The 144179-nt window shown below is 48.7% G+C and overlaps 2 long non-coding RNA genes across 3 annotated transcripts; one reads left to right on the top strand and one right to left on the bottom strand.

Annotated features, from left to right (window-relative positions):
• Positions 1-24854: 24854 nt before the first annotated feature.
• On the bottom strand, positions 24855-88416 carry LOC138491178 (uncharacterized). The gene is made up of 3 exons (XR_011275972.1): positions 88245-88416; positions 84324-84671; positions 24855-25234 (listed from the first exon to the last, which is right to left on the bottom strand). It is a non-coding gene; the product is annotated as an uncharacterized lncRNA (long non-coding RNA).
• Positions 42098-102308, top strand: LOC138491179 (uncharacterized). Of its 2 annotated transcripts, none has more exons than XR_011275974.1 (2): positions 42098-42212; positions 100788-102308. It is a non-coding gene; the product is annotated as an uncharacterized lncRNA (long non-coding RNA). The 2 variants fall into 2 exon arrangements; XR_011275973.1 differs by lacking the exon at positions 42098-42212 and adding an exon at positions 46025-46238.
• The last annotated feature ends 41871 nt before the right edge of the window (positions 102309-144179 follow it).

The raw sequence follows: 144179 nt of genomic DNA, 5'->3' as shown, positions 1-144179 counted from the left end.
GAAGGACAAAATGAAAGCACAGGGGCAACGCGCTGTTCTTGGAAGGAAGATCACACAGAGCAACAGAGGTTCGAATCCCGGATCCGCACTTAGAAACCAAACTCAGGTACGGTATAAGGCACGTTATGAAAACATCAATTAATTAAATAAATGAAATCTACGTGGAATTAAATAAGAGGAAGGGAAAACAATATAAAGGTGGAGCAAGAGGGAAGAACGGCAACATGAAAGACTGAACAAGAGGAGGGAATAACAACATGGAAGAGGTGCCATCAAGAGAGAAAGACAACAGACAGCATGAACAACACAGCGCTAAAATAAGTGAAAAGCAAGAAGGCAGAGGAGAAAAGAGGTGCAGCTTTAGAAAGCAAGAATTCCCCACCCGTCGAGTGAACCTCACATGCTGCTTAGTGATGTTAGCTGTTCTGCTTGTACATAGCAGGTGGGGGCAAAGGAGGGAGAGGTGCTCCTCTTGGTCTGCTCAAGCGACCAGTCCTTGCCACTACAGGGCAGTTTAAAACCTCAAAAAAGAAAGACCACAGTCTTTCCCTGGGATGCTGCAGGACTCCCCCAGAAAAAGAGAAGCATTGACAAAGACAATAGTTATGGCTTTCGTATAATGAAAAGCTTTTCAGTGTTAGGTGCAAAGGAGGGAAGGGTGCAGAGAAGGTGGCAACAGCTGAAGGAGCGCGCATGCCTAGCGGGGGCCAGGGGAGTGAGTCACGGGTATGGTCACAGGGGATACTAATCGTGGGTTGCACAGGAGATAGGGGCAGGGTGGGTTCCTAGTACTAAGAAAGGTCTCATATGGCCATGTACTACAAACATTTAGCTAGATTCAGTGCTCATGCCTAGCTATAGGCAGTCCAAATTGGCCATGTGCTGCCATCATGGATGCAATCACTGGCATCAAATGCCATCATTCATTCATGCCTCCAGTCATTTACATTCAAAGGGCCGTCTAGTGAAACATCCCATGTAAAGTTATGCTAGGTTGGCTGCTTGCATAGCAATGAACACCGCTGTCATTTGAATACGCATAGGAAGGCGAGAAGATTATATATTCATATATATATTCTAGAAAAATAAAACGTTTAAAAAATAGTTAAGGTTAAACGAACAAAAACGTAATCTACAAAAATTAGAAATTATAATGTTACATTGTATTAATTAAAAATATATTATATTCAATTCAAACAGGTTACCTTAACTCACCCTGTTCTTGTTTTGCAATATTTTGTGTTAGCTATAAAATGTTTACAGTGAAAGTAATGTAATGTGTTGTGTGAATATTTGTGTTTAACAAAAATGTTAAACTTGTTTTATAATTTCTATTTTCTATGTGCATTATATCCCGCGGGACTCACGTGGCACTCCCCCATTGGTCAATGTTCATGCTATATGAGCTGGTATGGCTCTGAATATCCATATAACCCAGAAATTAGTCAATTAGGGTCTGCCTCACCATTCCCCCGGGCTCGCTGGTGGCATAGCTGTCAGCAGGGTGTCCCTCTCATCACAGAACGCCGTGATGAGAGCAGCCATGGCTCTCAGCGCTGCGCTTTCCAGATGAGAGGGAGCACTGCACTGAGAGCCATGCGGACATGGCTCTCAATGCGATGCTCCCTCGATGACAGCCATATTCCCAGCACGGCTCTCCGTCATGCCGGGGTGGCACCTGACAGACAAGGCCCAGGCAACCTATTTCATCCGCCGCCCCATCCCCCAAGCTCCTTACCTGATAATGGTGGAGGGTAGAGGCTCCCTGCCAGTGCCTCTCACCTCCATGCCCGGCCACACCTGACAGACGCGGCCCGGGCGTGTGAAAGCACCCACCCTTCCCACCTTCCTCACTCCTTATCTTGTTGGTGGGGATGGGGGCATCATCCAATTCCCAGTCTTCGCTGGGCCGTACCTGACAGATGCAGCCTGGCTTTTTTAAGGCTTGCCCGCCTTCCTCAGAGTGGGTGCAGGGAACTAGCCAGTTCCCAGCAACCACTCCAGGCAGATTGCGGATTTTATTATTTTGTGTTTCTTTTATTTTAAAAGGACATAATAGCTTTATAGACAACACCCTCTGGCCATACCAGAATTATGGGCTTGGACCTTTATCCTGCTCTTCAGGGCCCATAACTCCTCGTACGGCGATCAGGCTCGGTCTATTAAGCTTTATTACATTTCTGCTGCTTTTCTTAATATTTACATTATGTCTTACTTACTAAAAGTTTTTTTTATTTCTGTTATGTTTGTTTACTAAATTATATATTTGTAATGATTGTATGTACCTTGTAAATTCATATGCTAACGTAATTTATGATATTGACATGTTTATGTACATTTAGTAATTGTAAATTAATGGTTAATTAATTTGTATTACTTCTAAAAAAAATAGAGGACTGCTGCTTGTGTATATTATAATTTCAGTACGTTATTTTATAGTAATGTTCTATTAAAAAAACATCTGATAATTTAACTGTTACTATAGGTGTAATTTGATGTATACTTTAATATTTTTACATTTGATACAATAGCTTGTTTGTATGCATCTAATGATTACTTGATAATATTGTATTGTGTGCGTATACGTTTAGGGATGAGTTAGGGTTGCTATGATATTTGATTTTAATATTATATATTTTTAATTAATTGATAAAGTGTATCATTGTGTTACCTTAACGTTATCATTTCTAATGTTTGTAGACATTAGGTTTTTGTTCGTTTGAACTATTTTGTAAAAAAAAAAACTTTTTTCAAATAATTCCAACTTTCTTTTTACAGTTAAAGGATAGTTTTTGATTTGTAATGTACATACTGCCAATATATGTGTACATTTTGTATGAATGCTATGCATTCTTTCTGAATGTGTGTAATGTACATACTCTACAAGTTCATTTACATATTGTATAGAAGCTGTGCATTTATTTTGAGCATCTGTAATGTACATGCTGTGCATGTCTGTGCACATTTTGTACAGAAGCGCATTCATTCTAGGCATGCACAAAATATATAGAGAGCATATCTCCCAAGAGCATGTCTTACAGGTGCATGTTTCATATGAGTGTGTGTTGTAGGAGCGCATGTCATAGCAGTTCATGTCGTAGGAGCACTTTTGGGAGAGTGTGTGTTTTAGCAATGTGTTGTAGGATCATGTGTCATAAAAGCACATCTGATAGAAGTCTGTGGTAAGAGAGTGTTTTAGGAGCATTCATCGTAGGAGCACATGTAGCATATGTCGTAGGAATATGGGTTGTAGTTGCTTCTGCACTAAGAGTTTGTTGTAAGAGTGTGTGTTGCAACAGGCTGTGCCATCGGAGAACATGTTTTAGGAGTGTTTGGTAAGAGGGTGTGTTATAGGAGCGTGTGTCATAGGAGCATGTGTCATAGGAGCACTGGTTATAGGACCACGTGTCGTAGAAGCATGTGTGTCAGGAGCACTTAGCATAGAAATGTCTGTCGTAGGTGGGCATCCCATAGGTGCACTTGTCGTAGGAGCATGTTTCATAAGAGCGTGTGTCGTAGGAGCGTGTGCCATAAGAGCATGTGTTGTAGAACCGCATGTTGTAGGACTGCGTGCCATAGGAGTGCATGTCGTAGGAGGGTGTTTTTGTAGGGTGTGTCATAGGAGAACATTTCCCAGGAGCATCTGTCACAGGAGCATGTCTCATGAGAGTGTGTCGTAGAAGAGTGTTCCATAGGAGTGTGCTTGTTTGTGTAGTAGGATTGCATGTCATAGGAGCACATGTTGTAGGTGTGCATGTTCTAGGTGCACTTGTTGTAGGAGCATGTCTTGTGTAGGCGCATACATCATAGGAGCATGTGTCGTAGGAGCGTGTTTCGTAGGTTTGTGTCGTAGCAGCACATGTCATAGGAGCACATGTGGTAGGAGCATGTGTCGCAGGAGCATGTCATGTGAGAGTGAGTCATAGGAGCATGTGTCTTAGGATTGTGTGTCATAGGATAATGTGTCATAGGAGCACTGCTTATAGGACCATGTGCCGTAGAAGCATGTGTTGTAGGAGTGTGTGGTAAGAGGTTGTGTTGTAGGAGCACGTTTTGTAGGAGCACATGTCGCAGTAGCACTTTTCATCGGAATGTCTGTCGTACGTGTGCATGTCGTAGGTACACTTGTTGTAGGAGCATGTTTTATAAGAGCGTGTGTCGTAGGAGCGTGTGTCATAAGAGTATGTGTTGTAGCACCACATGTTGTAGAAATGCATGTCATGGGAGTGCATGTTGTAGGAGTGTGTCTTTGTAGGGTGTGTCATAGGAGGACATGTCATAGGAGCATGTGTCACAGAAGCATGTCTCATGAGAGTGTGTCATAGAAACTTGTGCTATAGGAGTGTGTTTTGTTTGTAGGAGTTTGTGTAGTAGGATTGCATGTCCTAGGAGCACATGCTGTAGGTGCGCATGCCACAGGTGCACTTGTTGTAGGAGCATGTCTTGTAGGCGATTGCATCATAGGAGCATGTGTTGTAGGAGTGTGTGTCATAGGAGGGTGTCGTAGGAACGCATGTCATAGGAGCACATGTCGTAGGAGCATGTGTCGCAGGAGCATGTAATGTCAGAGTGAGCCATAGGAGTGTTTGTCATAGGAGCATATGTTGTAGGAACACATGTTATAGGAGTGTGTGTTATAGAAGCGTGCATAGTCAGAGTGTGTTTTGTAATAGTGTGCTGTAGGACCTGTGGCATAGGAGAGCATGGTGTGGGAGTTTAAGGTAAGAGGGTGTCGTCGGAGCACATGGCATAGCATATGTTGTAGGAACATGGGTCATATGGCCTTGTGTACTAAGAGCATATTGTAAGAGTGTGTGTCATAGGAGAATGTGTCATAGGAGGACATGTTGTAGGTCTGTGCGGTAAGAGGGTGTGTTGTAGGAGCACGTGTTTCAGGAGCGTGTGTCAAGGGAGTATTTGTTGTAAGAGCGTTAGTCATAGGTACACATGCCAAAGGTGCAATTGAAGCCCCATGTCTCATAAGAAAGTGCGTCATAGGAGCGTATGTCATAGGAGGGCTTGTTATAGGACTATGTGTCGTAGGAGCGCATGTGTCGTAGGAGGGTGTGTTGCAGTAATGTGTTCCACCTTAGTCTTGCACCTGATCACGGATGAGTCGATTGCAGGATGAAGTCCCAAGAAGCTAATCCAAGATGGAAGGTGTCCGTAGAAAAAGGTGAATGCAAGAAGGCAACCCCTGACCGCCCTTATAATAAATGGCGAAAACCACAGGGGAGTGAGTCGTCTCCCTACACCAAGTGTGGTGTTGAGACGATGCAAACACTGACAGGGAATTCCGAAGTGTTCAGGAAGATCCGAGATGACAATGCTGGTACCCAAGAACACAGATGTCAAAGAGGCACAAGATGAACAAGGGAAAAACCAGGAGGCAGCATTCAGGCAGGTTAGGGCTAGAGAGATACAAGATGGACACAGGAAAAACCAGTGAGCAGACAGGTCAGGACTGGCAAGGCACAATATGTACAAGTAAAGAACAAGAGACAATACGGCCACAGGTACAAGCCAAGGAAAGCAAACATATGCCTATGAGTGATAAGACAGTTCGAGATTTTGTTCCGGGGGTTTAAATACCCCACTGGCACTGGAACAAAGCTGGAGTGCACTGGAACAAAGCTGGAGCTTCGCTGTGGCAGTTGGCAAGGCTAAAGGCAACGCTCTTCCTTTCGCGGAAGCGCATTGCTGGTGAGCCAGTCCTCCAGGAATGCTCACTGCTTACAAGAAGGCCGCACCCACCGTGGTCATCTGTGCAGTGGTCCCCAAGTTCCCGGAGACCACTGCTACTCCCACTGGGGACCACCCCGCCCTGCCTGTCTGCAGACCGTCTTGCTTCGCTGCCAGGAGCCGGTATGTGGCTTGCAGGGTAGCACATAACATGCAGCAGTGCGTGTCGTAGGAGCACGTGTCATTGAAGCGTATGTAGCAAGAATGTGTTATTTGTGTAGATATACACATTGTTTATCTCACACATGTACATACGCTTTTATTATAAAATGTAACTTTATTTTGCTAATGAATTGTGGGCCTCCTATGCATATGAAAGCTCACATTAAAGTAAAATCTAACTTTGATGTGCGTTTTCAATACGTACAAGACGATTAAATTCAGGCGCATGTCAAAAATTTCGAAAATCGAAGCAATCAAATGTGAGATATTATGGCCCAAATTTTCTTTTTTTCCTGTGGGGAAACCCCATGTTAAAAGCTGTTTAAAACGGGATCAAAATAAACATTTTTTAAACTCTGAAGCCGTTATTGTACAATTCTGAAATTGTGCACGCACAGACAGCTGCCTCGAAATATTACTGTTGAATATTCAAAACGTCTGTATAATGAAACATTTCTCCACCATGGCTGCCATGTCTTTTAACGGATGCCCCATTTTTGCATTGCCTTGTATGCGTCGGTAATGCCCTCTATGCCAGTCGAATTATTTCTATGCCATTGTAGTGCCTTCTATGCCATTCCAATGCTGTCTGTGCCTTTGTGCTTCAATGTCTTTTTAGGCTTCCTATATCTTCTTCATGTGGTAATTCTATTTGCCCCACAGCCAGCATGTTTGTCCTCCTAACCTCCTCAGTCGTCCCTGTTCCCAATTACCCTAATTCTCCCTAAACGCAAATACCTAGAAGCTGACTAGTGGCCAAGCCAGGGATCGGCAGGGAAGGGAGAGGCAGTTGCCCCTCTGGGCTCATCCTAGCTGCCCGATTTGCCCCCCGCTTCTCACAGGGCTGGCCCGCTGCGCCTAGATCCAATATTTTTTTTTTAGGCGCATGCCCCGTAAGCACTTGCCCGGAGTGTCTGACGTGGATGACGTAGTCTACGTTGTTGTTCAACGTGCCAGCACACCCTTGCGTTTTCCGATAGTCTGGGGCACGCCGCAACCCTGAGCTTTTGTGTGCTCGCTGTCCACAGCCCAAGAACGGATTCTGACTTAGAGATTAAGGTAAGTGTATTATAATGTGTATGTGAGTGTTTCATGTAATGCATTGATTGTGTGTCTGTGCATATGTGTGTGCCTGTCTGTCTCAGGGCATGAGTGAGAGCCTGATTGCAATGATAAAATGCCTGCCCATGTGATTGTGTGTATGATAGGTTTGTATGGTTGGCGGGATGAGCAGTAGCAATGGTGTCGGCCCTAGAATTTGGGGGACCGTGGCCTGCAAAATATATGTGGGCCCCTAAATGTAGAGACATCTTTCCTACCATCTTTAACGGAAGACCACAAATACCAGAATGCAGTTCATTGGAAGTTTAAAAATGGCCTGTGGGTTATGTAAAAGTACTTTTCAGACTTAAAGACTCACAACAAAAGAACATGCGTGAAATACCACCTGGGTTGTTTTCCTTGACAAAGGTATGCTTCATATATGATGTGAGGAAAAAATTTGACATTCTACAAAATGCATGTTTTGGTGTGTCAAAATAAGAACACATGAAATAAGAGAGACTGTTTATAACGTGTTTGTATGACATATTTTAATTGCCTTCAAAGAATACAGGAATATCTGGGTGGCTAACTGATTCTTTGTTTTTCTATTCAGACAAAACATGTCTCTTTTGCAGTTCTTACCACCTAAATCTTAAGAACTCTTGTCCAAAACAATGATTACTTCAATGAGCCATTACTTATAATTAACTTCCACTTTAAACACTCTGCCAAAGTGATAAGCAGTCAAGTATTAATGCTGCCTTAGTGGGGCTAATGGTCTCCAATGCGTTACAGGGGTTGGGATTGGGAGGTGACTGCATGGCCTTGCTGGGCTCAGCAACAAAAAAAAAAAGAGACTCCTGCCTGAAAGCAGTGTAAACCCACTAGAATACAATCAGTGTTACTCCGTATACACGTGGCAGCTCGTAACTGTAGGGCCCCCATGAGCCTGGGGCCATGGGAATCGGCACAGACTGTCCATGCCTATGGGAGGCAATGAGTAGCAATCATCATGCTCAGCCCCATGCAAGTGATTTGCAGTGGCCATTATTACTGGCATAAACTGATTCTGGCCTCGGCCTCATGCAAGTGATTTGCAGTGCCCATTATTACTGGCATAAACTGATTCTGGCCTCGGCCTCATGCAAGTGATTTGCAGTGCCCATTATTACTGGCATAAACTGATTCTGGCCTCAGCCTCATGCAAGTGATTTGCAGTGCCCATTATTACTGGCATAAACTGATTCTGGCCTCGGCCTCATGCAAGTGATTTGCAGTGGCCACTATTACTTGCATAAACTGATCATGGCCTCAGCCTCATGCAATTGATTTGTAGTGCCCATTATTACTGGCATAAACTGATTCTGGCCTCGGCCTCATGCAAGTGATTTGCAGTGGCCATTATTACTTGCATAAACTGATCATGGCCTCAGCCTCATGCAATTGATTTGTAGTGCCCATTATTACTGGCATAAACTGATTCTGGCCTCGGCCTCATGCAAGTGATTTGCAGTGGCCATTATTACTTGCATAAACTGATCATGGCCTCAGCCTCATGCAATTGATTTGTAGTGCCCATTATTACTGGCATAAACTGATTCTGGCCTCGGCCTCATGCAAGTGATTTGCAGTGGCCATTATTATTTGCATAAACAGATTACGGCCACAGCCTCATGCAAGTGATTTGCAGTGGACATTATTACTGGCATAAACAGATTATGGCCTCGGCCTCATGCAAGTGATTTGCAGTGGCCATTATTATTTGCATAAACAGATTACGGCCACAGCCTCATGCAAGTGATTTGCAGTGGACATTATTACTTGCATAAACAGATTACTGCCACAGCCTCATGCAAGTGATTTGCAGTGGCCATTATTACTTGCATAAACACATTATGGCCACAGCCACATGCAAGTAGTTTTCAGTGCCCATTATTACTGGCATAAATGGAGTGTGGCCTCAGCCTCATGCAAGTGATTTGCAGTGGCCATTATTACTGGCATGAACAGGTTGTGGCTTCAGCCTCATGTAAGTGATTTGCCATGGCCATTATTACTGGCATAAACAGATTGTGGCCTCAGCCTCAAGCAAGTGATTTGCAGTGTCCATTATTACTAGCATAAACAGATTATGACCTCAGCCTCATGCAAGTGATTTGCATTGGCCATTATTACTGGCATAAACAGATTATGGCCCCAGCCTCATGCAAGTGTTTTGCAGTGGCCATTATTACTGGCATAAACACATTATGGCCACAGCCACATGCAAGTGGTTTTCAGTGCCCATTATTACTGCCATAAACATATTGTAGCCTCAGCCTTGTGCAAGTGGTTTACAGTGAGCATTATTAAGGGCATACAAAGATTGTAGCCTCATGCAACTGGTTTACAGTGATCATTATTACTAGCATAGATAGGTTGTGGCCACAGCCTCATGCCCGTGATTTACAGTGCCTAATATTACTGGCATAGACCTGTTATGGCCACAGCCTCAAGCAAGCGGTTGACTTTGATCATCATTACTGGAATAGATAGGTTGTGGCCGAAGCCTCATTAAAATGTTGTCAAATGCTTCTATGTACTGTTGGTGGTCTGGCATTTACTGGATTTGTTCATGTTACCCAAGTCAAACAATTGGAAATTGTATAGCACATTTTCCTCAAAATTATTGATGTAAAATGCCATTTCAACACATTATTTTAAAAAAGATTTTGGGGAAGAGCTCCCTGCATCCTGCTACTTTAGCTCACTCGCTATGCTTGCAGTAATTTTAGAAAGTATATAGGCCCTTCCACTGAAAATAATCACAGACTGTGACTAAACGAATGTTATAGCATTTACTGCATCTTTTCATTTCTTACTTTAGAGAAGGAATTGTGAATTGTATGGCTTTTTTCCAGTTTTTTTTCTCAAAAATTGTTCTGTAAAATGCACCATTTAAAACATTTTGTCTGGGCAAACCCCTCCGAACCCTGCTGCGTTCGTTCGGTCGCTCACACTAGTTTGGGGAAATATATCAGCCTGTCGACTGAAAGAAATCACCAATTTTGACTGACCGCAGGGATAAAAATGGCAAGTACAATCTACTTGCCAGGCCTGTGAAGCCACTCGCCCCCTCAAACTCTCCACATCCACACATCACACAATTTCCTACTCGCTAAGAGTCAATTATCACTTGCCAATGGCTAGTGGCGAGTGAACATTTGGAGACCTGTCTGGCCATGAAGCATTTATTATCCTGGGGGGGCATCAGGAGCCATTGGCCCCTCCTGGCACCAAACGCTGCTCCGCCACTGAAGCTGGCTGGCACACAGAGACCCGGTTCTTCTGATCTACACACACCAAGACATCCACACTAGAAGGCCACCTTCCCTTCATTCCAAACAAACAGGTACCGCCCTTCTTAATTTAGGCCCAGCTTCAAAGATCAATACATTTAAAGGGCCTGTTTGCTGAAAGTATTTATTTACCAATATTATGAATGTGCCTCTAGAGGACTATTTTTCTCTAGCAGCAGGAAGTCCACACTCCTTGTCATTATGTGCTGGGTGATTCCCGGCCGGATCGTGGCCCCGCCGCCCCACCGCCCCGCTGTGACACAAGCATGTGCGATTCTTTCATTGATTGGCTGATTTGACCTCACTCTTCAGACCTACACATCCCAGGATGTTCTGGGTTTAGGAGCTATGCCACAGACAAGTTACAAACTTAAGCATTTTTATTACCAGTAGTGTCTCTAGCGTGCTGGAAGCAGTGAGACATCCCTGGTGTACTAGGCCCCGGTCTTCCGCAGCCACTGCCTGTCCCTTCATTAGCTGCCTCGCCTGCGGCACTAACATAATATACCCTGTGGCTATCGTCTCTTCATTCCTTGTAAACACTGAATGCACACACTGCGGCTGAAGAGGATGTTCTGGTTAACCTCTTAAGTGCCACGGACGAGTATGCTCGTCGTCGTTTTTGTATTGATTCGCATAATAGCCTGGCACTGCTTGTGTTGGACATTCCTCAGTGTATCTTGGGGGCCTGAATCTCACCACTTGGACCACGTTGCGCATTGTTCAGGTTATCGTTCAAACCATCCCATGCAACACTTGCAAACTGTATTGTAATGTATTGTATTTGGTTATTTATATAGCGCTCTTTCCCCACTTGTATGGCCTCAATAGCCACTGTTTATTTTTAAATTCTGCTCCCCGCACGCACATTGGAGCAGCAGCATGGCATAGACTAGAGTGCTTTGGGTTCTTGAGTGTTTTGATTATGTGTTGTTAAATTTCAAATAAAATATTTGCTTCACTACAAAAAAAAAGAATTCTGTATTTGTCACACTCGTAAGCAATTTTTAATGCTAGGTGTCAATAATAGCCAATTTAATGGTAAGCAACATTTCAACCTCAGATGGGTGAAGGGCTGATTCGGCCCGGCCAGAGTTTAACCCTTGTGCAACGGGAGCACAGTTGTCTGGGGCGGGGGCTTAGCTCGCTGAGCTACCTTGTCTGAGTCACAGTGTTCTAGGTGGACTAAGCAAGGGCAGCGGCCATGTTGGACTGCTCTGCATTTGCCACCAGCTGACACGGAGCTTGAGTCACGACTTGCAATGCTATGTAAGCACATTGCAGCACTGCAGTGTGCTTGTCCCAAAACACTGCACGTATTATCTTGACAATGTACACATTTATTTGGTGGGTAGTGACCTCATTGTGTACCTCGCTACCCTAGCTGTTCAATAAGCAGGTAAGCTGACACAAAACGGACAAAACACTCTGCATGTCCCCATATCCCAGAATGAATGAAAGAGAGGACAGACTAAAGCATCCTCTGCAATGTTATGAACATGCACATCGGAGTGTAGTCTGAAACTTGGCAGGTGGCGGGACACAAGCAACCAAAGAGTCCCTAGTGCTGGTGCTCAGTCCATCCAAGAAGCCATTAGTACCCCTTTTTCTTTTCCATCCATTGGTCCCAAAGTTGCCACTGCAGGCCAAACCTACAAAGCATGCTTTGCCAGTGTCATCATGTCTTGTACGCTGACTTCCAATGAGGATAGGGGACAGTAAGACTACCCTGTGGCACCCCTGAGGGCAAACGTCAAGTCCTAAAAGAAAAGTGGGGCAACGTATTAACATACCAATTGAATGTGGTGTCACCAGAAATTAGCATATCAAGGTGCCCTCTGAAAAAAGTGGGGGGACTCCTTACACCCGTGTGTACCCTTGCCCGTCCACCCGCTTGTAACCTCGACTTGAGCCCTGCTGCCTGAGGGAAACATTGTTTTAACACTCCTGGCACTGGCTACGTCAGTTTCTCTGCATACTCTGCCATGTGGAGTCCAAGCTTCTTCTAATCCCAGATGTTGCGCAAGCTTCCCTATTTATCACTGGCCTTCTCACTTTGCTTGAGTCTTGTTTAACATTGATCTAGAGGTTAGCAGATGAGCAAACAGAGATTAGAAACCATTCAAAGCTCTACTGTCCCCAAAAATTGACATGCATTGACAATTTAGATGAGTCTGGAATTATTAAATCCCACTCGCAGAATCATAGGCCCAGCTACTATGCCAGATAGTGCACATTCATATGGCCAAGTGTTGCCATTTTATGGCAGGTGCAGCCTGAAATACTGAGGTTCTGCCATGACATGGAATATGCAGCCCTTTGGATCTGCAAGCAGCCTAGGGGGAAATCCAGCATGATATGCCCTGGTGCAGCCACCATGAGCCAGCGTGATTCATTATAAGGTATGCCCAGGTAAGGGTCATATGCCAGATGCAGGCTCAGCGTCCTAGGACTTTTCATAACCTCCAGGGCTTATCGTCCTACGTCAAGGTGCTCCCAGCTCGTGCAGCGAAGCATGCTCCTTCACTACATGTGGTATCCTCACGGAACTGTGAGACAGTGAGGTTCTCCGCCAGGTATGACAGTGTTTTAGTCAACAGTGCTTGTAGGTGATGTGGGCCAGGAGGGGTTGACCAGAGTAATACCAGAGGTTAGGATTAACTTTAAACCTTCCAGCCATCACCTATTTTATTTTGCTGTAGTCACCCCGTATGTGTGGTCCCATGCCTGCTGGTCCTAGAGACCCCAAGCTACTCCTCACCGATGAGGCCCAACAAGGCTGAAACATGTCTGGGATGCTTGTGGTCTCGTGCAGAAGGGATGTGACCAAGCAGTGTGGGCTCCCCCTTTGGGGTGGGACCAAGCCTGATTTGCACATGAACAAAAGATGGCAGAGCACTAGATCATTAGACAATATGGGAGACCCTGCTGCCGATGACTAGGTTCTTGTGAGACGGTGCCCTTCCATCTCGAATAGCGGATTAGACAGGGTGGGGTGAGAACCTTTGTCAAACTGGCGCTAGTTCCATAAGCAGTTTTCACTTGGTATTCTTGTAATAGATTTTTGTAATAATTTCAGACATTGTTGTTTTAATAATAATAATTTCGCATTTATATAGTGCTACAAACCCTCAGGTATCTGAGCGCTGCTTATTATTACCCACGGTGTGTGGTGCTCATTTATCAACCTCGGAAGGATGAAAGGCTGAGTTTGGCCCTGCCGGGATTCAAACCTGCGTTAGTATGCTCTGCATTGATGTCAAAGCGAGCGCTCTACTCGCTGTGCCACTTGACCAGTTTTGCATCTTGTTTATTTTTTATTGCACAGTTCAACTGACACGTGTTTCGACCCGACAGGGGCCTTTTTCACTGCTGTTGTAGATATACAAATTGTGCACAATTAGTGCATAGTGGGATTCATTTCAATGATCAGATGCGCCAAGGAAAAAGCTCCAGTTGGTACTTGTCTTGCCAGAAATTAGTCCCACCAAGCTCCTGCATTGCCTTAAACCACGCTCACTTGCCACACCAGCATGCATGACAACCCAAGCTGTCCTTATCAGGCCTTCACCTCAGAATCACAAGCACTAATCTAGCATCACAGGTAACTAACCCGGCACAATCTATGCTTACCCTACAGGTTGTTATCCAACAAGAGGCTCTAATCAAGAGCACCATACCAACACTCATTACTCTGCTTTCGCTATTACCATACGGTAATGATATGTATCCCCATGCTACGCAACCACCATGACTACACCTGGCCTGGTAACCATGCCACCAATATCAGCTATACTTTGCCCTCCTGCCACTTTTCTCACCTTTTTCCTTGGTGCATCTGATCATTGAAATGAATCAATTACGTTATGATCAACCTTGTGTCTAACTATGCCGTTACAACTAAACCTGTAAAACCATATGTGATATCTGACTTGTAACATCTGTGCACTTTGTCACCGACAATGGTCATTACATATAGGATAGCTCAGCGGCAACGTGCGCGCCTTGGAAGCAAGACGACACGAATCAACACAGGTTCGATCCCTGGGTACGAGCCCAAGACGACACGAATCAACACAGGTTCGATCCCTGGGTACGCGCTTAGAAACCTCTGGGATTTTAAGTGCGTTATAAATAATGCAACTAAGACAAAAGAAACAATTACGCAATTAAAAAACAAACAATTCCTGTAACAGCGCCTCGATGCTCGTGGGCTGTGTGAGCGCTTTAAAAATGCTAAAAATAAAATTAAAATAATACGCTCATCATGATTGTTGTGCTCCTAATAACAATGGATACTGTACCACTTCGGTGTCCTATGATTCAAAGGTCACTAAACCACCCAACCTGCCACTCTGCTCACTAGTCTTCTCACAATTCACTCACCCATGTTCAGACTACCTGGTTGGTTGTTTACAACCCACTATGCACAATTTGTATACCTACTACAGCCTTGAAAAAGGACCCTGTCGGGTCAAAACACGTGTCTGCTGACCTGTGCACTTAGGAATCACAAACACACAAAACAATAAGCGTCTGAAATTGTTACAAACATTTATTACAAGAATATAGAGTGAAAACTGCCTATGGACCTAGCGCCAGTTTGACAAAGGTTCTCATCCCACCCTGCATGATTTGGTCTTTCCCCTTTTGTAATGGCTTGGCAGGCGAAGAACAATGGTCTGGAGGGTTGCCCAGAGCAATGCCAGAGGCTAAGATTAATTCTAAACCTTCCAGCCATCACCTCTTTTGTTTTGCGGCCAGGAGGGGGAACCAATGAAGTCACTTGTGTGCAGGGGTGATGTGGTACTGCAATGCCGTGGGTTGCAGAATGCTGGATTTCTTTCAGTGGGGTTAGGGTTTCTCCTAAAACACATACAAGGAGGGAGATGACACCATCCAAGTGAAGCCACCAGGGCTTGGGCTGAAATTCAGAAGTGTGAGGTGTGGGTGAAGGGCTTGGTTCTCATTAGGAGTAAGAGCTGGCTGGTGCAGTCAGCGCTTCGAGGCCATATCAATGGGAAAAGGTGCTATACAAATGACAATTACATTGCATTACATTCTTTACAATCTCATTTTGCCAGAGAGGCCACGCTTGATGGTGGAACCAAGGGGCACCTGATTGGGGGTGAGATGCAGGGAGAAGCAGTTCCATTACATCTCATAGCCAACTCTGGACTAGGTAGCATTTGGTGACGCATGTGGTGAGCCACAGGTTGCCTACCTTTGGGCAGTGCTTTGTGCTTGACCATGTAGGAGGCTTAGAGTGGTTGGGCAAGACGAGAAAGCAGGGTTCCTTTCTGTCCAGGGTGAGGAGTGTCTTTTGTGCTACCTGGAGGGTGGCAGTCTCAGCGCTGCAACTGTGTCGAAGGTTAGACTGGCAACCTCATCGGATACTGTGTTGGCCAGGCTAGGAGCGGTAGTATGCTAGGTTGTCAGGGTAAACCATGAGCTTCTTTGGGGAGAGCTGGCCAGTATTTAGGGTTTTGGGGATGATGCCTTAAATGAGTGATGCATGGATGAGGTGGAGGAGAGAAGTGAGTGGTCTTCTTTGATCATCTTTGCAATGGGTCATCCTGGCTCGGTGACCAGTTCTCACACATCGCCGACCTCGTGAGGGCCACAGAGTTAACTGATCCGGGATCAGACCTGCACAAGTGCCTGTCGAGGTGTAGGGATCCGCAAGGTAATGCACTTGCGGCTAAAGCTAAATCTTGAACTAATACCAAGAATGGATTTCTTGGGGTGCACAAGACTATCACTCGGGGCACCCCTTATTTCCACCACGGTTTCCCACCTGTGTACTTTCTCGAGTCTACACACAAGCAGGGTTAGCGTCCGAACTCAGTTTATCCCTACTTCTAACTAGCTCTAGTGGTTCTAGTTTGCAAAATAGTCTATGGGGCTGTGGAGGTGGAGGCGCGTTTGCGCACCATTTTGTGATCCCTGGCGGTGGGGTCATCAGAACCTTTGCGATTTTACAGCTCACGTTCGTTGACCAACCACGATTCGCAAACAATCTATATACATACACACATAAAAAAGTAATAGTGTCCAAAATGGACATGTGGAACACACATTAAACACACCACAGTAGGCAGTGATACTAATAAACACTCATTGATACAGTTGAAGTTTAAAGAGGGGGGCAACAATGATTACACCCTATCGACCTTCAAAAATAAGCACATCACTTTCAAAATATCAAATACACTGATCTAAAATATCCAGCTATTACCCCTTAACAATTATTTATGTAAAGTAAAAGCTACACAACATTACGAGGTTGCCGCCAACCCCGTAACACTGATTCAGACGCCTGATGTCCCGATGCCACCGAGATATAACAAGTGGCGGTGGAACGGTAAATCCCCATTCCCATGGAGTCCCATATGGGAATGGGTTCACTGAAACACTTGCGCTGTTGCTAACGGTGCCGGTGCTTCAGTGAGAGACATGCTGGTCGGGGCCTGATTTCCTGGCAGCTCAGGCCTGCTGGGGGATCCTTGCCCCTACAGGCATTCTCGGAGTATGGCATTCCGGAAAGGGTGCCGGCAGGCTGCTACCGGCACCCTTGTTTCCAGAACGCCATACTCATAATGAGGCCCACCCAGTTACGTAAGGGGCTTTAGGAGTGATACGAAATCCCTCCGATAGGGTTTAACAGGATAATGTCACTATAAAGGACGTGTTTATAGTTCAAAGCCAGGCATGTTCACACTTATATGCTCGGGTAAAGAAAAGAGGGAATCCCCCTGTCACGATTCCTGCACCCAGAGTCCCCCACCAAAGATATGGCACACATTGGCTGCTGTTTAGGACTTTGTGCCCTATGGAGATTTCCATGATCCTAGGGGGTGAGTAGGTTTTAGTGTTGCGAATGAGTCTGGCTGATGGTGGCTCAGGTCTCCTCTTCAGGACTCAGGGTCACCGAAGATGCATGTGGCTGGACTTCAGGATTTGACAAAGGGCAGCCTCTGCTTGGAGTCCCACAATTGTGTAATGATATGATATGATAGGTTATTTATAACGCGCGGAATACCGAGAGGTTTCTAAGTGCTGACACGGGGATCGGACCTGTGGTGCTCCATGTCGTCTTGCTTTCAAGGCGAGCGCGTTGCCCCTGAGCTATCCTCCCAAGACAGGGAGGGCAGAAGATGGAAATGATGGTGAGGGTCCATAGGCAGCACTAGCGGATTAAGGGGTCCGTTCAAGTAAGCTAGTTTGGTCTGGTGATGAAAAGCAGAGTGGCAAACCAAGATGCCCCCCCATAATACCGTATTGCAGGAGCAGCATAGAAGGCCCGCCTAGTGTCCAGACTGCAGAGGAGCCCCTCACTCAGGACATGCAGACCTTCTGGACTGGAGAAAGTCTGCAGATACCAGAAGCTTCCTCATGGAGTCAGGGAAGATGCTGGATTGTGAACCACTTGCACTGACTGGTTCACAGGAAGGAGACACCTGGACAGGTTCCCCCTGGTCCAGAGAAGCAGAGTTCTGTTTTACGGGCGTTGGCTTTGGCAATTGGGGTTTCAGCAGCAGACTCCCAGCATTCTCTGAGCTTCTCTCTGTGCTTCGGAGAAGGGGTTCATTGGTTGACTAGTGAATGGCTCCAAAACCTACCCTAATAGACACAATGCTGGGCTGAAGGCTACCTCAGCCCACCTATCAGAAGACATGCCCCTTCTAATCTCTGAGTGGCTACTCAATGCAAGATACCTGGCCCAGGTGCATCCCTGGCATCACGCAAAGCCTGGATGGAATTAGGGTGTTTGAGAGCTCTACCCAGTCTAAACCAGTTCCAAGCACACAATTGCCATTTCCGGGCTCTGGACACAGCTGTGAAGGGGCGTGACAGCCTATGGCCATTCCGACCTCTGAACAGGGGGAAGGCAGCCTAACAGAGCAGATGCTTTGCAGAGACCGGGTTTGATGAGTGAGGGAATCATGTTGGCCATGGCAGTGGCCAGAAACCATCCTTGTGGTAAACGTAAAGGAGCACAGCAGTACAGTGCCCTAGTAGAATATATCAAAGACAGAAAACGCTGCCCCCAGGGTTTCAGGAGCCTACTATTAGGATATAATAATATCTTTAGAGAAAGATATATGGGGAACAGAGTCCCTATGCACTGCTAGCCATAAGAACTGTAGAATTTCTACACATAAGGTAAATGGGTGCAAAGGTCCCCCATTTAGGGACCGACCAGTGCTTGGCCCCGAACAGAATTGCAGCGGCAAGTGGAGTGGAAAAAAACACCACTTTTAGGAAAAACGAGACAGGGTCAGAGTACCAAAATCAGTCAACAAATATGCTGAGGGTCTCAAAAATGACTGAGGCTGTAAAAACATCAAAAGGGAAAAGCGTGCCTACCGACGTCGCTGGTGTGGCGGGTGGGGTGTGGCGGGTGAGGTATGGCGGGTGGGGCGCACACCCTCTTACCTGTTCCCTCATTCCCATTAGGGTTCTTTCCATTCACCTCTTTTACACAGACGGTCCTTGGCTCCGTCACTTCCGACCGTTGTCTTGGCACCCCAGATGGCATCACTGTGGACTACAGGAGGCGTCTAAAAAACACCACCTGGCAATTCTGGTCGACACAGTTCGAGGGCTGCCTCTCGGGGCCGGCACCTAACCACCCTTCCACAAATTCTAGTACTTTCATTTACTGCCAACGCTGGAGGGCTTGTTACCACGGGAGCATTTTCTCTGTTTCTAGATCAGCACCCCGTCCCATCCACTGCCTACCATTACACATGAACTCCTACTTGTGCAATCATTGGCCCTCGACTTTCAGGCCCTCATATCTACCCAATGTGTTCCTTTTCCTAGTTGGGCTTCTCCTTCTCCTCGCAGTTCTGCCTTTGTCTCTTCACAGACTATGGTCTGGTAAAACGGGGCACGGACCAATACACCAATTTGTCAGACAAAGTACTCTGTGGGATAAGACCTCAATGACTAGCAAGCTATAAACACTTAATAACATAACATTATGTCTGCCTTCCTGACCTTTTCCACTTTCCCCCTTTACCCTTCCTGTTGGTCCACCTTCCTCTTCACCCCACAGATCGCTGTCTGGTTGCCACCATGGTGGGGTCACAATTCGCCTCTACCTAGACATGGTCAGCGATTTAAGACCAATACAGTGTTAATGTAAGCAATATAATAGACTAATAACACAACACAACAAAACTACCAACCCCACAATACCATTATTAATTCAGAAAGTCCAGCGGGCTCTCTTTTTGTTAATTTTGGTAGTCCCCTAAACCTTTTCCACCTTTTTAGATGTATGTGTAACAGCATTTCCAATCTGGAAATATGTTCCAGGAAATTCCTAACAAATCCTGACCACTGCAAATGAAAACAGCTGCATGAAGGCTGCACATTGCATGTATACTTGTATATGTGTATTCTCTTCCATGCAGGGTGACCAATCAATCCATATTCCAGGTCCTGAGAAGCAAAACTGAAGAAGGACTCCAAAAAAGGAGAGCTGTCACCAGAGAGAAAGTACCCTCTTCCGATAAAAGCAGCAGTGTGGCTCAGTCTGTGAAGAAACCGTCCTGTGTACCTGTTGCAACCACGAGGACTGGACCCGGGAGCAGGGGCTTTGCTAGGGGGGGGCTAAAGGGGCTATAGCCCCTGATCTCTTGGTTGTAGCCCCGGATAGAATCTCAGGAGCTACAGCCAAAAGACTAGCTAGCCCCCAGTCCCGACAGTTCGACAATATCTTAGCCCCGGGTCTTTTCCAGATCTAGCAACTCCCCTGCCCGGGAGTGAACAAGGAAGTGCTGCTGACCCCCAAGGCAACCTCAGATTTGCATTGTGTGGGAAAGAAGGTGACTGGCAAGCTGGTCCTGAAGGAGGCAGTGTTCGGCAGTGTTCGGCAGTGTTCGGCAGTGAGGTGGAATCCTAAGAGAATGGGCATGAGAGTAAAATCAAGAAGAAGGTCCATCTGTGGTTGCAGACAAGGCATTTATTTCAGAAGAAAGCGAGAATGGGGGAAGAAACGAGGAAAAGGCCAAGAGCAGCCGTTTTTCTCCATCGCCCCCTTTCAGGCGATGATGATGCCAGTGGCCCTTTAGTGACCCCCAAATGGCCCTTGTTTACTTTATTTATTTATTGCATTTGTTATACGCCCAAACCCTGAGGTATCACAGCGTAGGTTACAGACATCTTGGTTATATAGTGACAGCATAGAAAAAGAAACATCCATTTCACACAAATTAGATAACAATTTCATTAAACATATACTTGATAGCAATACTAATTACATATAGCAGTTCATAGTTGCAAAATAAGGAAACGTACTATGTGTTTAGAGGACATATGTATCAGAGGTGGCAGTTGAGTGTGAACAAGTGTAGGATAGTATGTGGCATCACCAAGGATGGAGAGGTACAATGGCTGCAGGCTAACAGAGTTAGAATTTGTTAAAAAAAAAACAAGTTTTTAAAAAAGATGCAAGAATCACCACTGCACATTAGTGATCACCAATGCGCACTAGTGATCACCAATGCGCACTAGTGATCACCAGTGCACACTAGTGATAATGATGATAACGACACTGCTGCTGTGAGCCCTGGGCATGTGAGTGCAAGTGCCACTGAGACGAAAGAGATGCACAGCTGGAACCAAACCGCATCTTTGAAAGTTACCAGCGCCCTTCTTTTGGCCCAAAAAGATAACTGGAGCTGGAGTAGGCTGAGTAGGACTGGAAGCAGGATAACTGGAAGCAACAGATTGTGGTGTATGGTGTCCTTCCGTGTCCTCTACTGAATCTGCCAGCACCGCCACCTAAATAGGAAGCTCTGTCACTGAATTTGCCAATGTGAAATAGCCCACACCAAGGGCCTGAGATTCCTTTTACCATTGATAAGAACAATAACCACATTGAAATGATTCACACTCGGCAGAAAAGCTTGTGTCCTGGGAAGCAGGACTTCATAAGCGCACTGGGGAGCTAGGAAGTCACTTGGAAAACAGTCATCATGGTTCTGAGTCAAAGGCTCATCAGGAAAAGAGTCAATGAGGGTGGGCTGCTGGAGCTTCTCCTGAGGGGAAGGTGATCATGGTGAAGAAGCGTGTGGGCCGCATCCTCAAGATGGAAGCAGGGCCCAACCCCCACCCCCACTCTTTGCTCCATTCCACACATAGATGTCCCTCCTACTCATGCATGGTCATTACTTAGTGAGCCCGTCACCCATGCTGTCAGCGACTGCACATTTCCAAAGCCTAGTCTTGCACACTCCAACATCAAGACAGCTTTCACTAATTCTACAAAGCACCCTAGAAAACATCACCTGGAGTGTTTTCACAATGGGAAGCTGATCAAATGTGCTGTTCAAACCCTGCCCTATTCTTCGGTGGGCAACAAAGGATTCTGGAAAGGTGTCTACGCGGTGGACCCAGAATATCAGGGACCAGTCTGCACATATCTTCCCAAAGTTGCAGCGCCTGATCTTCATTCGTCTCTTTTAGGGAGTGTCAGAAAAACGCAGAAGGGGTCTACCTTGCACAGCACTCATTTGATGACAGACATGTGGATCAGTGGACAGGCAACAGACTGCATGTGCATCACAGCTCCTTGGTCTTCTTCAAAGGAGCTGCACAGCTGCTGCTCAGCCACAACTACTAAACTAGCCGTGCTGCCAAAAACATCGCCAGCACGCAACTCTTTCAATGTTTGCCACGGAGAAGGTGCACACAGCTACAAACATCTTGGCGGTATTCAGTGCCAAAGCTTTGGGAAGGCTTAGACCAAAATGACTGGCCATTGGGTTTGTTGCCAGCCAGAGTGGTAGCAACATTGTGCATGCAATGGCAGATGACAATTGCTAATGTGTGCCCTGTTTTGCACACTGCTTCAGCCTCAGCGAACAGGACATGCACAGAAAAAGATAGACAAGTTCAATATCACAAAATGTGTGTCTAGTTCAACCATTCTGTCAAAGCCCCTAAGACACTGAGAAGATTGGAAACCACAAATGGCCTTCCTCGGCTCAGCCTCATGCAGGAGGCTTCCATCCAATGAAATTCAACACCGCATACGCTTCACCACAAAGCTATCAATGAGCATGTGTTGCAACACAACTGTGAAGCAGGATCATCCATGTCTTTGACTTCTGGCACATCTGGCGAAATGTCTCATCCAGCTTCTAGCGCCTATTGAATATGTGGCATAGGTTGTCAGCAATGTCAATGGCACTACCATCAGCGATGGCCTCCCTCTGGGTCATGTGCTCAAAGACCAGGTCATGGGCAAGGGCCATGAAATGAGGGAACAAGAGGATTTTGAATCTCTGGGTCTGTCCAACAGCATCCAGAAGTGCTTGGCAACAGATGGCAGGTGCAACACAGACATTTACTTTTATTTATTTATTTTTGACATTTATATAGCGCGCCAAACCCTCTGGTATCTGAGGATTTCCTCTGTGCCATAATTTAAAACCCCTGCTACAGATCTCTATTGCCTGCTTTTTTTCCTCTTTGAGTGGTAACATGGCAAAATATAAGATGTGGACCCTGGACCAGATGATGTCACATGAGAAGGAGTGGTTACACTTGTAACTTCCCAGGAAAGGAACTGGAGAAATTCTCTCTTCAACCACCTCTACACAATCATGTCCCAGCGGCATCATCACCACATCCAGCCCTGGCACCGCCCTCTCAGGACAGAAGACATTACTTGTCTATCCAATGTCGCCATCTATTTCCAGTGAGAAAAGCAGCAAGTTCAATTAAAAGAACAGAACCCATTTATAAAGTTTAAGCAAAATTTCACTCGAGACACAGAAAATTGTTCACATGAAGAAGGACAGCAGAGGAAATGCTGGAGCAGAATCTCAGAGATAGTGGGCTGCTGACCGTGCATGGCACGCCTCGGCTTGATTGGCACAGCAAAACGGAACACTGGCCAACACTAAGCCGGATGGAAATCAAATATGTTTGTGCCCTGCTGCCAGAGCCAGCTCGGAATGTGTTTTTGGGGCAGCAAAGGCCACAATCAGAGCCAGAAGGACAAGTCTTTCAGCCTGGTGCTGAAATTGACCCACACCTTCCTTTCGCAGGGGCCAATATACTGTACCAGATGGTGGGGATTTGGAGCAGGCAGCGCTGGGAGATGTCCAACATGTTTCTGCTGCAGCTGCTGGCTCCAATGACCCTAATGCAGAGACTGTTGCACGGGTCTGTTGCAGCACTCGGCACCGAGAGATCAAGGTATGTCGAACATGGCCGACACGTTTTAATACCCATATGGTTTCCACCCACATGTGTGAGTCAATAATTCCTTCCTCGGAAATGACAGTTACATGTAGCAACTTTGTTTTTTTTAGGAAATGCTTGATTCTTTCACAGAAATCATGTAGGAATTACCCTGACTACACCCATCACATCACAACAACAAAAGACGATGAACTAACTGAGTTTCAGAATATGTCTCCCTTCACCAGGACTATTTTCAGGAATCATATGTTCTTCCTAGAACAACTATGTTATATATGTTGATAACTGCCTGCCTTTTTTTTATGCATGTTTAACTTTTTAATGTACACTGCGGTTTACCCGATGGTAAGTATTTAATTTAAGTCACTTTGTGTGGAAATGGAAATGTAATGTAACTCACCTCATAAATTCTAAATGTCAGCCTTTAAAAGCTATAAAAGAAGAGACCAACACGTATCACAACAACAGCGCAGGAGCCCTCACGGGTTAGGCTCTAAGTCGCACATACCTCCCACCAACACGTACCACTACGACAGCCCAGGAGACCCCACAAGTTAGGCTCTAAGTTGCTCATACTTCCCACCAACACTTACCACTACAACAGCCCAGGAGCCCTTGTGAGTTAGGCTCTAAGTCACTCATACCTTCCACCAACACGTACCACTACTACAGCCCAGTAGTCCTTGCGAGGTAGGCTCTAAGTCGCTCATACCTCCCACCAACCCAAACCAGTACGACAGCCCAGTAGTCCGCGTGAAGTAGGCTCTAAGTCGCTCATACTTCCCACCAACACTTACCACTACGACAGCCCAGGAGCCCTCGCGAGTTAGGCTCTAAGTCGCTCATACCTCCCACCAACACTTACCACTACCACAGCCCAGGAGCCCTCGCGAGGTAAGCTCTAAGTCGCTCATGCCTCCCACCAACATGTACCACTACTACAGCCCAATAGTCCTTGCGAGGTAGGCTCTAAGTCGCTCATACTTCCCACCAACACTTACCACTACGACAGCCCAGGAGCCCTCACGAGTTAGGCTCTAAGTCGCTCATACCTCCCACCAACACTTACCACTACCACAGCCCAGGAGCCCTCACGAGGTAAGCTCTAAGTCGCTCATGCCTCCCACCAACATGTACCACTACTACAGCCCAATAGTCCTTGCGAGGTAGGCTCTAAGTCGCTCATACCTCCCACCAACACTTACCACTACGACAGCCCAGGAGCCCTCGCGAGTTAGGCTCTAAGTCGCTCATGCCTCCCACGGACGCTTACCTGGACAGTGTTACACTGGTCTAGTAGCTCCAGTAAGCCGAACAACACAACATAAAATGGCAAATGTATTACAGGGGTGCAAACACGTGTTTATTACCAAAGAAAAACCTAAAAAAGGAAATACATGGAAAAATGAGAAAGGAACTATAAAAGGCCATCATTGTGGAACGGCCTGCTTAGCCGCTCTTGAAAACGAGCAGTCATGGCCGCCACACGGTGCGGCTGGTTTTGCGTTTCCTGGAACTTCCCCTTTATCTTCTTCCACAGCCACTGGAGGGGGCAGTCGGGGCAGTGGTCGTCCCAGCGGCCTGGTGACACTTGGGCGGGGTGACTGCTGGCTGCTATCTTTTCTTGAGGGGCACTGCCCACACCTGTGCAAGCCTCCTTGTCAGCGGTGGCCTTGCCGGGCCGCTGGAAGGTCCTCGCTGTGGCTGCCGCTGGCTTCCATCTGATGAAAGGAAATAGGTGTAGAGTGTTTAGTTTCATATATTATATAGCATGTTGTAGTATAGTTCAATATAACAGAGTTTACGATATAGTATAGTTTAGAGTTTGCAAATTGTTTAGAGTTGAGGGTTTCGAGGTTAGCAAGGTTTTTATTTAGTTTTTCGTTTTTTTAAACAAAGTTAAAAATAAGCTGAAACTTGAACAAGATGCAGATGTCACAGTTCACTTGCTCTCGTTCACCGCCAGTGCCTCATGCTGCATATTGAGGCTTCTCAGCACTGAACAGCCTCCCCCCAAAAATGGGCCTGTTTGGGGTGCACTTCACACCATTTCTCTTCCTCCACCATAATGACCATCTCCTACCACATGGCTTTCCTGCTTGGAGGGGGGCTGCCCTCCCATTCCTACCCAGCATGTGTGGCTTACAACATGCAGGTTGGCGTATTACGCAAGCCGCCTTCACCACACTAAATTGTGTGCTTTGAGCAGGGGCCATCTCCCAAGTTACAAATACAAAACTCTCAGAGACAGTCAGCAAGGGAACCCTGGAACAGCCAGGCCGATCTGAAAGTTGTGTGTGTTGTGTGCATGCATGGACTTCCTCTTATGTCATCGATATTGATATTGATATTTTATTTGTATCGCTCTCGTACACAAGTGTTTCAGAGCGCAACAAGGCAAGGGAGGGGAACAGGGGAGAGCAAAACCACAATCTTACTAGGCCCAGTGACATTGAGAACGCGCAAGTGCATGGGGGAGGTAAATGGGGAAAGTGCATGGGAGGGAGGAGAAGTGACAAGGCCTGAACAGAGGAATACAGATAAATAATAAATAAATAAATAATAAAAGCAACAAACAGTGGTAGTGCAGCCAGCAGGTGGCAAGTGCTAGGTTTAAGGCAACACTATGCAGAGTATGCGTGGAAAACTTTTTGCAAAGGTAGCCGTGCGTCCCTTTTTCCTACTGAAACTAATTTGGCCAGTAATTAAAGTTCACAAATGTGGTTATGCCTCTTTTTTAAGTTTTGCTGAATTTATTTCAGCAAGTAATTAACTTGGCAAAGGGGGTTATGCATCTCAATTCCTCAGAACAGCTCTCTTTGAAAACGACTTACCGGGTATACACCGAGTGATGTTTTTGTTATAGCTGCAAATAGAAAAGGAGTGACATTTTAGCTTCTAAATGAATGGGTGAGACACAATATATCCCTGTCTGCATAATTGTGAAACTTCGCATAGGTGCAAATTCGGGAACTTCTCAAAATCTTGGCAGCGAGAAAATAAACTTACCCCAATTTTTGCTCTACTGCATCCGGATGTGGTGCCAGGGAATCCGGTCTATCGGGGTAATGCGCCAGCGTTCCGTCTCCAAGGCCGCCACGGCGTTCACGAGGACCTTCTGGAAGTTTTCTTTGCTGGAGACACGGTCCTAAATCTTTGTAATCGGAGGAATGCAGATGGCTGTGTGGCAGTGGGGTGTCTGTGTTGCCGGTTGATTTTCTAGGCCCATGTCAGTTGGTTTCTCTCTGGCTTCCTCCATTTTGTCATCCAACTCATTTTAATCTAGATTCACTTTGTACTGTTTTCATTATAATTACATATAAAGTGTTTTCTTTCTCCTATGGCCAAGATGCCCCGGTGGGTGCTCATTGCTATAAAATCTAATTTGTTCATCCATTCATTCATATGTTTGATATTGTTGTGCCCCTTTTGCCCCCACTTTCAGTGATAATAAAATGATCACAAGGAATGATATAATAATGTGGCCCCACCAGGCAACACGCCTGTGGTGGCTTGTGGTCTCAGGCAGAAAGGATGTGACCTTACAGTTAAGGTGGACTGCCACATTTGGGCGAGGGGCCAAGATTGATTTGCATATCAATTTTTCTATGTTGTAATGGAGCAGGCTGAAACCCATGACTTGAAAGGCCACCCAGAGCAACTGCCAATGAATATGATGCAGGCAAGGGTTTTCCAACCACCGCTCTTCAGTGCAGTAAAGTCACCATAAGCATGATCTGAGCAATTGCCAGTTCCTATGATCCAGCCAAGGGTTTTCCAACCACCGCTCTTCAGTGCAGTAAAGTCACCCTGAGCAGGATCTGAGCAATTGCCCGTTCCTATGATCCAGCCAAGGGTTTTCCAACCACCGCTCTTCAGTGCAGTAAAGTCACCCTGAGCAGGATCTGAGCAATTGCCACTTCCTATGATCCAGCCAAGGGTTTTCCAACCACCTCTCTTCAGTGCAGTTAAGTCACCCTGAGCAGGATCTGAGCAATTGCCAATTACTATGATCCAGGCAAGGGTTTTCCAATCTCTGCTCTTCAGTGCAGTAAAGTCGCCTTGAGCAGGATCTAAGCAATTGCCAGTTCCTATGATCCAGCCAAGGGTTTTCCAACCACGGCTCTTCAGTGCAGTAAAGTCACCCTGCGCAGGATCTGAGCAATTACCAGTTCCTATGATCCAGCCAAGGGTTTTCCAACCACCTCTCTTCAATGCAGTTAAGTCGCCCTGAGCAGGATCTGAGCAATTGCCAGTTCCTATGATCCAGCCAAGGGTTTTCCAACCACTGCTCTTCAGTGCAATAAAGTCACCCTGAGCAGGATCTGAGCAATTGCCAGTTCCTATGATCCAGCCAAGGGTTTTCCAACCACCTCTCTTCAGTGCAGTTAAGTCACCCTGAGCAGGATCTGAGCAATTGCCAATTACTATGATTCAGGCAAGGGTTTTCCAATCACTGCTCTTCAGTGCAGTAAAGTCGCCCTGAGCAGGATCTGAGCAATTGCCGGTTCCTATGATTCAGTCAAGGGTTTTCCAACCACCGCTCTTCAGTGCAGTAAAAACACTCTGAGCAGGATCTGGGAAATTGCCAATTACTATGATCCAGGCAAGGGTTTTCCAACCACCGCTCTTCATTGCAGTAAAGTCGCCCTGAGCAGGAGCTGAGCAATTGCCAGTTCCTATGATCCAGCCAAGGGTTTTCCAACCACCTATCTTCAGTGCAGTAAAGTCACCATAAGCATGATCTGAGCAATTGCCAGTTCCTATGATCCAGCCAAGGGATTTCCAACCACCGCTCTTCAGTGCAGCAAAGTCACCCTGAGCAGGATCTGAGCAATTGCCCGTTCCTATGATCCAGGCAAGGATTTTCCAACCACCGCTCTTCAGTGCAGTAAAGTCGCCCTGAACAGGATCTGAGCAATTGCCAGTTCCTATGATACAGCCAAGAGTTTTCCAACCACCACTCTTCAGTGCAGTAAAGTCACCCTGAGCAGGATCTGAGAAATTGCCAATTACTATGATCCAGGCAAGGGTTTTCCAATCACCGCTCTTCAGTGCAGTAAAGTCGCCTTGAGCAGGATCTGAGCAATTGCCAGTTCCTATGATCCAGCCAAGGGTTTTCCAACCACCGCTCTTCAGGGCAGTTAAGTCACCCTGAGCAGGATCTGAGCAATTACCAGTTCCTATGATCCAGCCAAGGGTTTTCCAACCACTGCTCTTCATTGCAGTAAAGTCGCCCTGAGCAGGATCTGATCAATTGCCAGTTCCTATGATCCAGCCAAGGGTTTTCCAACCACCTATCTTCAGTGCAGGAAAGTCACCCTGAGCAGGATCTGAGAAATTGCCAAATCCTATGATCCAGCCAAGGGTTTTCCAACCACCGCTCTTCAGTGCAGCAAAGTCACTGTGAGCAGGATCTGAGCAATTGCCTGTTCCTATGATCGAGGAAAGGGTTTTCCAACCACCGCTGTTCAGTGCAGTAAAGTCGCCATGAACAGGATCTGAGCAATTGCCAGTTCCTATGATACAGCCAAGAGTTTTCCAACACCACTCTTCAGTGCAGTAACATCACCCTGAGCAGGATCTGACCAATTGCCAATTACTATGATCCAGGCAAGGGTTTTCCAACCACCGTTCTTCAGTGCAGTAAAGTCACCCTGAGCAGGATCTGTAGCGCCAGACATGGGCCCCCAGCGCGCAGTGCCGGGAGTTGAAAGCTAGACCCCAACACTAATACCCCAACTTACTTAAAAGTATCTTGCATTGCTTGTAGTCTTGTGCAGAAGGAATTGGACCTAGCAGTTCTGGCTGGGCAGCCTCTTTTGAGGTTCTAACAAGTCTGATTTGCATTAAGTAAACACTTTATTTTAGAAACAAATTCCATAAAAGCATGTAAAAACAACAAAAACAAACGATTCCATTTAATTTTTCAATTAAGTCAACCATAATCAGAATTATAAATATGTGTAAAAAATGTACATATATATAATTACATTTGCCATTAAAAGAAAATGCACAAACATATTTGAATTCCTTGTATCATATTGCAAACAGTTGTGACAGAATCTTGTCTCCAATATTCAGTGCATTCATTGTAAGGTTTGAACGCCCACAGAACATGTAACACCATAGACCATCGGATAACCACATACAATAAGGATGGACCTAAACCAGAGTTTGATCCGGTGAATCCTGCCGTTACGCACAAGCATAGTACATATTGTCGGAGAGTGTGCCACGAAACGCTCAGTGGTACAAACCTCATCATTAGAAAGGCCTAATATATGTTCACCGTCTACGTCAATCATATTTATACAAACATAAAGGAAACAAATTGACCTGGTAAATGTGGAAAATATACCAGGTGTGTCTTTCTAACTATTTGCCAAAATGTGCGTGCACGTGTTAACAATATTAGACAATATTGGACTGATGGAATTGAAGCCTTCCCAGAGTCCATGCCAGTAGTTGTGATTAACTCGAATTTTTTGCATCCGATTGCAATCCCACCAGGTGACTCTATCACAGTCTTGCACTGAAGACACGCTGTGCCCTGATCAATGCGTCTTGTATGAAAAGCCAATTTGATATAAGATATGAGCTTGTGCGAACCCGCAGGAGTACCCAGGACGTGCAGTATTTCATACCGTGTGGCATCGAAAAGCGCAAAAACGGTAGTAGCCGCTCTCTTCTGTGTGCGCACAAGAGGAGGCAATGCACCCAGTGGTTCTCTTTGAAGCCAGTGCCGTAAAGGAATCGCCCTCCAGTTTCCCATGGTTCAGGTGACCACCTGACAGTTATATTGGGCAGGGGTTAACACATTGAGACATAGGGCCTGATTACAAGTTGGCAGGTGCGGAGTTAACGTGACGGTATTAATGTATACTGGTATTTTTTCGCACCGGCCAACTAGAGGTTGGCCGGGGAGGTACCAGGAATGGTTCCATGTCATTCCATCGCAGGGTTTTTTTTGCTGCAAAAACTCATCACTTTTTTTTTCTTTTTTGGGGTTTACCCCCAAACTCCCTTTACCACTGCTTTGAAATCTAGTCCCGAAACACCCAGAAACCTTATATCCCTCTGCCCACCCCTCATATTTTTCCATGGATTGTTTCGCGGTTGTTTTGCGGTAAGAAATCTGCAGCAAAAAATGCTGCGAAAAAAAACCCAGCGATGAATGGACATCGTACCCCAGGAATTACCTCTAACTAAGAGCTGGAGGTGATTCTGGGACCTTACCGGCAAACATCGCCAGTATTACTTTGCCAGTTATACCAGCAAAATCCCCCATGGAGTCCAACGGGACTCCATGGAATGGGGATTTATGGGGATTTACACCCGTCGCCAACACTCATAATCCAGCGGTAATATCGCCGAACCAAATGCCAGTATTAATGCTGTTTGCTGACATCCTGGTGGATTTTCCGCCAGGATACCGGCAAACTTGTTATGAGCCCATAGTCTCGTAAACAACACTCCGTCATGAGTTAATGGCATAAAATCGAGTACACAATGGTCAATGACATATTTGGTCACACTCAGGTACTCCACGACTGAATTCTTTTTCGGAATCTCTCGCCCATCGGTCATGTACTCTTTTGGAGATAATGCTTTTTTTGGGCTGAGCCGAGTGCCTACCAATTCCTTCAGGATGTACTAACCAGTCTTCCCTACCAATGTCGCTCAGCCTTGTTTTCACATGTACAGAAGGGTGTGCCCAGGGATCTTTAATCGAGGACTATGTAAAGATCCACATCTGTCTGACCACATCGAAATATCGAACTTGACCACTCCTAGTGGCCAATGCTCATCAAGAAAAGGCATGATTTCCATATTGTTTTTCTCCCGGGTGCAAGTTTACAGCATGCTGATAAATAATGGAATTGAAGGCTTCCCGGAGTGCATGCCAGTAGTTATGATTAACTTGAATCGTTTACATCCAATTGCAATCCCACCAGGCGGCTCTGTCGCAGCCTTGCACTGAACACAAGCTGTGCCCTGATCCATGACTTTCTTTTTTTCAATTTTTTATTTTATTTTGGTTTATTACAAACCTTTAAAAAAGAGTGTTCATGCAATACAAAAGAAAATCTTGCATATTTTACAGTGATACTAAAAAAGAAGACTACGTATTATACAACACCTCATTCATGATACTAAGAATAGACCGAGACGAGGTTATAGACAACCCATAACACCTCTATCATAGAAAATGGTCAGTTGCGGTTGATGTTAAACTCCACTGTGTCGATTTCCACCGCAGCCTCAACGCAGTCCAAGCATTTGACCATGGATTCTAAGAAAAAGGTTAGAGCTATAGTTAGTTTTCGATCAGTCGCGTCAAACATTATCTGCCACCAGTCTTTCGCACGTATACTTGATTTTTACGGCATGGTGTTCCTAGGAGAGGGGGTGCTTTAAATGGTAGCCCTCATTTTCAGCTTGAGGGATGCAGGGGAATTGGTCAGCAGCAAGTAACTAGGAAGGACACTTTCCAATGTTCCTCTAGGGCTGTGGGTCCACCTCACGCAGTGAGCCCACAGACCAGCCATCCTCATTTTCTGTATTTGTATTTTGTCTAAGCACTTACATTAATACCTCCCCAATGTATTCACTAAGCAATGTATCCCAAAATACTCACATTACCTCACAGTGTTAATAACTCTAAGTGCCCAATTCATAGAAAGTTGTGCGTGGTGCAAAGTAACTTTACACTGCCAGCAAACCCGTTGAACCAGACCTAATTCACAGAGCGGTGCAAAGTGTAGTTTTCTTTTTTTTAAAAGCACTAAGTAGCGCGGACTGGGTGCTTTTTTTTTAATTGGGCTCATTAAACGTGTTGCAAAGAGTACTTTTGCAGTGGAAAGGGGCTTTGCTCTGCAAAAACACACTATGTGCCGCTCTGTGAATTAGGCAGGGTTCCATGTGTTTGTTGGCAGTGCAAGGTTACTTTTCACAACGCTAAACATTCCATGAATTAGGCCCTAAGACTTAAAATGTTCCTAAAAAACTAACCACACGCAACACAGTTCTCTTACTATTTAAACAACATACTCCAAGGAAGAAGACTTTACCAAAGTTGCAAGAGCCCTGGGGCACAAGTTAGAGGCTTTAACATGGTCCCCGGCTGTTAAAGTCCCCCCCGCTTCCCCATCCCCCACTGAGGTGTACCTAGATATTAGCAGCCTAGGCATATGAGCCAGGGTTCTAATTGTTGTTTTTAAGGGAATACACCTTTGAGTGGATTGTGTGCGACTTATTTTCTACAACAAAGTACAGCAAAGATGGCTGCCATGGACATAGAGAAGAAGCCCCTTTTCTATGTCCATTTCGGTAGCAGAAACAGACGGGTCCACGAGGAACCAGATGGGAATTCAAAGTGGGGTTCAAGGGTTCGGGGGGGGGGGTGGGCAATTATAAGTGTGCCATGTAGCATGAGGTTGGAGAAAGCCGGGGTAGGGCCTAGGGGGGCAGACAACGCAGGCGCACAAAATGTCACTCAGCAGCCGAATTGTGGTGGCATGCATTGAACACTGGCTTTTCCATTGAGTAAAACTTGCATTACCTCCACGTCCACTCTTCCTCGTCCCAGTACTTACCTCATGAGGCACCCGCCTCCGACACAGGACCTTCTTCTATTTCTTCTTATTTCTATAACTCCTCCCCCATACCCACGTCACTTAGTTTTAATTTTTCCTGCCTCCGGCAGGTTGGGCTTGTTTTTTCTTCTCGGCGCGGGGTGCTGGGGAGCTCCAAATGCTGGCCCCCTGGTGGGGCTGTGTGGCGGGGCCTTCGGCTCCTTCAGGTGTGGCAAGACTCCTGGGTTCCCTGCGGGGCTTGGAACCCGGTTGAGTCAGGCTGCCTTGCCTGGTTTCTGCTGGGCTTTGGCCAGCGCAGGGCATCGTGGCCCGGGTTCTGGGAGAACGGACCCGGGTTAAGGTAAGGAGAAGGGGGGGCATGTTTTTCCTGTTGCATGGCCATGCTGCATGGGCGGCTGTGCACGGATTGGCGGCTCCTTTTTCTTGTTTGAGCCACGTGCTCCGGAGGAGGGTGGGCTCCTCCTCTGGTGCTGCAGGCATGTTGCCATAGGAATTAATTGATGTTGTTTCTTTTGGTTGTTGTTCTTTCTGGCCTCTATTTGAATGTGGGAGAGGCACGTTAGCAATTGTTTGTATGTGGAGCCTTGATTCGGTGTACAGGGGTCTTTGGTGAAGCAGGCTTCCTTGGTCACTGTTTTTGAGCTTACTCAACATGGGAAAACATTCTGCAAAGAGCAGGCATCTGGTCCTGTCTTCTTCTTCTTCGTCTTCCTCTACTCCTGATTTACACAGAAAGAGAAAGAAGAAGGCTAAGCGTTTTTCCCTGACCAGGAAGGAGTTGAAGAAGCTGCTTAAGCATCGTAGAGGGAGTCGCACACGTGCTGATGGACACAAGCGCAGGCGTCTGTCTTCCTCATCCTCCTCTTCTTCTGGCGCTGAGTCATCGGCCTCTTCTTGTTCCTCTTCGGCTGATGCTGAAGGGAAGTATCTGGACAGAGAGGGAGTGGAGGAGGTGCCGGCTCAAGTTGGGGATTGCATGGGATTTTCAGAGCCCCTGGTGCCGGTGGAGGGGGCCGACCCTTCTATTCGCCAGTACAGGCATACACCTAGGAAGGGGTTGCCATTGGTTTCCGATATCCGGGAAAAAAATCCTCCGGGAATGGCATGACCCGGAGAAGATTGCAATGCCCCGCTTCATGTCCAAACTTTACCCTTTGAAGGGCGAGACTTTGCTGTCTGATCCAGTTGAGGTCGACGATATTCTCGCCAGCCTGGTGGGTCGCTCCTCTATGTCGGACCGCCGAGTTAATTCCGGCCTTAAGAAGGTTCATGCAGGGGCGCATCTGGCCCTTCGAGCAAATATCTATGGTTCCTACACAGCTGAAACAGTGTTGAATGGTTTCAGGGAGTTGAAAAAGGCTGTCAATGAAGGCTCTGATTGTGGCCCTTTGGTTGCAGACATGCAGAGACAGGTTGAGTTTTTGGCCGATCTGGCTTTTGATGGGGTGCGTGGCTCAGCCATGGCCATGGGGGCTGGTATATCTGCCCGGAGGCATTTGCACCTAAGGGACTGGAAGACTGATGGGTCTCAGAAGGCGGCTGCCCTGAAACTTCCTTTCACTGGGTCCAGGCTTTTTGGTGATTGCCTTGAGGATAAGGTGCACAAAGTTTTTAGGGCGGACAAACATGCTGACAAACTTCGACGCAAGCCTCCTTCAACGGCCAAGAAATCTTCCTCTGGGGCTGGTCCGGTGACCAGCAGGTCTTTTCCTGGCTCCTCATCACATTCTTTTCGGAGAGCTGGGGGGTCGGGGTCCTCCACGCTCTTCACGTCCTGGGCCGGCACCTAAGTCCTGACGGTTTGGAATTGCCTGTGGGCGGGCGGCTCCGGCAGTTTTTTCCGGTGTGGGAAAGGTGGTGTTCCGACTCATGGGTTCTGGACACAGTACATTGGGGGTATCGAGTGCATTTCCTGTCTCCTCCTGTCCAGCATTGCATGGTTCGGACTGTGGTTCCCAGGTCTCGGCTCAAGAGGTTGGCCATGGATGCCGCGCTCTCCGAATTAGTGTTGAAGGCGGCCATCATGCCTGTTCCTCTCCCTGTGCAGGGTCAGGGGTTCTACTCACGGGTGTTCCTGGTCCCCAAACCTTTGGGGAAGTACCGTCTAATTCTGGACCTCAAAGCCCTGAACTGCTTCGTCCAAAAGGAACACTTCAAGATGGAGACTTTACAGAACATTCTTCCGATGTTATTAAAGGGGGATTGGATGACATCTCTGGATCTCCAGGACGCTTATTACCATGTGGCTCTCTGTCCCTGGCACATGCAGTGCTTCCGCTTTGCAGTGGGATCCCGACATTTTCAGTTCAGGGTGCTCCCGTTCGGACTGCGATCTGCCCCCAGAGTTTTCACCAAGCTGGTGGCGCATTTACATCTGCGGGGCATTCTGATATTTCCCTACCTGGACGATTGGTTGATCAAAGCGTCCTGCCGGCAGACTGTCATTTCTCATCTCTGATTCTTCTGCCAGGCATTGCAGGACTGGGGTTTCCTGGTGAACTGGCAGAAGTCCCAACTGGAGGCTTCTCAGGATCTAGTTTTCATTGTTGCACAGGTTTGCACCAGGATGGGGAAGGTGTTCCTGTCCCTGGAGAGGGTCCGTCGCTTCCTGACTGTTCTGGGCAGGGTTCTCGGGAGGCAGTATGTCCCGGCCCGCCTATTGCTGAAATTGCAGGGGCACATGGCTTCTTGCATGTTTCTAGTTCCCTGGGCCCGTCTTCATCTACGCCCCCTGGTGTCCTACCTTCTCTCCCACTGGCTCCCTTCATCTCAAGCTTTCGAGGCTTTGATTTCGGTGTCTCTGGCGCTGCGGGTCTCCCTGCAGTGGTGGTTGAGGGTTCCGAAACTACGGGCTGCGGTGTCCCTGATCATTCCTCCTGTGACCACACTTACTACCGACGCCAGTGAAAGGGGCTGGGGAGCTACGTTGGGAGTCCTCTCTGCTCAGGGGTTGTGGGATCCGGAAGAGAGCCATCGGACATCCAATTGGCGAGAGTTGTGTGCCATTCTCCGGGCTCTGGTGTACTTCAGGAGGTTGCTGATGGGCCGAGCAGTTTTGGTCCGGACGGACAATACGACAGCTTTGGCTTACGTCAACCGCCAAGGGGGTTCCAGCCGCTCCTTGAATGCCCTGGCAGCTCAGATAGGTGCTTGGGGGGGAATCACATCTGGTGTCCCTGGTGGCTTCACATATCAGGGGGGTGGACAATGTTCGGGCGGATCTACTCAGCCGCCGGTTTCCCCCCTCGGTGGAACTGGTCCTCTCGACCCAGGTTTTTGCAGAGATCTGTGTCAGGTTCGGGACCCCTATTCTGGACCTGTTTGCGTCTCCAGCCTCAGCAAAAGTTCCCCTCTTCTGCTCTCGTTTTCAGACAGAGGGTGCGTGGGGGGTGGACGCCCTCTCTGTGCAGTGGCCTCAGGGTCTCCTTTATGCTTTTCCACCTATTCCTCTTCTGCCTCGGGTGGTTCAGCGCATCAGAATATCCAGGGTGACTGTATTGTTGTTTGCTCCATACTGGCCCCGCCGGAGTTGGTTCCCCTCTCTGTTGGAGCTTCGGTGCCAGGAGCCTTGGCTGGTTCTGAAGTGGCCTTGTCCCCTTCTGGGGGAGCTACGGTTGGGGGTCCGCCAGATACAATGGGCAGTGTGGATATTGCACGGGCTAGGCTGATATCTGAGGGGTTTTCTGGTCCTGTGGTGGATTCCATAATGAATGCTCTTAGACCCTCCACTCTGAAGGCTTACGACAGACATTGGAGCCATTTCCAGGACTGGTGTGGGCGGTCTGGGATCCCCCCCCTGCGTTCTGGCCTCCCCGCTATCCTTCAATTCCTCCGGGATGGGTTTGACAAGGGCCTGGCGGTTTCCACGCTTCGCTCTCAGTGGGCCTCCATAAAATTCCTTTTGGGGGACTCTGATGGGCACTTGGATGGGGAGGTGTTGGTGGGGAAGTTGCTCAGGGGTTTTTCTTCTTCCCGTCCTTGTACTTATAAAGGGCTTCCTCCTTGGGATCTCCCTCTTGTCTTAAAGTTTCTTCAAGGGCCTCCCTTTGAGCCCATTTCTGAAATTGATATGAAACATCTGACGCTGAAGACTGCTTTTCTGATTGCCATAACTTCTGCCCGTAGGCTTGGGGAGATTGGGGCTCTGTTATGTCACCCCACTTTCCTGAGGGTTCTGCCGGACTCGGTGGTGCTGAGGTGTGATCCGAAGTTTCTCCCTAAAGTTGTTTCTCGTTTTCACACCTCTCAGGATCTGGTTCTCCCTGCCTTTTTTCAAAATCCGCAAACGCCAGAGGAAGTGGCTTGGCATAACATTGATGTGCGGCGGGCGGTGTTGGAGTACTTGGCTAGAACTGCCCCTTTCCGCCGCTCTGACAGTCTTCTGATTACTTTTGGCCCGGCTGGGGCTGGGCGTAAGGCATCTTTAGTGTCCATTAGCCGATGGATCCGTCTTGTGGTCTCCATGGCCTATGTGGCTTCGGGCCTACCTGTGCCTGCGCACGTTCAGGGGCGGTCCACCAGAGGTTTGGCGGCCTCATGGGCCGATGCTAGGGGGGTTTCTCTACAGGAGATATGTAGAGCTGCCACTTGGGCTGATCAGAGCACCTTCATCAACCACTATAGGTTGAATGTCTCCCACTCGGGGGTTGGTTCCTTCGGGGTTGGAGTTTTGTCTGTGGGGATGTAAAATTGGAGTTATTAAAGGTGTGTGTTTCTGCACTGTTTTGACTCTTTGTCTCATTGGGACCTTTTTCCCCGTTTGTTGCTTTGGTATACCTCATGAGGTAAGTACTGGGACGAAGAAGAGTGGACGTGGAGGTAATGTTCTGATTGCTTACTGGTAATCTTCGTTACTCCTAGTCCTACTCCTCCTCGTCACAGTACTGACGACCCGCCTCACCCTCCCTGCGGGGTAGGTCCCATGCTACGGCTTGGTAATATGAAACTAAGTGACGTAGGTATGGGGGAGGAGTCATAGAAATAAGAAGAAATAGAAGAAGGTCCTGTGTCAGAGGCGGGTGCCTCATGAGTTAAGTACTGTGACGAGGAAGAGTAGGACTAGGAGTAATGAAGATTACCGGTAAGTAATCAGAACATTCCGGGCCAGCTGATTGGCTGGTGCTCCTCCAAGGGGTGCTAATCCCTATTAAAGCAATAGCACAGGTTTGATTCTTACCTTGGGCTATGTAGTGAAAAGAGTCTCTTCTTTGCAGTGCTCCAGATAAGATTTTGAAGTGTGAGTATTTAACTCCCTATGTTTTAAAGTTGAGTGCCAAGTTATTTTTTAGGGAGTACAAATGTACGTGCAATTCCGAATGGGAGTATTTTGTAAGCGAGTAAACATGTTTTAACAGAAATGCTTTTGTAATAATCATTTCTTTGCCCCTAGGTATTTATGCAAATCAAAAGATACATGTTCACTTCCTACAATCAGGCAGTGATAATAGTAGTTTCTGTTCATAGTACCACGTGCACTACTGGTCCAAGCATCTTCCTGGAGCCATGTAGGCGAGAGCAAGGACACAAGGTCCTACGTGTCCATTTCCTATTTTTGTTGGCAGTATTTTGACTCCCTATTTTTATGTTTTGGGAGTATTTCCCTATTTTTAGACAGTTAAAGTGGCCGATACACCCGTTATTTGTAGGGCTGTTTTCATCATACCCAAATCTCTGAATTTCACTACCAATCAGCATTCTAGAATGCCCCTGTCTTTGATGATGCCTGGGCTGGTTTTGAGAGCTGATGTGACGCCCTATGCTCTCCCGATGTTTGAAGCACAGCTGCCATCAGCCCCAGACAGCAGAGTCAATGCTGAGATGTCATGGGAGTCGTAGTCCAAAAGATGGAGTTGCTAGGCTCTGCTTCAAACGGACGTGACACTGATGAGGATGGCTGTTTAAAGTTTGTGGGAGCACCTGAACGCTGTGCTTGTTCCATTGGGGAGGACTGCGCACCACTCTTTCCTTGTGTTTTGTTATGTTGAGAGGCGTGCTTAGTAGTCCAGCATTTCACCACATCAGCCACAGCCCTTTAGCGATTGCATGAAGAAGGGCAGCGTGGAATGACTGTGTCTGCTCATTAGCATGAACCCCACCCCTTCTGAGTGGGGGTGGGGGTAGGGCAGGGGTATGATGTTAAATCGGTGTACTTCTGATTGAGCTGTGTGTAGGTAGTGACAAGGGACAGCAGTGTGCACAGAGTCACAGTGGAGACATGGTTCTGCATCTCCGTTTGCACTCCCTGGCCCCTCCCCCAGCAGACAGGTGGAAAAGTGGGAGGCAGGGAATAGGAAGATTTTTCATAGCAGAAAATGAACGGTGCACTATTCCTCTAGTGACACCTGGTGGCTCTGCTAGGAGGTGCATGCCCATGTCTGAACCGTGGAAGAAAGTGCTTGTCCGAGATGCTCGAAGAGTGCGCCTTAACGATGGAACCCCATGGAGACATGTCACACCTTTACCCCTTCTTCAGAGCAGGAAGTAATGAAAAATGACACACAATTATTATCATGTTTTTATAGCGCCTCTTTTCGGATTACCCCTGCTTTCAAGCACTGTCATGTAAGAGTCATTATTATCCAATGTAGCGATCCTCAGTTGTTCAGCCTTAGAAGGAGCCTGTGATTGCAAGTCAAATACAGGACTGGGACCATGACTGCAAGGGGCAGCAACTGTGTGTCTATATCTAAGACGCTCCTCCTGTGCCAAAGCCCTGTAAATAGCAGGTGTTACCACACCACACCTCAATCACACTCATTCTGTCGAGCTCTGAATGATGAAAGGCAGAGTGAACTTTCCCTGACAGGAACCTGCGCCTGTACCTTCAAAAAAGATTTTAGCAAATTAGCAAATTCCTTTCATCTCATGAAGTCAGGGTAGAGTATTGAGTGTTTGCTGCCGCGCGGTGCTAATATCTGTGAGTAACATCTAGGCCACAAGCTGGGATTCTTTGAAAGTGGATAAAATGAGTACCATAGAGTTGGCATAGTTCTCAACCTTTGGTGTAGCCAGGGCGGGTGAAAATGCCCGATTTCTGTTGTGGTCAGTGAGAGCCCATTGAAGTGAATGGGCGTGTAGGAAGCTTGGGTAACAAAAGAGCATCCAGATTAAGCAGCAATCCATTATACAATGTGTGGTGTGTCCTACATGGATCCTGACAGCTGTGTTTGGAATACTTAGCGTGCATTTAGTCTCTTCACTTTGTGTTGTCTGTTGACTTGGTCTAAGTTGCACACCTGAGGCACAGAAAGTGGTGGCTGGTGAATTTTCTAATGGGGATACATGTTATCTCCAAATTTGCCCAACTGAAAGAGTGCAACGAGCAAGTCTAAGCAAATGTAAGAGGATGTGTGCGAGTTCCCCCTCCCCCATGAGAAAACCTTTAAAACAATAGGTTGAAATGGTTCATTTTACAGCACTACTTTCAGAAAACCCTCTGTAAATGGCAATTGTATGTACCCATGCCCACAATGTATGTCATTGTTGCAACTGTAAAGCAGATGTTCATGATGCATGTGCCTACAATATATGCCAGCATTGCTCTATGAAACATGTTTTCGGTATGCCTGTATTCAAAATATATGCCAGCATTGTCACTGTAAAGCACCTTTTCATGTAGTCCTGTGACCACTATAAATGCTGGCACTTCCATTGTAACACATTTTTATGATGCATGAGCCCACAACGTACTAAAGCATTGTTATGTAAAACACATTGTCCTGGTACCTGTGCCCACAATATAGGTCAGTACGGCCACTTTAAAACATGTATTCATGACGCCTGGAGCCAGAATATATGCCAGCATTGTCACTGTAAAGCACATTTCCATAGTGAATCTGCCCACAGTATTTGCAAACTTTGCCACCTTACTACATGTTCATGATGCTTGTGACTACAATGTATGTCAGAATTGCCCTGTAAAACATGTTTTCATGCTGAATGTGTCACACAATGATAGGTCAGCAATACTCTATAATACATGTTTTCCTACTGAAAGTGCCACAACAATATGTTTCAGCATTGCCTTGTAATTCCTGTTAAATACTAAAAGTACCACAGTTATATGTCAATCTTGCCTGGGCCACACACGTCAGCATATATGCAAATATTCACATGCACAAACACTCGGGGACACCTGCTCACCCAAACACATTCCTAACACACCTTACTACTGCCTCACTCACCAGCCCAGTCCCTCTGTTCTTCCTCCAGTTCTCTAGCATTCGATCCTTCGAACAAGGTTATGAAACAGGAAACCAGGGCAGCCTAAAGCTTTAGAGCACCGAGCGTGCAGACATTGCATATGCCCGGGTCACTAGAAACTTAATGTACCTACTGCTTCAACAGGCCACGTGATAAAAAGGTGACACAGGAGTGTCTCCCCTCAACCGCCTACAGCCCCAGCCAGCATGCCAATAGGGTGTTGCCTAGCTGGGGGAGCTGCACACCCTAACTCTGCATTTGACCAAGAGGTGTGCACCAAAATGTATGGTTCCTGCAAGGAGAGGGTGGGTTCCTGTGTTCTTCTCGGAGCCCCTGGATTTGTTTTGTGGGACCGCTGATGCTGACCTTGCTATGATGAGTGAAATGGGTGCCTGTGTACAACCCATCTCTCCATTAGGGACTAGGCGCCCTTATACACAAGGCAGCAAACTTCTTTTCTTGATAAGACACTAAGGTTCTGATTCACTGAAATATTTGCACAGAAAATAAGGTACTTGCCTGCCAAACCTTGTGCGTAATCATCCCATTCGTCGATTCATGGAATCAAATGCGCAGGATATTCCTTGGACTTGCATGGATTTTGCACAGGCTCGGCATGTCTCTGCAAGCGGCCGAGTGTCTTGCGCGAGACTCCATGGAGAGCATGGGCGAGGCCTGCGCATAGAGCAGTGTAAGGGGCGGAATAAGGGATAAACTAGGCGTTACGAGGGACAGGCCGCAGGCAGTCCATAACACACCCACAAATGCACACAGCAAAGCGTATTCATGGATGTGACCGCACAACCTCTCACTTGGGAAATGCCCACGCAAATCTGGACCTCTCCGACACCCGAAGGCAGGTGTAAGGACACTTGTGCATAGGATTCGCAGCGTGGAGGTGAGTTTGCACCTCCACGTTTTCAGAGTGCGCGTACGATGCATAGTAGGGTGCTAGGCCAGTTTACGGGGGTTCGCATGCTGATTTTCCCAGTTTTACCCGAGTTACAAAGTGCCATACGCATGTTTGAAGAGTGCGTGTATTTACGCCTTGCTGAGCGTGCAACTGTAGCTGTTCCTAGCTGTTTATGCTTTGCGTGGGGGCGTGTCAGGGGCGTTCCAGGCTCGACTTGTGAATACGGTTACTTTGCGCAGCAAATTCCATAAATACACAGGGCACACATTTTTTACTCTGCGCAAAGGCTTGCGCACTGTCATGCTCGGCGCGCAGCAATTGCAGGACAAATGCGCTCTTTTTCCAAGAACCGGCACCAAGACTTAGTTTACACCAGTATTTTGCAATATTATCCAGTTGTAATGAGCCTAGTGAGCTGGGTTTTGCATATGAGCTGTAGCTAAGCATGTGAGGGTGGACCTGGGCATTTTCTATCTGTGGGTTGTCATGGCTGCACCTGTGTCACCAGCTGAGACAGTGCCTGTCATAATAAACTACAATTGCCATTGGATAAAGACAGACATATTGGATTAATGAACACTTCATGGTTTTCTGTTGTAATAAAGGTAACTTATCAGAAGGAAGGAGAGAGAGGGAGAGAGAGGAAGGTGGAAGCAAGAGGGAGATTCAAAGTGGTAAATGAAAAAATGTCCTAGAGGACAGGCGACCAGTTGAGGAAACCTGGAGAGTAAATGAGGAGAGAGAAGAGGTATAGAGGGAGGCACGGAGGTGTGGGCAAAGGGGGGCGGGGGCGGGAGGGGCATAGAGAGAAAAGATTATAGGTGAAGAGGTAGGCAAGGTAGCATGGTCAGGGCAAAAGAAGAGGTGCAGTTGTTTAGTGTACACCCAAGGCTCAGTAAACCAGGGTTTCCCGAGAGTAGCATCCAGGCGGGAGAGGTTGCCCTTTTCATGTTCCCAGACAGGGCAGCAACAGGAGCGCTGCCAAACAGGAGTATTGGAGTGTTTTACTTGTTGTTAATGGGAAAATGCGATTTATAAATAAACCTGAACTTGGTATCAGATCCAAAAAGGAGCATGTTATGTTATGTTATTGGCAAAGGTAGGGCCTGGAAGCCTTGGGCGCAGACCTGTCCAGACAGAGTGACATAATCAGGCAGCACCGTGGCAAACCGAGGCAGCAGCATTCCCAGGGACGTCTAGACATGCGGGCAATTGCTCTGTGCAGGTGTGGGCCAGGGGTGGACTGGCCTATGGGGAACTCCGGAGATTTCCCAGTAGCCCTCTGCACCCTGGGCTTCTTTTGGGTAGTTATTTCCAAATGTTCTCATACAAAACGATTTGAGCTTGCTGAAAATGTTGAATATGGGGCCCCTTTGAAAAATATTTCCAGGGCCTCTTTTGGTTCCCAGTCCAGTCCAGTCCTGGTGTGGGCTGTGCTGCGGTGTTTGTCTGGATGGAGGCTCTGGCGATTGCATGTGTTGGGACTCACAAGGGAAGAAGGAGCCCGCTGTTTGTTGGGGACTGCGCGAAAAAAGAACGATTGTGGACTCACTTGAGATTGCATCCAACGAGCCCAGTGCAGCCGCGTCCAGCTGTGGGCTCTGCACATGCAGAAGCGTAGCCAGGATTGCTAGCAAGTGAGGCCTGAAGCTAATGTAGTTGGGCCCACCGCAGTGACATTAACATCTGTAAATTCCCACACAGCTCTGTGCTGAGTGTCGACATTTACAGATTTGGGGGGGGGGGGCGGGGCTTGCCTGGTCGGGCCCGTCCCTATTCACGCCTCTGTGCATAGCTAGAGAGATGGCTCAGTTTTATGCATGCACACATTGCATATTAGAATACATTTCACACCATAACCAACACAACATAAGGCTACCTCGCATAGCACAGAGAAGCAAAAAATAACGTGACATTACATAACAAAGGATTGCATAGTAAAACAAAATATCATACCATGCCAAACAAATATAGTGCATGGACGCCGGGCATAGCACACTTGCACAGCGCTTCATAACAAGACCTTATATCACAGCTTGAGAACAGTGCCGGAAATAGCCTTACAACTAAGCATAGCAGCACAGCATGAGCGCATAGCAACTTCTTTAACAAGAGGTGGGCATAAGCGATACATACATCAAGGCCACTCTGCACAGGGCTGTGTGCATACCTGCCCACATTCCCAAAAGCATAACCTGGGGAATGGCGTCACTGATGCCCCGCCTCCCACCCCAAGACCCCACCCACCCTACTCAACCACTTTAAAAACATTAAAAAAGAAAAACGTCTGAGAGACACACGAACATGCGAACTAAAGAAAATCAGTCTTTTTTTGCTGTTGTTGTTGCATGTGCGCGGGTCTCACTCCTCACATCAGTGCAGGAGATGCTGCTAACTGGGCGCTGCCCTTCAGATCTGTCGCTGATCCTTAGTTTCCGCCACACCTCGATCTGATTGGACAAAAACTGTGTGTGTGTAGTAGTCAATCACATCGAGGAGTGGGCAGATTTCCTTGGATTGCGGGAAACCCCGGAGAATGCACACTCTTCCCCAGAGACCCTGAGAACAGCATAAAAACCTGGAGTCTCTGGGGTAAACCCGGAGACTCAGCAGCTATGGGTGCATGTGTTACACAAGTGCAGGTGGACAGGAGGCTGTCTTAAAACAAGCAACTTCTGGAGATTTCCTGGTAGGCCGCTGCACCCTGGGCCTGTTTTGTGTGGTGACCTACTATATTTCCAAATGTTCTCATAGGAAAAAGGCTGGGCTTGCAGAAAATGTTTAATATGGGACACTTTGAACGTTATTTCCAGGGCTTCTTTTGGTTCCCAGTCCACCCCTGCTGGTGTGTGTCTTTGGGAACTGGTAATCCACAAACAAACTGCAGACAGAAGCAAAGCGCACCAGCTCGGCAGGAGGCAGGCAAACTGCACTTGAGCGCGACGGTGTGAAAAGGCAAGCAGCCTGCCAGCAAGCAGGGAGAACACAGCTTCCCTGCGCCCGGGACCCGCCTCGATGAGCTGAGGTTGCTTGCTGAAGAAACAGGCCCGACTGCAAGCTCGCTCAGCCTTCCCGCCACACGGGCCGAGGGCGAGGCAAGCAGGCACGGGGCCTCCGCATTCCTGGCGAACAATGGCAGCCCTGAGAGGTTAGGCAGCCCCGCACCTTCCCGCCCGGCCTCCCCGCCCCGGGGCACGAGCACGCACCCAGACGGCAGTAATCAGCGGCACTGCGTGCCTAGCAGTCTGCAAAGAGCGTTTGATGTCCATGCAACCTGCACTTTATTTAAGTGACTACTTGCATCTTTACTCAAAAAGAGTTGGTTTCAACTGTTAGTACTCAACGCGGTGGCCGACCCGGTCTAGACAACAGCTTTGCGTTTGCCGATTCGCAAAGCTCGTGCGAGTCTTCACCCAGTTCCAGGTGATCGTGGGCACGCATGTGCCTACATAGCCGGGCCCCTGCGTCATTTCCGTGTAGATTTTATGTTTATATATTTATTTATTGAGCATTTAGAATGCGCCTATACACAACGTGTTTCGAGGCGCAGCACAGGGTAGGTGTGGCAGGTGTGGGGGGATTGAATATATGGAAAAGGGGAGTGGGGTGGGGGAAAGAGACGCAGGGGAGCACACTTACCTGAATCCCGGCCGCAGAAGATGGCAGCTGCCCGCGCTGAGGAGGCGGGGAATGGGGTCTTGACCATGTGGTAAAGACCCTGCTCTGAGCCTCCTCATTGGCTGGGAGGCTGCCACCTCCCCTCGCCGGCCACTAATCATAGATGAGTTTGCCGAGACGCTATCATGGGTGACTAGGGTAATGGGAACAGGGGCCAACTTCGCAAATTATTGGTGGGGCTGAGGCCCTAATCATTATTGGTGTGGCCCGGATCAAATTGCTAAATTTGAAGATAATGTAATGGAAGCTACTGTGGCGGCATTTGCCCGGGCCCTTCCTTGCTCCATGCCTCCTCAGAGCGGGAAGCTGCCATCTTCCCTCGGCGGGATTCGGGTAAGTGTGGTCCCCCGCGTACCCTTCCCGCACCCTCTTTTTCTGCATATTCAATCCCCCACCCCCACCCCACTTACCCTGTGCTTCCGTGTCCCTCTCCTGTGCCTGGAATAGTAGTGTTCCTGGCACGTCTCTGACTCACGAACGCTGCCATGGAAAGGGAGGAGGGACTACGTGTAGTTCCCTTCTCCCTGATCCATGATGGCCATCTTTTTTGTAGTTTTTTCTTGAGTTGAGAAACAGTTTACAAGCCATTTCGCAACCTGTGAGAAAAATACACTACTAGTACCCATGTGCAACATTCCAGGATACTAATAGTAATATAATCCTTGCAGGGGAGCTTTACTGGTCAGTTAATGCCCCAGAGCTACCGTTAAAGCCTGAGAGAATGCTCCAGGGCTTTACCTGACTTGTAATGCCCCCCTGTTCTGGTTATATTGCTTAATTAGTACATTGCTGTGTTTGCCTCATATCGATAATGTTCACAAACAACCCCCATGTGCCCTTGATATTCTCGTGAGACTATGCCCAGTCCTAAGTGAATGCAGTTATCCATACCACCCAGGCCCTCAGGCCTGCAGTTATCCATACCACCCAGGCCCTCACGCCTGCAGTTATCCATACCACCCAGGCCCTCACGCCTGCAGTTATCCCTACCACCCAGGTCCTCACGCCTGCAGTTATCCCTACCATCCAGGCCCTCACGCCTGCAGTTATCCATACCACCCAGGCCCTCACGCCTGCAGTTATCCATACCACCCAGGCCCTCACGCCTGCAGTTATCCATACCACCCAGGTCCTCACGCCTGCAGTTATCCATACCACCCAGGCCCTCACGCCTGCAGTTATCCATACCACCCAGGCCCTCACGCCTGCAGTTATCCATACCACCCAGGCCCTCACGCCTGCAGTTATCCATACCATCCAGGCCCTCACGCCTGCAGTTATCCATACCACCCAGGCCTTCACGCCTGCAGTTATCCATACCATCCAGGCCCTGATGCCTGCAGTTATCCATACCATCCAGGCCCTGACGCCTGCAGTTATCCCTACCAGCCAGGCCCTGACGCCTGCAGTTATCCATACCACCCAGGTCCTCACGCCTGCAGTTATCCATACTATCCAGGCCCTGACGCCTGCAGTTATCCATACCATCCAGGCCCTCACGCCTGCAGTTATCCATACCAGCCACTCCCTGACGCCTGCAGTTATCCATACCACCCAGGTCCTCACGCCTGCAGTTATCCCTACCATGCAGGCCTCACGCCTGGAGTTATCCATACCACCCAGGCCCTCAGGCCTGCAGTTATCCATACCAGCCAGGCCCTCACGCCTGGAGTTATCCATACCATCCAGGCCCTCAGGCCTGCAGTTATCCATACCACCCAGGCCCTCACACCTGCAGTTATCCATACAATCCAGGCCATCACGCCTGCAGTTATCCATACCATGCAGGCCCTCACGCCTGCAGTTATCCATACCAGCCAGGCCCTCACGCCTGCAGTTATCCCTACCATGCAGGCCCTCACGCCTGCAGTTATCCCTACCATGCAGGCCCTCACGCCTGCAGTTATCCATACCACCCAGGCCCTCAGGCCTGCAGTTATCCATACCAGCCAGGCCCTCACGCCTGCAGTTATCCATACCATCCAGGCCCTCACGCCTGCAGTTATCCATACCACCCAGGCCCTCACACCTGCAGTTATCCATACAATCCAGGCTATCACGCCTGCAGTTATCCATACCACGCAGGCCCTCACGCCTGCAGTTATCCATACCAGCCAGGCCCTCACGCCTGCAGTTATCCCTACCATGCAGGCCCTGACGCCTGCAGTTATCCCTACCATGCAGGCCCTCACGCCTGCAGTTATCCATACCACCCAGGCCCTCACGCCTGCAGTTATCCATATCAGCGGGGCCCTCACGCCTGCAGTTATCCATGCCACCCAGGTCCTCACGCCTGCAGTTATCCCTACCATGATGCCCTCATACCTGCAGTTATCCATACCACCCAGGCCCTCACGCCTGCAGTTATCCATACCACCCAGGCCCTCACGCCTGCAGTTATCCATACTACCCAGGCCCTCACGCCTGCAGTTATCCATACAACCCAGGCCCTCACGCCTGCAGTTATCTATACCATCCAGGCCCTCATGCCTGCAGTTATCCATACCATCCAGGCCCTCACACCTGCAGTTATACCTACCATGCAGGACCTCACTCCTACAGTTATCCATACCATCCAGGCCCTCACGCCTGCAGTTATCCATACCACCCAGGCCCTCACGCCTGCAGTTATCCATACCAGCCAGGCCCTCACACCTGCAGTTATCCATAACACCCAGGTCCTCACGCCTGCAGTTATCCATACCATCCAGGCCCTCACGCCTGCAGTTACCATCTAGGCCCTCACGCCTGCAGTTATCCATACCATCCAGGCCCTCATCCCTGCAGTTATCCCTACCATGCAGGCCCTCACGCCTGCAGTTATCCATACCATCCAGGCCCTCACGCCTGCAGTTATCCATACCATGCAGGCCCTCACGCCTGCAGTTATCCATACCACCCAGGCCCTCAAGCCTGCAGTTATCCATACAATCCAGGCCCTCACGCCTGCAGTTATCCATACCACCCAGGCCCTCACGCCTGCAGTTATCCATACCATCCAGGCCCTCACGCCTGCAGTTATCATTACCATGCAGGCCCTCACGCCTGCAGTTATCCATACCATACAGGCCCTCACGCCTGCAGATATCCATACCACCCAGGCCCTCACGCCTGCAGTTATCCATACCACACAGGCCCTCACGCCTGCAGTTATCCATACCATCGAGGCCCTCACGCCTGCAGTGATCGATACCACCCAGGTCCTCACGCATGCAGTTATCCATACCACCCAGGCCCTCACGCCTGCAGTGATCCATACCACCCAGGCCCTCATGCCTGCAGTTATCCATACCTCCCAGGCCCTCAAGCCTGCAGTTATCCATACCACCCAGGCCCTCACGCCTGCAGTTATCCATACCAGCCAGGCCCTCACGCCTGCAGTTATCCATACCACCCAGGCCCTCACGCCTGCAGTTATCCATACCACCTAGGCCCTCACGCCTGCAGTTATCCATACCATCCAGGCCCTCACGCCTGCAGTTATCCATACCATCCAGGCCCTCATGCCTGCAGTTATCCATACCACCCAGGTCCTCACGCCTGCAGTTATCCCTACCAGCCAGGCCCTCACGCCTGCAGTTATCCATACCACCCAGGTCCTCACGCCTGCAGTTATCCAAACCACCCAGGCCCTCACGCCTGCAGTTATCCATACCAGCCAGGTCCTCACGCCTGCAGTTATCCATACCACCCAGGTCGTCACGCCTGCAGTTATCCATACCAGCCAGGCCCTCACGCCTGCAGTTATCCATACCACCCAGGTCCTCACGCCTGCAGTTATCCAAACCACCCAGGCCCTCACGCCTGCAGTTATCCATACCAGCCAGGCCCTCACGCCTGCAGTTATCCATACCACCCAGGTCCTCACGCCTGTAGTTATCCATACCACCCAGGCCCTCACGCCTGCAGTTATCCACACCACCCAGGCCCTCACGCCTGCAGTTATCCATACCACCCAGGCCCTCACGCCTGCAGTTATCCATACCATCCAGGCCCTCACGCCTGCAGTTATCCATACCACCCAGGCCCTCACGCCTGCAGTTATCCATACCATCCAGGCCCTCACGCCTGCAGTTATCCATACCATCCAGGCCCTCACGCCTGCAGTTATCCATACCATCCAGGCCCTCACGCCTGTAGTTATCCATACCACCCAGGCTCTCACGCCTGCAGTTATCCATACCACCCAGGTCCTCACGCCTGCAGTTATCCATACCATGCAGGCCTCACGCCTGCAGTTATCCATACCACCCAGGCCCTCACGCCTGCAGTTATCCATACCACCCAGGTCCTCATGCCTGCAGTTATCCATACCATCCAGGCCCTCATGCCTGCAGTTATCCATACATTTCAGGCCCTCACGCCTGCAGTTATCCATACCACCCAGGTCCTCATGCCTGCCAGCCAGGCCCTCACGCCTTAAACAGATGTTGGTTGAGAACACCTTGTTTTTGTTCTTAAACAAGGCGGCTAATTCTGCACTATTTGAATCACAATAGGGGCCTTTTCCAAACAAGTCCTGCCACAGCCCTTAATTGGGGTCAGAGCAGGCCCCAAGGTCGCATGTATAGAGTTCCCCACCAGTCTGCACGAGACAACTCCTGCACAGAGAAAAATCAGCAAATTGTGCCTGGGACGGTCATCCAGGAGTATGTGTCCCCACCCAGCATGGCCGAAGCGACAATGCTTGCTAAGGTCATTCCCCCACCCGAGCACTACAGGTAGCGTGACTCTGCCAAGGACAGCAGTGCAGGTAGGGGCAATATGCCATCAGAGTGGGCGCTGCATGTAGGGTGAATGTGCTTGGGGACTGGCCTAGGGTTGCATCTAGGGTGTGGCTTATTTCCATTGTGCAGAGTACCAATACTCTCGGTACCCAGGCCCACTGGGCATGGCCTGAGGGCACCTCCATAGGAACTGCATACCCGGCACACAGTGCCACTTTCCTCTTTTCCCTCAGGGTATACGCACATTGGTGAAGCCATATGTAATGTCATCAGTGAGGTCATGAGTTATGTCATTTGTGATGCCACGCGTAACATCATGAGCAGGGCCTGGCAGGGAGTGAGTTATGGGGGAGTTGGTAACCATTCCTACTCTCACTCTTCTTCTGAAAATGCGTAAGACTTATTTTTAAAGTGGCTTCATTGTGGGGAGCTCGGGGGGCTTGCCAGGGCTCAACCCGGGCACTTATTTCTGAGGCCTGGCACTTATTTTTAAGCCCAGCTTGATGATGTTGTGGTGTTTTGGCAACTTTATTATTTTAACTGTCAGTCATAGTAACATAACAATCAACAACCATCTGCACTGGCCAGGGTCTCTGCATTCAGGGCAGGGCTATTTATCAATTTTCATGAAAATCAATGAGATGCCAGGTGACAATCCTGCATAAATAAACTTAAAGGGTGCCTGGTATAAATCTATGGTCCCCCAGGTGAGAATATATGTAGATAACGAAAATTGACCAGACACTAATACGTGTTGCTGAGAAGACCTCTCCCTTCATAGTGCGTGAGATACACTTTGTGAACTCCAACGAAGTATGTTTGACTGGAGCCACTGAGAGATATATGATGTGACGTAAACTAGTCCTTACTATGTATTTATGCAGGATTTTCCTATCTTACTATGATGGGATACTAGTACCTGCATTAATACCGCGACCACGCTCCACGAACAGTGGGACGGGACTTTGGCCGCGTGAAGAAGAAATATGACCCAGACTCTGTGAGCTGGGACCAAATATCCAATATTTAATACAGTGAATCATCCTCAATTAGTAAGTAGCCTTCTTTCCACAAATATGGTTAATTGAATATACAACAAAATAGCTACAAATAGGACACTGGGCCTCATTACGAGGCTTGCGCTCCTGTAATGAAGGGTGCCGGTACGGGACCGGCACCCTTCATTACGGGATGCGCATTACGAGGTTCCCTTTGCGGGACCCTGTAAGGACGCTTGGTAAAACCAGGCATCCTTTCCGGGTCCCGCGAGGGGAAGAGGGAGCTAATAACGGGCCATTCGTAATGTGCCCGTTATTACCTCCCTACCCATTCCCATTCCCATTGAGACCTATGGGGGCTTAAATGGGAATGGGGATGGGTTCCTGCAAGGAGGAATTACCGGGTCCTCCTATGTCGGAATGAACCGGTAAGTCCTCATTGCAGGAACCCGGTATTGGAGCCCGGTATGGAGGCAGCCATGGCGCTAATAGCACCATGACTACCTCCATACTCGTAATGAGGCCCATTGTGTTTGTTTGTTTCTTCCTAATGTGTAGGAGTTGGTACAGTGTGCCACGCCCACGTGATCCAATCTGTTGGAGACCATATTCATTGTCTATTGCATCACCATTGGAAACTGCATCCTGGGTGAACCAGACTAGGTAATAATTTGATTGATTACCACATTCTACATTGATTGTACATTAATTCGAGATGACACAGATGGCAAAAATTGTAATTAGTATATTATTATATTTGTAGATCACAAGGCCCATTCCATACATCATAGAGGAAACAACACTTATTTGTTGTCCTCCGTCCTGAGGAAGGTTGGCTGAATAATCGGGGAAAGATGATCTGCACCCACTAAAATACAACCGAAACACATGTCGACAGTCACCCCCTCCCTATATAGAGATAGAGGGATACATCTGTAAAATACACAAGTCGAAATTGAGGAAATGTGTTGTGAATCTTGGCTATGGGTAGAATACACACCCATACTAATGTATAAGTATTGGTATGAATATGGTACGCATGAGTTACGAAAGAAAAGAACTGTAAAATTGGGTTTGTGATTTTTTTATGATTTATTTAAATTGTTTAATGAAATGAAATGAACATTTTGTATTGGTAAAAGTGTTTGACTATACACATACGGCATCCTGTTATCATTAATCTATTGGTCAATTTTCGTTATCTGCAGCTGACAATCCTGGCCACTGATGCCGGCCATGTCCACACACTCCTCTGCTCAGCCTGCATGACATTGCTGCAAATTCTCTAGTGCAATAACCAGCAGGGTGGGTTGACAACAATGGGACAGCCTCCAGTCAACATCCCAGACACAGGGGCGAAGACAATGGAAAGACCCACATCGAAGAGGAGAGCAAGTCATGAGTGCCAGCCTGTGCAAGGCGATCTTGCTTGTGCAGTGTTTGACAGGCAGTTCATCAGTTCAGGAATGATTTTGACTACATCCGTCCATCAACCTACCATAGCAGGAAAGCATTTTTGCTCCTTTTTCCTGGGGTTAAATGGTGAACATGCTCCACTTGACACCGATAGGAATACAGCACGATATTAACAAGGATGTGTCTTAAAGAAACACTTAAACATTTATTTTATTTCAAGACACAACTAGTATGTTATGTCGATTTCACCCTCAATGAACCAGTGGTAGTTGAAGCCTTAACCCCAAATATTTTGACACTGTATGGATCAGCCGTATGACACTGTTTGGAGCAACAGTGGGTGTTGTCAACAGTAGACAGGGCACAGCCCATCCCCCCATGCAAGAAAATATGTGGGTCCTGGCACTTATCTTCTTACAAATTAAGCACTGCATACACCTCTGCCATGGGCATGGTCTCCCGGCGGTCTGTCAGATCTGAAAGAGAGGGTGTGGTTTAGGTTTATGGGGGGAGAGAGGGAAAATGCAAGATAGCTCTGCTATTGTGCGTTTGAGTGCAATTCAGAATTACCCAGGGATGGTGTTCCCAGGCCTGTTTCTAGGGGTCCACATGGGAGCCTTCTGTGCTCGTGCTACTCAGGTGCATTGCCGGAAACCTAAGTTTGCAGTAATCTCCTGCATGGGTTATGTGCACTGTGGAATGGTGCAAAGCTGCTTGTGTAGCTGATGGACAGACTCCATCACAGCTTAGCTACTTTTCAGTCATGTGTTTCCTATTCATCTCCATAGGTCATTTGCCATCATAACGCTCCATGACCTTGCCCGTAACTCCTTGACATCCTGGTGTTGTAGTTTCAGAACCCTCTCCCCTTATCCAGGGGTGCATTGGCCAGTGATGTGAGAAAGCTAACGTCTGGGTAGCCTGCAACAGCAAAGCCCCCCCAGCAGTGGAGTACCTTTGCTGAAAATGTTGGGAGGGGACCTGACATCTACATGAAAGGGGCCCCTGCCAAATGACTGGGACAAAATGTTGTGCCACAAAAGTTGGGGTGGGGGACAAACGCCATTGCCCCCCTACAATTACACCCATGCCCCCCTCTCTGCCCCATCAAGCTGAGTGCTGCCCCAACAGAGACAGAGTTATACTACATCAATCAGCAGAAATAAAAAATAGCCACAGAACCTCCCTCCTACAGTCACCAGGGTAACCAGATGGCTGCCTGCTTGGCATCATAAGCAGATGGCTGCCTGCTTGGCATCAGAAGCAGATGGCTGCCTGTTTGGCATCATAACCAGATGGCTGCTTGCTTGGCATCAGAAGCAGATGGCTGCCTGCTTGGCATCATAAGCAGATGGCTGCTTGCTTGGCATCATAAGCAGATGGCTGCCTGCTTGGGATCATAAGCAGATGGCTGCCTGCTTGGCATCATAAGCAGATGGCTGCCTGCTTGGGATCATAAGCAGATGGCTGCCTGCTTGGGATCATAAGCAGATGGCTGCCTGCTTGGCATCATAAGCAGATGGCTGCCTGCTTGGCATCATAAGCAGATGGCTGTCTGCTTGGCATCAGAAGCAGATGGCTGCCTGTTTGGCATCATAACCAGATGGCTGCTTGCTTTGCATTGTAAGCAGATGGCTGCCTGCTTGGGATCATAAGCAGATGGCTGCCTGCTTGGGATCATAAGCAGATGGCTGCCTGCTTGGCATCAGAAGCAGATGGCTGCCTGTTTGGCATCATAACCAGATGGCTGCTTGCTTGGCATCATAAGCAGATGGCTGCCTGCTTGGCATCAGAAGCAGATGGCTGCCTGTTTGGCATCATAACCAGATGGCTGCTTGCTTGGCATCATAAGCAGATGGCTGCCTGCTTGGGATCATAAGCAGATGGCTGCTTGCTTGGCATCATAAGCAGATGGCTGCCTGCTTGGGATCATAACCAGATGGCTGCTTGCTTGGCATCATAAGCAGATGGCTGCCTGCTTGGGATCATAAGCAGATGGCTGCCTGCTTGGCATCATAAGCAGATGGCTGCCTGCTTGATCATCAGGGATACCCGCACATCTTAGGTTCACTTGCAGGGCGCATAGCTCACTAAAGTGCCTTCTGCTGAGCTCTGCATTCACACTGCAATCCACCTGTCTTGCTTTGTTGATTTGTGCAGCATAACACTGGTTAATATGAAACACAGTGCCTTGAAGCAGCAACAATGCGGTAGCAAGCACTATATGAAAGTGTGCTGTTCACAGTTCACCGGGGTATTGCCCAGCCTGTGCACCTTGGCTTTGTACATTCTCTGATTCAGAGCAAAGGGTTCCAGAGAGAGCTTCTCTCCATTGCCTGATGGCAGCCGCTTAAACCATGGTTGCAGAAGTTGTCTTTTTCTAGGGCAGTGCTTCAGAGCGCAGGGGGGCCGGGTGAAGGGGAATATGGCGTAACATTCCAAAAATAGTGCCAGACCCATTCTGCTCGGGCTGGTGGTTGCATCCCTGTCCCCACCCACTCCCCCACCCAGCCCTTATCCCTACTTTGCCGGGGGATATATTGATGTTCAAATGCAACCACAAGAAGCGAGTGGGGTGTCGCCGTTTGCAGACTTGTGTATCTTTAATCTTTCCTGCAAACGATACACAAAGTTATTGATAAGAAAATGAAAGTAATCGAAGTTGATGAAAATGCAATAATATAAGCCTTGCACCTTATTGCATGAAGCAGACCCCCCCTGTTGTATGGCTACAACGAGGTCCAGATTTGCTTTCTAACCCAACATATTACACTTTTCCCAGACTCTACATCAAGGGCCCGCAACCTAGATGCGTCTCTCCAGATGCTCTGGACTATGACTTCCATGATCCCTCGCCATTGACTATGTTGGCTGGGGCGATAGGAGCTGTAGTCCACAACATCTGCCTAGACAAAGGTTGCAGAGCCCAGCGCCTTCATTAGGGAGAATGTGGGAAAGAGAAAATGGGGTATTAAAAAAGTGGGGCGGGAATGCATAAGGTACACAGCCTCACGTGGAAAGACATGTAGGGCCCGAAGTTTAGCGCTAGTGGAAACACATCTGACAATTACCACTAACAGCTGTTTTACAGCACTGCCAAACTATGTGTTTTGGTACCGAAACTCTTGATAAACACCTGCTTTTTTGTGGAGGTAATTACCTTCATGCAAAAGCAGTGCCGCAGGAGGTAATTACCAGATGCGGTGCATACCGGACCGCATAAAGTTCTATGGGATGCCGAAATAGGGGCGAGGGGGAGGAAATAAATAAACGCTCACGTGATTTGGGATCATGCAGACCTTCCCAGCGCATTCAGTCTATAATAATGGTAAAAGGCGCTATATAAATGACAGGTACAATACAATACAAGGTACCCAATAGTTACTGTATGCGGTATCGGTAAATGATTATATCGCCAAATTCATACTTAGGCCCTTACTGTTATTATTCTTGGGCAAATTATGCCTTTTGGTGAACCATGAGGCTCTTGTGATGTGGTCAAATTTTGTTTTTGAGGGTAACATTAATGCAGATTTTTTGAGGAAAACAATTTATTTTAAGAGCCGTGATGATGATATTTGGGGTAGTTTGATAAAAAAAAATAAAAAATATGTGGAACGTCTGTTAAGTTGTTGGAGCAGTTATTGGTTATGGGGGCATTTTCATTCTGCAAAGGGGCACGTGGTACATTTTATAGATTTTTGGTCCTTAAGAAGCAACTATTGTTCGCAATACTCTTTCAGAATAATGCGTTATGTATAGCCTCGCCACACACCCCGAGCCCCCCCCACCCACCCCGACTATTGTTTTTCTCAGATTTATAATTTTCTGCTTTAAAAAATGCAGCAATTTCTAAAAATAAATTGTGGTCCTTAAATGTCATTTAGGATAGTATGAGCAAGCGACATAAGACCAAGCCAAAAATAAATGCATGGTGTGCCCCCACCCCCCCCCCCCCCCCCCCGACCCCCTCCAATCCTCTGGAGAAGTGGAGATGGTGGAAGCACGTGATTTTTTTTCTCATGTTTTATTTTCATTTTACTTATAACAACAAAACATGAAATAACAAAGAAATTCGTAGCAAAAACTATATACATAATTACCAACACATAAATACCCCCTCCCCCCCTTACCGATGCCAGGTACACATCATATCATATAATATATATAATCAGTGGTGCAAGCACGTGATGCACAGGTGGTTTTCTGCAACAAGTTTAGGGCCCTGGCAATTCATGTTTTACATATTGGGTAGTGCCGCCTCTCACTAATTTTACAATTTATTTATGTCGTTATTTATTTATTTAATGTTTATTATTTTATTTATTTTATTTATTCAATGTTAATGTTAAAGAGCATTTCTATCAGGCACTATCGTCAGAGCATGATTGTATGATGCTGGGCCAGCCACTGTGAAGGGCTCGGGATCTGGGAGAAGGGCGGTGCTGCACTGTGTGATTACTTCATAGACTTTATAGACCCTCTGTGTGGAGGGAGAGAGTGATGCAGGACGCTTCCAATTGCACTCCGTTTTGGGGTGCTGTGTGCAATGTGGAAAATACAAGAATTCAGAGGGGAGACAATGTGTCCGGGTGCCGATGGTCTGGAGGACCTGGTAGTTTTCCGGTGGCGCGGAGGGAATGGGGTTCCATGGGAAACTATGGAGCCAAAGTTGCAAAAAGAAAATGAACAGTGGCCATGGCCATATCCCAAAGCCCACATTTTGGGAAGTGTTCTATAAGCAAATATCTGTCATAGTAGTGCCTTATGACGTGTTATTAATAGTGCTGGGGGATGTATCGGTTATTGGGAGCAACAGCTGAACTGATCACCCACTTACTCACTACCAATAAACTGGAAATTGCCAGAAATTGGAAAAACGTAGAAGACCCATTAGTGATTATGTGGTGGGTAAAGATCTGGAAAATCCTAGCGGTAGAAAAATTGATGGCTCGGACTTCATATCGATTTCAAATATCCATACGGACGTTGAGTTCATTTGTTACCTATGTGACGAATCCCAGGGTATTGTCACTGCTCCCATGGGGGGGACGCCTCTTCCCATGAGGCCAGGGAGGTGAGGCTGCGGCCCAATAGCCTCCTTGGACTCAGTGGATGGATCTCATGTGGAGGGAAGTCTTCCATTGCACCAGTGACGATAGTATCCTAGACTGTGCGTTGCATATAATCAGGGCAGGGGCTGGCATAGGGAACTCCAATCACACTTTAAAATAACACTAGATGTTTATACTGCCTCGGTCTATACCTTCCCCCTCAGCACCCCCACCCCATCCACTGTAGGGAAGCCATGCATGGTTAATAAAGGGTAGCCAGGTTGCAACATACGAGGAGTACTTTCCCTCACCCAATGCAGTCATTTTCTCTAATTATGTGTTATTACAGTCTGAGCCCTGCCTTCCTGTGTCTCCCTATGCCTAATTAAAGAGGGAGCACCTGCACATCCCAGGAGAGGCTGTTGCCAAGCTGCCTTACGTACACACCAGCCCACACCTGCGATATCATATATCGCATGTACACATAGGATCCCTAGACTGATAATATCCAGGAGAGCAGACCTTCAAGAGGGAGCTGTGCAGTCCGCAGGGGTGGGCCTGCACTGCAGGAACTGCACGGAGAGGTATAGTGTGGCCTCGCCTGCATAGGGAGGTCTTAGACAATATAAACTTCACCGTACTCCTCATATGCTATAACCTACATATGCAGACCTCATGCCGTATCATCTGCATAAATAAGCACCATACGCTGCAATCTCCATGCGTGGGCGTTAACCAGTCTCACCTGGACAGGTAGACCCCATAAAGTATGCACTGCATAAGCAAAAAATAAATAAGCAAGCCTCATTGAATGTAATCCGTATATATAGTACTCATCCAGTCTCACCTGCACAGGTAGACCTCATAAAGTATGCACTGCATAAGCAAAAAATAAATAAGCAAGCCTCATTGAATGTAATCCGTATATATAGTACTCATCCAGTCTCACCTGCACAGGTAGACCTCATAAAGTATGCACTGCATAAGCAAAAAATAAATAAGCAAGCCTCATTGAATGTAATCCGTATATATAGTACTCATCCAGTCTCACCTGCACAGGTAGACCCCCATAAAGTATGCACTGCATAAGCAAAAAATAAATAAGCAAGTCGCATTGAATGTAATCCGTATATATAGTACTCATCCAGTCTCACCTGCACAGGTAGACCACCATAAAGTATGCACTGCATAAGCAAAAAATAAATAAGCAAGTCTCATTGAATGTAATCCGTATATATAGTACTCATCCAGTCTCACCTGCACAGGTAGACCACCATAAAGTATGCACTGCATAAGCAAAAAATAAATAAGCAAGCCTCATTGAATGTAATCCGTATATATAGTACTCATCCAGTCTCACCTGCACAGGTAGACCTCATAAAGTATGCACTGCATAAGCAAAAAATAAATAAGCAAGCCTCATTGAATGTAATCCGTATATATAGTACTCATCCAGTCTCACCTGCACAGGTAGACCTCATAAAGTATGCACTGCATAAGCAAAAAATAAATAAGCAAGCCTCATTGAATGTAATCCGTATATATAGTACTCATCCAGTCTCACCTGCACAGGTAGACCCCCATAAAGTATGCACTGCATAAGCAAAAAATAAATAAGCAAGTCTCATTGAATGTAATCCGTATATATAGTACTCATCCAGTCTCACCTGCACAGGTAGACCACCATAAAGTATGCACTGCATAAGCAAAAAATAAATAAGCAAGCCTCATTGAATGTAATCCGTATATATAGTACTCATCCAGTCTCACCTGCACAGGTAGACCTCATAAAGTATGCACTGCATAAGCAAAAAATAAATAAGCAAGCCTCATTGAATGTAATCCGTATATATAGTACTCATCCAGTCTCACCTGCACAGGTAGACCACCATAAAGTATGCACTGCATAAGCAAAAAATAAATAAGCAAGCCTCATTGAATGTAATCCGTATATATATATATAGTACTCATCCAGTCTCACCTGCACAGGTAGACCTCATAAAGCATGCACTGCATAAGCAAAAAATAAATAAGCAAGCCTCATTGAATGTAATCCGTATATATAGTACTCATCCAGTCTCACCTGCACAGGTAGACCACCATAAAGTATGCACTGCATAAGCAAAAAATAAATAAGCAAGCCTCATTGAATGTAATCCGTATATATAGTACTCATCCAGTCTCACCTGCACAGGTAGACCACCATAAAGTATTCACTGCATAAGCAAGTCTCATTGAATGTCATCCGCATGTGTAGTCCGCATTCAGTTTCACCTGGACAGGTTGAGCCCCTAAAGAGTTATTGGCACACTAGCCCCCATACAGAATGCCTGCCTGAGTAAATATTCTATATAGTGAAATCTGCATATTCAGGTCCAGTCTAATCTGTACCCGGAGACCCTATGCAGCCACCATATACTGCAATGCTGCGCACATGTTCTCATCCTCTAGTCCAGCCCCCAGAGAGGGCAACATAGGCATCATACAGTGCAATCTGCATAGGTGCTCCTCCTGAACTCTAATGTGCACAGGTAGACTTCATACAGTATGGTCAGTATAGTCTCCTTAACAAGGCATCATATAGTGTAGTCTGCCTATGCAGTCCTCATGCAGCGTAACCCCCACAGTCAGGTCCATTTGTTGGCATCGTACAGGTAAACTGCATGCATAACCCTCACCCAACTGCATGCATAATCCTCACCCTACATGCATGCATAACCCTCACCCAATCTAATTAGTACAAACGACATACGCTTGTTGCGCACTGCTGTCTGCTGTCTATTGTGGTTGTACATTGGGGTTCCACACAGAAGCAAGCCACAACACCGCCCTTCGGTCTTATTGTATAATAATTGTATGTATGATTTGTTTTTTATAACGCGCTTAATACCCAGAGGTTTCTAAACGCGGACCCGGGGATCGAACCTGTGTTGCTCTACGGTGTCTTGCTTCCAAGACGACCTCATTGCCCCTGAGCTACCCTACGGCGACAAAACCCAGACATAAACCCATCCACTGCTCTATACAGTCTTCCCATGTCTGAATGCTTGCGGACACAGCACTCTGTACTGCCCTCTACAGTAATTACATCGAGGTGTTTTCAGACTTAATCCCATTGCACCACTTTGCACACCTTTTATACATAGGTGTCTTCAAAATTAGGAACATCACATTTCTCCGCATTGTCTTGCAATGCAGGTGTTCTGAAACATAAGTGCATTGCACTGCTCTACACAGCACTTCATATCGAGGTGCTCTCAGACATAGGCGTATTGCACTGCTCTGGACAGCACTTCATATCTAGGTGCTCTCAGACACAAGCACATTGCGCTGCTCTACACAGCACTTCATATCTAGGTGCTCTCAGACACAAGCACATTGCACTGCTCTACACAGCACTTCAGATCGAGGTGCTCTCAGACATAGGCGTATTGCACTGCTCTGGACAGCACTTCATATCTAGGTGCTCTCAGACACAAGCACATTGCACTGCTCTACACAGCACTTCAGATCTAGGTGCTCTCAGACATACGAATATTGCACTGCTCTACACAGCACTTCATATCTAGGTGCTCTCAGACACAAGCACATTGCGCTGCTCTACACAGCACTTCATATCTAGGTGCTCTCAGACACAAGCACATTGCACTGCTCTACACAGCACTTAATTTCTAGGTGCTCTCAGACATACGAATATTGCACTGCTCTGCACAACACTTCATATCGAGGTGCTCACAGACACAAGCGCATTGCACTGCTCTACACAGCACTTCAAATCTAGGTGCTCTCAGACACAAGCACATTGCACTGCTCTACACAGCACTTAATTTCTAGGTGCTCTCAGACATACGAATATTGCACTGCTCTACACAGCACTTCATATCTAGGTGCTCTCAGACACAAGCACATTGCGCTGCTCTACACAGCACTTCATATCTAGGTGCTCTCAGACACAAGCACATTGCACTGATCTGCACAGCACTTCATATCGAGGTGCTCTCAGACACAGGCGTATTGCGCTGCTCTGCACAGCACTTCATATCTAGGTGCTCTCAGACACAAGCACATTGCGCTGCTCTACACAGCACTTCATATCTAGGTGCTCTCAGACACAAGCACATTGCGCTGCTCTACACAGCACTTCATATCTAGGTGCTCTTAGACACAAGCACATTCCACTGCTCTACACAGCACTTCATATCGAGGTGCTCTCAGACACAGGCGTATTGCACTGCTCTGCACAGCACTTCATATCGAGGTGATCTCAGACACAAGCGCATTGCACTGCTCTACACAGCACTTCATATCTAGGTGCTCTCAGACACAAGCACATTGCACTGCTCTGCACAGCACTTCAGATCTAGGTGCTCTCAGACACAAGCACATTGCGCGCTGCTCTACACAGCACTTCATATCGAGGTGCTCTCAGACACAGGCGTATTGCACTGCTCTGCACAGCACTTCATATCTAGGTGCTCTCAGACGCAAGCGCATTGCACTGCTCTACACAGCACTTCAGATCTAGGTGCTCTTAGACATACGAATATTGCACTGCTCTACACAGCACTTCATATCTAGGTGCTCTCAGACACAAGCACATTGCGCTGCTCTACACAGCACTTCATATCGAGGTGCTCTCAGACACAGGCATATTGCACTGCTCTGCACAGCACTTCATATCGAGGTGATCTCAGACACAAGCGCATTGCACTACTGAACAAAAGCAAGCGCCTAGCATTGCTGAACTGAAGTGCAATCCAAGAGCTGAAGTGCCACCAAGAGTTCACACAGAGCAAGTTGCACTACCACGATATCGGATCCTCCACCAGGTTTCTCAGAGACGAACACATGGCATTGCGCCATACCACGATCTACACCTGGGCACCCCAAAGAAAGAATACACATATAGATTCCAATACTTGGTGTCTGGGTGCACAGAGACCCAATCACATACTATCATCTCAGCCAGGAAGGCCACCTAAGGGCAGCGGGTGCTGCAACATACATATGTTCCATGTGTTAAAATCGCGGCAAAAATGGCTGTGGACACAAAATATTGCTGCAAAAAGGCTGTGGTTTTATGTGGTGTGGACACCCCCGCAACCCCTGCTGACCTTAAATAGTGTCATGGGGTACACCTTTAACGGGTCAAACCACAGCATTTTTGCTGCGTTTTTTTGTACAGGCGACATTTTTGCAGTGATTTTATCACTGCATACCCATACATATACCAACAATCAGTAGAGAGGGTGACACAACTGGAAGACAAGCAGGACACCCACTAAACAACCGGACTACACCACTTCAAAGATCTTTGGCAATGCCACGATACAAGAAACAAAAATGAACAAGATGGGAAAACAGAGCAACAAAAGAATCAAAAATGAAGCAATTGCTAAATCCAACTGATTCACCTCTCAACCTTAAAATCCCACAAATCCCCCAGCAACGGCCATTGAATGACGAAAGACAGAAACAAGGCATAAGACCACTTAAATTGAGAGATAGCGTTCAACCAATAAATTCACCTGACCAGTAACTCAAAGGCTGGCAACAAGGGGAGACCCAGCGGGAAAACAAACAGCAACATTACAAAGAACCCCATAAAACACAGCACTCTCTACAGAACCTCACACCACTCAAAACCCACCTGCACGAGTGCTCACAAGGAATAGAACAAACCAAAACTGTACACTCAGCACTTCTTGCATATTAGTAGCCGGCGAGGTCGATGAGGGGGGATGCAGCCTCACAGCCAATGAAGAGGCTCAAAAGGGGGCATAACCACATGGTAATCCGGCTGTCCGAGCCTCCTCATAGCAGGAGGCTGGCATCTTTCCCTGCCAGGTGCTCAGGTAAGTGCTATCCCGTGTCCCTGCACCCCGTTAACCCCATCGCCCTTGCTCCCACCCCTCTTTTCCACATATTTTCCCCAACCCCACTTACCTTGCGCTGCCTGGTCCCTCACCATTGCGGTTCCTGGAACGTCCCTGCAGCCTTGCAAATGACTGTCATGGAAAGGGAGAATGGACTACGTAGGCCCTTCGCCAGATCCATGGTGGCCATCTTTTCTTTTAAGTTGAGAAATGACTGCATCCTTTCTCAACAGACAACTATGCAGGACAGACCGACCCCACACAACACATGTTGGAACGTGTCAGTAACGAAACAGAACAAACTTCTGCAAGCACTAGAACATGCAGCAATGCTCAAACACTGTGACCACAAACCGTAAACACATGCCACCCACATAACACCGCAAACCGTACACTAATACACCACCAAAAGAGAACACAGTACCCTGCTGCATACGTACAGTCTATGTCAATCCATAAAACAGAAATGGGCGCATTTCTAAGTGATGGTGGCACAGACTTAGTAATCCTCATAGAAATACATCAGTTGACTACAAATTAGAAGCCCATGAATCACTCTCATACAATTTATGGGTTTACTTTCATTTTGAGTACTCATCCTAGACAATCTACATCTGTCAATTGTCCAATACAATGATGGGGAGGCTTCACTGCATTCACTTGTTGTAGTGGCAGGGTTCTATGGCAGTCGCCCCAGTTACCAGCAGAGAGACTCTCGGGCCCATCAAAAACTCCCACCGCAAGAACGGAAGACTCCGATATTGGGCAAAGTTTACTGTCTTTATTATCTGACAAAACGACAGGGGTCACACTAGAAAAACATGAGTTCTCTAGGGTTCTCGTCTTCCGAGCATGTGTCACCCGGTTTTATCCAGGTGTGACGTCACAAAACCAAGCTCTGGTTCCGAAACCTGTCAGGCATTCACATTGGTCAGTTTAGGCGAACTAGGCATACGTCCGATAGGGGTTAATTCGACCACTGGATAGCCTATCTGGTGGCTCCTCCTGGGAGCACCTGTGCATGTTTCAATCTACAATGTTGCAGGGTCGCAGGGGGAGCATTGGCCCCTGCTAAATATTATATCTTCACGTGAAAGGTGACACTGTATTGGGTAGAGTGGGCCCTGCCAGCCCTGGGACGATGATTACCAGGCTGAGTGTACCTTCTCAAGGCAATGAGAATGAACATGGGGGGGTGTCTGTGTGTTTGCTAACGGTGCCACCTCTGATCCCCTAAGCCTGGGAGAGTGTATTCAGTTGTCAGTTGGTGAGCAACCCTTTTCTATTTCCACCTCTGATTTGGTGGGAACAGCTTCTCTCCATCCACCTCGATTGAATGGGCATTGTCTTGTTCTGCTAGGTCACATATGTTGTGACCACGAAATGGAGCTCTCTTGCCTGTAACAATGAGGATTTTAGTCTGAATTTCTTGCAGTTGGCTTAGCATCTTGGTAACCAGGGACTTTCCGTCTCCACTCGTCCTTGGATGGGTGCATCATTTCTGCTTGCCTCTGGCTGCAGTGATCATGCCAGACCTTCCATGTACTCAAAGCTTGTCTCCCCTTCCTCATTCCCTTCAGAGGGAGTATAGCTTCCATATTTGTCCTTATGGTTTTTCCATGTTAGTGGCAGTCAAGTACATGTCATCTTGATGTAAGTATGTTTTGGTGTCTTGCGGTTAAGCCCTGGCAAAGAATGTGACTATATATAGAGTTACGTATGTGTGTCTGTCATCTACCTGTGTGAGTCATAAGGATGAGTTTCGTTTCTATATACAATAAGCTAATGCATGTTCGTGTAGCTTTGTGAATGGATGGCTATGTACTTCATGTCTTCGTGTGGCTACGTCGTGATGTCAATGATGATGTCATTGATTTCTTGATTTGTGGTCAGTTGACTTGTTCGATTGTTGGCATCTCCATTTTCTCCAGGTCAGCGACTGGGTATGGCCTGATTGGCTGTCTGAGAGAGTAATGTTTCTCACATCTGCGATACATCAGCGATGGCGGTTAAGGGCCTAAGTGAGAGGTGCATCTGTGGTGTCTCAGTCTTTGGGCTGATAGTCATGGCAGAAAAGGCGAACGACACTAATACAAGAGATGATGCCAGTACCTTCAGTCTGTTGGCCATCAATGTTGGTATCCATGATAAGATATATCACAGCCAGCCTTCGTCCTTTCCTACAGTATTTGTTTCTTCCTCCATTTTAGCATGCAGCCTCTGTCAGGGTCCCATTGTCTTCATCATGGCCAGGAATAAATGTACAGCAAGAAGATCCGATCTTGGTGCATAGGCCTCCCTCCATGGCCGTGAGGAGGTCTAGAACATATATGTTCTGGAGCGCCATTACCCTCACTCGCAGCTCTTACTTAATGGCGTTGAACCCTTTGCCAGATGAATTTATCATCTGCATCAGCTCCCAATACGTTATTTGGAGCCATTTGGCATTTGTGCTAGTTTGGACAGCTGGAACTATGGACGTAAAGAATATTACCTATCTGCTGAACAGTCTGTGCTCTGGTGGTATCACATCCAGGGCCTCTTCCATTTTTGATGATGCATAGTTCCCTCTTTTCACTCTGGTCAACCCTACAGATGTCTTCTTCCTTTGGCGAGTATCCATTTTTGGGAATCTGTCTGCTTGTAGGTCCTTCCAGGGCACTACCAATGCTGGTGTGTTCAAATGTACGAGGGAACATGTTCCTCCCCATTTGGGTGGCAGTTGCAAGTATGCCCTCCACCCGCAGGACCAGTAGTGGTCCATAAGCACTGCGGTTCTGACCTTCATGCCTGGTGCCTCCGAGATCTGCTTACACTGCGTATTCCCTCCAACCTTTACTGGGCCATCTGTCTAGAAACATAGAAGTGCATTCAAGTGGTATGGTGGACATGGGCCCTGCTTCGTTTTCCACTCATGTGAGCAGTTTCACATTTGCTTCTGATTCCTTGAGGTAATTGTCATTTTCATTTTGCACTACTTCCACTGGAACTGTTAGGAGCGCATGTGCTTTGCTCCCAACCACTCCTTCCTTCCACCCATCTGCTGTGTATACTTGTCCATATACTGCATCAGCAGTCGTTCCCAGCATCCTGGCATTCCTCCTATGTCCCTTGTTCTTGTATTGGGGCACTGTAACTCCTTTTGTGTCACTAACATTGTTTCTCCCTTTTGCGGGCCTTCAGTGACATATTCTATGGTCTTGTCTATTCACCAGTAATCGTCCATCATTTCTTGAGCCTTGATGTAACTGTCTTCATACGGTAACGTCTTTCTGAACATACATCCTAGTGTGGCTCATCTCCCTTGGAATCGTCCTCTTGTGGTGCAGAGTGATAAATGCATGAGGCATTGTGCACTGGCCTTTGGAATTTCAGTGTCTACAAATGTCCTGGATGCACTCATGGCATAGGGGATGAGAGAACAGGCATAGCAGCTCTCTCCAGTGGTTTTATTCCCTACCTTGGCCATGTGTTTATACTACATGTTGTTTGAAAAACGGGCCAAATCAGTTAGATAAGTATTTTACCTGGCTGAAGTCTATGTCTGCACTCCCCCTAATTCTCTTTACTTGCTTAGCAGTGCTTATTGCCTGCCGAGATATGCCTTCTGTGATGGTATGGATAGGGGTTACGTTATTAGGGGTTAAAGCTTGTGCATGTGAAAATAACAATTTTCGTAGAACAAGGAGCGTAAAGAGGTAGAGACAGCAGAAGGCACAAAACATAATCACAGCGTTTCAAATTACATTTCCAATGTTGTTATTACTGAGCGTTTTCTTGCGTTGTCCCAAGGCTCTGCAAAACTCACCTGATAAGCCTCAAAAATGCGTAGGAGGTTAGTGTATGTTAGGTTAAGCTGTACATCTATAGTATTGGCCGAGTGCTGCATAGAACAATCGCTCCCATACTATAAGGATTCTTTTTTTTTTTTGATCAAAGACTTTATCGATTTTAAACATAGGAAAACAACTTAACAGTACATGCATCTCTCTGTGTATCAGGGCTGGGAGCAAGGGAGCAATCATACAATCAACACTTTCAGGAGGAGGGTCAGGAGAGGAGAGAGAAGCAGGTAAAAAACTAAAAACAACAAAAGAGAGGAAAGAAGAGAGAAAAAAACTCTTGGTAACTGGGACTGCCGTCTAGTGGTCCGTCAGACTTTGCCAAAGCAGGAGTTACTCGTGGCACAATCAGTATGTTTCTGGCTCGCTCCATTCAGCATCATGCGGCCCTGTCCATTCTTAGCGTCTGCCGTGTCACACCTGCCTTCTAGCTGGCGTCTTCCCAGCGGCTCCATATTTTGTTCGCTTTTTGCGGGCAGCCCCTTGCAGCATATACCCGATGTTCCATGTCAGCGCAGATGTCCACATCCACGACCCCATTGGTCGTAGTCCGGAGTGCGTTCTGCGCCCCACAATTATGCTATATTCCGCCTGAGCACGGCCGTTGCAGTGGAGCAGAGTATCTTTTCATACCGGGACAGGTCGGTTTCATTAGAGATCCCCAGAAGGAGATGTTTTGGGCATCTTTCTATTGTCTTGCCTATAACGCTGGATAGTTTGTCACAGCATTTCTGCCAGAGTTGTTGGATATTATTGCATTCCCATAGGATATGGAAGAATGTGCCTTCCTCACGCTTGCATTGCAGGCAGCGTGCTTCTGTCGTCTTCCCCCAGCGGAAAAGGGCGACTCTTGGGTAGTAGACGCGGTGCAGGATCTTTAGTTGGACCAGCCTGAGTCTTGAAGAGATGGTTACCTCGCGCGGGTACATTAGGGCCTCCACCCAGTCTTCCGGCTGGAGCGGTCCCACGTCCCGTTCCCATTTGGTCTTCAGGCTGGTCAGTTCTGGTGTCGCAAAGGATGTAATCACATTGTACATGGTGGAGGTGACTTTCCGTTTCACCTGGTCCGACACCATATTGCATTCAAGGGGGGAGCTTTCCGGTATGTTCCGTATATTTTGTTGGTGGGTGCTCCAGGCATGTTGCAATTGCGTGTGGTGGTATCTTTCTGTGGCTGGGAGGGAAATTCCTCTTGCAATGTTTCAAATGGTGCAAGTTTGTCCTCCCGCAGCACAGCCCCGACGGTGGTGATTCCTCGTTGGACCCATTCGGGCCAGCTAGGTAGCTTTTGTATTTCAGGAAGATGGCAATTGTTCCATAGGGGTTGGGCCAGTGTCAGTTTCCCATCCCATCCTAGGTGTCGGTGTACCTCTTTCCATATTCTCACAATGTGTGTCGCCATATCTGGTTTCGGTGGGCGACCCAGGCTTCCGTAGAGATGTTCTAATGGTGCTGTTGTGTTGTGGGGGTTTATTGCCCTGATGTGCGGAAGTGTCCCATCTCCATGCAACATGTCATTGACCACCGTCAGCTGGCCGGCCCAGTAGTATGATTGCAGCCTGGGTAGTCCAATCCCTCCTTCCCATACGGACCTTTGGAGCGTGGAGAGAGCGATCCGCGGATGCGCCCCCCCCCATAGCAGTTTTCTGAGGATGCATTCAAGCTTATGGAATTCTTGCTGCGGGATATATAGAGGGGCATTTTGCAGAATGTACAAGAATTTGGGGAGGGCAATCATTTTGAATAGTGCAGTTCTACCCAACAATGTCAATGGCAATGAGATCCAGTTGCGGGTGTCTTCTGCGAATCTTGTTACGAGTGGGGCAAGGTTCAGGGATGTATAGTCTGCAAGTTGCTGCGTGATGCGTATCCCAAGATATTTGAACTGCTCCATTTCGATCTGGTAGGGGCCGTTCATTGCACTGGTTGCAGGCGCATCCCCTATAGGGAATAGGATGGATTTGGCCCAGTTCACTCGTAGGCCACTGAATGCCCCATATTGCTCCAGTATGCTCGTAACTCTGGGACAGGAATTGGCTGGGTCCTTCAGATAGATGAGCAGGTCATCAGCATAGAGTGATACTCTGTCCTCCCAGGTTGCTGACCAGCGGAAGCCTTCCCAGGCAGGTGTGTTTCTCAGGAGAATTGCCAGGGGTTCTATTGCGATCGCAAAGATCATGGCTGACAGTGGGCAGCGCTGCCTCGTTCCTCTCCCCAGCCCAAAGGGATCTGATTGCCATCCATTGATCCTGGTTCTGGCGGTTGGACACTTGTATAGTAGGCGTACCCAGCTCATAAAGTTCTCGCCAAAGCCCATACGGTGCATGATGACCCAGATAGCCTCCCATCTCACTGAGTCGAAGGCCTTTTCAAAGTCAATTGCAAGTAAGGCCAAGGGGCCTTGTATGCTGTGGGCTCTTTCCAGGGCTGAATACATTCTGTAAAGGTTCATGCGTGTTGATCTCTGTGGCATGAAGCCACACTGTTCCGGGTGTATCAGAGAGGGAATGACCTGTTGGAGGCGGTCTGCTAGTATTTTGGCCAGTATCTTTGTTTCGCTGTTGATAAGTGAGATAGGCCTATATGAACTGCAGGTTTCGGGGGGTTTGTCCGGTTTGGGTATCGCTATTATCGTTGCTTCACGTAGGTCAGGTGAGAGAATGCCCTTTTCACGTGCATACTGGTACATCCGTAACAGGTGCGGAGCGATCACATTGGTCCCCACCTTCCGCCATAGCTCGATCGGGAAGCCGTTGGGACCTGGGGATTTGCCGGTTTGGAGGCTGGATATGGCGCTTAGAATCTCGTCCTCCGTGACGTCTCTCGCCAGTAGTTCCTGCTGCGCCGCATTTAAGGTAGGGATGGCTATTTCCTCCATGATCGAGGCATCCATTCGAGTCCTGGGTGCCCCATAGAGTTCTGCGTAATCCTGGTCCGTTACACAAGCGTTTTGCTCTCCTGTCTCCAGCCGCCAGACATGGCTGCGCCCTTGCTCTTTCCTTTCCAGCCATGCCAGCATCTTCCCAGCTTTGTCTCCCGTTTCATAGATTCTCGCTCGCATCGCAGTATGTGCGTGCCTTGCATTATCCATTGCTGTATTTTGGAGCTTCTTTTGTGCTCGAAGCAGGGTGCGATTTGTGTCCGGTGTGTCTTCGCTTATGTGCTTTTCCTCTGCCTGCTTCACTTGCTGTTCTGCTTCAAGTATTTTGCTAAGATGCTTTCTTTTTTTGGCAGTCGTCCATGATATTAGCTCACCCCTTAGCACTGACTTGTAGGCCTCCCACAGTGTCTCAGGGTTAGAGGCAGACTGTGTATTAAGCTCAAAGTATGTGTTTGTGCTCTCCTGGAGTTTATCCACTAGCTCGGGGTCCCCCAAGTAGTAGTTATTTAGTCGCCAGCTCGGCGGGGGAATCGGCCTGGATGTTGTGATTTTCAGTTCAAGCGGGGAGTGGTCAGATATGCCGCTAGGAAGCAAGTCTGTTTCCTGTACCTTGTGTAAGTCAGAGGCCGGGACGAAAAAATAGTCCAGCCTAGATAGGGAGGCATGTGCCCCTGAATGGAAGGAGTATTTCCTAGTGTCTGGGTGGAGTTCTCTCCATGTGTCGCATAGACCCAGTGCATTGGTGAATGTGGCGAGTCGGGTAGTTGCGTTGGGGTTCTTGTTGCGTAAGTGTGAGCGGTCTAAAGTTACGTTCATGACTTCGTTGAAGTCTCCACCCAGAACCAGCAGGTTGGAAGTGTCGTTTGTGATCAGGGGGGCAATATCTGTGAGCAGTTGGTCTAGTTGGGTTGGTGGTGCGTTGGTGGCTAACAGTGCGATGGATTGATCCCACAACGTGCCCGTCACATATACGTATCTGCCGCCAGTGTCCAGGCGCACTGTGGTGAGTTGGAAAGGGAGGTTTTTGTGTAACAGGACCATGACTCCCCTTGATCCCATTGTAAAGCCTGAGTGGAGTGTCAGCTTGTAGTTTGTGCGTTTGAACAGGGTGCATTCCGTGCCCGCAAGATGGGTCTCAGTCAGAAGCACTATGTCTGGTGCCCGTCTATTAAGGAATTGCCTAACCAGGCGCCATTTGATAGCGTTGCCGAGGCCATTGACATTCCACGTCATGAGCCGGAGTGTTCTGAGGGCATGAGCAGTGTTGTTATGTGATGCCATGTCTGCTTATGGGAGTGGATATGTGTGCTGCCGATGACGATGCGTCGCGTTTCGCGAGCTTGTGCCCATAAATTGTGCTCGTACTGATTGGTCCTGATATGTTTCGTGTCTGAAGTGTCCCGTGTGTAATGAAACTTAACCAACCCGTTATCCCCCACCCCATACTCCTCCCAACTAGAAGCATCGGTCGCCCGAACCTAGAAAACCACGGGTGTCAACTGGACACCTTACATGCAATAAACTCAACTTGTGTACGTATGGTAGTGCCTGGCGGTGTGCGATCAGGGGTTAGCACCGCTGGGGCTATTCTCTGATGTGTCTCTTAGAGGGTGGGGGGCCCCTCTAACGTGTGGCTGCGAGTCGACCCCGCGGGCGCAATTTTAGGAAGTGTATTGATTCGTGTCAGCAGGTACGGTTTGTGGATTGTGTTAGGGTAGTGCATTGTGTACTCACTGGTATACCGCTGGGCGTCCCCAGGAGTGGTAACAGGGGTCATCCATCGCTGTCCTCTGGTAGGTCTTGTTCCGGGGGCGGTCGGGGTGCATGTTGTTGGTCGGGGGGCGGTCTGTTGTTTCTTCCCCTGCTGGCTCGGGGAGTTGACCCGTCCCCCTCTATATGTTGTTCCGCCCAGTGCCATGCTTCCTTCGGATCACTGAAATGGATGGATGTGCCTTTGTGGTATATCTTAAGCTGTGCTGGGAAAAGTAGGCCATATTTGACCCCCAATGTTTGCAGGTGCTTTTTAAGTTGGTGGAAAGACTGCCTCGCTTTCTGCACCTCTCTCGTGTAGTCCGGAAAGAAGGCGATCCTTGAGCCGTTAAAGGTGATCGGGCCTTTGGTCCGTGCCAGTTGCAGTAGGGCGTCTCGGTCCCTGTAATTTAAGAATCTCGCAATTACTGTGCGTGGTGGCGCCCCAGGTGTTGGTCTACCCGTGGGTACTCTGTGCTCGTTCTATAGAGAAAAACTTGGAGAAGGAGCTCAGGTCATATAGGTCTGTTAGCCATTGTTCAAGGAAGAGCTCCATGCAGGGGCCTTCAGCTTTCTCAGGTATGCCAATTATGCGCACGTTATTGCGCCTTGAGCGGCCCTCACCGTCTTCAACTCGGCTTTCCAGCAGTTTGAGTTTCAAAGTGACGCTTCTGAGCTGGTGTTGCATGTCACGTACTCCATCTTCTGTAGTCGAGATGCGCTGTTCGACTTCGCCAGTTCGCGCCGTCAGCTTTTGGAGATCGTGTCTGAGGAGGGACACGTCCAGGCTTATCCCATCCATTTTTTGCTCCATTGACGTGCGGGAGTCTGCAATGGCGGCCATGATGTCCCTCAGGGAGATTGCGTTATCCGGTTGTCCTTCTTCCAGGGTGACCGAATGGTAGTCGGGGACTTGTGTCGAAGGGATTGTATATTGTTCCATTCTGCTCTATGTCGGGAGTTTCTTAGCTCTATCTTTCCCCATTTTCTCTGATGTGTCCCAGGGCCACTGCAGTAGTTTAGTGAGGTGCGTTGTGGCCGCACACATTTGATTAGGTCGCACAATTGCGCCAGGGTACAGATGCTCCCAGGCGGTTTGACAGCTTCACAGGACGATCGCTCGGTGCCAGTGTTTTTTGCGGGCTGCCCAGGGTTGTTTTGCCTGGCTAACCGGGGCAGTCTTATGCTGATCTCTTCTCCCCCTCTTTGCTTCTGTTGGCGGGCTGTTGGTGTGGGCAATGTTCGGACTGGGGTATGGCCCCGTGCCTGCTCAGTTTCGTTGTTTGGGAGACTGATTCTACCGCCTGCAGCACTGACAAGGTAGTGGCGGAGGAGAAAGTAAATTATAGTTATTAGGCACCCGCTCCGCATTACGGGTGCGCCATGCGCTGGGCTCGGGGGAAGCGTAATATGGCTGGAGCCGCAGTCTGCTCCGTTGCCACACCGCTTCCACCCCAGGTACGTACTGTATTCTCCCAGGTTCTTCGTCTTCCAGTGGAGTCTCCAGCGGTATGCTGTGGTGAGTCTCCCTTGTCCGCACAGCGAGCTGTGCTGGCTCGCGGTCCCCGGCAGCGGATACTGGCTGTCAATACGCGCCGCCCCACGCTTGACGATGCGTGCGGAGGGGCGGAAAGTCAAATTGCATTCAGGTACGAGTCACCGGTTTCAGCGCCGTCCTCTCATACCCCGCGGGGGGTGGTTGCAGCTCACTGTGTGGCCCGGCCAGGGCCTAGGAGATACACGGCGGCCATTTTGTTTGTAGCAGCGTTTCAAAACGTGGCCTCGAACCAGAGTCGATGTTTCTCTTCCTCGTGTATGCGTTTTGTCCCCAAAATTTACCAGGATATAGAGTAGATCCTCCGCATTCCGTACGTTTGCTTATTTCTGGTCCATCTTGTCGAAATCAGGCAGGATGTTTCAGGATTATGTGCCGCTCGCGGAGCGTTGCAGATTCACATCCGCATCGTCTCGCAGCTGGCCACGCCCCCCTATAAGGATTCTTGAATCACTGAGTAGGTCAATGATAGATGGGTCCCCGCGGGTCAACTGTGGTAAGCCTAAGCCACATAAAGCAGAAAAGCATGAAAAAATTATCACAAAGGAATCATCCGCTCTTTCTGACTACATCACGAATCTAATGAAATACTCTTGAGAGGACATATGTCAATTGGGGACCATATATCTCGGACAGTCTGTACTTTCTCGATGAATGCCTATTGTAAGGAAAAGATAATGGGCCTCATTACCAGTCCGGCGGTAACCTGCTGGTTTTTCCGGCTTGGTTACCGCCGTACTCGTCTTACCATTCCGCCTCCGTGATTCCCGGAATTACCGGGGCATTACAACCCCGGTGACCCGGGAATTCCGGAGGCGGAATTCGGTAAATCCCCATTCCCATTGAGTCCCATAGGACTCAATGGGAATGGGGACCATGGAAACACCGGCACCATCTCGTGATGGTGCCGGTGTTTCCACGTCCGCCTGCAGGCGGGGGGTGTTAAACCCGCCAGGTCAGACCTGGCAATTTAATGGTACCGTAATTAGCACCTTCCCCATTCCCATTATGCCCTATGGGGCAAAAATGGGAATGGGGAAGGACAATGGTGGAAGGGGGAATTACCGCCCCGCCAACCTTGGAATGGGGCGGTAATTCTCCTTTCCGCCAAGGCGGTGCCAGTATTTTACCGGCAGCTAATAGCGCCATGGTTCTCCGCCATCCGTGTAATGAGGCCCACTGTCTCTCCCCTTGGTAAAATAGACCCTGGTTTGAGCTTTATCCTGACTGCCCCTATCCCTTTTCAGTAGACCCATGTCCTAAGGACCACTGTTCCATAAGACTCTGGGTACTTGCCCCAAGTCTTCCTCAAGAAATAGTGATGGTGTTTTTCCCAAAACGGCCATTCTCTGTGGCAGTTCTCTGTAATGTATTGTCACCCAGTATGTAATGCTTATGTCAAACACTACCTCGTAGTCTGATTGATCGTCCTGAAATAGTTCCTCGTCTGTCGCATCAGTCAACCTGTATATTTCCCCCACTGCAATCACTGTTCTCCATGATCATCCTGTGTCGTCAGTCCCATGCAATGCTATTCTCTCGTCTCTTACTATAACTGCCTTGAGTTCTATTGGGATTGTTAGAATGGATTTCTGAACTCTGCTCTAGTGAACAGACATTCAGGAGGCCACCCTTGTTTAGTGAAAAGGAACAGTTCTGCAAAGTTAGCCAGGGTGATTGAAGGTAGCTTGGAGAGCAGTCAAGGCTAAGTCTCAGGAGTAGTGGAGGTGATCTGAGATCTTGGATGAGCATACACAGTATGACACAAGAATTGCCCTTAGACAGGAGTATATCACAAATATACAATTTATTAGGCCTTTAACAAACACAGATGAGTAATGATGAACATGGTAATACTACTACTTAACAAACACTATATAAAACATATGTACAATCACTTTTCGGTCAATGCGGTAAAGTGCAGATTCCTGCCGAAACCTGTAGGTAGGGAAAGCACACACACTTTAACACAATGGTCACCTCCAGAAATGGGTATCCCGAACATAAGGAGTCCAACCCTACGAAGATTGGACGCTTGTGCTCAATGTTATGTTCATGTATAAATGGGCTTGTCGATGCGTAAAGCTCACATCGGACAAACCTCAACGGGAAGGAAAAGTTAAAGAGGACACTGGAGTGTGGAAAATTCAGTTCCAAGAGTCAGAGGTGGGTCTGCTATGGAGAACAAAGCCGTCCCCCACTCTCAGACGACTATAGGAAGCAAGAGCCAGCCAAGTCAAGACCAGGACCACAAGGGATCCTTTGTGCATTGTAATGTATTGGATGAACTAGGGGCCACCGATAAGTGGTATGATTAATCACCGCACTTAATTCACTCTGGGTTCAAACTTGGCAGGTTTGAAGAAGGTTGGCTGGTCTACGAAATCCCCTCCTTGGTTACGCTTCAAAGTGCACAGATGCTGCGGGTGCGGATGCGGGTCTGATTTGCATCAGGAGCTGTACCTCTCATCTCGAATGCAGGACAAAGATAACACTCATGCAGCTGGTCTAAGGACACTTGAATAAAGGTGGGAAAATTGCCAGGAGCGACCGCCACTGTCGTACAGTGATGCAGGAGCACCCAAGTCTTGCGGACTGACGCACCCATCTCTCTCGTGGCCCAAAGCAGTAGGGAGGACAAGATTTTGCAAGAAGGTGCCTTACAGTGCAAACTAGGGTTCTCCCAAAGCTTGAGCCGAAACTCGATGTAGCAATGTTCCAGCAGGTGTGCCAACGGACAAGCTAGCCAGTCCACTGGAGGGCCCTGGGACACAACCAAGAAGGCTTGTTGCAGGGCACCAAGGAGACGTTGAGCGTGATTGGTCCCACCACTCAAAAGGGTTGAAGTACCTTTGCAGGTCTTTGGAGATCAAGCACACAGCAGGGCTCTACTGGGACAACAGCGGGCTCAGGATGCCAAACCTTCTCTGTGCTGTTCCAGACGGTCCTTGGATCTGCTTCACTCCTCTGGATACTTGGCTCTGGGTAGAGGTCAATTCAGATGTAAAAGTGATATGCAGGTCTGCACTCAGAGCCCCTGCTCATATCCTAAAGTCCAGTGAGTGCTTGCACCCCAGCTAGCCAATGAGTAGATCTGCCCAACTCATGCATGCTAGCAGTGGCCCAATCAGGGACCACTGCAGCTCCTATGCTCTTGTGCACACCGGACATCCTGGCACCAGGAGTGTGCATTGGGACAAGACAGTCCCAGCCCACTTCCTGGGTACCTACACACGTGACATGAATTAGCCCTCGAAAAGTGCCGGTTTTCGGGGGTGAATGCATCCCCAAATAAGTTCTCCCCGGGTCAAAAAGAGCAAGGGGACGGCCAAAGGACAAAATGGCAAAACAAGAAGACAAACGACCTTGTGGCATGCCCATGAAGGACACTAGCCACAGTCATGAGCCAAACGTGGTAAATGTGGTATGGCTCAGTATAAATTAATTAAAATACACAAAAGATTCTACTGGCACCAGTCTACTGCTAGGCACATTGTCGAGTTACCAAAAAATCCTTAAAGGATCTCTAGGGCCCGAAAACGCAAGGAACCCAGTGCACAGTGGAGTAATGTGCTTTGCACACTGAATTACAGTTGCCAAAAGTGGCATCAAAATCATAAGACTAAGGGAAACAATGTTTCCCAGTACTCACTGTCAGAAGGACAAATCAGTTTCCCCAGAACGATGAGCAAAAGCTCAGTGGAGCGCAGCTGAAGGCTGCACTCCACTGGCAGAAAGTCAGGACAGGAGGCTGAAACAAAAGCAAAAAGTTGTGGGGTCCACAAATATAGAGGTAAAACAGCAGTAAGTGAAATGTTACCTCACACTCGCCCTCCCAGACAAGGGACAGGGGGAATTAATTCACCCCTGGACGAGCCTCATGTTCAGGTCGGTTAAACATTCTGGACAACCCATCAGCATTGCTATGTTGGACACCTGGCCTGTGCTCAACAGTGAAGTCAACGCCTTGGAGGCTAATGGACCACCTGAGCAACTTAGGATTCTCTCCCTTCATGCTCAACAGCCACTTTAGGAGCTTATGGTCAGTCTGCACAGTGAAGTGGATCCCATGGACGTAAGGCTTCAGCTTCCTTAGGGCCCACACAATAGAAAAATCTTCTTTTTCAACAGTAGACCATCTGAGCTCTCTGTCCTTAAGCTGATGGCTGATGAAACCAATAGGATGTTCCCTGCCTTTTTCATCTAACTGTGATAGGACTGCACCTATACTAGTGTCAGAGGCATCTGCCTGCACAATAAAAGATTTCTGATGGTCAGGAGCCCAGGGGTCTGGCACAAGTAGTCCTTTAAGCCTTGAAAGGCATTCTCGCACTCCCCAGACCAAGAGACTTTCTTGGGTTTCTTTGGAGTAGTGAGGGCAGTCAGGGGGTAGCTACAGTACCATAGTCTACCATGAAATTCCTGTAGCAACCAGTGAGGCCCAGGAAAGCTCTCACTTGTGTTTGGGTTGTGGGCGTAGACCAGTCTTGTACTACTTCTACTTTACTGGGAAGAGTCTGTATCCTAACTCCACCAACTTATGCCCAAGGTAAACCACTGAACCCTGACTAATTTAATACTTGCTGGTCTTTATGGTCAGGTGGGCCTTTGGAAGGGCCTGTAACACAATCCCAAGGTGTTTTACATGTTCCTACCATGTGGGGCTGAAAACTGCTATATCATCCAGATGTGCAATGCATAATTCATCCAACCCATTCAGAACATGGTTAACCCACCTCTGAAATGAGGCAGGTGCATTCTTCAATCCAAATAGCATTACCCTGAACTGGTAAAGCCCTTATGGAGTTGAAAATGCTGTCTTCTTTTGGCACATTCTGTCAGGGATATTTGCCAATACCCTGCATTGAGATCAAAGGTGCCCAGGTACTTTTCAGCATGTAGCTTGTCTACCAATTCATCTGTTCTTGTTATGGGGTGAGCATCTGTCTTGGTGACAGTATTCAGAGCATTTTAATGCACACAGAACCTCAACTCAGTGGTACCTGTCTTCGGCACCAGAACCACCGGACTGGACCATGGACTACTGGAGGGATCAGTCACCCCTAGATCCAAAATCTTGTTGACCTCATACTTGATGTGGGTCCTAACTTTGGTGATATCCTATAGCTCCTACTTTTGGTAGGCACACTATCGCCAGTGTCAGTGCCATGTTTGCACCAAGGTGTCAAACCTGGAGTGAGTGAGAACAAGGGGGAGAATTGCCTCAACAACCTTCTCACCTCACCTTGCTGCTTAGGGGCCAATTAGACACCCTCAATGGAGCCATCTGATGGACTGCCTTGGAACAGGTCAGGGAGGGGTTCAAATTCCTCTTCCTCAACATCTGATACCAAGAGCAGAGCAGCCATTTCCACCCTAGGGATGAATGTTTTCAGTCTATTTACTTGGAACACCATTGGGGCTTGGCCAGGCCTTCCAAGTTCCACTAAATAGTTTACATCACCAAGCTGCTCCACAACTTTGTAAGGGCCTGACCACATATCCCGCAGGGCTCCAGGCCTTATGAGATTCATGATCAGGACTTCTTGACGAAGGGGAAAGTGAACAAGGAAAACCTTCGGCTCATACCAATGCTTACCAAGGCATAACCAGCCTTCAACTTGTCACTGGCCTGAGCCTTAGGTGAGGCCTTCATCCTAGCACATAGTCCACTACATTGGCAGTAATAGTGACAGTGGTGATCACCCACCCCTCCATGACAATAGCCAAGGGTCCCCTGATAGGGTGACCAAAAAGAAGTTCAAAGGGACTGAAACCAGTCCCTTGCTGAGGGACTTTTCTGTAGGCAAAGAGTAAGAATGGTAAAATGAGATCTCACGTTCTCCTCTGGGGCTCCTTAAGAGTTCCTATCATGCTTTTAAGAGTTGTATTAAACCACTCTACTAAGCCATTTGTCTGTGGATGATAATCTGGTGAAAACATATCGGAGACTCCACACTCCTTCCACATGGCTTGCATGTACCTGGACATGAAGTTGCTGCCTCTGTCAGACACAACTTCTTTACGGAAGCCAACCCTAGTGAATATGCCAAGTAATGCCTTTGTAACTGACCTGGCAGTTACATTTTTCAGTGGAATGGCTTCAGGATATCTGTTTGCATGTTCAACTACCACCAGAATAAACCTGCTGCCAGAGGATGTTGGAGGGTCATGGGGACCAACAATGTCAATCCCTACCCTCTCAAATAGTATGCCCACTACTGGGAGTTGTACCAATGGATCCTGAATTGTTGTGCCACTTTTACCACACATTTGGCAGGTAGCACAGCTTCTGCAGTGGCATTCTACCTGGACCCCTTCTTGGGCCAGTAAAAGTGCATGTATAACCTCTCCTTAGTCTTCTTTATACCAAGATGACCTGCAAGGGGGACCTCTTGTGCCAACTGCAGGAGGAAGGGTCTCACGTGAAGGAGAACCACCAACCTCAGATGGGCTCCTTCACTGGACTCTGTGGGCTCCCTACATAGCAGCCCACGTTCCAAATAAATTCTATGTTTCCCATGGGCACCACATTGGCGCTTACTAAATTTGTGGCTCTATAAAAGTTAATAAAAATACACAAACAGTTTCTGCTGCCACCAGTCTCCTCCTAGGCACATTTTCCACTTACCAAAACATCCTTATGGGATGTCTAGGATCCGGAAATGCAAGGACCCCAGTGCACGGTACAGTAATGTACTTTACACACTGAATTACAGTTGCCAAAAGTGTCAACAAAGTTATAAAACTAAGGGAACCCAGTACTGACTGTCAGAAGTACAAGTCAGTTTACCCAGAATGATGAGCGAAAGCCCAGTGGAGCGCTGCTGAAGGCTGTGCTCCACTAGCAGAAAGTCATATCAGGAGGCTGAAATAAAAGAAACATTTTTGGGGGGTCTACAAATATAGAGGTAAAACCGCAATTAGTGACATTTTACCTAACAGGGATCAATTTTCCTTCCTGTTCATCTAAGGGAAACTCAGATCTAAATTAGAACTCGTTGGGTATGCGCAACTGCCTGCTCTGTATCCCTGGGAGCCATGCTATCAATACTTCCACTCCATATTGAAACAACTCAATGTCTACCGGCACCCCCGTCTGTACCGTCTGCCCGCAATATGCCCGAATGAGTGCCCTCATGTTCATGTAATGAATTCCTAGTGTTGAGCCTCCACCTGCTATTGGCGGTCTGTTCTGCGTATGCTTAGTAAGTACTCCCTCCCCACTCGTTAGCATTGCCCCTTCCGTTGTGTACTTGAATAATTTTGTCTGCACTAACTTAATTTCTTCCTGTTTTCTTTCCTCGTGCTTCTTTCTCGCATTCTCTTGCATTAGACCACAGTAGTGAACTATGGTTAACTAAATTTATGATGGATTAGCCTCCATCCGCACTAGCTTCTTAAGCTGTTTTTGCACCTGCTTGGGCAACCCTTAACATAATATGTGGTAAAATAACCCTACTGTTTTGTCCCATGGCTCTCTCATCTCAAGATGCCATCGCTCTTGAATCTCTTGAATATATTGAAGTGGGTCTTCATCCTCACACATTTTGCATGCCATAATTGCACTTATATCTGAGGGGTCAGGGTATTGCACCCTTAGAGCTTGCCATAAGGGCACTGGGCAGTTATTGGATGGCACGTCATTGTGTGCTGGTGTTCTGTGCAGTTACTCTGGGATATCCTGCCCTTTTCTATACATTATCTGCTACCTCCCCAAGAATGGCTGAAAGTAAACTCTTCATGCCACCTACCGCTAATGTTGTCCCTGCTGTCAGTCTTTCAAGCTCATAAATCCATTTCCCAGCCCCAGCAGTCAATGGTGGTAGCTTGCATCTTAAATTGTCATTGTCCATTTGTTGCCATGGATAAACTAAGTCCGCCCACCACCCTTCTCCAATAATGGGAACTATGTCAATCTTGTCCCTCCACCCTGCCTCCCCATGTCTTTAGTGGTGGTGAACACCCTTGCCATCTCAGTCCATTTCCATCCTGGCAGGGCCCTAAGCCTCTGTGCATACGGAGTGATATTGTCCATGCTGCGTGATCCACCCATAGAATGTGGCAGTCGCCCTCCGATGTCCTCCTCTCCTCTGTCCATGTCTTCTTCGCCTCCCCATACTATGTCTTTATCAGGGCTTGCTTCCCTGAAGCTGCAAGAGGGTCTACCCTCTTCATCATCCTCACTCACCTGTGGATCCTCGTCTGATCCCATGTTCCCGATACTACTGTCACTGACCCCTTCCTCGTAGCTAAGCCTCCTTAACATTGGGTCTTCCCTCTGCTTTCCCTTTGCTCGATCTGTACTCCCATGTTCCCCCCTCACTGAGGGTCTAGCAGCACTCCTATCTGCCCATAGGGCATCCGTGCTGTTTCCCCAACCTTCTTCATATCCCTTCGCTATCCGCATCATCTAAACGTGCAAAGTCCTTCTTAATCTACACCGCCCTCAAAGAGCTTCTCTCTCTGCTCCCGTCTCTGTCCTGCTCGCATCTCTACTACTCTTCTTTCCTACTCTGGAGTTCTTTAACGAGCCGCTCGACTTCTAACCCCCTTTTCTCTTTCTCTATTTGCAATGGCTTTTCCCGCTCTTCTTCCGCTTTCCTCCTTGCTATGCCCTCTAGCTCTCTCTGTTCTTTTTTCTCCTTTTCTATTATTTCTTGTGCTTGTTCTCGTACCCTCTCTTTTTACAACCTTTCACTTTCTTCCTTCTCTTCCCTTTCCCTTCTATGTACTTCCTCCAACATCTCCACCCATTCTTCAGCTTCCTCCTCCATGTCTTTACTACTAGGTAGTTCCTTTCCCACATGCCCTATCTCACTTGTGTCTTTCCCATCCAGTTTGAGCAACATCTGTCCACTTACCCATTCATTCGGAACTATCAATTCTTGGCCATCACTAAGCCCTGTCTTCCTAAAGTAATTCTCCTTGAGCTTCGCTTGCAGCTCGCTGCACTCCTTACATTTGCTGCTGATATCTGGCGTTACCTTACCTTACTTGCTTTGTGCAACTAAGTGCATCTCCGCCACTATACGCTGGAGTTGCGAAAGTGAGATTAGTGTATCCCGCTGCTGATTTTAACTCCTTTATGGGGTAAAATCCCTTAGTTTCTGTTGCTGCATCTACGTCTGTGGTTTGAGGAGGGGGGGGAGCCGAGGGCCATTCAGCCTTCCATATCCCGTTGACTCAGCATCCAATGGCACTGGATCGTGTCCCCTTTCTCCTCCTGAAACATTTTCCATGAATCTAATATGGCCAGTCGCTTGCTTCATTTGTTCCCCTTATGGGCTGCATTGAATTGCGAGAAGTGGAGAATTGCTGCTGCACACATCTGGAAAAGCTTCCATCTTCGGACCATGGCTTTGCCAACTTTCCCACTGTACCGCAAGTCCATTCCGCGCTATACTCGCGTATTTTGTCTTGATACCGCGGGAGGGATTTGCATATGTCTTGGAGGGGTGTATCCCTCATTTTGTAACCTTATTTAACACTTGTCAATACTTACTTGACCTCAAATTGGGATTTCGACACATCCAATTTTACCTAGCAATTTTGCAATTCACAATCTCAATACTGTCTCTCAAATACCATGTATTCAAATCATAACAGTGAAATCTTTTCCTTTGCCTCTCCGGCTCACCACCATCACTGTGGGCATGCTCCGTGCAGCGCCCCACTGCAGCCCTTTGCCCAGAAGGCTCAAATCAAAACTCCACTTGTGCGCTTCTCAAGCTTCATCCCAATGGCCTAACACTAGATCTCAAACTCAATCAACAGTCTAACCACTGAATCCACCACTTCCAGTGCACCTCAAGTCCTATCAAACAACCTCGCCGGTGATGTCACCAATACCTCAGAGGAAAAATTCTCGATGCCTGATACTTCAACATATATCTCCGCTTATAAACTCCGAAAACACAAAAACAAACATGACTTAGCACATACACGGCCATCTTCCTTCCTCACTAACCGGGTAAACCATTAAATCAAGTGATCCCTCTTCTATAGTGTCGCCATATAGGAATACATCTCAGAGAGATACATTAGGAAACCACCTTCCGTGATATAAGCTAGCTTCTCCTCTAACACCTATAGACATGTAAACAATACATAATCATCCATGAACCAAGCTAAATTGCCTAACTCACAGGGAAACCGTTATTATCTTTATAATTTTTTTCAAAGCTGGCCGTCTAAGCTGACCGGCCAAACTGACCGCCTAAAGAACGGGTAATCCTTACACAGAACAAAAACCACAACACAAAACATTGGAATATTTCCTCTACCCCCCATTTTTCATATAGCTGAGTCTATACTTACACTCCGTGGTTCACTGAAGCCCCTCAGACATCGACTCTCCCACAACCTGCCACTCTGCCATCCGGTCTGCTAGGCGTCCCATAGGGACGCGGGCAAGAATTTCCTCCAAAGATGGTTTCTCTTGACCTCTTCTCTTTTTGGCCATGTGTGGTTTTTGGCGTCGGTTTCCGCAGGTCACCGTGCAGCCCATCCGGCATGCGACGGGATGAGGCGGCTTACTGTCGAAAGGTCTTAGCGACCATCCTCTGCTACCACTTGTTGTAGCGGCGGGGCTCTATAGCAGCATATTCATCAATACTGTGCAGGCAGATCACGTTCAGTGTTAATGCACAGGTTGGGTTGGTTGATCTACACCGTAAAACAGATCAGATTCAGTGTTAATGTTCAGGAAGAATAGACTCAGCACTAAGGTACAGGTTGAGTAGATTCATCAATACTGTGCAGGCAGATCACATTCAGTGCTACTGTGTAGGTAGGGTAGATTCATCTATACTGTAAGGCAGAAGAGAGTTTGTGTTATTGTACAGGTGTAGTAGATTCAGCACTAATGCACAGGTTGCGCAGATTAATCTATACTGTACGACAGATCACATTCAGTGTTAATGCACAGGTAGAGTAGATTGATCTATACTGTAAGGCAGATCACATTCAGTGTTAATGCACAGGTAGAGTAGATTGATCTATACTGTAAGACAGATCACATTCAGTGTTAATGCACAGGTAGAGTAGATTGATCTATACTGTAAGTCAGATCACATTCAGTGTTAATGCACAGGTAGAGTAGATTGATCTATACTGTAAGGCAGATCAGATTCAGTGTTAATGCGCAGGTTGTGCACATCAATCTATACTGTAAAGCATATCACATTCAGTGTTAATGCACAGGTAGAGTAGATTGATCTATACTGTAAGGCAGATCACATTCAGTGTTAATGCACAGGTAGAGTAGATTGATTTATACTGTCAGGCAGATCAGATTCAGTGTTAATGCTCAGGGAGATTAGACTCGGCACTAAGGCACAGGTTGAGTAGATTGATCTATACTGCTAAGGCAGATCACATTCAGTGTTAATGCACAGGTACAGTAGATTGATCTATACTGTAAGGCAGATCAGATTCAGTGTTAATGCACAGGTTGTGCAGATTAATCTAAACTGTAAGGCATATCACATTCAGTGTTAATGCACAGGTAGAGTAGATTGATCTATACTGTAAGGCAGATCACATTCAGTGTTAATGCACAGGTAGAGTAGATTGATCTATACTGTAAGGCAGATCACATTCAGTGTTAATGCACAAGTAGAGTAGATTGATCTATACTGTAAGGCAGATCAGATTCAGTGTTAATGCACAGGTTGTGCACATCAATCTATACTGTAAGGCATATCACATTCAGTGTTAATGCACAGGTAGAGTAGATTGATCTATACTGTAAGGCAGATCACATTCAGTGTTAATGCACAGGTAGAGTAGATTGATCTATACTGTCAGGCAGATCAGATTCAGTGTTAATGCTCAGGGAGATTAGACTCAGCACTAAGGCACAGGTTGAGTAGATTGATCTATACTGCTAAGGCAGATCACATTCAGTGTTAATGCACATGTAGAGTAGATTGATCTATACTGTAAGGCAGATCAGATTCAGTGTTAATGCACAGGTTGTGCAGATTAATCTATACTGTAAGGCATATCACATTCAGTGTTAATGCACAGGTAGAGTAGATTGATCTATACTGTAAGGCAGATCACATTCAGTGTTAATGCACAGGTAGATTAGATTGATCTATACTGTAAGGCAGATCACATTCAGTGTTAATGCACAGGTTGTGCAGATTAATCTATACTGTAAGGCATATCACATTCAGTGTTAATGCACAGGTAGAGTAGATTGATCTATACTGTAAGGCAGATCACATTCAGTGTTAATGCACAGGTAGAGTAGATTGATCTGTACTGTCAGGCAGATCAGATTCAGTGTTAATGCTCAGGGAGATTAGACTCAGCACTAAGGCACAGGTTGAGTAGATTGATCTATACTGTCAGGCAGATCACATTCAGTGTTAATGCACAGGTAGAGTAGATTGATCTATACTGTAAGGCAGATCACATTCAGTGTTAATGCACAGGTAGAGTAGATTGATCTATACTGTAAGGCAGATCACATTCAGTGTTAATGCACAGGTTGTGCAGATTAATCTATACTGTAAGGCATATCACATTCAGTGTTAATGCACAGGTAGAGTAGATTGATCTATACTGTAAGGCAGATCACATTCAGTGTTAATGCACAGGTAGAGTAGATTGATCTGTACTGTCAGGCAGATCAGATTCAGTGTTAATGCTCAGGGAGATTAGACTCAGCACTAAGGCACAGGTTGAGTAGATTGATCTATACTGTCAGGCAGATCACATTCAGTGTTAATGCACAGGTAGAGTAGATTGATCTATACTGTCAGGCAGATCAGATTCAGTGTTAATGCTCAGGGAGATTAGACTCAGCACTAAGGCACAGGTTGAGTAGATTGATCTATACTGCTAAGGCAGATCACATTCAGTGTTAATGCACAGGTAGAGTAGATTGATCTATACTGTCAGGCAGATCAGATTCAGTGTTAATGCTCAGGGAGATTAGACTCAGCACTAAGGCACAGGTTGAGTAGATTGATCTATACTGCTAAGGCAGATCACATTCAGTGTTAATGCACAGGTAGAGTAGATTGATCTATACTGTAAGGCAGATCAGATTCAGTGTTAATGCACAGGTTGTGCAGATTAATCTATACTGTAAGGCATATCACATTCAGTGTTAATGCACAGGTAGAGTAGATTGATCTATACTGTAAGGCAGATCACATTCAGTGTTAATGCACAGGTAGAGTAGATTGATCTATACTGTAAGGCAGATCACATTCAGTGTTAATGCACAGGTTGTGCAGATTAATCTATACTGTAAGGCATATCACATTCAGTGTTAATGCACAGGTAGAGTAGATTGATCTATACTGTAAGGCAGATCACATTCAGTGTTAATGCACAGGTAGAGTAGATTGATCTGTACTGTCAGGCAGATCAGATTCAGTGTTAATGCTCAGGGAGATTAGACTCAGCATTAAGGCACAGGTTGAATAGATTGATCTATACTGTCAGGCAGATCACATTCAGTGTTAATGCACAGGTAGAGTAGATTGATCTATACTGTCAGGCAGATCAGATTCAGTGTTAATGCTCAGTGATATTAGATTAAGCTCTAATGCACAAGTAGAGAGATTCAATAATAGCATACAGACAAATCAGAGTCAGTGTACTGCAAAGACAGATTAGATTTAGCACTGATGCAGAGGTAGAGCACAGCCAGCATTATTGTATATGTAGATAAGATTCATTTTCACAGAATAGGTGGATTCAGTTCAGCACCACTGTACAGTGTGATTATACTAAACTTTAGCGTACTGTAAGATTAAATTCAGCATTTCTGTACAGGCAGACTAACTTCTGGTCTACAGTACCGGTAGATTAGATCCTGTATAGCTGCAAATGTAGAGTAGATTTAGTATTACTGTACAGGCTGATCAACCTCTGGTCTACAGTACTGGTAGATTAGATCCTGCATTACTGCAAATGTATAGTAGATTCAGTATTACTGTACAGGCTGATTAACTACTGGTCTACAGTACTGGTAGATTAGGTTCTGCATTACTGCAAATGTAGAGTAGATTTAGTATTACTGTACAGGCTGATCAACCTCTGGTCTACAGTACTGGTAGATTAGATCCTGCATTACTGCAAATGTATAGTAGATTCAGTATTACTGTACAGGCTGATTAACTACTGGTCTACAGTACTGGTAGATTAGATCCTGCATTACTGCAAATGTATAGTAGATTCAGTATTACTGTACAGGCTGATCAAATGGAGTATTACCGTTCAGGTTCATCAGTTGTGTTCCCTGTGCAGGCGCGAGTCTGCGACCAGAGACTGTCTGAACTCCGCCTATCACAGGTGCCTGCAAAGCCGTTGATCCTGCAAGTTTTGTGCACAGGGTGTATTTCTTCAACCTGCAGATTACGTTTCTGCATAACTTTTATCACCTGCATCCCACTCCCACCTGCCCAACCCCATCCGAGCCCCCTCCCACCTCCTGGGCCTCTGACCGCCTGCATCGAGTTTCCTTGGGTGAGCTGGCAGATTCCAGGCCCACGCCCACCATAGCACCACGCCTCCCCTTACCGACTAGGGTGGGGTTAGGACTGAAAAGAAATGTATCTATTAAGGTCAGGGCCCCTCCCCTCCTGCGGTCTCAGGGGTGGGGGAGGGGAGATGACTGGAAAGGTGGATAGCGAGAAGAGGAAGAGTTAACAGATGCTGGGTTGAGTAGCAGAAAAACAACCTCCTCAGTCAAACTCGGAAAGAGGAGGGGCTGGGTGGGGTTGGGTTGGCTTAGTCCTTACTGCAGCGCTCTTGGAGGTCTAGTACAGCACGGAAGCACTCCTGCAAAACTCCATATCACTGTATTGGAGCAGTGAAGGTTCTCACAAAAGACATGTGCTTGTAGTCATTGTCTATCTCCTATTATTCTTGCTTAACATAATCTAGCAAAAACATAAGCTGCACCGACTCTCTTTTCTCTCTTCTGCGTGGAAGAAAAATAGATCTCCCCACTCGCCTGATTCTCTCCCTTTGCTCCGGCCCACAATGCTCCCACGCGCTTCATGCTCCCACTTTGCTCTGGCCCACAACGCTACCCACTTGCCTCATGCTCTCCCTTTTCTCTGACCCACAGGACTCCCCAATCGCCTCATGCTCTTCCTTTGCTCCGGCCCACAGCACTCCACACTCGCCTCATGCTCTCCCTTTGCCCTGGTCCACAGCGCTCCACACTCGCCTCATGCTTTCCCATTGCTCTGGCCACAATGCACCCAACTCACCTAATACTCTACCTTTGCTCTGGCCCACAGGGCTCCCCACTCACTTCATGCTCTCCCTTTGTGACAGCCCAGAGTGCTCCCCACTCACCTCATGCTCTCCCTTTGTGCCATTCCACAATGCTCATGAGTTGCCTCATGCTCTCCCTTTGCTCCGGCCCACAGTGCTCCCCACTCTCCTCATGCTCTCCCTTTGCTCTGTCCCACAGGGCTCCCCCCTCGCCTAATGTTCTCCCTTTTCTCTGACCCACAGGACTCCCCACTCACCTCATGCTCTCGCTTTGATCCGGCACACAGCGCTCCCCACTCGCCTCATGCTCTCCCTTTGCTCCAGCCCACAGGGCTTCCCACTTACCTCATGCTCTACCTTTGTTCCGGCCTACAGAGCTTCCCACTCGTTTTATGCTCTACCTTTGCTCCGGCCCACAGCACTCCTCACTCCCCTCATGCTCTCCCTTTGCTCTAGGCCCACCGCACTTCCTACTCACCCCATGCTCTCCCTTTGCTCCGGCCAACATCACTTGCTACTCGCCTCGTGCTCTCCTTATGCCTGGGCCCACAGTGCTCCCCACTCGCCTCATGCTCTCCCTTTGCTCCAGCACACAGTGCTCCCCACTCTCCTCATGCTCGCCCTTTGCTCTGTCCCACAGGGCTCCCCCTCGCCTAATGTTCTCCCTTTTCTCTGACCCACAGGACTCCCCACTCACCTCATGCTCTCGCTTTGCTCCGGCCCACAGTGCTCCCCACTTACCTCATGCTCTGCCTTTGCTCCAGCCCATAGCGCTCCCAACTCGCCTCATGCTCTCCCATTGCTCCAGCCGCAATGCTCCCAACTCACCTAATACTCTACTTTTGCTCTGGCCCACAGCACTCCCCACCCACCTCATGCTCTCCCTTTGTGCCAGCCCACAGTGCTCCCCACTTGCCTCATGCTCTCCCTTTGCTCTGACGCGCAGGGCTTCCCACTTACCTCATGCTCTACCTTTGTTCTGGGCCACAGAGCTCCCCACTCGCTTTATACTCTACCTTTGCTCCGGCCCACAGCACTCCCCACTCCCCTCATGCTCTCCCTTTGCTCTGGGCCCACAACACTTCCTACTCACCTCAGGCTCTCCCTTTGCTCCGGCCCACATCACTTGCCACTCGCCTCGTGCTCTCCTTATGCCCGGGCCCACAGTGCTCCCCACTCGCCTCATGCTCTCCCTTTGCTCCAGCTCACAGGGCTTCCCACTTACCTCATGCTCTACCTTTGTTCCGGCCCACAGAGCTCCCCACTCGCTTTATGCTCTATCTTTGCTCCAGCCCACAGCACTCCCCACTCCCCTCATGCTCTCCCTTTGCTCCGGGCCCACAGCACTTCCTACTCACCTCCTGCTCTCCCTTTGCTCCAGGCCACATCACTTGCCACTCGCCTCGTGCTCTCCTTATGCCCGGGTCCACAGTGCTCCCCACTCGCCTCATGCTCTCCCTGTGCTCCAGCCCACAGTGCTCCCCACTCTCCTCATGCTCTACCTTTGTTCCGGCCCACAGAGCTCCCCACTCGCTTTATGCTCTACCTTTGCTCCAGCCCACAGCACTCCCCACTCCCCTTATGCTCTCCCTTTGCTCCGGGCCCACAACACTTCCTACTCACCTCCTGCTCTCCCTTTGCTCTGGCCCACATCACTTGCCACTCGCCTCGTGCTCTCCTTATGCCCGGGCCCACAGTGCTCCCCACTCGCCTCATGCTCTCCCTTTGCTCCAGCCCACAGTGCTCCCCACTCTCCTCATGCTCTCCCTTTGCTCTGTCCCACAGGGCTCCCCCCTCGCCCAATGTTCTCATTTTCTCTGACCCACAGGACTCCCCACTCGCCTCATGCTCTTGCTTTGTTCCAGCCCACAGCGCTCCCCACTCGCCTCATGCTCTCTCATTGCTCCAGCCACAATGCTCCCAACTCACCTAATACTCTACTATTGCTCTGGCCCAGAGCACTCCCTACCCACCTCATGCTCTCCCTTTGTGCCAGCCCACAGTGCTCCCCACTTGCCTCATGCTCTCCCTTTGCTCTGACGCACAGTGCTCCCCACTCTCCTCATGCTCTACCTTTGTTCCGGCCCACAGAGCTCCCCACTCGCTTTATGCTCTACCTTTGCTCCAGCCCACAGCACTCCCCACTCCCCTTATGCTCTCCCTTTGCTCCGGGCCCACAGCACTTCCTACTCACCTCCTGCTCTCCCTTTGCTCTGGCCCACATCACTTGCCACTCGCCTCGTGCTCTCCTTATGCCCGGGCCCACAGTGCTCCCCACTCGCCTCATGCTCTCCCTTTGCTCTGTCCCACAGGGCTCCCCCCTCGCCTAATGTTCTCCCTTTTCTCTGACCCACAGGACTCCCCACTCACCTCATGCTCTCGCTTTGATCCGGCACACAGCGCTCCCCACTCGCCTCATGCTCTCCCTTTGCTCCAGCCCACAGGGCTTCCCACTTACCTCATGCTCTACCTTTGTTCCGGCCTACAGAGCTTCCCACTCGTTTTATGCTCTACCTTTGCTCCGGCCCACAGCACTCCTCACTCCCCTCATGCTCTCCCTTTGCTCTAGGCCCACCGCACTTCCTACTCACCCCATGCTCTCCCTTTGCTCCGGCCAACATCACTTGCTACTCGCCTCGTGCTCTCCTTATGCCTGGGCCCACAGTGCTCCCCACTCGCCTCATGCTCTCCCTTTGCTCCAGCACACAGTGCTCCCCACTCTCCTCATGCTCGCCCTTTGCTCTGTCCCACAGGGCTCCCCCTCGCCTAATGTTCTCCCTTTTCTCTGACCCACAGGACTCCCCACTCACCTCATGCTCTCGCTTTGCTCCGGCCCACAGTGCTCCCCACTTACCTCATGCTCTGCCTTTGCTCCAGCCCATAGCGCTCCCAACTCGCCTCATGCTCTCCCATTGCTCCAGCCGCAATGCTCCCAACTCACCTAATACTCTACTTTTGCTCTGGCCCACAGCACTCCCCACCCACCTCATGCTCTCCCTTTGTGCCAGCCCACAGTGCTCCCCACTTGCCTCATGCTCTCCCTTTGCTCTGACGCGCAGGGCTTCCCACTTACCTCATGCTCTACCTTTGTTCTGGGCCACAGAGCTCCGCACTCGCTTTATACTCTACCTTTGCTCCGGCCCACAGCACTCCCCACTCCCCTCATGCTCTCCCTTTGCTCTGGGCCCACAACACTTCCTACTCACCTCAGGCTCTCCCTTTGCTCCGGCCCACATCACTTGCCACTCGCCTCGTGCTCTCCTTATGCCCGGGCCCACAGTGCTCCCCACTCGCCTCATGCTCTCCCTTTGCTCCAGCTCACAGGGCTTCCCACTTACCTCATGCTCTACCTTTGTTCCGGCCCACAGAGCTCCCCACTCGCTTTATGCTCTATCTTTGCTCCAGCCCACAGCACTCCCCACTCCCCTCATGCTCTCCCTTTGCTCCGGGCCCACAGCACTTCCTACTCACCTCCTGCTCTCCCTTTGCTCCAGGCCACATCACTTGCCACTCGCCTCGTGCTCTCCTTATGCCCGGGTCCACAGTGCTCCCCACTCGCCTCATGCTCTCCCTGTGCTCCAGCCCACAGTGCTCCCCACTCTCCTCATGCTCTACCTTTGTTCCGGCCCACAGAGCTCCCCACTCGCTTTATGCTCTACCTTTGCTCCAGCCCACAGCACTCCCCACTCCCCTTATGCTCTCCCTTTGCTCCGGGCCCACAACACTTCCTACTCACCTCCTGCTCTCCCTTTGCTCTGGCCCACATCACTTGCCACTCGCCTCGTGCTCTCCTTATGCCCGGGCCCACAGTGCTCCCCACTCGCCTCATGCTCTCCCTTTGCTCCAGCCCACAGTGCTCCCCACTCTCCTCATGCTCTCCCTTTGCTCTGTCCCACAGGGCTCCCCCCTCGCCCAATGTTCTCATTTTCTCTGACCCACAGGACTCCCCACTCGCCTCATGCTCTTGCTTTGTTCCAGCCCACAGCGCTCCCCACTCGCCTCATGCTCTCTCATTGCTCCAGCCACAATGCTCCCAACTCACCTAATACTCTACTATTGCTCTGGCCCAGAGCACTCCCTACCCACCTCATGCTCTCCCTTTGTGCCAGCCCACAGTGCTCCCCACTTGCCTCATGCTCTCCCTTTGCTCTGACGCACAGTGCTCCCCACTCTCCTCATGCTCTACCTTTGTTCCGGCCCACAGAGCTCCCCACTCGCTTTATGCTCTACCTTTGCTCCAGCCCACAGCACTCCCCACTCCCCTTATGCTCTCCCTTTGCTCCGGGCCCACAGCACTTCCTACTCACCTCCTGCTCTCCCTTTGCTCTGGCCCACATCACTTGCCACTCGCCTCGTGCTCTCCTTATGCCCGGGCCCACAGTGCTCCCCACTCGCCTCATGCTCTCCCTTTGCTCCAGCCCACAGTGCTCCCCACTCTCCTCATGCTCTCCCTTTGCTCTGTCCCACAGGGCTCCCCCCTCGCCTAATGTTCTCCCTTTTCTCTGACCCACAGGACTCCCCACTCGCCTCATGCTCTTGCTTTGCGCCAGCCCACAGCGCTCCCCACTCGCCTCATGCTCTCTAATTGCTCCAGCCACAATGCTCCCAACTCACCTAATACTCTACTTTTGCTCTGGCCCACAGCACTCCCTACCCACCTCATGCCCTCCCTTTGTGCCAGCCCACAGGGCTCCCCATTTACTTCACACTCTCCCTATGCTCCGGCCCACAGCACTCCACACCTGCCTCATGCTCTCCCTTTGCTCTGACGCACAGGGCTTCCCACTTACCTCAAGCTCTACCTTTGTTCCGGCCCACAGAGCTCCCCACTCGCTTTATGTTCTACCTTTGCTATGGCCCACAGCATTCCCCACTCCCCTCATGCTCTTCCTTTGCTCCGGGCCCACAGCACTTCCTACTCACCTCATGCTCTCCCTTTGCTCCGGCCCACATCACTTGCCACTCGCCTCATGCTCTCCTTATGCCCGGGCCCACAGTGCTCCCCACTCGCCTCATGCTCTCCCTTTGCTCCAGCTCACAGGGCTTCCCACTTACCTCATGCTCTACCTTTGTCCGGCCCACAGAGCTCCCCACTCGCTTTATGCTCTATCTTTGCTCCAGCCCACAGCACTCCCCTCATGCTCTCCCTTTGCTCCGGGCCCACAGCACTTCCTACTCACCTCCTGCTCTCCCTTTGCTCCGGGCCACATCACTTGCTACTCGCCTCGTGCTCTCCTTATGCCCGGGCCCACCGTGCTCCCCACTCGCCTCATGCTCTCCCTTTGCTCCAGCCCACAGGGCTCCCCATTTACTTCACGGTCTCCCTTTGCTCCGGCACACAGCACTCCACACCTGCCTCATGCTCTCCCTTTTCTCTTGCCCACAGGACGCCCCCTTGCTTAATGCTCTCCCTTTGCTCTAGCCCACAGTGCTCCCCACTCTCCTCATGCTCTCCCTTTTCTCTGATGCACAGAGCTTCCCACTCACCTCATGCTCTGCCTTAGCTCTGGTCCACAGCACTCCCCACTCGCCTCATGCTCTCCTTTTGCTCCGGCCCACAGAGCTCCCCACTCACTTTATACTCTACCTTTGCTCCGGCCCACAGCACTCACCACTCGCCTCATGCTCTCCCTTTGCTCCGGCCCACATCCCTTGCCACTCACCTCGTGCACTCCCTATGCTCGGCCCACAGTGCTCCCCACTCACCTCATGCTCTCCCTTTGCTCCGGCCCACAGGGTTCCCCATTTACGTCATGCTCTCCCTTTGCTCTAACCCACAGCACTTCCTAGTCACCTCATGCTCTCCCTTTGCTCCGGCCCACATCACTTGCCACTTGCCTCATGCTCTCCTTATGCCCGGGCCCATAGTGCTCCCCACTCGCCTCATGCTATCCCTTTGCTCCAGCCCACAGGGCTCCCCATTTAAGTTACGCTCTCCCTTTGCTCCGGCACACAGCACTCCACACCTCCCTCATGCTCTCCCTTTGCTGTTGCCCACAGGACTCCCCCTCGCTAAATGCTCTCCCTTTGCTCTAGCCCACAGTGCTCCCCACTCTCCTCATGCTCTCCCTTTTCTCTGACGCACAAAGCTTCCCACTCATGCTATGCCTTAGCTCTGGCCCACAGCACTCCCCACTCGCCTCATGCTCTCCTTTTGCTCCGGCCCACAGAGCTCCCCACTCACTTTATGCTCTACCTTTGCTCCAGCCCACAGCACTCACCACTCGCCTCATGCTCTCCCTTTGCTCTGGGCCCACAGCACTCCCTACTCACCTCATGCTCTCCCTTTGCTCCGGCCCACATCACTTGCCACTCACCTCATGCTCTCCCTATGCTCGGGCCCACAGTGCTCCCCACTCGACTCATGCTCGCCCTTTGCTCCAGCCCACAGGGCTCCCCATTTACTTCACACTCTCCCTATGCTCCGGCCCACAGCACTCCACACCTGCCTCATGCTCTCCCTTTGCTCTTGCCCACAGGGCTCCCCCCTCGCCTAATGTTCTCCCTTTGCTTTAGCCCACAACGCTCCCCACTCACCTCATGCTTTCCCTTTGCTCCAGCCCACAGGGCTCACCACTCGCCTCATACTCTCCCTTTGCTCCAGCACACAGCGCTTCACACTTGCCTCGTGCTTTGCCTTTGCTCCGGCCCACAGCGCTCCCCACTCATGTCATGCTAATCCATTGCTCCGGCCCACATCACTTGCCACTCACCTCATGCTCTCCCTATGCTCGGGCCCACAGTGCTCCCCACTCGACTCATGCTCTCCCTTTGCTCCGGCCCACAGGGCTCCCCATTTACTTCACACTCTCCCTTTGCTCCGGCCCACAGTGCTCCACCCTTGCCTCATGCTCTCCCTTTGCTCCAGTCCACAGTGCTCCCCACTCGCCTCATGCACTCCCTATGCTCTGGCCAACAGCACTCCCCCTTGCCTCAGGCTCTCCCTTTGCTCTGGCCCACACTGCTCCCCACTCACCTCATGTTCTCCCTTTGCTCCAGCCCACAGCACTCTCTAACTGGCCTCATGTTCTCCCTTTGCTCCAGCCCACAGCGCTCCACACTCGCCTTATGCTCTCCCTTTGCTCTGGCGTATAGTGCACCCCTCGCCTCATGCTCTGCTTTTGCCTTGGCCCATTGCGCTCCCCATTCGCTTCATGCTCTTCTATTGCGCAGGCCCACAGTGCTTCCCACTCGCTTTACGCTCTACCTTTGCTCCAGCCCACAGCACTCCCCACTCCCCTCATGCTCTCCCTTTGCTCCGGGCCCACAGCACTTCCTACTCACCTCATGCTCTCCCTTTGCTCCGGCCCACATCACTTGCCACTCGCCTCGTTCTCTCCTTATGCCCAGGCCCACAGTGCTCCCCACTCGCCTCATGCTCTCCCTTTGCTCCAGCCCACAGTGCTCCCCACTCTCCTCATGCTCTCCCTTTCCTCTGTCCCACAGGGCTCCCCCCTCGCCTAATGTTCCCCCTTTTCTCTGACCCACAGGACTCCCCACTCGCCTCATGCTCTCGCTTTGCTCCAGCCCACAGCGCTCCCCACTCGCCTCATGCTCTGCATTTGCTCCAGCCCATAGCGCTCCCCACTCGCCTCATGCTCTCCCATTGCTCCAGCCACAATGCTCCCAACTCACCTAATACTCTACTTTTGCTCTGGCGCACAGCACTTCCTACCCACCTCATGCTCTCTCTTTGTGCCAGCCCACAATGCTCCCCACTTGTCTCATGCTCTCCCTTTGCTCTGCCGCACAGGGCATCCCACTTACCTCATGCTTTACCTTTGTTCCAGCCCACAGAGCTCCCCACTCGCTTTATGCTCTACCTTTGCTCCGGCCCACAGCACTCCCCACTCCCCTCATGCTCTCCCTTTGCTCCGGGCCCACAGCACTTCCTACTCACCTCATGCTCTCCCTTTGCTCCAGCAAACATCACTTGCCACTTGCCTCATGCTCTCCTTATGCCCGGGTCACAGTGCTTCCCACTTACCTCATGCTCTACCTTTGTTCCGGCCCACAGCACTCCACACCTGCCTCATGCTCTCCCTTTGCTCTTGCCCACAGGACTCCCCCCTTGCTTAATGCTCTCCCTTTGCTCTAGCCCAGAGTGCTCCCCACTCTCCTCATGCTCTCCCTTTTCTCTGATGCACAGAGCTTCCCACTCACCTCATGCTCTGCCTTAGCTCTGGCCCACAGCACTCCCCACTCGCCTCATGCTCTTCTTTTGCTCCGGCCCACAGAGCTCCCCACTCACTTTATGCTCTACCTTTGCTCCGGCCCACAGCACTCACCACTCGCCTAATGCTCTCCCTTTGCTCCAGCCCACATCCCTTGCCACTCACCTCATGCTCGCCCTTTGCTCCGGCCCACAGGGTTCCCCATTTACTTCACGCTCTCCCTATGCTCCGCCCCACAGCACTCCACACCTGCCTCATGCTCTCCCTTTGCTCTGACCCACAGCACTTACTACTCACCTCATGCTCTCCCTTTGCTCCGGCCCACATCACTTGGCACTTGCCTCGTGCTCTCCTTATGCCCGGGCTCATAGTGCTCCCCACTCGCCTCATGCTATCCCTTTGCTCCAGCCCACAGTGCTCCCCATTTAAGTTACGCTCTCCCTTTGCTCCGGCACACAGCACTCCACACCTCCCTCGTGCTCTCCCTTTGCTGTTACCCACAGGACTCCCCCTCGCTTAATGCTCTCCCTTTGCTCTTGCCCACAGTGCTCCCCACTCTCCTCATGCTCTCCCTTTTCTCTGACGCACAGAGCTTCCCACTCACCTCATGCTATGCCTTAGCTCTGACCCACAGAACTCCCCACTTGCCACATGCTCTCCTTTTGCTCCGGCCCACAGAGCTCCCCACTCACTTTATGCTCTACCTTTGCTCCAGCCCACAGCACTCACCACTCGCCTCATGCTCTCCCTTCGCTCCGGGCCCACAGCACTCCCTACTCACCTCATGCTCTCCCTTTGCTCCGGCCCACATCACTTGCCACTCACCTCGTGCTCTCCCTATGCTCGGGCCCACAGTGTTCCCCACTCGCCTCATGCTCTCCCTTTGCTCCGGCCCACAGGGCTCCCCATTTACTTCACGCCCTCCTTATGCTCCGGCCCACAGCACTCCACACCAGCCTCATGCTCTCCCTTTGCTCTTGCCCACAGGGCTCCCCCTCGCATAATGTTCTCGCTTTGCTCTGGCCCACAACGCTCCCCACTCGCCTCATGCTTTCCCTTTGCTCCAGCCCACAGGGCTCACCACTCGCCTCATACTCTCCCTTTGCTCCAGCACACAGCGCTTCACACTTGCCTCGTGCTTTGCCTTTGCCCCAGCCCACAGCGCTCCCCACTCACCTCATGCTAATCCATTGCTCTGGCCCACATCACTCCCAACTCAACTAATACTCTCCCTTTGCTCCGGCCCACAGTGCTCCACGCTTGCCTCATGCTCTCCAGTTGCTCTGGCCCACATGACTCCACACTCGCTTCATGCGCTCCCTTTGCTCTGACCCACATCGCTCCCCACTCGCCTCATGCTCTCTCTTTGCTCCAGTCCACAGTGCTCCTCACTCGCCTCATGCACTCCCTATGCTCTGGCCCACAGCACTCCCCCTTGCCTCATGCTCTCCCTTTGCTCTAGCCCACAGTGCTCCCCACTCACCTCATGTTCTCCTTTTGCTCCAGCCCACAGCACTCTCTAACTGGCCTCATGCTCTCCCTTTGCTCCAGCCCACAGCGCTCCACACTCTCCTTATGCTCTCCCTTTGCTCTGGCGTATAGTGCACCCCTCGCCTCATGCTCTGCTTTTGCTCTGGCCCATTGCGCTACCCATTCGCTTCATGCTCTCCTATTGCTCCGGCCCACAGTGCCCCCACTCACTCCATGCACTACCTTTGCTCAGGCCCACAGCGTTCCCCGCTCCCCGCATGACTCATGATTTCCCTTTGCTCTGGGCCATAGCACTCCCCACTTGCCTCATGCTCCTTTGCTCCGGCACACAGGCCTCACAACTTGCCTCATGCTCTCCCTTTGCTCTGGCCCACTGCACTCTCCACTCACCTCATGCTGTCCCTTTGCTCCAGCCCACAGCGCTCCCCACTCGCCTCGTGCTGTCTCTTTGCTCCAGCCCACAGCACTTCCCACTCACCTGATGTTCTCCCTTTGCCCCGGCCCACAGTGCTCCCCACTCGCCTCACGCTCTCCCTTTGCTCTGGCCCGAGGGCTCAGCACTTGCTTCATGCTTTCCCTTTGCTCCGGCCCACAGGGCTCACCACTTGCCTCATACTCTCCCTTTGCTCCAGCACACAGCGCTCCACACTCGCTTCATGCTCTCCCTTTGCTCTGGCCCACATTATTGCTCCGTAATCGCCTAATACTCTCCCTTTGCTCTGGACCACAGTGCTCCCACTCGCCTCATGCTCTCCCTTTGCTCCGGCCCACATCGCTCCGCACTCACCTCATGATCTCCCATTGCTCTGGTCCACATGGTTCCACACTCACCTCATGCTCTCCCTATGCTCTGGCCCACAGTGCTCCCCCTTGCTCATGCTCTCCCTTTGCTCTGGCACCCAGCGCTCCCAACTCGCCTCATGCTCTCCCATTGCTTTAGCTCACAGTGATCCCACTCACCTAATACTCTACCTTTGCTCTGGCCCACAGCATTTCCCACTTGCCTCATGATCTCCCCTTGCTCCAGCCCATACCGCTCCCCACTCGCCTCATGCTCTCCCTTTGCTCTGTCCAATAGGGCTCTCCACTCATCTCATGCTCTCCCTTTTCTCTGACCCATAGGGCTCCCCATTCGCCTCATGCTCTCCCTTTGCTCCAGCCCACAGTGCTCCCCACTCACCTCATGCTCTCCCTTTGCTCAGGCCCACAGGGCTCCCCACTCACCTCATGCTCTACCATTGCTCCAGCCTGCAGCGCTCCCCACTCGCTTCATGCTCTACCTTTGCTCCGGCTCACAGTCCTCCCCACTCGACTCATGATCTCCCTTTGCTCCGGCCATGAGCGCGCCACACTCACCTCATACTCTCCCTTTGCTCCAAACCACAGGGCTCGCCACCTGCTTCATGGTCTCCCTTTGATTCAGCCCACAGCGCTCCCCACGCCTCATGATCTCCCTTTGCTCCAGCCCACAGTGCTCCTCACTCGCCTCATGCTCTCCCTTTGCTCTGGCCCACGGTGCTCCCCCTTGGTTCATGCTCTCCCTTTGCTCCGGCCCAAAGGGCTCCCCACTCGCTTAATAGTCTCCCTTTGCTTGAGCCCACAGGGTTCCCCACTTGCCTCATATTCCCCCTTTTTTCCATTCTACAGTGCTCCGCACTCACCTCATGCTCTCCCTTTGCTCTGAACCAGAGAGTTCCCCACTTGCATCAAGCTCTCCCTTTGCTCTGGGCCATAGCGCTCCCCCCTCACCTCATGCTCTGCCTTTGGTCCAGCCCACATCACTCCCCACATGCCTCGTGCTTTCCCATTGCTCTGTACCACAGTGCTCCTCACTCACCTAATACTCTACCTTTGCTCCGGCCCACAGTGCTTCTGTAGAGGAGGATCCAAGTACCCCCAATCCAACTGCTCCACCTACATTATCTGAAGAATATGAACCAAAATATGTGACGTATACTGAACAATTAAACCAGCAAAGAGAAGAGAGTGGACTCTGTGCAGTACCCATAAGAATACCTATACCTAAGAGAATATGGGAGGTAAAGTACCCATTGAGGAAACCATACCTGCATACAAGACAATATGATGGTCATTTGATTAAGATTCCTGAAGAAGCAGAGAAACTAAATGGCAAAGATGAATGGTGACGTCATATAAAGTTGAATCGACACCCATATAGAAAGACAACCAGACCAAAGAGGCAGACGATTTATAAAACACAAAGAAGTACCAAGGATAAGTGACATCTTGGGATCAAGATGAAGAGACTTAGGCCACAGACCTGATGAAGAAACTTAGTTAGTTTAAACGTGTACAGATGCAAGAAAACGCAAGCAGCAAAGCAATCATGAAGCTAGCCACATGCTTTTGAATAGTTAGACCGCGGCAAGCGCCAACATATACATATATATAGAAACATATGGACAATTAAGGATGGATGTTTCCACTACGCAAATAAGCAGTACTGACCAAAGCAAGAAAGCCTCATTTCAGTGTCGCAGTTAAGAAAAGCAATTGAATTAAACAGAATAAAAGTTCAGCTAAGGAGTTCAATGAGCCAAGAAAGCCAAGGTATTATCAAACTGGAAATGGCTGACATTAGATGCAATTAACACAAAAGAACAGAGGCTCCTGTACAGAGGGGTCAAGCAAAAACAAAAGACATCAGAGGACTATTGAAGAATAAAATCAATTACACGAAAAGCTCGATTTCATGGTGTCCAGTCACGTGATAGAAGGAAGTTGGATGAACGAGATGATCACACCTACGCACGAAGGCCGGCTGGTGCCCATACTCCTTCAATATTCTCAGAGAACAGTACAAACTCAAGGCCAACTTCAAAGTACTAATTGACACTGGACCCTTGAGGTGATGATATGCTAATTGGTGGGAAGCTGGTGGTAAGACAAGCTTACACGCACCTGGTTGTTCAGTCTGCATGCTGCAAGACGTAGGTGGAAAAGTACTGATGAGGGTTAGGAGCTAACCAATTGTAGGAGACCATGTAGTTGGGGGTCCTATAGCTTGTGTAGCCACTGGGACATCATACATTTAGTGACGTTCTTAGTGGCCATTTTAAGGGGAGGACTTAGTTGCCCCACCTGATGTTAATTATCCTACCACCTTCTTTCATTACTCCACACAGATATAGAGCTTATACTTAGAACTTCACTTAGACCCAATCACACCCTCCGTTAGGTTTGTGTAGTTTGCCACATAGGATGACGTTGGTAAGGACGTAGGTCAAAACGTCAATGATGACCAGTTATGGGTATAAGAGCCCAGTTTCTTCATGAAGTAAGTAGAGTCAGAGTATCGAGCAATTGCTGATGTTCGTTGTACTCCCTGTTTTAGATACTTGACATTAAAACAGACAAACTTTGCCAAGCTATTTGTGTCATCTTGATTATTGATGTCTGAATAAAATCTGCATCCCCATCCATCTCCAAGGTATTGCTACTCATCAAAAAGGGCTGTCTGAGAGAACACCCAGCTCACTTGGTATCAGACAGAGGATGGTTAGATAGGATAACCATCGGCCGTCGACATGAGTAACTTTAGAGTCTCAGCAATATCGCACTACCGTTGCCATTCAGCTGACAGGACGTGAAGCTCCCCATAGAAGTGGATAGAATAGACAACTCCTTCCAAGAGACGGTTTGACGGGACCCCTATTTCCAGATAGAAACCCCTCCCACATCTACGAGAAGTGGATCGAAAAGCAGCTCAAAGAGGCGGTAATGAAGGCAAAGATCCCAAGTGTCTGAAGAAGAAAAACATGCGATCAGTGAGTAAATAGACCAATGAGTGTGGCAAAGTGATGCATGTATAGTAAATAACAGAGAGTAACAGAGGGATAAAATATAACGCAAGAGTAGGAATGTAATATATATGTATATGGGAAACAAGATATCGACTTGTGTGTGGCTAATCAATATATAAAGAAGAATAGTTGTGAGTGAGGCCACGATAAGGGAATGCACAATATTCCTAGACTTTAAAGAGTGGTAGCAGAAACCTTTTATCTAGAGTCCCATAAGTGGATGACATAGGAGATGGGATCGATTAAAGATGATCCAGAAAGAGATAGGTTTAAGTTCCAATCGGAGCAATCTTAGAGGACAAGACAAGTCTTAAGAAGAAGATTGTGAATAGTACATGTGGCCGGTCAAGTCTGTCTGTTTTTTTTATATTTGATTGAAAGGTGTAATGATGTCAGAGTTAAAAGAACATTTTTTATGTAATAGAGAAGCGTGAAGTTGAGACATGAAAATTGATTGTTTTAAAATTGAACTCTGATGGTTGTTTTTTAGCAAGATTAAAGTAAAAAAATGTGTTTTGACGAGATTGAAGCTTGCGACGATTGGTGCTTGCTCATAAGTGTATCTTGATTGAGACGTAATTTGGAAACTGTAATTCAAGCATAAGCGAGTGGTAGCAAAGAGAAAAGTAAAGGTTAAAAATGGAAGAAGTTACTCCATTAGGGCATCTTTGCAAACAGATGCCGAAGCACGCGCTTAAACTTAAACAATACAGTGCAGAGTGGGTTAAAGGAACCGCAGGTAAAATGTTCATGTGGATCATAATCGAAGACAGTTCTGCAGTATATGACGACATATTTGCATGCAGCGTATACAGATAAAAAGTTAGAAAAACGCCTAGCGAGTCTACAGCTTTGGAAAATGTATGAACAAGAAAAGGAGGATGAGCCTCCTTTAGATTGGATACTCAACATATGAAAAGAGGGGGGTGAAGAGCTTTCTCCTCTGCCCGCCCCGCCTGAAATAAAAAACAAAACTAAGAATGAAGAAGGGTTATACCCATTAAGGGAACTTAAAGCAGCAACTGGATATAGCAATCTGTCAAATGAGTCACCTACGCAAAGTAATGGCGAGGGCCCAGAGAAAGATACCGAGAAAGATACAACCTCCAAAGTCCCGCGAGACAAGGAAAGACGCGATAAGGAGAGAAGTGATCGAGCAAGTACATCTCAAGCTATAAGGAGAGAAATAAAGAGATGGAAAGGAGACAAGGATAACACTAATGAGATAGCGCTCTTACAGAACGAATGGATGGGAGGTCAGATTTTACTTAAACTCGAGGGCAAAAGTATCGAAGATGTAAGACAAAGGGGAGATCAAGATGAACAAGACAGAAAAGAGAAAGAAAGGAAGGAACGATTGAAAGATGAGGGAGCAAAAAGAAAGGATAGACAAAGACGAGAACCGTTATATCAAGATGAACAAAAAAGGGAACAGGAGAGAGCAGAAGAGCAAAGAAAACGTGACAATAGACAAAGAACAGCCGATGAACAGGAAAGACTAGGAAGAAAAGGAATAGAAGATGATGAACAGGAAAGAATAAGAAAGAAAATAATACAGAGACAAAGGGATGAGGAGATACGAAGGGCATATGAACGAAAGTACATGAAAAAGAAAGAGGAAGACAGAGTGAGAGAAGAAGCGAGAAAATGCTGAGAAGTCGATGACGACATGGAACGCAAAAGAAGGCAGAGAGCACGCAATCTCAATTATTTGGAAAGGGAAGTAAGAAATCCCAACCCACATGTAGCATGGGAAGACAGAGAGAAATTTTTTCCTGAATCCGAGTCATTACCAGGCCCGTCTAGAGTAAATCTAGAAGACGAGTTTGACTCGCGGAGTATTGGGGAAGCAATCAACAAAGCATACCATGAAATGCAAGCCCAGAAAGAATTACAAGGGAAGGGAAAAAAGGATCGTTTCGGGAGCACTCAGTTGTATGACACGGAGGAAGCCTTGTGTAGTGCAAGACACAAGGAGCTGTCTTTAGACAGACTAACATTAAATAGAGATGATGATGAGAGAAGTCACACGAGTTGGGCACAAGAAATATCGGACAAAGAAAGGGAAATCTTCCAAAGGGAAGAGAGAAGCAATGTATTTGGTCCAGAGGGATAGTCGCCTATGGATAAGGGAGTGAGGTGGTCAGATATTGAAATACCTATGTCTAAGGCACCAGAGCCACTGACACAGTCAGACCAACATAAGGGGAAACCCCACGGTCAGCGGGGGGAGTCCCCGCCTTATGTAAGCAGGTCAAGGTCATTACCAGGTAGACTGCGATGTGGGAATATTACCCCGGCGGTAGATAAAAAAATTATGAGAGATGAGAATGAGTTTGGGGCATCACAATTCCCCTTTCTAGAAAAGTGAGGGGCCAGGCCGCACTAAATACCGTGGCCCCAAATGGACAGAGATAATTTAAAGTGCAAACTCCTGAGGTTAACTTCCGGCGCTGGAAAATAGATACATGAGTTAGAAAAATGACGGGAGGGAATACATTAGCAACAGGGGATATTAAAAGTCTTCTGATAGCCATACTTGGTGAGAGAGCTGATGACGTATGGACACAGGCAGGCTACCCTGCTGTGACTACAGTCAACACCGCGCATGATGGAGCACCATTTAATAACTGCAAAGCACCAATTTGGAAAGCGCTACGAGTACTATATCCGGACACGTCTGATATGGGAGCTATAATGACAAAAAAGATGAAGGAAGGAGATGATCCCTTAGTTTACATTCAAAATTTCCAAGACGCCTGCACGCTCGAGACTAGGGATGCTTGGGGGAAATCTATACGTGTGTTTTATCATATATTATGCCAAGGACTGCCAGAGCAAGTACAGGAGCAGCTCAAGAAATTAGTGGGTATAAAAGCCAAATCGTGGTCGGAAATCCAGTTAACCATTGCACATTACGGCAGACTCCTGCAGGAAAAGAATTGCAAAAAAGACGATACGCGAAAAGGTGAGGAAGCAAAATTGGTTCAGAAACAACTGTGCAAGTACGCCATTGAAGGGGCAATGTTAACTAGCGTAGACTGATCAAATTCACAGCAGGCAGTGAACATGCCACAAGTGAATAACCAAAGACAGTTTGATCAGACAAATAGTGGATATGCTCCACGAGGAAGGGGATATTGAGCAAGAGGTTGGCAAGGTAATCAAGGGAAGTGGTAGAATAGTCAGGGAGGTTTTCAGAATATGCAAAACAGTAATCAGAATATGCAATATGGGCAGATGGGGAGACTACCGCCTATATGTTGGACATGTGGAATGACAGGGCACATGGCTTTTATGTGTAGAAGCCAAGGGATGGTGCAGAATGATCAGTTTTCAAGACAGGGAATGCCAAATCCACCTGCATATTCGCAGCAGAGCGGAAATGGATTTGCACAAAATCAAACAGTGCAGCAGCAAGCGCTGAGAGTGCAGCAAGGCTTGCACTCACAGCAAATGGCAGGTAACCAATCGCAAGGACAATCGCAGCAATCTCCTATGCAGCTTCAGCAAAACACAAACACAGAACCGCCAATGACTCGTAGAATAGGTGGTGTCACTGTTGATGGAGGAAATCCATTCACAAGTGATGGAGTGAGACTGTACCCGCAATAGGACAGCTCACTTGGAGACCTGATTTGTTCAGTCCTATCTATAACGCTGAATCCTCATGAGGAATCGAGGATAGACGTAAATATAGGCAGCAAAGCTTTTTCGTTCTTAGTGGGCACGGGTGCAACACACTCATGTATATGGGAGGGCACATTTTTTATGTCTGGCAATGCGATGAATACTCAGGGTTTCACAGGAGCAACAAGTATAGTTCCTTTCACAGAAAAAACACCAGTCTCCATAGGAGAATGCGATATGAAGGTGCCACTGCTTTATTCGAGGCAAACACCTGTCAACATATTAGGATGAGATTTGATGACAAAATTGAATATTACCATTTCGTTTACAGATGAAGGCATAGTATGCTCAACACTGGGAATGCATTATTTAAATATGTGTGAAATGATCATGGCATTCGCAGAGAAGATAGCTCCTAAGGTGAAACTGCTTGAACTGAGGTGTTCCATTATGGGATACGTATTTTGTTAACATGGCTACCAGATGAGTTTCTATTTAGGCCTCAGATACCCATGGATGAAGAGGAGGGGCACATCTTTCCCTTAGACATAGAAGCAGCCATAGTCCAAGGAAATATGGCTGTACTTGATGCAACTGATGATAAGGGTAGACGATGGAGCACAATAATTGCCATCGAAGAAGGCTGCAGAGTGACAGATGTCACTGATGAGGAATTGTTTGGAGATTACCTCTTTGATGATTTTGTGATATTTGAAATGTGAATTACTTATTGGGTAAAGGTGATCAAGAGGGACGTTCTGAAGAGAATGATGCTAGCACAGAAGCGTCCTGAATATTTTAATGAAGATATGGCGAAAGTGGCAGTTTCATTATGGACCACTGGCCCCAATGACGTAGGCTTACTGAAAGGGGTTCGGGGGGTGAAGATTACATTGAAACCAGGAGCAATTTTACCTCGATTACAACTATATCCCATGTCTCGAGAGGTAGATGAAGGCATTTTCAAGACGATTTCCACCATGATGGACCAAGGTATTTTAGTGACATCAGAATCACCCTATAATACGTCAGTTTATCCTATCAAGACATCTAAGGGGGGATTGTGGTGTTTAATACCAGATTTGAGGCCAATAAACCAAATTGTAAAGGCTGAGTTCCCTTTAGTCCTGAACCCGTCTACAATTCTATGTAATATGCTGGTTGACGTATGATATTTCACGGTGATTGACTTAAAAAATGCGTTTTTCTCAATCCCATTGCACAAAGACTCACAAGATTTGACATTGTTTACATTTAGACAAGTGCGATTAAAAAGCACAAGGCTGCCTCAGGGGTAATGTGTGTCTCCATCAATTTTCAACAGAATCCTCCAGATGGACTTGAGCAATATCGCTTTAGAAAGCGTTGAGCTGCAATACCTAGATGACATTTTAGTTTGCAGCTCCTCAGAGGAAGAGTGCAAGTGTGATTCTGTTCAGCTGATGATTATACTTGCTGACAAAGGATATAGGGTTGACAAAGAAAGGTTACAATATTGTCAACAGGAAGTGTTGTACATAGGTCAATTAATTTCACATGAAGGAAAGAAGATCACCCTTGAAAGAGCTGGGGCCATTTTAAAAACAGCTAAGTGACACACGATAAAACAGGTGCAGAGTTTTCTGGGATTATGTAATTATTTCAGGGCACGGGTCTTTGTATACAGCTTGTATACACGGCCTCTTTTACAGGCCTTGAAGAGAGCACAGGCAACACAAGAAAAAAAAACACGTGGACTAAAGCAATGGAAGAAGGGTTTGATGAATTGATAAAAGCAATCTGCACAGCCCCAGTTCTAGGGCTCCCCAATTATGCAGAGGAATTCTTTTTATTCTCGCATACAGATGGTACTTTTATGACAGCAGTACTCACACAGAGAACCACATTGGGGTACAAGCCCTTGCATATTACAGAGGAAACTTAGACCCAGTAATGAGAAGTCACTTTCCATGTGAACAAAGCTTGGCAGCCACAGCGTTCACCATAGAAAAGGCTACAAGCATAGTGATGGGATGTTCTATGATGTTATTTATTGAACACGCACTATTTGCCATTTTGGAAAAACCGAACGGCATGTTGAGTTCTCAAAGGGCTTCTGCCTATGAGGTAGTCATATCAAATCCAGCGATTAAAATAGTTTGATGTAAAATAGTGAACCCAGCTATGTTTATAGCTGAGCCAATTACAGAAGGAGAGCCCATGAACGATTGCGCAAACTATGAAGAGTTCTGTGATGTGCTCCCTAGAGTAAAGGAGAATGCACTAGCAGGGGGAGAGATTGTTTTCATTGACGGGTCACTGAGAATCGATCAAAATGATGGCCAAAGATACACAGGTGCTGCTGTGGTGAAACATCTGTCAAATGGAGAATTTTGAGTGCTTGTTAGTACTTGATTGCCATCTCATTATTCAGCACAAGCTGCAGGATTATTGGCGATGATACTCGCATTTGAGAATCACACAGACCAGGAAGAAACAGTGTACAGTGACTCCGCCTATGTGACGTGGACGGTGCACACAGGATTAGCGTGCTGGAAAAAGAGGGGCTACCTCAGAGCGGACGGCATGCCAGTGCAGCACGCAGCCCAATTGGACAGGCTTCTTAAGGCATTACAACTCCCAGTAGGCTTAGCAGTTGTTAAATGTGCAGCTCACACGAAAGGGACAGATTTGATCTCACACGGATATCAAGAAGCAGATGCTGAAGCCAAGCGCATAACAAATACAGATATAGAGATGATGAATATTGAGACCATTGATGTGAAAGAAAGGATTAATGTGATGATGACTGTGGTTGAAGGATATAATCATATGCCTAGAACACAGATAATGGAGCTCCAAAGGCAGGCACCGAAGAGGAAAAGAATTTGTGGAATAAATAGGGTGTTCTTTAAACCCCTCTGAAGCATTGTGGTGACAAGACAGTAATGGTGAACCAGTGATGCCTATAGGCTTATTAAGTGTGGCGCTAGAACAGCTACACTACCCCACGCATGCAACTAGGGAGAATCTTGCTGTAACTATTGCTGAGGATTGGTGGGTGCCGAACATAATGGAACATGTTTCAGTTTTTATGGTAAATTGTATTGTTTGCCAAGCTAACAATTCACAACTGGGCATACACTGTGCACAGTGAGGGGAGTCATTTCAAGACCCAATGGCCCTTTTCAGCACTTGCATATCGACTATGTCGACATGATACAAGTATGCAATGGATATAGATATTTGCCTGTTGTAGTGTGTCCTTTCTCAAGATGGATAGAGGCAGGTCCATGCACACACCCAGACTCTACCTGTGCAGCCAAACTTTTACTGCAAGATGTGTTTCCTAGATGGGGAGTGTGCGAGGTAATGCGATTGGATAATGGACCTCATTTTGTTAAGCAGATCAGCTCGTTGCTTGGTATAAAGCACAAGTTTTCTTCGGCGTATCATCCGCAAGGAAATTGGATCTGTGAGAAGCTCAATGGCCTGTTAAAAGAAAGAATAGCCAAGTTGAAACTTACTCTGAAGAAAGGGCGGTTGCATTGCCTACCACTGGCATTATATGCATTAAGGAACCAACCAGGTTCTGACCACCATATTATGCCTCATGAAATTGCGACAGGAAGGTGAATGAGAACATCCCTAAAACCTCCATCCCGAGTTAGAAGTGATGCTCAGCCAACGTCAGAAGTTTTAGGATTGGAATTGCAAAACTATTTGAACTGTATGACTTCCAGTTTTTCTGTAATTTTAGGACAGTTGCAGAGACAAGGGTGTAGGGCAGTACAGAACACAGAAGGAGATGCTTCAACAACCCAACCTCCGGAATTTCATCTTCCCCAACTTTAGCCCAGAGATACAGTCCTAGTTTGTAACCACACAAGGAAAAAGTGGGACGAGCCCAGGTTCAGCGGTCCTTTTGTCGTTGAGGACATAACGCCATCTGCTGTCAAATTGCAGGGTGGGCGCACTTGGATATTCTTGGGAGATATTAAGATTTACTTTGGAGAAACCCCTTTGCCTACACCCCTCCGCGAAGAAGCTACAATCATCGGGGAAGAACCACAGCACGTGCAGACAAGATCTATGATGAAGAAGAAGGACGCATAACCTGACCAGTGGAAAGTGTAAAAGGCCCTTTAGTTGGACTGTGACTTGATTTTAGACACTCTCTTTGAGCTATAAATAAAAGGGTCAAACGACACATTTCGAACACTCTGTGCATCTTAGTTGCAGAGTTAAGGGAAGATCTGCATGCTTAAAGCCACAATAGCTTATTGATTTTGGACTGAGGCATGCTTAAAACCTTGATAAGAATAAGAATATGCCAGATTCTGATCGTGGATACAGTAATTGGAAGAGGGTACAATACCCTGATTCTTTCCACACAGTACTTGTTTTGATCTACTCATAGTGTTACCCAGTGATGACCTTTCCAGGAACATGAGTATTTTGAGTTGATGTTACGTTCTTATCCGTCAATGGTGGGGAGAACGTGCCGCATTCCAGCTTGTATCCGAGATCCTTACAATGAAAAAATTCTAAGAAGATTGCTTATAATCATCTCTGAAGAATTCGTGAAGTACAGTGAAGAAAACACAAATGCCCTTATCAGCCGGCGCAGCACAAAGACTGGTCACCAAGGTGTTATTTCGTCTAATTGAAGAATACCCGCATCTTGTTGGAAGGCATGATGGGGTAACTTTTCTGAGAGATCCAAGAAACACTGCAAACCTGAATTTAATCTAGGAAGGTATCATCATCTAGGTGAGCATCTATTCTGAAAGAAATCACAGAGCAGTGTAGAAACTTTCCTCCAAGGGACAGATCAAGGAATTGAATAAAAGACAAAACATTTTGTTCATGCTAACAGGGAAGCAACATGTCATCTGGACTAAAGCAGATTTGAGGCATCGATAGTGAGCTGATGTATGAAGCAGAACTCAAAGAGGCTTGCAGAGGTAATTTTTCTTCACGATAAAGGAACATTCGCATCCCGACTGATGAAAAAACTGGTTCCAGAGAGAAAGTTAGTCATTTCATAAGTATCCGGAAAGCAGATAGTTGATCAAGGATGAATGCTGAATGAAGACAAAAGCTTCCAGAGAGCAATCTAAAATGCAGAGACAAGAACATTTGTTTTTCCTTCCGTAGCATTAAATGATCAAGATGGGGAATTTCAACAGTAACGTTGTGTTGCCCCATTAAACAGACGCACACATTGTCCAAGGAGCAGATGTTGCAAAGTGACATACCTTTGTTTCATCTACACATGCATTGTATTTATACTCATATTGCTTTCACTGACAGTGAGAACTGCATTTTATATAAGAGCACATGGAGCCAAGACTCCTGTATATGTTTCTGAGCAGAAGGAAAAGGTGGGCGTGGCAACTACAAGGCAGCCTAGACCCTTCAAAGTTATTCCTGTCCCAAGAAAAGAGGGGAAGATACATGAGCTTGAAATGGATGTTGTTAGTAATCAATCACACACAGCACTTGTTTCAGAAAATGCTTTTAAACGCCGGAGACAGAGTCGGCGGATCAGGCAAAGTAAGGGGTTAATAAAGGTTGGGCCTACACAGATATTGCATGCAGACACACCTGGTCCAGTGACAAGAGGTCCAAGAACAAGTCTCAAACAAGAATCATGCATAGAGATTATAGCAGAATCGTTATGGCCATCATTAGCTGCTGCTAGAAAAAAACAGATGGATAGAGAAAGATTTTCTGAACTTTCTTCTACACCGGGAACCCGGACGGATGTCCCTGTAAACAAACCAGCCAGAAGAAGCTATGGTGATACATTTAGAGACTTAGTCATAGAAAACTACATGAAGAGTTTGAGAACCAAAAGAAGCACCCAAGAAGATAATTATGAACTAAATGATAATCTGGACAGCACACTTGGGAAACAACATATGGTACCAACACATGAAAGAAGTTGGAAGAAGTACGTCAGATAAAGAATGCTTTGTATGTGCACCCCTGCCATGTAGCATGGAAAAGTTGAAGATCTTCATAGCTACTGAAATAGATGTCCTAACTGCAAACTGCATAGTGCACCTAGCTTTCTGTAGTACAAGAGGCCAGTTCATGGGTCGAACAGCCTCTCTCAAATGGGCAGATCCAAATGAAGATGACTATGTTCAAGATAAAAAGACAAGAATAAATGGCAAGAAAAATAATCTTGTGATCAGATACGAGAAACCTGGAGTAAAAGGAACTGGAATAAGAAGAGAATTAAATAAAAAACTAAAAGTTCCAGGAAAATCTACAGAAGACATCCGTAGATGGAAAAACAGAGGCCAGATGCAGATTTGGGGAATTGTTCTATCACCAGATGCCTGAGAAGAAAGAGTAGTAATCTGCAGAGACTGTGTAATAATCGAGCAATACCAACCAACAATCGAGAATGCACAAATGTTGTGCAAACCATTATGGCCAAAACTTGCTAAATTACTGACATGGGTCGAAGACAGAGGAAGACCCCTGCAGATAGTACCATTGGAGAGTTCTAAATTGTGCTTCAGGAACAATGGTACAAGAAAATGGGGGAGAATCAGAACTGTGGGCGAATCTTCGATGCACCAGGAATGAATATCGGAACAGCAGTAATCATGGATCATTATGGGGTTGTGGCTCGAAGGCCTACATCAAACTGCCTAAAGATTGGGGAGGAATCTGCACATTGGTGAATGTCCATGTTCCTGTGTTGGTGATTCCTAAAGGTGACCTGAACATTGATAGTTTCCCAAAAGCATGTACACATTTAAGGAGGAAGAGATTTGAAGAACTGATAAATCGAACAAAGAGAGATAACTACTTTCCCTCCAAATCAATAGAAGCCTTTGATGCTATTCCCTATGAACACAGACTGTTCAGCCAGACTTCTTCAGTGTTCACGTTGATCTTCATGCCAAGGATCCAGGTTGGAGCAAATACAACGTTTTCAGATCACGAGATGGGAATTGCCGCAGACGATTAATACTACCATAAAGGGATTCAATGCAATCAGAGAAGAGATGAGAGCCATACGACTGATGAATCTCCAGAACGGGTACGTCTTGGACATGATCACAGCTATGGATGGAGGTGTCTCTGCCAAAATTGGAGAATCATGTTGCACATTTATAACTTCTCATGATGACGAGAATGGAACCTTGACAGAGGCCATAGACATGCTGACGAAACTCAATGGCCAGATGATAGAATAGGTAGAAGACATTGCTGATGACAGCTGGTTTGGATCACTTTTCTCGTGGGTTCCACAATGGATGGCAGATATGTTCAAAATTCTTGGAGCTTTGTTATTATTATTGATGCCTGGATTCTGTGTGATCAAGATAATAATCTCTCAGTGCAAGAAGACAGCAAAGAAAGCCATAGGGATGAAAACTATGATTGATGTTGAACCAGGATGTAAGCCTAAAGATCTGACTGATGAAGAAATCAGAGACTTTGTAAAAGCCACTATTCACGCACCATGCGGGAATAAAGTTCCTGTATCCAAAGGACAATAAGAAGTATGTGGGAAGATGGATCTATTGCAGTACAAGTGGACAGTGCATGCTCGTGACATGGAACAAGGATGAGCATGTGAAATCAGATGCTTGAAGGGAGTCATAAAAATATGGATACCTAAGAAGCATTTCTTCAGACCAGGATGTGTAGGTGTAAAAGATGATGTAAGAGTGGTCGATAAATCGCCGAGAGGGGGGAGTGTAGAGGAGGAGCCAAGTACCCCCACTCCAACTGCCCTGCCTCCATTACCTGAAAAATATGATCCAAAGTATGTGTTGTATACTGAACAATTAAACCAGCAAAGAGAAGAGCATGGACTGTGTGCAGTACCCATAAGAATACCTATACCTAAGAGAATATGGGAGGTAAAGTACCCATTAAGGAAATCATACCTGCATACAAAACAATATGATGGTCATTTGAACGAGATTCCTGAAGAAGCAGAGAAACTAAATGGCAAACATGAATGGTTATGTCATACAAAGTTGAATCGACACCCATATAGAAAGATAACCAGACCAGAGAGGCAGACGATTTATAAAACACAAAGAAGTACCAAAGATAAGTGACATCTTGAGATTAAGATGAAGAGACTTAGGCCACAGACCTGATGAAGATACTTAGTCAGTTTAAACGTGTACAAATGCAAGAAAACGTAAGCAGCAAAGTAATCATGAAGCTAGCCACATGCTTTTGAATAGTTAGACCATGGCAAGCGCCAACATATACATATATAGAAACATATGGACAAATAAAGGATGGATGTTTCACTACGCACATAAGCAGTACCGAACAAAACAAGAAAGCCTAATTTCAGTGTCGCAGTTAAGAAAAGCAATTGAATTAAACAGAATAAAAGTTCAGCTAAGGAGTTCACTGAGCCAAGAAAGCCAAGGTCTTATCAAACTGGAATTGGCTGACATTAGATACAATCAACGCGAAAGAACAGAGGCTCCTGTTCAGAGAGGTCAAGCAAAAACAAAAGACGTCAGAGGACTATTGAAGAATAAAATCAAATACATGAAAGGCTCGATTTCATGGTGTCCAGTCACGTGATAGAAGGAAGTTGGATGAACGAGATGATCACACCTATGCACGAAGGCCCGCTGGTGCCCATACACCTTCAATATTCTCAGAGAACAGTACAAACTCAAGGCCAACTTCAAAGCACTAATTGACACCGGACCATTGAGGTGATGATGGATGATATGCTAATTGGTGGAAGCTGGTGCTAAAACAAGCTCACCCGCACCTGGTTGTTCAGTCTGCGTGCTACTAGACGTAGGTGGAAAAGTACTGATAGGGGTTAGGAGCTAACCAATTGTAGGGGACCATGTAGTTGGGGGTCCTATAGCTTGTGTAGCCAATGGGGCGTTGTAAATTTAGTGACATTCTTAGTGGCCTTTTTTAAGGGGAGAGCTTAATTGCCCCACCTGATGTTAATTATCCTACCACCTTTTTTTGTTACTCCATACAGATATGTAGCTTATACTTAGAACTTCACTTAGACCCAATTACACTCTCTGTTAGGTTTGTGTAGTTTGCCACGTGGGATGACGTTGGTAATGACGCAGGTCAAAATGTCAATGATGACCAGTTATGGGTATAAGAGCCCAGTTTTTTTATGAAGTAAGTAGAGTCAGAGCATCGAGCGATTGCTGATGTTTGTTGTACTCCCTGTTGTAGATAATTGACATTAAAACAGACAAACTTTGCCAAGATATTTGTGTTGTCTTGATTATTGATGTATGAGTAAAATCTGCATCCCCATCCATCTCCAGGGTATTGCTACTCATCTTGAAGAGCTGTCTGAGAGAACACCCAGCTCACTCCCAACTGGCCTCATGCTCTCCCTTTGCGCCAGAACCCATCGCTCCCACTCACCTCATGCTCTCCCTTTGCTCCCGCCCACAGTGCTCCCCATTATCCACATGCTCTCCCTTTTCTCTGCCAGACAGGGCTCCCCACTCGCCTCATGCTCTCCCTTTACTCTGGCCCACAGCACTCTCCACTCGCCTCATGCTCTCCCTTTGCTCCGGCCCAAAGCACTCGCCATTCGCATCAAGCTCTCACTTTGCTCTGTCCCACAGCGCTCAAACTCACCTCATGCTCTCCCGTTGCTCCAGCCCACAGGGCTACCCACTTTCTTCATGATCTCCCTTTGCTCTTGCCCACAGCGCTCCCCACTCACCTCATATTCACCCTTTTCTCCATCCCACAGTGCTCCACACCTGCCTCATGAGCTCCCATTTCTCTGGCCTACAGGGCTCCCCCTCCCCTAATGCTCTCCATTTGCTCTGACCCACAGAGCTCCCCACTCGCCTCATGGTCTCCCTTTGCTCTGGCCCACACGGCTCCACAATCGCTCCATGCTCTTCCATTGCTCTGGCCCATGGCGCTCCCCACTCGTCTTATGCTCTCCCTTTTCTGTGACCCACAGGGCCCCCACTCACCTCATGCTCTCCCTTTGCTCCTGCCCATAGTGCTCCCCACTCACCTCATGCTCTCCCATTACTCCAGCCACAATGCTCCCAACTCACCTAACACTATACCTTTGCTCTGGCCCACAGCGCTCCCTACTCACCTCATGCTCTCCCTTTGTGCCAGCCCACAGTGCTCCTCACTTGCCTCATGCTCTCCCTTTTCTCTGACACACAGGGCTCCCCACTCACCTCATGCTCTGCCTTTGCTCTGACCCACAGCACTCCCCACTTGCCTCATGCTCTCCATTTGCTGCAGCCCACTTCGCTCCCCACTCGCTTTATGCTCTACGTTTGCTCCGGCCCACACCACTCCCCACTCGCCTCCTGCTCTCCCTTTGCTGCAGCCCACAGGACTCCCCACTCACCTCATGCTCTCCCTTTGCTCCGGACCACATCACTTGCCACTCGCCTCATGCTCTCCCTATGCTCGGGCCGACAGTACTCCCCATTCACCTCATGCTCTCCCTTTGCTCTGCACCACAGGGCTCCCCATTTGCTTCATGCTCTCCCTTTGCTCCAGCCCACAGCAGTCCACACCTGCCTCATACTCTCCCTTTGCTCTTTCCCACAGGACTCCCCCTCGCTTAATGCTCTCCCCTTGCTCCAGCTCACAGTGCTCTACACTTGCCTCATGCTTTGCCTTTGCTCCGGCCCACAGTGCTCCCCACTCACCTCATGCTCACCCATTGCTCTGGCCCACATTACTCCCCACTCGCCTCATGCTCTCCCTTTGATCTGGCCCACATCACTCTACACTCACCTAATGCTCTCCCGTTGCTCTGGCCGACATGGCTCCACACCTGCTTTATGTGCTCCCTTTGCTGCGACCCACTGTGCTCCCCACTCGCCTCATGCTCTCCCTTTGCTCCAGTCCACAGCGCTCCCCACTCGCTACATGCTCTCTCTATGCTCTGGCCCACAGCGCTCTCCACTTGCCTCACGTTCTCACTTTGCTCCAGCCCAGAGAGCTCCCCGACTCTCCTCATGCTCTCCCTTTCCTCTGTCCCACAGCGGTCCCCACTTGCATCATGCTCTCACTTTGCTCTGGCCCACAGTGCTCCACACCTGCTTTATGTGCTCCCTTTGCTGCGACCCACAGCGCTCCCCACTCGCCTCATGCTCTCCCTTTGCTTTGCCCCACTGTGCTCCCCACTCGCCTCATGCTCTCACTTTGCTATGGCCCACCTCACTCCACACTCACCTAATGCTCTCCCATTGCTCTGGCCGACATGGCTCCACACCTGCTTTATGTGCTCCCTTTGCTGCGACCCACAGCGCTCCCCACTCGCCTCATCCTCTCTCTATGCTCTGGCCCACAGCACTCCCCCTTGCCTCATGCTCTCCCTTTGCTATGGCCCACAGCGCTCCCCACTCGCCTCACGTTCTCCCTTTGCTCCAGCCCACAGCGCTCCCTGACTCGCCTCATGCTCTCTCTTTGCTCCGGCCCACAGTGCTCCCACTCGCTTCATGCTCTCCATTTGCTCCAGCCCACAGCGCTTCACACTCACCTCATGCTCTCCCTTTGCTCTGGCCCATAGTGCTCCCCCTCACCTCCTGCTCTGCCTTTGCTCCGGCACACAGCGCTCCACACTCGGCTCATGCTCTCCCAGTGCTCCGGCCCACAGCGCTCCACACTCGCCTCATGCTCTCCCTTTGCTCTGCCCCACTGTGCTCCCCACTCGCCTCATGCTCTCCGGTTGCTCCAGCCCACAGTGCTCCACCATCGCCACATGCTCTCCCGTTGCTCTGGCCCACATGGCTCCACACCTGCTTTATGTGCTCCCTTTGCTGCGACCCACTGCGTTCCCCACTCGCCTTATGCTCTCCCTTTGCTCCAGTCCACAGCGCTCCCCACTCGCCTCACGTTCTCCCTTTGCTCCAGCCCACAGCGCTCCCCGACTCGCCACATGCTCTCCCGTTGCTCCAGCCCACAGTGCTCCACAATCGCCACATGCTCTCCCGTTGCTCTGGCCCACATGGTTCCACACATGCTTTATGTGCTCCCTTTGCTGCGACCCACTGCGCTCACCACTCGTCTCATGCTCTCCCTTTGCTCCAGTCCACAGCGCTCCCCACTCGCCTCATGCTCTCTCTATGCTCTGGCCCACAGCACTCCCCCTTGCCTCATGCTCTCCCTTTGCTATGGCCCACAGCGCTCCCCACTCGCCTCACGTTCTCTCTTTGCTCCAGCCCACAGCGCTCCCCGACTCGCCACATGCTCTCCCGTTGCTCTGGCCCACAGCGCTCCCCGACTCGCCACATGCTCTCCCGTTGCTCTGGCCCACAGTGCTCCACACTCGCCACATGCTCTCCCGTTGCTCCGGCCCACAATGCTCCCACTCGCTTCATGCTGTCCCTTTGCTCTGGCCCACAGGGGTCCCCACTCACCTCCTGCTCTCCCTTTGCTCCGACCCACAGCACTCTCCACTCACCTCTTGCTCTCCATTTGCCCCAGCCCACAGCACACCCCACTCGCCTCATGCTCTCCCTTTGCTCCAGCCCACAGGGCTCCCCACTCGCCTCATGCTCCCCTTTGCTCTGGCCCACAGGGCTCCCCACTCGCCTCATGCTCCCCTTTGCTCTGGCCCACAGGGCTCCCCACTCGCCTCATGCTCCCCTTTGCTCTGGCCCACAGGGCTCCCCACTCGCCTCATGCTCCCCTTTGCTCTGGCCCACAGGGCTCCCCACTCGCCTCATGCTCCCCTTTGCTCTGGCCCACAGGGCTCCCCACTCGCCTCATGCTCCCCTTTGCTCTGGCCCACAGGGCTCCCCACTCGCCTCATGCTCTCCTTTGCTCTGGCCCACAGGGCTCCCCACTCGCCTCATGCTCCCCTTTGCTCTGGCCCACAGGGCTCCCCACTCGCCTCATGCTCCCCTTTGCTCTGGCCCACAGGGCTCCCCACTCGCCTCATGCTCCCCTTTGCTCTGGCCCACAGGGCTCCCCACTCGCCTCATGCTCCCCTTTGCTCTGGCCCACAGGGCTCCCCACTCGCCTCATGCTCCCCTTTGCTCTGGCCCACAGGGCTCCCCACTCGCCTCATGCTCCCCTTTGCTCTGGCCCACAGGGCTCCCCACTCGCCTCATGCTCTCCCAGTGCTCCGGCCCACAGCGCTCCACACTCGCCTCATGCTCTCCCTTTGCTCTGCCCCACTGTGCTCCCCACTCGCCTCATGCTCTCCCTTTGCTCTGGCCCACAGGGCTCCCCACTCGCCTCATGCTCCCCTTTGCTCTGGCCCACAGGGCTCCCCACTCGCCTCATGCTCCCCTTTGCTCTGGCCCACAGGGCTCCCCACTCGCCTCATGCTCCCCTTTGCTCTGGCCCACAGGGCTCCCCACTCGCCTCATGCTCCCCTTTGCTCTGGCCCACAGGGCTCCCCACTCGCCTCATGCTCCCCTTTGCTCTGGCCCACAGGGCTCCCCACTCGCCTCATGCTCCCCTTTGCTCTGGCCCACAGGGCTCCCCGACTCGCCTCATGCTCTCTCTTTGCTCCGGCCCACAGTGCTCCCACTCGCTTCATGCTCTCCATTTGCTCCAGCCCACAGCGCTTCACACTCACCTCATGCTCCCCTTTGCTCTGGCCCACAGGGCTCCCCACTCGCCTCATGCTCCCCTTTGCTCTGGCCCACAGGGCTCCCCACTCGCCTCATGCTCCCCTTTGCTCTGGCCCACAGGGCTCCCCACTCGCCTCATGCTCCCCTTTGCTCTGGCCCACAGGGCTCCCCACTCGCCTCATGCTCCCCTTTGCTCTGGCCCACAGGGCTCCCCACTCGCCACATGCTCCCCTTTGCTCTGGCCCACAGCACTCCCCACTCGCCTCATGCTCCCCTTTGCTCTGGCCCACAGGGCTCCCCACTCGCCTCATGCTCCCCTTTGCTCTGGCCCACAGGGCTCCCCACTCGCCTCATGCTCCCCTTTGCTCTGGCCCACAGGGCTCCCCACTCGCCTCATGCTCCCCTTTGCTCTGGCCCACAGGGCTCCCCACTCGCCACATGCTCCCCTTTGCTCTGGCCCACAGCACTCCCCACTCGCCTCATGCTCCCCTTTGCTCTGGCCCACAGGGCTCCCCACTCGCCTCATGCTCCCCTTTGCTCTGGCCCACAGGGCTCCCCACTCGCCTCATGCTCCCCTTTGCTCTGGCCCACAGGGCTCCCCACTCGCCTCATGCTCCCCTTTGCTCTGGCCCACAGGGCTCCCCACTCGCCTCATGCTCTCCCTTTGCTCTGCCCCACTGTGCTCCCCACTCGCCTCATGCTCTCCCTTTGCTCTGGCCCACAGGGCTCCCCACTCGCCTCATGCTCCCCTTTGCTCTGGCCCACAGGGCTCCCCACTCGCCTCATGCTCCCCTTTGCTCTGGCCCACAGGGCTCCCCACTCGCCTCATGCTCCCCTTTGCTCTGGCCCACAGGGCTCCCCACTCGCCTCATGCTCTCCCTTTGCTCTGCCCCACTGTGCTCCCCACTCGCCTCATGCTCTCCCTTTGCTCTGGCCCACAGGGCTCCCCACTCGCCTCATGCTCCCCTTTGCTCTGGCCCACAGGGCTCCCCACTCGCCTCATGCTCCCCTTTGCTCTGGCCCACAGGGCTCCCCACTCGCCTCATGCTCCCCTTTGCTCTGGCCCACAGGGCTCCCCACTCGCCTCATGCTCCCCTTTGCTCTGGCCCACAGGGCTCCCCACTCGCCTCATGCTCCCCTTTGCTCTGGCCCACAGGGCTCCCCACTCGCCACATGCTCCCCTTTGCTCTGGCCCACAGCACTCCCCACTCGCCTCATGCTCCCCTTTGCTCTGGCCCACAGGGCTCCCCACTCGCCTCATGCTCCCCTTTGCTCTGGCCCACAGGGCTCCCCACTCGCCTCATGCTCCCCTTTGCTCTGGCCCACAGGGCTCCCCACTCGCCTCATGCTCCCCTTTGCTCTGGCCCACAGGGCTCCCCACTCGCCACATGCTCCCCTTTGCTCTGGCCCACAGCACTCCCCACTCGCCTCATGCTCCCCTTTGCTCTGGCCCACAGGGCTCCCCACTCGCCTCATGCTCCCCTTTGCTCTGGCCCACAGGGCTCCCCACTCGCCTCATGCTCCCCTTTGCTCTGGCCCACAGGGCTCCCCACTCGCCTCATGCTCCCCTTTGCTCTGGCCCACAGGGCTCCCCACTCGCCTCATGCTCTCCCTTTGCTCTGCCCCACTGTGCTCCCCACTCGCCTCATGCTCTCCCTTTGCTCTGGCCCACAGGGCTCCCCACTCGCCTCATGCTCCCCTTTGCTCTGGCCCACAGGGCTCCCCACTCGCCTCATGCTCCCCTTTGCTCTGGCCCACAGGGCTCCCCACTCGCCTCATGCTCTCCCTTTGCTCTGGCCCACAGGGCTCCCCACTCGCCTCATGCTCCCCTTTGCTCTGGCCCACAGGGCTCCCCACTCGCCTCATGCTCCCCTTTGCTCTGGCCCACAGGGCTCCCCACTCGCCTCATGCTCCCCTTTGCTCTGGCCCACAGGGCTCCCCACTCGCCTCATGCTCCCCTTTGCTCTGGCCCACAGGGCTCCCCACTCGCCTCATGCTCTCCCTTTGCTCTGCCCCACTGTGCTCCCCACTCGCCTCATGCTCTCCCTTTGCTCTGGCCCACAGGGCTCCCCACTCGCCTCATGCTCTCCCTTTGCTCTGGCCCACAGGGCTCCCCACTCGCCTCATGCTCCCCTTTGCTCTGGCCCACAGGGCTCCCCACTCGCCTCATGCTCCCCTTTGCTCTGGCCCACAGGGCTCCCCACTCGCCTCATGCTCTCCCTTTGCTCTGCCCCACTGTGCTCCCCACTCGCCTCATGCTCTCCCTTTGCTCTGGCCCACAGGGCTCCCCACTCGCCTCATGCTCCCCTTTGCTCTGGCCCACAGGGCTCCCCACTCGCCTCATGCTCTCCCTTTGCTCTGCCCCACTGTGCTCCCCACTCGCCTCATGCTCTCCCTTTGCTCTGGCCCACAGGGCTCCCCACTCGCCTCATGCTCCCCTTTGCTCTGGCCCACAGGGCTCCCCACTCGCCTCATGCTCCCCTTTGCTCTGGCCCACAGGGCTCCCCACTCGCCTCATGCTCCCCTTTGCTCTGGCCCACAGGGCTCCCCACTCGCCTCATGCTCTCCCTTTGCTCTGGCCCACAGGGCTCCCCACTCGCCTCATGCTCCCCTTTGCTCTGGCCCACAGGGCTCCCCACTCGCCTCATGCTCCCCTTTGCTCTGGCCCACAGGGCTCCCCACTCGCCTCATGCTCCCCTTTGCTCTGGCCCACAGGGCTCCCCACTCGCCTCATGCTCTCCCTTTGCTCTGGCCCACAGGGCTCCCCACTCGCCTCATGCTCCCCTTTGCTCTGGCCCACAGGGCTCCCCACTCGCCTCATGCTCCCCTTTGCTCTGGCCCACAGGGCTCCCCACTCGCCTCATGCTCTCCCTTTGCTCTGCCCCACTGTGCTCCCCACTCGCCTCATGCTCTCCCTTTGCTCTGGCCCACAGGGCTCCCCACTCGCCTCATGCTCCCCTTTGCTCTGGCCCACAGGGCTCCCCACTCGCCTCATGCTCTCCCTTTGCTCTGCCCCACTGTGCTCCCCACTCGCCTCATGCTCTCCCTTTGCTCTGGCCCACAGGGCTCCCCACTCGCCTCATGCTCCCCTTTGCTCTGGCCCACAGGGCTCCCCACTCGCCTCATGCTCCCCTTTGCTCTGGCCCACAGGACTCCCCACTCGCCTCATGCTCCCCTTTGCTCTGGCCCACAGGGCTCCCCACTCGCCTCATGCTCTCCCTTTGCTCTGCCCCACTGTGCTCCCCACTCGCCTCATGCTCTCCCTTTGCTCTGGCCCACAGGGCTCCCCACTCGCCTCATGCTCCCCTTTGCTCTGGCCCACAGGGCTCCCCACTCGCCTCATGCTCCCCTTTGCTCTGGCCCACAGGGCTCCCCACTCGCCTCATGCTCCCCTTTGCTCTGGCCCACAGGGCTCCCCACTCGCCTCATGCTCTCCCTTTGCTCTGGCCCACAGGGCTCCCCACTCGCCTCATGCTCCCCTTCTTTGCTTCGGTCTACGTTGAGTGTGATGCCACTCATGCGCCTTGTGCATGTCATCACTACATCACTTCCCCTCCTAGGAATAAAGGTGGTGTGATCATGAGCAGTGCTCGAAATTATTTTTTCTTTCACTGTGTGGTATTCCAACAGGCACTAGGAGGGTGGGGGCAAGGGGGGTATTTTTTTCAACCCCATACATATTTGCCTCTCTAAAGAATAATTATGAACACCTGGAAAATAGTGCACTTTCTTATAATGTTTTAAGCAAAATATAAAAGGTGCACACCTTTCAAGCCTAAAAAGCTGTGCTTAAAAATGTCCTGTAGAGTGAAATCTTAAACTAAATAAAGAGTGCAAATTGGTTCCCAGACCCAAGATCCAGCGAGACATTTTTGGCCAGATCCCAAAACCGGGAAAGTCCAGCCCAATGCGAACACTGATCGATGGCGTCGCTAGGATGGGGCAGGGTGGGCCGGGCCACAACTCTGAAATCCTGTGCCCCTCCAGAGGCTCTTTGAGAGCCAGACCTGGATATTTGTCATTGGGACACCTCTCCCGTTAGGCACCTCAATGAGGGTGCCTAGCGGGCAAAGTTTCCCACTGGCAGGACAATGTGTGCTGATCAATTCTTGCTCAGTATGCTGGCAGCAGAACACCTTACCCTTTCTGAATGGGAGAGGTGTCCCACTGCCAGGGCAATGTCCCATGGAGCTCCAGCAATCAGAGGGGCTCTCATGTTGCTCTGTGTCAACAGAGCATTTCAATGTCAGCCATTAAGCACTGATGGGGGCGGGACTATTTTCAGGGACTTTTGTCCCTTTAGAATGGGAATTGGAGGGAGTAATCAGAAGTGAGAAGGGTGCGTAATGTTGCATGCTTTATAAAAATATTACCGTGGCTTTAAAACCCGAAGGGGATTTGTTAGGCTCATTAATCTGCATGATGCTATTGTGACTTTAAGTGCAGGATGGGGAGAATCAAACTAAAGCCATAGGGCCTCATTACGAGTCCGGCAGTAACCGAGGCAGTAAAACCGCCTGGTTACTGCTGGCTCGTATTACCATTCCGCCTCCGTGATTACCGGAATTACCGGAGCATTACAACCCCGGTGTCCCGGGAATTCCAGAGGCAGAATGATGTAAATCCCCATTCCCATTGAGTCCTTTTGGACTCAATGAGAATGGGGATCATGGAAACACCGGCACCATCTCATGATGGTGCCGGTGTTTCCTCGTCCGCCTGCCGGCGGGCGGTGATAAACCCGCCAGGTCAGACCTGGCGGGAACTCCACCTCCCGCCTGCAGGACTCGGGATCGGGCGGTCCAGAATTAACAGTGGCGGCGGGTTTACCGCCACTGTTATTTCAGGACCGCCCGACCTGTAATGAGGCCCAAACTCTTATTGCTCAACATATTTCTATGACAATGTATATAGCATATAGTTAGTTTACTATGAAAGGATAGTTTATTATGTAATGTGCTTTTCTTCCAAAGCATTGCTATAAATAAAGTATTATTTAAGCGCGTGAAATGCAAAGGGAAACCTTAATAAATATCTATATCAACTAAAACTGTGAAGATGTGTTCAGTTGCTTAATTTGTCCACATCCCGGTTTCACCATTTTAACCAAAGTGTGTGATCCTGGGCAAATCATGATTGCACTGTCTCTTATCTGCAGCTCTGTAAGTGATTCACTTCATAGCTTCTGTTAATATACCATGCTGTTATTAAAAAAAAAGCTTAATCACTATAGAGTTGCTCCATATATGATAGTGCAATTTAGGTATTTTTCACCCTAAAGTTATTTGCCACTTGGTTTACTTATGGCAACTTATTCTAAAGTCACTTCCATGGTGCCTCCATGTATAAAAGACTGATGATGCTCCTTGCAGTTTCCTTTTCTGTGAAGTCATTTTTGTTGGTGCAATCCATATGCAAGTTAGGAGATTTGCATGCATTTTTCCCCAGATTGCCTGGACAGAGCTCTAATAGAAGAGTTTCCTGCATCTGTAATGATTCTAGAGTGTTATGGTTTTGGTTGTGTTAAAATGCCATCTGCCACTAATCTTACCAGAAAAGTAGATTGGGGCAGGGGTGGGTGGTTATTTTCGTGGCTTGCCCCCCCTCTCTTTTAGTACCCCCCAAACCACCTACCTGGGCTACTCTCTCTGCAGTGCTGCCTGGCATCCGCCCGCACGGCACACACACAAGGCTACGATACACAGTGCTGCATTGCTGTGGTCGGGCCGGCTACGGGCCCGGCAAATGCAGTGAAGAACACACCATAAAGGTGCACACAGGACAGCGGCCCGGGGGTAAGGGTCAGGAGACAGGGCCCAGGGTTTGTCATTGCTATTGCATGCGTGCATGCGTAGCTAGGTGAAAACGGAAGCCCTGCCCCCTGCCCTGCTTGAGAGAATGAGGGCACAGTGAAAAAAGACATTTTCCCGGGCCACCGATTGTTGAAATTCAAATTGGGGTCTTGGCAGGTACCTCGCCCCTGACAAGGCTTTCCCAGCTGAGCTCTTCGCTGAGGGAAGCAGGGCGCTCAGTGATCTAATCTGCTGTCCTCCTTACCCCAGCCGTCACTTGCACATTTGCAGGCTGTCCGTCAGCCTGTTTACTTTCTTTTGGCCTGAAAGGGACACACTGCCCTCAAGACATCAGAGTGGCTCCATCTCTGCTGGCTTACCACTGTTAGAGCGTGCACACTGATGCACTCTGGCTATCCGCTCTGGATATTCTCAGTGCTCTTGCTACATTTGTGCTATAAAATGTCCACACAAAGACACCGCTGAGAAAGGGACCCACAGCCCCAGTAGCGATCTGCACAGACCTTCCAGAAAAGCACCCGCAGCCAGATGCGGGATGCACAAAAAGGCATCGCGAACCATGGCTATTAATGGCACACTTGTGTAGGCCACCCGCAGCAGATGCGATCGGAACACAATATGGACACTGTATCATTCCGAAGTGCTTAAAATGGCAGGTGTCCATTAGCAACCAATGACAACAGGCAACATCTGAACACATTGCCCATGAAGGCCCGAAACCAGGAGTGAACTTAACTGGCGCTGTGTGTGTGCTGGGTGGTATATCGAGTTTTGGAGGTATACCGATATATATTTTCAATATCGATATAGGATGAGACAATATCGTGAACATCAAGATATATACATATATGCAACAGAATTGCATGCTCTGTAAATGCACAATTTTGACCTCTCTGAGGCCACTTTGGAGTACTTTGCCCACGTCAATTTGGGAAAAGCAAACACATTGCCGTTTTATAGGCCTACCCTACTTTTACCTGTGAGCCCCACTCTTCCCCCCCCTAAATTTGATTCCTGGAGACGCCACTGCTGATGATGACTCTTAGTCCCATACAGTTCACAGCACTCACTTGGTAGACGTCTGCTCTGCTGCGACTTCCTTGTCTCCTATTTCCAGTCTTCCGAACTCTTCCTTTTTTGAGGAAGCCCACGCTCTTGGTTCTGACTGTCCATGTGTGGGTGGGATTCATTCATTTGTGCTGAACAGCTCCGCATTGTTAGCTGCCGGTGTTCTGCCTCTTTATCGTTGCGACAGTCGCCATCCTTAGCGAGAAGAGTTCTCATTAAAATGTTCCACTTCTTTCCTTCATCGGCTGCCAAAGGTGGCGCTAGGGGGGGCTAGGAGGCATAGCGCCATGTCTTTTGGTTGTTGCAGATAGAAGCTCTGGGGCTACAACCAAAAGTCCAAAAGTCTAGCTAGCCCCGAGTCCTGACAGTCCCGACATAAGCGCAGCCCCGGATCTTTTCCAGACCTAGCAACACCCATTTGGTCACTATCGTACTTTTCTGTAGGTGAATGCACTGAAACACGATTGTGCTTCCATGTCTTTCTGTATTTAGGAGAATGCACTGAAACCGGATCACGCTTCCATGTCTTTCTGTATTTAGGAAAATGCACTGAAACGGGGTTGCACTTCCATGTCTTTCTGTATTTAGGAGAATGCACTGAAACAGGATTGTGCTTCCATGTCTTTCTGTATTTAGGAGAATGCACTGAAACCGGATCACGCTTCCATGTCTTTCTGTATTTAGGAAAATGCACTGAAACGGGGTTGCACTTCCATGTCTTTCTGTATTTAGGAGAATGCACTGAAACAGGATCGTGCTTCCATGTCTTTCTGTATTTAGGGGAATGCATTGAAACGGGATCGCGCTTCCATGTCTTTCTGTATTTAGGGGAATGCATTGAAACAGGATCATGCTTCCATGTCTTTCTGTATTTAGGGGAATGCATTGAAACGGGATCGCGCTTCCATGTCTTTCTGTATTTAGGGGAATGCACTGAAACGGGATCGTGCTTCCATGTCTTTCTGTATTTAGGAGAATGCACTGAAACGGGATTGCGCTTCCACGTCTTTCTGTATTTAGGTGAATGCATTGAAACGGGATCACGCTTCCATGTCTTTCTGTATTTAGGAGAATGCACTGAAACGGGATTGCACTTCCATGTCTTTCTGTATTTAGGTGAATGCACTGAAACAGGATCACGCTTCCATGTCTTTCTGTATTTAGGGGAATGCACTGAAATGGATCACGCTTCCATGTCTTTCTGTATTCAGGGAAATGCACTGAAAAGGGATTGCGCTTCCATGTCTTTCTGTATTTAGGGGAATGCACTGAAACGGGATTGCGCTTCCATGTCTTTCTGTATTTAGGGGAATGCACAGGATCACGCTTCCATGTCTTTCTGTATTTAGGGGAATGCACTGAAACTGGATTGCGCTTCCATGTCTTTCTGTATTTAGGGGAATGCACGGGATCACGCTTCCATGTCTTTCTGTATTTAGGAGAATGCACTGAAACGGGATCGCACTTCCATGTCTTTCTGTATTTAGGGGAATGCACGGGATCACGCTTCCATGTCTTTCTGTATTTAGGAGAATGCACTGAAACGGGATCGCGCTTCCATGTCTTTCTGTATTTAGGAGAATGCACTGAAACGGGATTGCACTTCCATGTCTTTCTGTATTTAGGTGAATGCACTGAAACAGGATCACGCTTCCATGTCTTTCTGTATTTAGGGGAATGCACTGAAATGGATCACGCTTCCATGTCTTTCTGTATTCAGGGAAATGCACTGAAAAGGGATTGCGCTTCCATGTCTTTCTGTATTTAGGGGAATGCACTGAAACGGGATTGCGCTTCCATGTCTTTCTGTATTTAGGGGAATGCACGGGATCACGCTTCCATGTCTTTCTGTATTTAGGGGAATGCACTGAAACTGGATTGTGCTTCCATGTCTTTCTGTATTTAGGAGAATGCACTGAAACGGGATCGCACTTCCATGTCTTTCTGTATTTCGGTGAATGCACTGAAACGGGATCACGCTTCCATGTCTTTCTGTATTTAGGGGAATGCACTGAAACTGGATCGCGCTTCCATGTCTTTCTGTATTCAGGGGAATGCACTGAAATGGGATTGCGCTTCCATGACTTTCTGTATTTAGGGGAATGCACTGAAACGGGATTGCGCCTCCATGTCTTTCTGTATTTAGGGGAATGCACGGGATCACGCTTCCATGTCTTTCTGTATTTAGGGGAATGCACTGAAACTGGATCGCGCTTCCATGTCTTTCTGTATTTAGGGGAATGCACTGAAACGGGATCGCACTTCCATGTATTTCTGTATTTAGGGGAATGCACTGAAACTGGATCGCGCTTCCATGTTTTTCTGTATTGAGGGGAATGCACTGAAACGGGATCACGCTTCCATGTCTTTCTGTATTTAGGGGAATGCACTGAAACAGGATAGCGCTTCCATGTCTTTCTGTATTTAGGGGAATGCACTGAAACAGGATCGCGCTTCCATGTCTTTCTGTATTTAGGTTCTTTCTGTATTTAGGAGAATGCACTGAAACAGGATGTTGCTTTCTTTGGGCCTCATTACGACCCAGGCGTTAAGGGTTAACGCCGTCGTTAACCCTTAACGCCTATTCTGATTTTAACGGCTGCTTTTAGCAGCCGTTAAAATCCATGGCGCTAACCCGCCATGATGCTAATTACGCCACCGTAATTTACGGTGGCGTAATTAGCGCCTTCCCCACTCCCATTATGCCCTATGGGGCAAAAATGGGAATGGGGAAGGGGAAATGGGAAATGGGGATTTACCGCCCCACTCACCTTGGAATGGGGCGGTAAATCCGCCATCCACCATGGTGTAAACCATGGTGGTAAAGTTGGCGTACTTAGCGCCTGGGTGTGTATTTAGGGGAATGCAGTGAACATTCTGACAATCTCTTTTGTGTTGCTGCATTCCAATCATTGGCAAGCTATAGTGGAACGAGCTGGAAGACTATGGGCCTCATTACGACCCTGGCGGTAAGGGGTTAGCGCCATCGTTAGCTGCGCCGACCCCTTACCGCCAATCACGAGTTCCCTTTCCGCCATGGCGGATTTTACACCTGCTTCTAGCGGGTGTAAAAATCCATGGCGGTAAGGGAACTTGGTGTTAATTACGCCACCGTAATTTACGGTGGCGTAATTAACGCCTTCCCCACTCCCATTATGCCCTATGGGGCAAAAATGGGAATGGGGAAGGGTAAATGGGGATTGGGGATTTACCGCCCCGCCAAGGTCGGAATGGGGCGGTAAATCCCCTTACCGCCATGGTGTTAACGTAGTTAGCACCATGGCGGTAAAGTCACGGCCCTGGCGGTAACTTTCCGCCAGGGTCGTAATGAGGCCCTATGCATTTAAATGACCAGCAGTATTGTGTCATTGGGCCTCATTACACGGAAGGCGGTGAGCCAGGGTGCTATTAGCGCCATGGTTCATGCCGGTAAAATACCGGTACCGCCTTGGTGGAAAGGGGAATTACTGCCCTATTCCAAGGTTGGCGGGGCGGTAATTCCCCCTTCCACCATTGCCCTTCCCCATTCCCATTTTTGCCCCATAGGGCATAATGGGAATGGGGAAGGTGCTAATTACGGTACGGCAAATTTGCGGTGCCGTAATTAGCACCGAGGTCCCTTTGCGGGTTGGTTTTAACGCCTGCAAAAAGCAGGCGTTAAAGTACCAACCCGCAAAGGGACCTCGTAATAAGGTGGCAAGGGTTAACGGTCAACGGTACCATTACCGGTGACCGTTAACCCTTACCGCCTTCCGTGTAATGAGGCCCATTGTCTCGCACCGCATGCAGTGTTATGCAGCCTATCGGTGCAAGAAAATAAACTTTTATTTCTTTCCTGTGCTGGGGATTCGAACCAGTGACCAGCCAGTGTCACATAGCTCTGTGCTATTTGGTAGGTGCTGAATTGCTTTTGTTTTATTCAATGGACTGTTTGACACACACAGCCAGTAATGGTGTTTATCTGTCAAGCAGTCTATTGAATGAAACATACGAAACCTTGCAACTACCAAATAGCACAGGGGATGTGACACTGGTTGCTCACGTGCAGGGTTAGGTTCGAATCCCGGGAACAAAAAATAAAAGTGGATTTCGTTGTGAAATGGCGACAAAGCGACACGGGTGGAACTATGAACATGAAAACAATGACAGCCATTAAGAAAGCATAAGCACTGCAGTTACACACCTTTTTTTAGCATCCTGTGCTGGGCAGACATTACATGCCCAGAGTTACTTGGGCACGGTTTACTGACTGTGTAGGCATACAAGTAATGATTTACTGGCAGAGATTTCCAGAGCAGGTGTTTCATTGTTACAGCTCTGCAGGTTTACAAGTGTAGTCCTTGCAGTATTGGATCTGTGCAGATGTGACGTTATTAGAAGGGCATGTGCAGGCGTTATTAAAGCAACATTAGAGCTGTGCAGGCATTCGGCATCAGAATTGCATGTCCAGATGTGCAGTTATTTCATGATCGTAATGTCATGTGTAGGTGTTTGACTACTATAGCTGTACAGGGGTTTCATTATCAGAGTTACACCTGCAGGTGTTGCGGTATTAGAGCTGGGAAGCCATTGTAATAGTATTACGTGTGCAGGTGTTGTCATTTTAGAACTGCATGTGCAGGTTTTGGGGTACTAGAGCTGCGCAGCCTATTCATTATCAGAAATGCCTGTGTCAGTGTTGCTGCATTATAGGTGTGTGCAAGTATTTCATTTTCAGAAATGCACATGCTGCTTTTGCAGTGTTAGAGTGGTGCGCGTGTTTCCTTATCACCACCGGCACGTGCTGGCTTTGCAGAATTAAAACTGTGTACGTTTTGCTTTATGAGCATTACTTGTGCAGGTTTTGGAGTATTCGAGTTGTGCCAGTGTTTTTTTTTAATCAAAGTTACATGTACAGCTTTCTAGTATTGGAGCTGTGCAAGCATGCTATTGTCAGAATTGCATAAGGAGATTGTGCAGTGTTAGAGCTGTGTAGGCATTTCACTATCAGAATTGCATGAGCAGATGTAGAAGTATTAGCGGTTTCATTACGAGAATTACATGTGCAGTTGTTGCAGTATTAGCTATGCAGGCTTTTCACTTTCAGAATTATAAATGTGCATGAAAGCTGTGAAGGCGTACCATTACCCGATGAGCCCGTCCATGTTTTGGAGTAGCCGAGCTGTGTAGGCATTTCATGATCCTAATTACATGTGCAGATTCTGCAGGATTAAAGATTTGCAGGTGTTTCATTCTCAGAATTCCATGTGCATGTTTTGCACTATTAAAGCTGTGCAGGACTTTCATTATCAGAATTGCATGCCAGGTTTTGCAATATTAGAGCTGTGCAGGCATTTTGCTATCCGAATTGCACGTGCAGGTTTCGGCATGTTAGCTCTGACCATTCATTTTATTATCTGTGAGGACGTTGCAATTTTAGAGCTGTGCAGTCATTACATTTAAATGCTTTTCAACATTGTGTCTATGGCCGCATTACACAGTCTGGCCTACCTGTGTCATCGCTATGGGCTGTTTTACATAATGTACGGGCAGTGGCGACCCACCACTATAAGTGGGGATGTACCGCACCCATGCCTGAGCGTCCGGCCGCCACCTAGACTGAGTGTCAAAGTGTCAGGCAACACAGTCCAACTGTGTGCTTTATTTGCACGGGGGACTGTGCTACCTGCCTCTGAGCAGGGGCGCACCCTCTCTACAATTTTTTTTCTAATTTGTATGGGAAGCCAAAGAAATGTAACTCAGAATCATGTGAGCCGCCAGGGCGTCAGAAGCCTGGCCCTGGCGGGTCTCATTATTGTACTAGCAGCATACACCCGCTGCCTGACAGGAGAGAACTTCTCTCCTGTCAGGCAGTGTCTCTACCTGCCGGAGAGGAAGGGAGGGTCATCCGGTCCTCCTATGGCTGCAAGAGCTCATGTGGAGGATGCATGCAGGTTAGTGTATTTTTTTTAATGTAATGTGTATGTATGTATATATGTATGCATTTATGGTTGGTCTGTTTGTTTTTATGAATATGTGCATGCAAGGAGTTGTATGATGTGCCAATCATGCGGATGGAAGCGTATGTGTGCATGTGTAAAAGTCTCAGCCCCCACCCCCGCTCAGTGGTGCTTGGGGCATGGCATTCTTTTTTGCTTTACACTTGATGCACAGCATGTAGGCCAGTTTAGCCATGTTATAACGCTTCACTTATCACATTTGCTTTGCCCTTGATGCATGGTACTTTGCATGATACGTTTTGGCTCAACTAGCCTGTACTGAATGTAGGCCAGTCTAGGCAGTTATTAACATTTATGTTTGCTTTACCATTCATGCACAGTTACTCTGCATCAATAGCGAAACAAACATAACTGTTGTCACTGTTCCACATTCAATGTAGGCCAGTCTAGCTAGGTAGTAAGACTTATCATCTTTGCTTTACCCTTGATTCACAATAGCTGTAAACATATGTTTACCCTTGGTAAATCAATCACAAGTTTTATTACCTGGCTAGATTGACCTACATTAAATGTAGGCCAGTCTAGCCAGGCAATAACATTTATATTTATTTACCCTTGATGCCAAGTAGAAAATGCAATGCCGCAATAAGAATGTATAGGCAGACTGCATGGTTAAAAATTGAGGGGAGCTAGGATCTGTTTAGCTCAAGTTTATAGCCGAGAAGAGCCTGGTTAGTTTAAAACCAACAGTTACCAGGAGCTAGTTTTCGCTTCCTAGGCTAATTGCAAACCAACTCTGTGCATTTGGGACAATCTATAAACAAACATTAGAACACATCGATATAACATTTAAAGCATAAGCGGTCATAGATAATGGATGCAATTCTATGTTTACATTTAATGTGGAAGTTAGATTTGCGTAAGGCTGTGAACTATCTCCTTGTTATGTTATGATATGTTATTTATAATGAGCTTAATACCCAGAGGTTTCTAAGCGCACACCCAGGGATCGAACCTGTCTTGCTCCATGTCGTCTTGCTTCCAAGGCAAGCACATTGCTGCTGAGCTATCCTCCTGGTAATCTCTAGTGGTAGCTCTTGTGGACAGATTACTGCTGGATACCCATGAGCTTCTTGTAGCTCCTGCTTATTCAATCCTAATTTCGATCCCTGCAGACTGGCATTATTAGTGTCAGTCTGCCTATACTTTCTTAATATGGCTTGACAGGTTTTACTTGCCATCAAGGGAAAAGCAAATGTCAGTGGTATTAGTTGGCCACATTGACCTACATTATTAGTGCCAGTCTGCATTTAGATAAGGTGGCATGGCATTATTGTATTACTTGACATCAAGAGTAAAGCAAATATGATAAGTGTTATTATGCAGCTAGCTTGGCCTATTGTGTCAGTGTGCATTTACTCTCTTACTGTGGAATGGCATTTGTTACTTTTTGCTTGGCATCAAGGGTAAAGCAGACGTGATGAGTGTCATTGCATGGCTAGGCTAGCTTACATTGTTAGCTCCAGTCAAGCCATATATTCTTCGTGTGTCATGACATTTTTGTACTTTGCATCAAGGGTAAAAGCGAACATGAGTTTGGTTGCATGGTACACTGGTGTATCTTGTTATTGCCAGTCTGGATGTACTTTTATTCTGTTGCATGACTTTTTTTTTACTGTCTGGGAGGCCTTATATGATAATAATGGCATATAGTGGTGCAGCAATGACTGCACTGTCCAGCCCCTTTGATGAGCAGCAATGACCTTTGAGAAGGATGGGGGGTGCAGATCTCACTCATACACCAAATAATGGAGCCGACTCAGGAAGTTGACAAAAGGCCGACTGTTTTAATATCAAGTATCTAAAACAGGGAGCATAACGAACATCGATGCGAACGCTCGATCTTCAACTCTCAACATATATAAGCAAAAACTATTTTTATAAGCAAAATGTGTCATTGCTGACGTCTAACCTACGTGTTACCAACGTCATCCTATGTGGAAAACTACAGAAACCTAACAGAGGGAGTGATTGGGTCTGCGTGAACATCTAAGTATATAATCCATACTAGTCTAAAACAGTGTAACTATGTGATTGGTTGTTTAACATCATGTGGACATCTACGCCCTCCTCTAACAATGACCAGTATGAACATCACTAAATACATGACGTTCCATTGGTTTTCACACTATAGGACCCCTAAATACGCAGGTCCTCTACAATTGGTTGGCACTCTGTCCATCTTCAGTATTTTCCCACCTACGTTAGCAGCTTGCAGGCTGGCCGTCCAGTTCCTGGTGAGGTTGCCTCAACCTTAGCTTCCCAGCAATTAGCATATCAATCCATCATCACCTCAGTGGTCTACTGTCAATTAGGTTTTTGAACTTCGTCCTTGAGAGTGTTCTTAGCTTTGAGAAAATGAGGGAGTGAGCAGCACAGTCTGCCTCCGTGCGTGGGTGTGATAATGTTGTTCGTCTACTTCAGGCTTCCATGTGACTAGAGACCATAAAATCAAGCCTTTTTGTGTATTTAATATTTTATTCCAATAGTCCTCTGACGTCTTCCTTGTTATGTTCACTCTTTTTGAACAGGAGGTTTGTTCTTTTACACGATTTGTATCCAAAGTCAGTTTACTCCAGATTGATAAAACCTTGGTATCCTGGGGCTCATCCAACCTAGCCTTTCTGAGTTCTGCTTCTGTAATTCAATGTCTGCTTTTAGAACTGTGACACACTGAACTGAGGCCTTTTTACTAATTTCCAACCTGCTTTAATACGTTTAGTGGAAACATCCATAATCTTCTTATTCCTATGTATGTATACGTTGTCGATTGCCGTAATCTACTTTACTATAAGCTCAGAGCTAGCTTTACGATTACTTTGCTTCTTGCGTTTCTTCTGCATCTGTACACATGTAAAATGACTTAATATCTTCATCTATTTCTGTGGCATACGTTTCTACACCTTGAGCCCAAGTTGTCACTTATGCTTATTGCTTTCTTGATGTCTTATAGAATATCCGCATTCTCTGATCACTGCATCTTTTTATGTACTTCATCTTCAGCTTCATAGAACATATATTTTGGCTTTGACTGGTCACACTACCATTCATCCTTCACGTGTATTGGTTCTGCTTCTTCAGGGATCTCGTTCAAATGGCCATCATATTTCTGTGTATGTAGATGTGGTTTTATCAATGGGTACCTTGGCTCCCAGATTCTCTTAGGTATTGGTCCTTTCACTGGGGCTGGACTGAGTCCATATTCTGCTCTTTGTCGATTCAGCTGCTCTGTATACATCTCATTGTTTGGTTTCCAGCATTCAGGTAAAAGGGGCGGGTCGATTGAGGTGGGGGTACTTGGCTCCTTCTCTACAAGCATTCATGGACATGTATTGGCACAACCAGCACGAACATGATTTATATACTGACATATGTTGTGGGCAGAGGCATCATGAAAATGTGTTGCACAACATTCCTGTGGACTGTTGGTGACTTGCATCTATTGGGTCTTCTCATTTGCTATCATTCAAAACTGATTGCTAATTGTGTTGATTTTTACCTAATTTTTCAGAGAAAATGCTGTAAAATACACCATTTTAACCCATCATTTTAAATATTTTCCATGGGTAGGTCCCCCCAAACCACCCGTGTTAGGTTCGGGCTCCCTCCCTGCTCTCGGTCACTCACTAAGCACACCCTTCCAGTTCAACAATTCACCAGCAGCCACTGTGTGGACAGAGCTGAAAAGACAGCCAGCTACCACATGCGATCTGTGCCTGACCAAGGGTGGCCTCAGGGCGAGTGAGGGAGTCAAGTCACTCTATCCAGGGTCTTTGGTTGAGTGGGGCAGCCTGGAAACCGGCTCAGGATTTATAAATGGGGGAAGGCATAGTTTGAAGTAGAGAACGTTCTGAAAGATACAGGCTGGCTGAAGATGCCTCGGCTTGTGGGGGCCCATTCAATGTGATGGTTGGGAGCCCCCTTTGCTTAGCGTGGAAAACAACAGCCTGAGGCACTGATGGGCAGAGGCGTAGACAGGGTAGGACCTGTGTGGGCAAGGCCCACCCAAAATATGTAAATGCCCACTCATCAGCTCTGTGCGGGCATCTACAGATGTTAATGTCACTGCAGTGGGCCCAACTACATCGGCTTCAGACCCCACGAGTTAGACGATCCTGGCTACACCCTTGCCGATGGTTGCATACACTATAATGCAAAGAAATACAACCAGGTGGTTAATAGTCGCTGATTATCACATGATGGCCAGTCAGCAGGGTGCTGAAACACTAAGCGTCCACTGAAAAGCTAGTAATCCTTCTTTGTTGCAAAAGACTCATATAAAGAAGCCCAAGCAAAAAAGTAACACAGAGGCCCAAGGGCGGTGAGGCCCTGAAGGGCTCCAGCAAATGCAATTTGTAATGTGGACACTGTAAAGCGCACATTTAGAGTCCCAAATGAAAGGCGTATGTAGCTGTGTCATAAGAAAGCTGACAGGCAACATGGGTGCAGTTTTTGGGGGCCCACCGGAGCGGCCCCCTTCAACTGAAAAAATTGAAAGGCCTTGATGCCGTCCCTGGAAGAACGCCATCATTTTGTGCAGGGGTTGTTTTTTCACACTGAGTTCTTGCATCAACAGTGTGCATAGTTTTAAGCGTCAAGAGGCCTTTTTTGAGCTCCTTCATTTGGAGAATTTCTGTCATGTCCAGCCTTTTTGGAGGCCTGGGGTATGTCTTTCTTCACTGCACGCTGTGTAGTTTGAAAGGCAGTTCATTGGTTTGTTTTTCCAATCGCTTGTCCTGTTGTCATCCTTGACTTGCAAGCAGCATTCACAGCACCCACCCACCAGCTCTCCATGGGTCGCTAGCAGGGACTTGGCCACCGCTACCAATCTGAGTACTGCCTAAAATGCACACATGCACTTTAAATTCTTCTGACCGATCTCTCATACCTCGGACTTAAGGTCCTCCAAGGGCGCTCACTGACAGCGCTTTGAAGCCATACCAATGGGGAAAGGCGCTATACAAATTCCATATTACAATACAATGAAACTCCTGCCTATTCTGTATGGGATTATTTTAGTGGGTAACTTGTATTCATACATCAGGCAGCTGTGTGTTGTCTAAATGTTGAACGCTGATTGGCTGAAATAGGCTGCGTAATTACCAGGGGGATTCATAGACTCTCCTGTCCAAAAAGCAAGCCAAAGAAAACTGACAACAGTGTCGCCTCAGGCGAAAATATTTCACTGTCGCGATAGAAGATGACTTCCAGGACAGAGAGCGAGAAGCAGTCGCACAATTCAGGCGGCGTCGAGTTGTTTAATCGTTTAGGAGGTGCGTCACGGACAACAACAAAAAAAAGCTTATTTTAAAAGACCCAGAGAGAAACCAGGATGTTTAGTACACTTTCTCAGCATCCAAATGAACAGCCAGGCCCATATTACAGACCAGGCAGAGCACTCTACTCTTTAAGAGGTCAATATTGGCACTTGCCAGCAGCCTGTTGCACTTAACGCGAGACAGCAGTGCTTGCACACATAAGACGATCTGCTTTTTTTGTTTAATAGCACAGTGCGAACATTGCTCAGCTGGATTCCGTTTTTTCAATAGTACAGTACCTGCACTTCACTTTTCGGAAGACCTGCAATACTTTTAACGACGGTGTCAGCACTTTTGGGAAATCTCAACTGAGAGGCCAATTATTGAATGGGCACAGCGGCTGAACTCCACTCTTACCCCACCAGGCAAATGTGAAACAAACGGTCAGGAAGTGTGGCAAGCTTGCATCGCTGTGTGAGACTTCAGGCTTGTGATGTGTTCTTGCAATGAGCTGTTGGAATGTTGAGTGGTGAATGTGTATGGGAGTTCTGAGGGAGCCGTTGGAAGAGGATGAGAAGGATGAAACTGGCTGGATGGGACGCCGGTGTTTTCACGCACTAGCTTACTTGGTAATGATAATAAAGGCTAAGGAACTTACCTACGAGAGCAGACTTCCTTAATTATTACATACTTCACTTCTCGGAACACCTGCAATACTTTTAACGACGGTGTCAGCACTTTTGGGAAATCTCAGCAGAGTGGCCAATTATTGAATGGGCACAGCGGCTGAACTCCACTCTTGCCCCACCAGGCAAATATGAAACAAACGGTCAGGAAGTGTGTCAAGCTTGCATGGCTGTGTTAGACTTCAGGCTATGAAGCTGTCAGTCACACCTCTGTCATAACCGTGACCTCTCACCCCTTCCCTAGAGCGGCACGCCCTTTCAGGCCGATCTCAGTTTCAAAGGCCCACGTCTGCTTGCCGTTCCTAGGTTACAATAGACAATAGTCTTTAGAGACACCGCTCCAGCTGGGGCAGAAGCAGTCCTGATCAATGTCCACCTTCTATGTCACTATGACATGGGTGGCTAGGAGGGACCTGGCCACCCCGACCTACCTTCCCATTGGCTAAAATGCACACAGGCATTCTATAACTCTCTGATGAACTCCCCATACATGGGCTTCTGCCGCCCGAGGGCGTTCATCCTGCAGCGCGTTGGGATCATACCAATGGTAAAAGGCGCTATACAAATGCCAATTACATTATATTACACTACAAGACAACCTGGTGGGTTAATGTGCCTTCTGTGAAAACGTCTTTTAAGTTCAGGTCGCAGGTTTGAGTCCGAGCTTCGTCGACTTGAGCTTCTACTTCTCATCCAGGCTGCCATGCTTTCAGCTGGTCTCAGCAGGGCTGGCATACTCCATGTTGAAATGTAGTTCCGCTCAGTTTATAGGTTTTATGTAGCATTCAGTTTTGCCTCACAGTCACCTCAGAGCACTGTCGTGCACTTGTCACAAGATGATAATAGGGCCACCACAGGTGATGTTTCACGGGTCCAAAATGGTTCGTGCAGGTGTGACTCTCCTGATGGAGCCTTAGGCCACTGCCTAGAATTGCCTCAACAGAGCTCTGGCCCTGCAGGGGTAGCAAGAAATGCGTCCCGTCCTACGAGAAAAAGGGTCGATTGCGCCACCTTAAGGTTACAGGGCATTGTGCAAAGGATAACGCCCGGCAAGAGTCTATACCTCCTTATTTCCGGGTTCTGCTGCTGGTAACCATTCAGCAGCACCGTGTGTGGAATGTATACACCATTCAGCAGTACAGTGTGCGGACTGTATACACCATTCAGCAGCACCGTGTGTGGAATGTATACACCATCCAGCAGCACAGTGTGTGGAATGTATAGACCATTCAGCAGCACAGTGTGTGGAATGTATACACCATTCAGCAGCACAGTGTGTGGAATGCATACACCATTCAGCAGCACCGTGTGTGGAATGTATAGCATTCAGCAGCACAGTGTGTGGAATGTATAGACCATTCAGCAGCACAGTGTGTGGAATGTATACACCATTCAGCAGCACAGTGTGTGGAATGTATAGACCATTCAGCAGCACAGTGTGTGGAATGTATACACCATTCAGCAGCACAGTGTGTGGAATGTATAGACCATTCAGCAGCACAGTGTGTGGAATGTATACACCATTCAGCAGCACAGTGTGTGGAATGTATAGACCATTCAGCAGCACAGTGTGTGGAATGTATAGACCATTCAGCATCACAGTGTGTGGAATGTATAGACCATTCAGCAGCACAGTGTGTGGAATGTATACACCATCCAGCAGCACAGTGTGTGGAATGTATACACCATTCAGCAGTACAGTGTGTGGAATGCATACACCATTCAGCAGCACCGTGTGTGGAATGTATACCATTCAGCAGCACCATGTGTGGAATGCATAGACCATTCAGCAGCACAGTGTGTGGAATGTATAGACCATTCAGCAGCACAGTGTGTGGAATGTATAGACCATTCAGCAGCACAGTGTGTGGAATGTATACACCATTCAGCAGCACAGTGTGTGGAATGTATAGACCATTCAGCAGCACAGTGTGTGGAATGTATACACCATTCAGCAGCACAGTGTGTGGAATGTATAGACCATTCAGCAGCACAGTGTGTGGAATGTATACACCATCCAGCAGCACAGTGTGTGGAATGTATACACCATTCAGCAGCACAGTGTGTGGAATGTATACACCATCCAGCAGCACAGTGTGTGGAATGTATACACCATTGAGCAGTACAGTGTGTGGAATGTATACACCATTCAGCAGCACAGTGTGTAGAATAGCTTAGGCAATGGTAAGGTTTGTAAAAACTTGGCATTGGCATCTTGCCCAAGTCCTGGAAGTAAATGGGTCAGTGCCTCCACCGAAGGATTCTGGCTTTATCTTGATAAGGGCAGGGTCAAATGTTGATACCGTATGCTGTAAGAACTGCCCAGCCAACGCTGGGTAATGGTGCAAAGTGGGCTGCATTTGATCCTGAGGTTGATCCGACTTAGGAACATCGCTCCAATCTGCACTAGTGCTAGTCCCTAACTTCAACCAGAAACGTCAAGAGGCTCCTTGTTTTCATTTCTAGCAACAAAACTGAGTGACACCGTCCCAAAACCTCTCCGCCTGGAGGAGAACCACCTGACTTTTAGGAAACAGCTCAAGAATTGGCTTTTTAACCAACCACTTTGACAGAAATGGAAAATAATAGCAACCGACTCAAAACTGTGCACCAGAAAGCTTTGTGCTAATTTAAAACAAGCACTTGCTGAAACACTTGGCACTAACATCTGCGTAAAACCAGGCTGACTCATGGAATCTCTTGTGCGCGGCCCTTATGCACCTCTTTAATCTCAGTGAAATCAAGGAAGTTACAACCACCACCCGCCCATTCCTCAACAAACTCCTCACTACTAAACTCTTGCATCCTTACACCCCCACACTCCTACTGATGACCTCCTTGGTCTAGTGAACTTGCTTAACAGATTCAGATCCTGTCCATCTTCTATCAACAACCATGCTGTCAATGTTTACACTCCACATTCCAGTGGGATGCCCATGTGGCTAACCTTCCTGGTGGGTACCAACCACAAACATCATAGAGAGATTTTCATATCGACACACAGATAAGCGGTACTTCCACCTGCATCCATCAACACCAAAGATTTCTCCATCTGCCTTCCTGCTATCCGACTAACACACCATGCCCTCTTTTCTGACAGAGCCATGCACAGCAAAGCCAACATTATTGGCAGGGGCTGCTATATAACACCACTTTACATTGCATTATGCTGTACAAACTGCCCAGGCAGTACTGGACCATTTCTACACAATGGGCTGTATTTGATGATGTCGGGTACCAAGTGTTTAACCAGTAATCCTGAGTTTGATCGGACACAGGCATATCGCTCAAATCAGACACTGAAAAGATTTGTCACAACGCAGGTGACATTGGAATATTTGATTGAAGTAGCAGGAGTCAGGGTAGTGGTGAGGCTCCAGTTTGAAGGAGCAGGAGTCAGGCAGTGGCAAGGCTCCAGTTTGAAGGAGTCAGGGCAGGGGAGAGGTTCTAGTTTGAAGGAGCACGAGTCATGGCAGTGGGGAGGCTCTAGTTTGAAGGAGTCAGGGCAGTGGAGAGGTTCTAGTTTGAAGGAGCAGGAGTCAGGGCAGTGGCAAGGTTCTAGTTTGAAGGTGCAGGAGTAGGGTAGTGGCGAGGCTCCAGTTTGAAGGAGCAGGAGTGAGGGCAGTAGCGAGGCTCCAGTTTAAAGGAGCAGGAGTCAGGGCAGTGGCGAGGCTCGAGTTTCAAGGAGCAGGAGTCAGGGTAGTGAGGAGGCTCCAGTTTGATGGAGCACGAGACAGAGCAGTGGCAAGGCTCCAGTTTGAAGAAGCAAGAGTCATGGTAGTGGCGAGGTCCTAGTTTGAAGTAGCAGGAGTCAGGACAGTGGGGGGTCAAGGCAGTGGCGAGGCTCTAGTTTGAAAGAGCAAGAGTCAGGGCAGTGGCAAGGTTCTAATTTGAAGTAGCAGGAGTCAGGGCAGTGCGGAGTCAAGGCAGTGGCAAGGTTCTAGTTTGAAAGAGCTAGAGTCAGGGCTGTGGCAAGGCTCCAGTTTGAAGGAGCAGGAGTCAGGGCAATGGCGAGGTTCTAGTTTGAAGTAGCAGAAATCAGGGCAGTGGCGAGGTTCTAGTTTGAAGGAGCAGGAGTCAGGGCAATGGCGAGGCTCTAGTTTGAAAGAGAAGGATCCAGGGCAGTGGCGAGGTTCTAGTTTGAAGTAGCAGAAGTTAGGGCAGTGGCAAGGCTCTAGTTTGAAAGAGCAAGAGTCAGGGCAATGGTGAGGCTCCAGTTTGAAGGAGCAGGAGTCAGGGCAGAGGCAAGGTTATAGTTTGAATTAGGAGTCAGGGCAGTGGTGAGGCACCAGTTTGAAGGAGCAGGAGTCAGGGCAGTAAAGAGATTCTAGTTTGAAGGAGCAGGAGTCAGGGCAGAGTCAGGGCAATGGCAAGGTTCTAGTTTGAGGGAACATGAGTCAGGGCAGTGGCAAGGCTTCAGTTTGAAGGAGCAGGAATCAGGGTAGTGGTGAGGCTCTAGTTTGAAGTAGCAGGGCAGTGGCGACGTTGTAGTTTGAATGAGCAGGAGTCGGGGCAGTGGCGGGGCTCCAGTTTGAAGGAGCAGGAGTCAGGGCAGTGGTGAGGTTCTAGTTTGAAGTAGCAGGAGTCAGGGCAGTTGTGAGGTTCTAGTTCGAAGGAGCAGGAGTCAGGGCAGCGGTGAGGTTCTAGTTTGAAGTAGCAGGAGTCAGGGCAGTGGTGAGGTTCTAGTTTGAAAGAGCAGGAGTCAGGGCAGTTGCGAGGTTCTAGTTCGAAGGAGCAGGAGTCAGGGCAGTGGTGAGGTTCTAGTTTGAAGTAGCAGGAGTCAGGGCAGTGGTGAGGCTCCAGTTTGAAGGAGCAGGAGTCAGGGCAGTGGCTAGGCTCAATGTTTGAAGGAGCAGGAGGCAGGGCAGTGGCGACGTTCTAGTTTGAAGGAGCAGGAGTCAGGGCAGTGGCAAGGTTCTAGTTTGAAGGAGCAGGAGTCAGGGCAGTTGCGAGGTTCTAGTTCGTGGGAGCTGGAGTCAGGGCAGTGGTGAGGTTCTAGTTTGAAGTAGCAGGAGTCAGGGCAGTGGTGAGGTTCTTGTTTGAAGGAGCAGGAGTCAGGGCAGTGGCCAGGCTCCAGTTGGAACGAGCAGGAGTCAGGGCAGGGGCTAGGCTCTAAATTGAAGGAGCAGGAGTCAGGACAGTGGTGAGGCTCTAGTTTGAAGGAGCAGGAGTCAGAGCAGTGGCAAGGCTCTAAATTGAAGGAGCAGGAGTCAGGGCAGTGGCGAGGTTCTGGTTTGAAGGAGCAGGAGTCATGGCAGTGGAGAGGTTCCAGTTTGAAGAAGCAGAAGTCAGGGTAGTAGTGAGGTTCTGGTTCGAAGGAGCAGGAGTCAGGGCAGTGGCAATGGTCTGGTTTGAAGGAGCAGGAGTCAGGGCAGTGGCAAGGCTCTAAATTGAAGGAGCAGGAGTCAGGGCAGTGGCAAGGCTCTTGTTTGAATGA

The sequence above is a fragment of the Ambystoma mexicanum genome, chromosome 10 (genome assembly GCF_040938575.1).
Source record: "Ambystoma mexicanum isolate Mex_15411 chromosome 10, UKY_AmexF1_1, whole genome shotgun sequence".
Classification (NCBI taxonomy): Eukaryota; Metazoa; Chordata; class Amphibia; order Caudata; family Ambystomatidae; genus Ambystoma; species Ambystoma mexicanum.
The sequence above is the reverse complement of the archived record's forward strand: the minus strand, read 5'-3'. Positions and strand labels throughout refer to the sequence as shown.